The sequence below is a fragment of the Schistocerca nitens genome, chromosome 2 (genome assembly GCF_023898315.1).
Source record: "Schistocerca nitens isolate TAMUIC-IGC-003100 chromosome 2, iqSchNite1.1, whole genome shotgun sequence".
Classification (NCBI taxonomy): Eukaryota; Metazoa; Arthropoda; class Insecta; order Orthoptera; family Acrididae; genus Schistocerca; species Schistocerca nitens.
The window spans coordinates 1,060,186,155-1,060,327,756 of NC_064615.1; the positions used below are offsets into that span (position 1 = coordinate 1,060,186,155).

A 141,602-nucleotide genomic window follows, 5' to 3' on the forward strand; every position below is an offset into this window, starting at 1 on the left:
GAGCATGTGGCTTGTGGTTTGTTCTTGTCCACAATCACAGGACGTACCTTCTGTTATGAAGCCCCATCTCTTCAGGTTGTCTCTGAATCGTCCAACTCCTGATCGTAATCTGTTTAAAGATTTCCACACCAGCCAGCTCTCATTGCGTCCAGGTGGTAGTTCTTCAGCTTCTGGCATCCATCCATATAGGTGAGGCGTCGACTTCTTCCATAACTCCAGCCTTGCCTCCTCTGGTGAAATGGTGAGCTTCTCGGATGTTCTCAGGATGCTCTTTCGCGATTTCAGCCGTTGCTGTGGTGGATTATGTCCGTGCAGTGGATGGGCACTGCCCTGTTCCACTTTCAGTCTCTCCTTGTTGGCAGCCACTGTTCTGCGTATCCATGGTGGCGCTATTCCAGCCAGGCAGTAGAGCAGGGCTTAACAACTGGTCGGTTTTGAGCGCGAGTACTCGCGTCTGCTCAGGCACGTGCTCGCAAGCAGGTGCAAGGTCACGGAGTAGGGAGGGAGGGGAGGGAGGGGAAATGCGCGCGCACGTTTGAATGTGATCTCGCGTTCTTAGCAGATTTAACTAGCCATCTGAATGCTTTGAACATTTTACTACAAGGTAAAGATCTGCTAATTACTCATTTCATAGATCGAATACGAGCTTTTAAAATGAAATTGACACTTTGGGTGAGTCAGCTGGAAACAGGAAATCTAGCTCATTTTCCTAAATTATCATCCATGCAAGATGTTCACAAAGACTTTGAACGTTATTAAAATAGTTTAGTTGCCCTTAAGGAAGAATTTGATCAACGCTTTCAAGATCCGACAGCACTAGACAGTGATTTTGATCTGTTCTCCTCTCCATATTCAGCGAATATTGAAGAGATTCGTCCTGATCTGGAACTAGAAATTATTGACCTGAAGTGTGACAGAGAATACAGAGACAAATTTCAGAACAAGAAAAAAAATTTGGAATTCTACACACTTCCCTCAGGATAGATTTCCTCGTTTGCACAAACTGGCGGCTACAATAATACCAATGTTCGGTTTCACGTATGTTTATGAACAACTGTTCTCTGCAATGAAATGTAACAAGACGCGCCTGAGAAACGCATTGCCTGATCGAAATTTAAACTGCACGCTGCGCCTACAATGCACAATAACAATTACTCCAAACGCAGACGCAATTGTAAAGGGCAAAAAGTACAAGGTAACCGAGAATCCCACACTTCAGTGACACCTTTTATTGTGTAACAGTTCACAAATTATACGAATGTAGAGGTATACACTAAGCTAATAAAATTATGTGGCACGTGTACATTCTCCTTTATTTGTTTCATTTGTCGCCGTAATAATTCGTGAGTGATCTCCCTGCATGTGGCCGCGGATTTACATTGACTGGCGGCAGCTGTTGTGTGCCCCACGTGACTCTCCCCACTCTCCGCTCTGGTCCCGTAGTGGGGGTAGCGTGCTCGCGCTGCTCCGTGCTCGCGCCTGGCTGCGCACAGCTTGCTCCGAGAGCACGTATTTTGTGAAGCCCTGCAGTAGAGCTTATCAGTTGGGGTAGGTCTTAAGCAACCTGTGATCAATCTGCAGGTTTCGTTGAGAGCAATGTCTACTTGTCTGGCATGAGATGACCTGTAACAGACTGGAGAAGCCTATTCAGCAGTAGAAAACCACAGTGCCATTGCAGAACAGCGAATAGTTTGTGGATGCGATCCCCACTGTGTACCCGCTAGTTTGCGAATTAGGTTGTTTCGAGCGGAGGTTTTCATTTTGGTGTTCTTGCAGTCTGTCTGCTAATGCGTCTATTCTTTAGACAGTATTTTGTGATATACGTAACCGGGAAGCGATATCTGTTACTTACATTGTTTTCCTCCGCTTGCGGCCGCGCGGGCTATGCGAGAGGTCGAGGGCACCTTTCCAGGGTCCGCGCGGCTTCCCCCGTCGGTGGTTTGAGTCCTCCCTCGGGCATGGGTGTGTGTGTCTAGTCCTTAGCGTAAGTTAGTTTAAGTTAGATTAAGTAGTGTGTAAGCTTAGGGACCGCTGACCTCAGCAGTTTGGTCGCATAAGACCTTACCACACATTTCCAATTTTTGCTCCGCGTGCTCTATGCTGAGGTCATGGGACAGCGCAAAGGGCAATGCACTGTCGAATCTGTCATTTGTACTCAGGTGATTAAAGTGAAAAGCTTTACTACGTGATTATGGCAGCACGACGAGGATTAACTGATCGCGGAATGGTAGACGGAGCTAGACGCATGGTACATTCCATTTCGGAAATCGTTTCGAGATCGACATTGTCAGGAGAGTGCCGAGAATAACAATTTTCACGCATTACCTCTCATCAAGGACAACGCAGGCGTCGACAGTCTTTACTTAACGACCAAAAGCAGCGGCGTTCGCGTTGAGCTGTCAGTGTCAGACAAGCAGCAATCCGGGAAATAGTCTCAAAAATCAATGTAGGACGTACAACGACCGCATCCTTTAGGACAGTGCGGCGAAATGTGGCGTTAATAAGGTACGACAGGAGACGACAGACTGTAATTCCTCTGCTAACAGCGTGACATCAAATGCAGCGCCTCTCCTGGACTCGTGACGATATCGGTTGGGCCCTAGACGACTGGAAAACTGTGGCCCAGTCAGGTGAGTCCCAATTTCAGTTGGTAAGAGCTGTCAACAAGGTACTATGGTGAAGGCTGCATAATGGTGTGAGCTGTGTTTACATAGATTGGACTGAGTCCTCTTGTCCAACTGAACTGATCATTGACTGGATATGGTTATGATCGGCTACTTGCAGACCATTTGCAGCCATTCATCGACTTCGTGTTCCCAAACATCGACGGAATTTTTATTGATGATAATGCGCCATGTCACTGGGTCACAATTGTTCGCGGTTGGTTTGAAGTAGATTCTGGACAGTTCCAGGGAATGGTGTGGCCACCCAGATCGCTCGACATGAACCCCATCCAACATTTGCGGTACATAATAGAGGGGTAAGTCCATGCAGAAAATCATGCGCCGGAACCACTTTCGTAAATGTGGACGGCTATAGAGTCAGCACGGTTCAGTATTTCTGCAGGGGACTTACAACGACTTCTTGAGCCCATGCCACGTCAGTTGCTGCACTACGCCGGCCAAACGGATATCTGACACGAAATTAAGAGGTATCCAGTGACTTTCGTCACCTTGCTGTCAGGAGGGAAGTATTTCAGTACAGTGACTCTATTCCCACCATCGTTTACAAATGTTATTGGCGTCTATACGGGCCGAAAATACTTTATTATTTTACAAATTCGTATATCTGTAACTATCCAACAAATAGGCACTAGCCACTAGTAAACTGTCTTGATAAAATGGGGTTGTCAGACCATGGTATAATGGTTCCGCACTGAGAGATGTTTGTAGAAAGTTACCTCGACAGCTTTACAAGGTCGCAGTATCTCATACACAGCACTGACTTAAAGTCAACCATATTAATAGTTTAGTACGTCAACGCTGTCCTTAGTCTTTTTCTTTCTTTATTCTGTATTACATGCAAAATATGTAAATCCTCTTGTAATGCCCAGGTATAATCAAATGAAGTCTGTGGTTGTCTACTTATCAGATGGCAGAAAAAGACGTACAGCACGATGCCTTACGTAGATATCCTCTGACCATTCTCCTGTACTCTTAGTATTTTGACCGACTGCTAAATGGTCATTGAAGGCTTTAACTCTCTCGACGTGTCATGTTACTATTTTTGGAAGCGATAAACGTAGCCGTTCCGCTCTGAGTCTACGGACAACGATTCAGATAATTAAGTTACCAGTGGTCTGCTGCACTGATATGCTGAATTTAGAACGATGACATGGCCCTATTGGTTATCGACTGCAAGAAAAAGGCCTGTCACATAAAACACGAAGAATCGAGCTAACTATTTGACTGTTGCTGACTTGCGAGTATTATTAAAGTTTTTTGGCTAACATCAATTTATTTAAGTAGCTTAGGTAATTCAACCAACTCGCTATGAATACGTATTACGAACGTGTTTGAACGCCGATTCGTCCATATGCTCGAACGGAATCATTACTCAATCATCGCAAATTTGGGTCAGTGCTTTTTCATCGCTGCGATGAGTAAATTGAAAACAGCTATTGAATAGAATTATTTTGTGGATAAGGAGACTGAAAAAGAGCAGATGATCGTGAAGTGAAAAGAGCTGCTTGTTGGGCGAACTGAGGTAGAGCAGACATGCATTTTTTGAGTCATCAGTCTTCTCACTGGTTTGATGCGGCCCGCCACGAATTTCTCTCCTGTGCCAAACTCTTCATCTCAGAGGAGAGCTTGCAACCTACGTCCTAAATTATTTGCTGGATGTATTCCAATCTGTGCCTTGCTCTACAGTTTTTGGCCTCAGACACTCCCTCTAGTACCATGGAAGTCATTCTCTGATGTCTTGACAGATGTCCTGTCATTCTGACCCTTCTCCGTGTCAGTATTTTCCACATATTCCTTTCCTCTCCGATTCTGCGCACAACCTCCCTCATTCCTTACTTTATCACTCCACCTAATTTTCAACATTGGTCTGTAGCATCACATCTCAAATGCTTCGATTCTCTTCCGTTCCGGTTTCCCCACAGTCCATGTTTCACTATCATATGATGCTGCGCTCCAAACGTCCGTTCTCAGAAATTTCTTCCTCAAATTGAGGCCTATGGTTGATTCTAGTAGAAATCTTGTGGCCGCGAATGCCCTTTTTGCCAGTGCTAGTCTGCTTTTAATGTCCTCCTTGCTCCGTGAGTCATTGGTTATTTTGCTGTCTATGCAGTAGAATACCTTAACTTCATCTACTTTGTAATCATCAATCCCGATGTTAAGTTTCTCGCTGTTATCCTTTCTGCTACTTCTCATGGAAAGATAAATAAGACTATTGATTATCCATTAGACGAATCACCACAAGGGTTGGGCAAAAATGTGGAAAAACCACGAGAAATTCATACTTTAACATAAATGCAGATGCTAGCCAAGCTTCCAGGTTGCGGTGTTGCATTTGAGCACAAATGCCACCTGCGCAACGTCCTCAGTTGTGTCAGATCAGTGATCTATGTAGTTGTGAGTGGACTACGTCGATGCTAAGTGAATTCCAAGGTGCGCAAGTTGTTGGTTCTCGCATGGAAGCTTCCGCAGCGACGGTAGCCGACGTGTTTCATGTTTCAAAAGTTTCCATATCGAAGATGTGTACTCCATACGGGAAAAGAGGAAAAACATCATCCACTAAGTCACAGCGCGGTCGAAATCATGTGTTAAGTGATCGTGACAGATGGTCATTGAATAGGATTGTGATGAAAAATAAAGCGGATGACAGTTGAAAAAGTCACTGCTGAATTGAATACCGCACTCGCGAACCATGACAGTACCAACAGAACATTAAAGGAGCTCCCAAGCAGCACGAGTTGGAATTCCAAAGGACTCGTCAGTGATGCAAATCCCCTAACAGTAAGATGTGGTGTCGAAGCCATAAATCCTGGAGTATGGAGCAATGGCAGAAAGTTGTTTGGTCTGATGAGTCGAGTTTCACACTGTTTCCGACTTCGAGCCGACATTATGTCGCGAGAATGAAACATGGCGGGGGTTCGGTGATGATTTGGGCAGTCTTATTGTCGTATTCCATGGGCCCCATGGGCACTCTGAAAGGTCGCATTACTGCCATGGGTTATGTGACCTTTTCGCTGATCAGGTCAATCTCATGCTACAATGTTTCTTGCACAGTGGTGATGTTGTGTTCCAAAAGGAAAGGGCCCCTGTCACGCCCTCGCATTTCCAGGACTGATTTTGTGAGCGCGACGATTAACTGTCGCATCTGACCAGGCTAGCACAGTTACCAGAACTCAATATTATTGAGCCTTTGCGGTCTGCATTGGAGATATGGGTGGGAGGTCGCTGTTCCTCTCCATCATCGTCCCATGAATTTGTCAGTAAGAAATAAGATTTCCTTGAAAACAATACTTTGCATTCCGCGACGACTATTTTGAATGCCACTGGTTTTTTCTGCACTGTATTATGCATGGTAATGTGTTCTTAGCATTGTTAATATTTGCAGCCATATTCCTCAAGTCCTAACTAGAATTATGTTTTATCATACATAAGAAGGATACCGCATTTTGCAAATGAATTTATTTGTGTGTGCCATACATATTGCGCGTCCTCATGCAAGGCATCTTCGCTGGTCTGTTAATACAATGAAAAATATTTAATTATACATATTTTTATATGAGAACTGTAGCGATTCTTTGGCGGCTCATATCAAAATTTCTTTTTACCGATATATGGATGAGTTATTTACTTACATTCATTGCATGTCCTATTCATGCAGCCATTTGTTGTTCTTTATGTGCTAAATGAACATAGTAGAGGTTTCTTCTAATGAATATTTCTTTGCACATAACCTATACTGTAGCACACTACGTACATGCCTTAGGCCTGAGTGAGGTGATCTTGGGAGCTGTAGGAGGGGTGACTAGATTTGTGTGTTGGGGTGGGGAATGAAGGAATGGTGTGTGGTGTGTGGTGGAGCATTGTATGTGTGTGTATGTGAGTGTGTGTGTGTGTGTGTGTGTCCGTGCGTATATATATATATATACAGAGTGGTCAGAAAATGTGTGAAATGCTTGTAGGGATGTTACAGGGCAGGTTGTACTGAGACATGAATGTTAAGAAAGAAATTCGATACGTTACTCCGTTGTCTGTTCTTATCCCAGTGTGATAGTGATTTTCTTTTATTACAGTCTCAGCATGTGTGATACATTCAGTCGTCAATGATCTTATATGCCCTTCCACCAATGTTAAAGTATCTTACAGTCATTCCAACATAGTACAGGAGCAGCGATTGCACGTTAATTCATACATTCCTTTACTGTTGTAATTATCATTCCCTTTTCTTACTGCTTTTAGCTTCTTTTTTATTCTGATTTTTGTGTTGAACGATCAAGAACGACATCCGGAAATAGGGTGGCCAAATATTTACAACAATGTTGCAAATTCTTGGCTATGCTAGGAAAAGCTATGTAGCGAAATGTCTGTCTCGCTCGTGTGGAGGAGTGAGCGCGTTTGGTTTTTACGCAGCGTTAACTAATTACACTTTGTAACATTACGTATTCTGCGTGGCTAAATATCCAACATTCCAGTCTGTCAGATTCATTGGTCATGTTCATCGCTACAAAACAGCGATAGGAAAGCTATTCCGAATAAGCGAATAACAGTATAATGGTAACAACAACTAACAAATAATGAATGACGTTTATAGCGCTGCAAAAGAATCGTGACAATTAAAGATAAAAATAGGGTGATGTTCAGCTGTTGTCGTGCAAAATCTTTCTTAGCATTTTGCTACTGAATTCCGTTCTGGCTTTTTTCAGAGGAAAAAACTAAAGCGATACACATCCCTGATCCAACGAGATCTGAACCAGCAAATACCCTTGCCTTAGACCACGAGATGAGCATGGCGCCACAGAGCAAAACTGATACTGCTTCGTTTAGCTCTCTGCCATTGCTCTGGTGGTAGTAATGCAGACAGTTCACAACACGAAATACTAAAGCAGCTGAAATTTAAGCGTGAAAATGCCTTCCTAATACAAAAATTAAATTTACGTCTCGACCTCATATAAACGCGATGACTCCTCAGATTACTTTTTCATTACGAAAAGAGAGTGTTACGAGAATTTAGCAGGATCACTCTGCACCAATCCCGAAAGTGAGTGGTCACGAGGTGACGAACAGCGACAACTATACAGACAACTCTCAACTGCACTAGCTTATGAGGGACCCCACGGACAGTTCACAGTGTCCTCACTGCTATCCACAGCCTGCTCCAGACAGCCGTCAGTGAAGCTGCCCTACAAGAAGCTGATCTATGGGACAGCTTCAGACTGACTACACCGTTGTACAATAGGGACGAGCTTGCGACGAAAACTTATTTCAACAGAACTAAAAATATGTGCAAAACGACTTTGCCCAAAATGTCAATCAAGATTTAGCTATTACGCACTGTTGACCTAAAATTGACTGTTAGTACGTCCAGTCTAGCGTCATTCATAACTAGAACATCAGGCATACAACCAGAATGTGGATGTTTTATGGATGATAGACTAATACATCGATGCCTTAGAGTAATACATGTAACTACGGATTCACTGGAAAAATTGAACGTACGATTACTCAAACAGAAACAAAACCGAGCGAGGTGGCGCAGTGGTTAGCACACTGGACTCGCATTCGGGAGGACGACGGTTCAATCCCGCGTCTGGCCATCCTGATTTAGGTTTTCCGTGATTTCCCTAAATCGCTCCAGGCAGATGCCGGGATGGTTCCTTTGAAAGGGCACGGCCGACTTCCTTCCCCATCCTTCCCTAATCCGATGAGACCGATGACCTCGCAGTTTGGTCTCTTCCCCCAAACAACCCCCCAACCCCCCAAGAGAAAAAAAAAGCAGAAACAAAACAGGAAGACATGCAGTTCTGCACTTTTAGTGTTTTTCGCGTCCAGATCTGCCACGGGTAATACCTACTAAGGGAGTGTTCATTGCTTCAGTGATTTATCTCGTCTTGGTTTGATACCGAGATGACGAACAAAATACACATTCGTGTCATCGACAATTTCTCGGAATCTGTTCAGAAGTTTTCTCTTGTTTTGTAGGAGATGTAACGTGGTGTTCAAACAGATTTCTGGCTTGCAGCCGGTCGTCGTAAACTTCATTGCACGATATTTCGGCTTGACAACTGCCAGCCATCTTCAGGTGAGCCGAACGAGGACTCGACTCACCTGAAGATGACTGGCAGTTGTCCAGTCGAAATATCGTGCAATGAAGTTTACGACGACCGGCTGCAAGCCCGAAATCTTTTTGAACAGTTGATTCGCCGGGAAAACTTCAAATTTTATATGTAACGTGGTATTCGCGATGCCGATGACGGTGGCTACTCCTGTGAGTTTACCAGGAAACATGCGACACCAAGTGTTAAGATTCTCCACTTAACTTGTGGCAGTTACCAGCTAAATTAAAGTAGAAGTCAAGGGAAATGAGAAGATGCAGCTTGTTAAGAAAAATTGTAAATGATTTCAACTGCAGCTACCGTTTTAGATATCATTTATTTCCGAATCGCCGTACGGAGAAAGTAGCAACTTAAACAATTTGATGGTACACAAAAATGAGGAGCTTCCTACATTAAGTTCTGGCTACCAGACGAATTAATGCTTTCCGAAATCAACGAGCCAGGCAACAGTGAGAGAAGTTCACTATACACTCATTACTTCATCAAGATAATGGTTGAAATTAATATTAATCAGACAGCGAATGGGACCTAACGTAGCAAAGTACAGGGTTATTACAAATGATTGAAGCGATTTCACAGCTCTACAATAACTTTATTATTTGAGATATTTTCACAATGCTTTGCACACACATACAAAAACTCAAAAAGTTTTTTTAGGCATTCACAAATGTTCGATATGTGCCCCTTTAGTGATTCGGCAGACATCAAGCCGATAATCAAGTTCCTCCCACACTCGGCGCAGCATGTCCCCATCAATGAGTTCGAAAGCATCGTTGATGCGAGCTCGCAGTTCTGGCACGTTTCTTGGTAGAGGAGGTTTAAACACTGAATCTTTCACATAACCCCACAGAAAGAAATTGCATGGGGTTAAGTCGGGAGAGCGTGGAGGCCATGACATGAATTGCTGATCATGATCTCCACCACGACCGATCCATCGGTTTTCCAATCTCCTGTTTAAGAAATGCCGAACATCATGATGGAAATCCGGTGGAGCACCATCCTGTTGAAAGATGAAGTCGGCGCTGTCGGTCTCCAGTTGTGGCATGAGCCTATTTTCCAGCATGTCCAGATACACGTGTCCTGTAAGGTTTTTTTCGCAGAAGAAAAAGGGGCCGTAAACTTTAAACCGTGAGATTGCACAAAACACGTTAACTTTTGGTGAATTGCGAATTTGCTGCACGAATGCGTGAGGATTCTCTACCGCCCAGATTCGCACATTGTGTCTGTTCACTTCACCATTAAGAAAAAATGTTGCTTCATCACTGAAAACAAGTTTCGCACTGAACGCATCCTCTTCCATGAGCTGTTGCAACCGCGCCGAAAATTCAAAGCGTTTGACTTTGTCATCGGGTGTCAGGACTTGTAGCAATTGTAAGCCGGCCGAAGTGGCTGTGCGGTTAAAGGCGCTGTAGTCTGGAACCGCAAGACCGCTACGGTCGCAGGTTCGAATCCTGCCTCGGGCATGGATGTTTGTGATGTCCTTAGGTTAGTTAGGTTTAACTAGTTCTAAGTTCTAGGGGACTAATGACCTCAGCAGTTGAGTCCCATAGTACTCAGAGCCATTTGAACCATTTTTGAGCAATTGTAAACGGTAAGGCTTCTGCTTTAGCCTTTTCCGTAAGATTTTCCAAACCGTCGGCTGTGGTACGTTTAGCTCCCTGCTTGCTTTATTCGTCGACTTCCGCGGGCTACGCGTGAAACTTGCCCGCACGCGTTCAACCGTTTCTTCGCTCACTGCAGGCCGACCCGTTGACTTTCCCTTACAGAGGCATCCAGAAGCTTTAAACTGCGAATACCATCGCCGAATGGAGTTAGCAGTTGGTGGATCTTTGTTGAACTTCGTCCTGAAGTGTCGTTGCACTGTTATGACTGACTGATGTGAGTGCATTTCAAGCACGACATACGCTTTCTCGGTTCCTGTCGCCATTTTGTCTCACTGCGCTCTCGAGCGCTCTGGCGGCGGAAACCTGAAGAGCGGCTTCAGCCGAACAAAACTTTATGAGTTTTTCTACGTATCTGTATTGTGTCGCGACCATATGTCAATGAATGGAGCTACAGTGAATTTATGAAATCGCTTCAATCATTTGTAATAGCCCTGTATTTTATCGATATCATCTCGATAGTAATTTCCGTATGACTATGGTGACGTTTTTGTATTGACAGCACCCTTAGAAGCAATCAGGTAGTAAATTGGGAGGAAACTGTGCTGACTTCGGGGCGTCAGCTCAACGCTGCCCACGCTCAAGGTGGTAAACAAGCTGCTTTTATTATTAATTTCTTTCTTTCAAAGTGACGTGTTCTGCAAATCAAGAAGCTCGTTCACTAGACGCTGTTGGTATTTATTGGCGAGCTTCCTGAGAGACCATGCAGTTAACATTACGTGTAAATGACACTTATCGTTCTTTTGATGTATGAACGTAAATAGAAGGGGAAAATAAGCTACAGTCGAATTACGTCAGGTGATGTGGAGGGAGTTTAACCATATAGCAAGCAAAATAACTGACGGTGAAAGAGGCAAACCGGATATAAAATGTAAGAACAGCTTTTCTCAAAAGATAGACATGCTAACATCAAAGATATATTTGAATGTTAGAAAGTCTTTATTGGAAGTATTTGTCAGTTTGTCAGACTTCCTGCTGTTATTTAATGGAGTAGTTTGTTATCAGTGCCCCTAAACATTATCCCTAGATAAGCATTACCCATGAACAGAGTCACAGAAATGGGACAGAACTCTCGTTTGAGTCTTATTCAGTTTTTCACTCTTTTTAGACAGTAGGCACACCAAATGTCTAAAGTATGGAGAGCATGGTGTTTCATGTTAGATAGGACAGTTTTACTATCTGTTAACACAGCATAACATGTAGGGAGATGAAGTGCCACCAACATATTGCCTACAAACGTGAAGTCGAAAAACCATCAGAATATTCCGAGATTGTTTTAGTTACAATGGAAGACTGTATTGTTGCTGATATATTTAAATCTTATGTTTATCTGCTGTATCTAATAAACTAAGGGATAACGCTAGTTAGTATGCACTGTATTAATAAAAATATCGTGATAACGTTATGAAAAAAGTTATCGTTAGTAATACAAAATTTCCCAAATTATCACGAGGTAGCAGTATAATACATACTTTCGGCATCGAAAGAGTTTGTCTCTACGTTCAATGCACAGGCATACTAAAGCAGCGTTGCAGGACTACCACGAATGTATGCAGGCCGGCTGTTGTGACCGAGCGGTTCTAGATGCTTCAGTCCGGAACCGCGCGACTGCTACGGTCGCAGGTTCGAATCCTGCTGCGGGCATGGATGTGTGTGATGTCCTTAGGTTAGTTAGGTTTAAGTAGTTTTAAGTCTAGGGGACTGATGACCTCAGATGTTAAGTCCCATAGTGCTTAGAGACATTTTGAACCATTTGAACCAATGTATGCAAATTTAGCAGTACGGATAGTTACATAACAAAATCCAGTAAACAATTCGAAAAATTATGAGAATTGTTGCTGATATATTTAAGTTTTATGTTTATCTGCTGTGACTAATAAACTAAAGGATAACGCTAGTTAGTATGCACCGCACTAATAAAAATGAATAACAATTTATCGCGACAACGTTACGAAATAAGTCTTCTTTAGTAATACAGAGTATCCCAAATTACCACGAGGTAGCACGATAATACGCACTTGCGGCTTCGAAACTGTCTGCCTCTACGTTCAATTACATGCGTAATAAAGTAGCGTTGCAGAACCACCACTAATGTATGCAAACTTAGCAGTAGGGACAGTTACATAATAAAATCCAGTTAACTATTCGAAAAATTATGGATCTACAATGGACAGAAGCAGAAAAAAGCAGGCACTATGTGTTGAATTCAGCAAGTTTTCACCTTCAGATCTAAAGTAGTGACAAAACCTGTGGAGAAGTTGTCTCAGGAGTTCCTTACTGATTGTCGATCTGCCTCCTAGTGGCTCTTTCACAGAAGGAGTGAACACTTGTCTTCATCGAGATTATAACCGGAAACTAAAGCACTCTTCCGCTTGAACTGTGAACCCTTTACCGCGAAGCTAGCATACAACTATGTCAAACAGCAGGTGATTTGTTTTGTCAGTGATGGCCATGACAGAGAATGCGCAATTCAAATAGCAAAAGCAACTGAAATCTCTGCTGGAACGCGCTTCCTGGGCTCAAAACAAAACATTTTCTACCTCTATGTCATCCCTTAAGTAAAAATAGCTCAGAATATTTAATCTAATGACAAGAAAATATCAAGTCAACCTATCGGGATAGGCTGAACCAAATCAGAAAGTAAATCTACCGTCAGATAGTTACAGAAGGTATTTGACAGTGTTACCAATTCTCCATAAGACTGTCGGCAGGCAAAATACGGCTGCTCAGTCAATGTGAATCTTGGACTGGGTTGCGCTGAGGAAGCTCACCTTGCGAAGACGCTGTGTCACCGGCTGCTGCCACTGTACTTGCTGGGAGCAGAAATACCAGACAGACCAATGTGCTTCATTCGCATTTCTGGAAATAAGATTTGCGCTAATGAGTGATTACGAATAATATCCAGATCCGCCGACTGCAATTCGACCATCATAAGTAAAAAGCAAGGATAGTTATTTCGACGGTTCTCCTCATCTATAGTCGTCGTGGGTATTTTTCTTCCTGCCTTAAGCCAACTGCAAAGTAAAAATCTCATTAATTGGAAGCGATTTGCTTTTTTAGCGTCAACAGATACTACACACATCAAAAAAAGTTTTGCATCACCTCGGTTTCGAGAGTTCCAGAACCTGTACAGAAAACTGGAATAGAGAACAACATAAACATCATTTCCGCTCTTTTTATTGCTCAGGAAGACCACACATCGCATGTTGTAGCACCATACAGCGAGCCCTTCGGAGATGATGATCCACATTGCTGTACACACCGGTACCTCTAATATCCAGTAGCACGTCCTCTTGCAGATGCCTGCCTGTATTCGTCGCGGCATACTATCCACAAGCTCATCAAGGCATTGTTGGTTTCGATTGTCTCACTCTTTAACAGCGACTCGGCGTAGATCCCTCAGACTGATTGGTGGGTCACATCGTCCGTAAACGGCCCTTTTCAATCTATCCCAGGCGTATTTGAACGGTTCATGTCTGGAGAACATGCTGGCCAGTCTAGTCGAGCGATGTCGTTATCCTGAAGGAAGTCATTCACAAAATGTGTACGATGAGGGCGCGAATTGTTGTCCATGAAGACGAATGCCTCACCCATATGCTGCCGATATGGTTGCACTATCGGTCGGAGGATGGCATCGACGTATCGTACAGCCGTTACGGCGCCTTCTATGACCACCAACGGCGTATGTCGGCCCCACATAATGCCACCCTAAAACAGCAGCGAACCTCCACCTTGCTGCACTCGCTGGACAGCGTGTGTAAGGTGTTCAGCCAAACCTGGTTGCCTCCAAACACGTCTCCGACGTTCCTGTCTCTCTGTAGCTCCTCCATGCCCGAAGAATATCACTTTGGTTCACTCCGTGACGCCTGGACACTTCCCTTGTTGAGAGCCCTTCCTGGCACAAAGTAACAATACGGACGTGATCGAAACGCGATATTGATCGTCTAGGCATGGTTGAACTACAGACAACACGAGCCGTGTACCTACTTCCTGGTGGAATGACTGGAACTGATCGGCTATTGGACCCCCCCGTTTAATAGGCGCTGCTCATGGATGGCTGTTTACATCTTTGAGCGGGTTTAGTGACATCTCTGAATAGTCAAAAAAATGTTCAAATGTGTGTGAAATCTTATGGGACTTAACTGCTAAGGTCATCAGTCCCTAAGCTTACACACTACTTAACCTAAATTATCCTAAGGACAAACACACACACCCATGCCCGAGGGAGGACTTGAACCTCCGCCGGGACCAGCCGCACAGTCCATGACTGCATCGCCTTAAACCGCTCGGCTAATCCCGCGCGGCTCTGAATAGTCAAAGGGGCTGTGTCTGTGATACAGTATCCACAGTAAACGTCTACCTTCAGGAGTTCTGGGAACCGGGGGTGATGTAAAACTTTTTTTGATGTGTGTATTAACGTTGTGGGTAAATAACGTTCACTTTAATGTTATATACTTGAAAACAGTTTTCCTTGACCAAAACTGTCATTCATTCCACAAAAAAGTATCGTCTAATCCTAAATCTTAGCATAAGTGTTGGTGAAGCTCTGTCAATAACAGCGAAAAGCGCTTGATGAATGAGCTTTTCAATTGTCAAACAAATTAACACGGTGTGGAACCAAAGTAACAGTAAGATGTTATCCTAGGTGAGCGTGGGAAGGAATTTCTGTGCTGTATCTAGCATTTGGCAAATTTTGCGCATAGTTTATTTCTCAATTGTTTCACGCCAATAATCCCTATAGACTATCACAACACCGTATGTGAAATATCCAAGTGTTAAAAGAGACTGCTATTTTTAACATTACAATCTTATGGCCGGATCTGACTCGGTGGACAACTCTAGTAGTAATTTTATCTCATTTTGGGGGCTACTGGAAAGACTTAATGATGCATTCACGATACTCACTGCGCACATCGACATGTCTCCTGAGACAGTTTCTCATCGGCTCTTGTTTAACTAAGAAGTTGAGGGTCGCATAAAAGGGGCAAAACCGGCGGGAGCAATAGGCATTGATAGTAGACACCTAGATCTCTACATCACGGTGGAATAACTTGAAAAAAGTTAAGCCCTGGTAAGCCAACGAACTTAGATCATATGACGTTGATGAAATGAATTAAACTTTTCAAGATGAAATCTAAACATTTTCTCAGTAAGTATTTCCGTTTTGAATCGTCCCTACGTGGCTAACGATCACCAGTTACGTGAATTTGTAAATCTCTTCCAATTGTTTTCAACACTTTGCTATCTGGAGGTAGCAGTGAGAGATGTCCACCATCCGACACTATAGTCATTCCCGTACCGATGCGATGCAGTCCCCACCTAGCGTCCTACAGATTCATCGAAAAACTTAACAAAGATATAGTGTGAGGAAGAATGTAGACAGAGAGAGAGCGAAATAGATAGAACAAAAGAGTTCACAAATTGAAGGAAATTAAACGTATCAGTTTCCACGGAATCAGTAAGAGTTAATTTTACTTTAACAAACGTAATTACATCGTAGTAGTCCTGAGGGATGCTGGACGAGGTCGTTAATTTCGATAGTACATCAGTTTCTGAAGACCGACGTTCCGGGCCTTACGGATAGGTGCGGAAATACTGTAAGAACACCATGTTCCATGCGCTGGGTTGGATTTGCATCAGCAATTTCCTGAAACTACATCTTACAAGGAGTGACCACAACTGGTCGCTCACTTCGCTTGGTGAAAAAATGGAGAAGGTAAATGGATAGTTATATTGTCTGAAGTGCCAACACTCAATAGTTTCCGTGTAATTCTAGAAAGTATGCTAGAGCAGAGCGATCGGGATAAAATGCTAAAAATGAAATAAAAACAATCTCGATCACGTTTCCAGATTTTTTATTGTTTAGTTGTTAGCAACCGGTTTCCGCCGTTTTCTCAGATGATCTTCAGGTTACTGACCGCCATTATGGCTGCTGGTGGTGGCAGACGGAGCGAGATTCATAGAAGTGAGGTTGTTACTCAAGCCCTGAAGATGGTCTGAGAAAAGGGCCGATATCAAAAAAAATCTGAAAACGCGATTGATTTATTTGATTTTTAATTTTTGACTTTTAGTTTCCGAGAAAGTGAGAGTCAAAGTTTTGGTACTACTGCGTCAGTTTGCACAAATGGTGTCGTACTAAGCAAGAGGGTATAGCAGTGACGTAACACCGTAGGTTCAAATTTTCGCACTTGGTTTTCAAATCCAGTCTGATGATATCATTTTTTCCTTTTGCTGCCTCAGAAGTATGTGAGATCTGTGACATCAATATTTATGTTACATCGTGAAATACAATGGAATTATTTATAAAGTAAATAAGAACTTGGAATATTATTTGAAATTATAGTTTACCATGGCAAATCTTATATAATCTACCAAACTAACAGTAACTGAAAATGAAAAACATATAAATTCTACTATATCAATTATTGATTTAACTTTTATATGTCAACAGAACCCGTACATTCCGCAGGGTGGCATGTGTCATAAAAACGTTCAGGTCATAAAAAATAGAACCACCACCAGCAACAAGCGAAAGTCTAATGTCACAGTCGTATCCTTTAAAGTGAAAATCATTAGGAAAAACAACTTCCTTATCGTTCTAAATAGCTCACGATCTGGCGATAATTTTGCGGCAGACAAACCGTGTCAAAGTACTTTCTCAAAAGCTGGAGCCTACAATTGCTTAAGGATTATTTTCTTCGCTTCAAATTCTAACTTCCGTTTGCTCTGAGATGGGAATACGGCACTTTTGTAACGGGCGAATATAATTAATTCTTCACCCGTCAGTTTAAGTTCTCGTCTTAGGGTTGACAGAACGGCATAAACTTTGAAGGAGTTACTTGTAATGAAATCGTCGATATTCCACTTTCATCGACAACCATTCAATCGTATATGGAGGATAAACTTAGTCCTATAACGCTACTTCAGTATGGTTGTGGACTGAACGTAGAGACAGACCGTTTCCAAGCCGAAATTGTGTATTATCCTGCTAATTCGTGACAAATTTGGACACTTTGTATTACTAAAAAACACTGTTTTCATAACGTTATCAGCCGCCCGGAGTGGCCGAGTCGTTCTAGGCGCTTCAGTCTGGAACCGCGCGACCGCCACGGTCGCAGGTTCGAATCCTGCCTCGGGCATGGATATGTGTGATGTCCTTAATTTAGTTAGGTTTAAGTAGTTCTAAGTTCTAGGGGACTGATGACCTCAGGTGTTAAGACCGATAGTGCTCAGAGCCATTTGAACCATAACATTATCATGTTAAATTTAATTCATTTTTATTAGTTCGGTGCATACTAACAAGCGTTTCCCGTTAGCTTATTGAGCTCAGCCGATAAACATAACTGTTAAAGAATTGAGCAACAATATGATCCTCCTCACTATCTAAACCATTCTTACTGTGTTCTGATGGTTTTACACTCCACATCTATAGACAATACGTACGTGGCATTTGTCTTCTTACATGTTATGCTACGTACCAATCATGTACAATGCCCACAGTGTGGGATCCACCAACCTCACCCCACTACCTAATCAGATGCATCACTTATGACTGAAACCAGTCCACGGTGGCGCCGACTTCGAGCTCTGAAGTAAGTCAACGTACAAGCAAAACACCCTGAGAGTGAAAACATCCCCTGGAACAATTGTGCCATGTGCATGTGATATCTTTACTGGTATCGATTCGACTTGCACTAGCTTTGCCTCAATGGTATCGTACAAGGTGGTCGACAACTCATCAGCAGTGGTCTTCCTGATCAGGAACATTCTACCAGTAAACGAATTAGAGCTTACATCAACTATCTGAAGGTCGCCACTAGGAATCAGAGTGCTGGAGAATCTGCTTGATATCTCACAACAAGGTTTAAGATAACTGTCAGGAAAACACATGGAAGGTGGACCAACATAATTCATCATTTGTCATTTCATGGCATACACGTTACTGATTAACCACAATTATTATGATTGCAAATTAAAAATCTTGTCAAAAATGAATAAGGCCTCTCACAATAAGTTTAAGAACTTGGGCAGGATAATCATACAATGTAGGCTTTCACGGCCGGTGTATGGATGTCGACGTTGCGCCAGCAGAATGACAATCGATTACTCTTAATCGAGAATGATGACGCCTTCCAAAGATAGGCATACCGTCGGCATCACGTGACGAATGATGGTTCCCTCTATGCTCTCTATAAATGCTAGAGTAGCTGGAGCCTCAGTGGCAGTAGCCGGACGACCTCAGAAGATGTCTCCCGCAGCTGGAGACGAAACGTGAGGTAGAAATTTTATACATCGACCACGGCCTCTCAGCCCGGAAGTTTTAACTGAAGACAACACCGGCCTTGAAAGCCTACATTCTATGATTAAACGCCTCTACGGGGAGGAAGTGTCAGTTTTGGTTCGGCGACTGGAGGGACTGCGCAAGAGGGAAGCACAACAACTGTGTACGCTTACTTTCCTGCTACGCTGCCGGGACACCGCGACAGTGTCGAAGTTTCTGAAGGCGAGGAGAATGTTTCACTCGGTGCAAGCGCACCGTATGTACAACCGCATGGAACTAGCGATGCTTCGGGAACGAATTCATCAGACGCGGCGAGAACTAGCGGAAACTAGCAGTAAGCTGTTATATCTCCATTTATATATCAGTAACATAATGCAGTGTTATGACTGGAATAAGGTGGACTGTATAACTGTCAGGACCATGGAGCTCAGTGCAGAAACGGCAATTAATAGGCAGAAGAGGAAATTCGATGGCCTACAAAAAGGCAGAAGTGGAACATCAGTCACTGACAATTCTCGAACTGTGATTAACATGTCTGGGAGAGAATTAACAAAAGAGGAACATTCAGTTCTATCGAAAGGAGGCAACTTTGCAGTCACGCCACTAAAGGTTCCTACGGAGTACATTATAGCGAATGTGGAGGCAGGAATCCGTTTGTTATCATCGCATTCCGCGGATGAAATCAGGACTGAAACAGCCAGAATATTACGCCAAGCGAAACCACCTGCCAGCAATTTGTCTGAAGCGGAAATGAGGGCACTGAGGCACGTCAATGCGGGTAAGAGCATTATTGTACTTGCAGCTGATAAAGGAAATGCTACCGTTTTGCTGAACACCGAAGATTATCACAAGAAGATTAGTGACCTTTTGGATTCGACTACGTACAAAAAGTTTCAGAAGGACCCTACAACCAAAATTTTGAGAAATACCAATCAACTGGTGAAACAATCTTCTCTTTCTTCGGATGATAAAAAACAACTCTGCAAAACGGAAGCTCATCCTCCCAGACTTTATGGCCTCCCAAAGGTACATAAACCACAGGTCCCGTTGAGACCGATTGTGAGTGCCATAGGATCTCCAACACAAGAGGTGGCCAGATATCTCGCCTGCTTGCTGCAACCACACATTGGCAGAACGGACAGTTACATTAAAAACTCGGCGCATTTTATTGAAAAACTGAGGGAGATTAATGTAAGCCCAAGTGATATTCTCGTGAGCTTCGATGTAGTGTCATTGTTTACCATGGTGCCTGTAAACGAAGCTATTTCATATATAGCAGATATTTTTACTACTGACATAGTGGCTTTACTTAAACACTGCCTGACTACAACTTATTTCCAGTATAACAACGAGTTCTACGAACAGATCGACGGGATGGCGATGGGAAGCCCTCTCAGTCCAGCTGTTGCCAATTTATTTATGGAGAATTTCGAACAGCGAGCGCTGCAGACTGCCAGTAAAAAGCCTGCTAAATGGTACCGCCAATTTGGTGACACATTTGTAGTGTGGACTCATGGTGAAGAAGAGTTGGATGTCTTCTTGGTCCATCTGAACAGTATTAACCCGAAGATACAGTTTACGATGGAGGAAGAGAGCAACGGTCAACTCAATTTCCTGGATGTATCGGTAATTAAACGGGTGGATGGGACGCTGGGCCACAAGGTATATAGAAAAAACACTCACACGGATCGATACCTCCACAAGGAATCTAACCATCATCCAAGGCAAAAAAGAGGTGTCATGAAAACCTTAGTGGACAGAGCCAACAAAATCTGCGAGCCGGCTTACTTGCAAAATTAACTAAATCACTTACGGTCAGCCTTCATGAAAAACGGATATACCAGCAAGGAAATTGATCGAGCCCTCCATCTAAGAAGAAAAGAGGCCAGAAGTCCAGAGCAACAACGGTCACCTACTGGAAAAGTTTTCCTCCCTTTCATCAATAAAGTCACGGACCGTATCGCGAAAGTTATGGCCAAGTATGGGATCGAAACAATCTTCAGGCCCACCAAGAAGATTAAGGAATATTTAAGAACTGCAAAAGACTCCCGACACCCCCATAGCAACACCTGGGGTATACAAAATTCCATGCAGTTGTGGACAAGTATATATTGGAACAACGAAAAGAAGTGTAAACACCCGCTTAGCCGAACATAAAAGAAACAGTCGCTTAGGACACATCGAGAAATCGGCAGTAGCTGAGCATGTTTTTCGAGATGGGAATCACGAAATTAAATTTAATGAGACAAGCGTTCTAGCACGAACATCCCATTATCACGCACGCATGTATAGAGAAGCAATAGAGATTCACAAACACCATAACAATTTTATTAGAAAAGAGGAAGTTTTAAAGTTGGACAAAATATGGATGTCGACGTTGCGCCAGCAGAATGACAATCGATTACTCTTAATCGAGAATGATGACGCCTTCCAAAGATAGGCATACCGTCGGCATCACGTGACGAATGGTGGTGCCCTCTATGCTCTCTATAAATGCTAGAGTACCTGGAGCCTCAGTGGCAGTAGCTGGACGACCTCAGAAGATGTCTCCCGCAGCTGGAGACGAAACGTCAGGTAGAAATTTTATACATCGACCACGGCCTCTCAGCCCGGAAGTTTTAACTGGGTTGGGCAGGATAAATTCATTACTAAAAAACTATCAATTTACCCTATTTAGGAGGAGGCTCAAAACGATAAGTCCCCAAATACAAGTAACAGGTTACAGGAACTGGATGTGACTGCAAGCTGATTCAACAAATGAGTTTTCCCAGTAAAATGAACTGAAAATCACTGTCACTGAAAGTACTAACAATTCCCAAGCATGGACAACTTTAAACAAATAAACAACGCCCACCCAAAATACAGAATGGACAATAAGTCACGTCACTCACACTGGCAAGCCCTTAACAATTCATAATTCTTAATAAAATCCCTTAAGCAATAATATACACAGTCCCCAAAAATACAAGAAGAACTGGGAAGGCATACAATTTAAATGTGACTCCCAGATAGTGCACACAGGAGAAACATCGACAATGACCCTTAAAGAAATACACAATCCCTCAAAATACAAAATAAGCTGGGAAGACATGCAATTTAAACGAGACTCCCAACTGGAACACACCAGCAGAAACATTAACAATGACTTTTAAATAAATATGCGGTCCCCTCAAATACAAGAAAAGGTGGCATATTACTACAGATGGCTATCACAGCCAACAGGCAATAAGAAGGTAAATCTCACAATGAATGGAGTCAGCTAATGACTGTAGATAAAAACGGAAAAACTTCACAGCTCATGTAAACAAAGGGCTTTTAAAATTAACATGCTCCAGAACTAGCAATAAGGCTGCAAGGTTAAAACAAGTAGTTAAAGAGAAAATATAGTGAGAAGCAAATTGCTTGCAGAACAAACATCAAAGTTTATGTGCTTGCTGAATTCACAGTACTGAATAGATCAAGAGATCTGTAATTACTTGCCGACGTTCCGCTGTGGCACATATCAAACGGGAAAATTTACTTTACTGGAGTCAACACGAGGTGGCTGGCAGAGGCATCTGACGTCATGCAACGATGGAAGTGTCGCCGCAGCAGAGAGAAAACACGTCTCTGCTCCAGGCCCAGGAAACAGGAACGCGTCGTCCGCTTCCAGGACCACCCTACCGACACTCATCAGCAGGGAACAGTAACCTGCCCAAATAAGGCTACAAGTGAGAATGTCTAGGATGTAGACAATACCAACTTATTGCGAAAGTGAATACACATACAAATTACAAATTTAACACTCATTAAAATTACTCGAAAATTAACAAGGTGAAATATCAGCGCCTGCAGATCCAATTATTAGGGCATACTCATCCATAAATGGTGCCTTGCCAATGACACGGACTACGTTACAATTTCAGTTTCATAAATACGCTTTGCAACAGGCAATGCACGTACACTTGCATGGAATGTGGCCTAGAACAACAAATTTTTATCAGTTACACTGACCGATGACTACCCACACAATCACTCGGAGGGGCGCTAATGTGACAGGCTAATTCCACATTAACAGAAACATTGCCTTACGATAGCAAGTACCAATAAGAAACAAAACTTAACTCCACTCATCTATGAAGGGGTCGTGACTTCTAGGGTTCCAGGCAGCGGTATTATTGCCTCCAGGCCATACAGGTGATCTTCTAGGTGTCATAAAATTTAAGCTTGCAGAGTTGGCCGGGAACTTGCCTACCCCCAAACCCAACAACCTGCCAGCCACATGCTTTCCAGATAACTGTCGGTACCATGGCTCACTAAACCAACAACAAATGGTTCAAATGGCTCTGAGCACTATGGGACTCAACTGCTGAGGTCATTAGTCCCCTAGAACTTAGAACTAGTTAAACCTAACTAACCTAAGGACATCACAAACATCCATGCCCGTGGCAGGATTCGAACCTGCGACCGTAGCGGTCTTGCGGTTCCAGACTGCAGCGCCTTTAACCGCACGGCCACTTCGGCCGGCAAACCAACAACACACTCCTTGAGCAAAGACCATAGTTCCCGACGTAGACAGTGCTGCAAAAGCAGATTTACTAAACACAGCCTTCACAAAAGAAGACGAAGTAAATATTCCAGAATTCGAATCGAGAACAGCTGCCAGCATGAGTAACGTAGAAGTAAATATCCTCGGAGTAGTGAAGCAACTCAAATAACTTAGTAAAAGCAAGTCTTCTGGTCCAGACTGTATACCAATTACGTCCCTTTTGAAGTAAGCTGATGCATTAGCTCCATACTTAACAACCATATACAACCGTTCGCTCGAAGAAAGATCCGTACCCAAAGACTGGAAAGTTGCACAGGTCACACCAATACTCAAGAAAGGTAGTAGGAGTAATCCACTAAATTACAGGCCCATATCGTTAACGTCGATATGCAGCAGGATTTTAGAACATATATTGTGTTCGAACATTATGAATTACCTCGAAGGAAACGGTCTATTGACACACAGTCAACATGGGTTTAGAAAACATCGTTCCTGTGAAACACAACTAGCTCGTTATTCACATGAAGTGCTGAGTGCTATTGACAAGGAATTTCAGATCGAATCCGAATTCCTGGATTTCTGGAAGGCTTTTGACACTGTACTACACAAGTGGCTCGTAGTAAAATTGCGTGCTTATGGAATATATTCTCAGTTATGTGACTGGATTAGCAATTTCCTCTCAGAGAGGTCACACTTTGTGGTAATTGACGGAAAGTCATCGAGTAAAACAGAAGTGATTTCAGGCGTTCCCCGAGGTGGTGTTATAGGCCCTTTGCTGTTCCTTATCTATATAAACGATTTGGGAGACAATCTGAGCAGCTGTCGTTGATTGTTTACAGATGACGCTGTCGTTTATCGACTAATAAAGTCATCAGATGACCAAAACAAACTGCAAAACGATTTAGAAAAGATATCTGAATTGTGTGAAAAGTGGCAGTTGAACCTAAATAACGAAAAGTGTGAGGTCATCCACGAGAGTGTTAAAAGGAACTCGTTAAACTTCGGTTACACGATAAATCAGTCTAATCTAAAAGCCGTAAATTCAACTAACTACCTGGGTGTTGCATTTACGAACAACTTAAATTGGAAAGAACACATGGAAAATGTTGTGGGGAAGGCTAACCAAAGGCTGTGTTTTATTGGCAGAACACTTAGAAAATTTAACAGACCTACTAAGGAGACTGCCTACACTACGCTTGTCCGTCCTCTTCTAGAATACTGGTGCGCGGTGTGGGGTCCTTACCAGGTAGGACAGACGGAGTACATAGAAAAAGTTCAAAGAAGGGCAGCACGTTTTGTATTATCGCTAAATATGGGAGAGAGTGTCACAGAAATGACACAGGATTTGTGCTGGTCATCATTAAAAGAAATGCGTTTTTCGTTGCGACGGAATCTTCTCACGAAATTCCAATCACCAACTTTCTCCTCCAAATGCGAAAATATTTTGTTGACACCGACCTACATAGGGCGGAACGAACACCACGATAAAATAAGGGAAATCAGAGCTCGTACGGAAAGATATAGGTGTTCATTCTTTAGGCGCGCTATACGAGATTGGAATAATAGAGATTTGTGAAGGTGGTTCGATGAACCCTCTGCCAGGCACTTAAATGTGACTTCCAGAGTATCCATGTAGATGTAGATGTAGGATCTGGAGAGCCATGTCTACCAAATTAAAGCCGCCACGGCTCACTACTCATACTTTGCCCCTCCTGTCCCTGCAGGTTCCAACTCAATGAAGGGAGGATTGTGCCACCTGTGCGTGATATCTTCACTGGTATCGATTCTATTTGCGCTCGCTTTCCCTCTGTCTATGGCTCGGTGACTAGGGAATACTGGGTCGCTAGGGGGCATGCATGAGTGGCTGCTGACAGGATATATTTCCGTGCTCACCTCGTAATGAGGGACGTGACTGGGTCGCAGAACTAGTACTTGGAGGTCCGATTTCATGGAGGGCGTATGAACACTTCGTGTTGACCTACGATTGCTGGATGACATGCAGCTTTGCTTATAAAGAGTCATCTGCACCGTCACACAGCCTGGGAATTTGAATTTCTTTTACTTAATCGTTGGAGAAAGAGAGCCTGTTTGGGGAACTGTTGCCTGCACATATTGTGGAATATGGTGAGGTGCATGTTGAAAGGGATTGGATCTCTCCCAAACTGAGAACGTTTGGAGCATTAAGGGTAGGACCCTCCTACCAGCGGTGATTTTGACGATCTAAAGGGATTAGTTGCAAAGAATTTGGCAGGATATCCCTCAGAAAAACATCAAACAACTCTATCAATCAATATCAAACCCAATAACTGCTTGCATAAGTGCCGGAGATGGACTAACGCTTTACTGATTTGCTCGACTTACGTACCTCTTTCTCTCTACAAAATCGTCAAATTTTTCTGATACTGCAAACACTTCTTTGTACACAGACATCACATCCATCAATTTCGGTCTCATTCGAACATTCTTTCATGGGTCTTCTTTCTTCTATCTGTTTTCTCTTCTTTCCCTTAGAGTGTACCTTACGCATTGTCTTTCAATCTCATGCAGTTTAATTGTATGTGTATGTTGCAGGAAATGTAATCCATTATTTTAAGCTTTCTTATCAGGGACCTCACTATACGCCTTAGTGCTGTGGCAGACGTCAAACAGAATTGGTAATACGTCCGTTAATAAAACTGCTAGGCTGGTGGGTGCTTTAGATCCGTAATACTTGCTGTTTGTTATCTTTGTTTACTAGCCCACTGTATATTAACTATTTGACAGTTATTTATTGGACCGTACCGCCCGGTTCTTGCCGAGTCTGTCGGTAGATTTGAGTGACTACTGCCGTTGTTTGCTGCTCTGAAGTTGAGTGTCGGTCTCCCTTAGGAGCGTCCTGTAGTATAAATTTAGCCTGCTGCTGTTCTAGGCCACTGAATTATTTATGGACTTCCTGTGTTTTCATCAAGTTTCAGGGCATTCATATGGTAACTCTGCCGATTGCAGAGCTTGCTTAAGTGGCCGCTGGCCGTTAACTTAATTTATGTCTTTCTTTTGAAGTACTTTTAAAATTCCTTCTAAATCTTAGAGTTTGCTTCTGGCTATAATTTTACAATGAGGTGACAGACGTGATGCGATGGCGCTGTGGGCATATATAGAGGGCGGTAGTATCGCGTATTTAAGGTATAAATGAGCAGTGCATTGGTGGAGCTGTCATTTGTTCAAATGGTTCAAATGGCTCTGAGCACTATGGGACTCAACTGCTGAGGTTATTAGTCCCCTAGAACTTAGAACTAGTTAAACCTAACTAACCTAAGGACATCACAAACATCCATGCCCGAGGCAGGATTCGAACCTGCGACCGTAGCGGTCTTGCGGTTCCAGACTGCAGCGCCTTTAACCGCACGGCCACTTCGGCCGGCTAGAATGTCATTTGTTCTAGAGTGCTTCACGTGAAGAGATTTCAGACGGAATTATGGTCGCACGGCGGGAATTAACAGGCTTTGAAAACGAAATGTTGGCTGGAACCAGACGCATGGACATTCCATTTCGGAAATAGTTAGGCAATTCAGTATTCCGAGATCCACGGTGTCAGTGGTGTGCCGAGAGAACCAAATTTCAGGTATTACCTCTCACCACAGAAAATGCTTGGCCGACGCCCTTCACATAACCATCGCGAGCAGCGGCATTTACTTTCAGTTGTCAGTGCTGACAGTTTTTGCTAGATGCGGTGGCACAAGTGAGAACGGTGGCCATGAGAGGTTTGCTCGTAGAGATGTAATCTGTTATCGTAATTTTCTCTTTAGTGAAGTTGGAGGTGGTAGTACTTCATATTTAGTTCCTGCACAAGCTTTGTTTACTCGTACTCGTGGTCGCAGGAAGGTGGATGATGATAAGGCTGTATATTTTTCGTGTAAAGGACATGGTTGCTGTGAAGATGTATCACTTGTTTGTGACTACACTCTGTATTATCTTAAAGAGTGTTGATCTTGAATAAAAAGACTACAGACTAATCTTGCCGAAAACGGAGAAACGATTCTTAGTGTTTCAGCTCTCTGGGATGATCTCTGGGGCACTCTGGGATCTTCTCTGAGACTCCCCTGAGTCTATGGGTGTCTTTGTGAATGTGTGTGTCTCTGTGAGGTCATCAAAGTTAAAGACGTGCTTGATTAAGTGACGCAACGACTTAAAGAAGCTGTCCCAGAAATCGCTCTGGGACTTACGGTGAGCGTATCCTTTAGGGCAGTGCTCTGAAATTTGGTGTAAATGGACTATAGCAGCAGGCGACCGAGGTGAATGCCTTTGCTAAAAACACGATATCAGCTGTAGCGCCTCTCCTGGGCGACCATATCGATTGGAGCCTAGACTACTAGAAAACCTTGGCCTGGTCAGATGAGACCTGGTTTCAGTTGATAAGAAGGTTTGAGTCTGGCGCAGACCCCACGAAGCCATGGACGAAAGTTGTTGACAAGGCACTGTCCAATCAGGTCGGGACCCCATAATGGCGTGGGCTGTGTTTACATGGAATATACTGGCTTCTCTGGTCCAACAGGACCAATCATTGACTGGAAATGTTCAGCTACTTGGATGAACTTCATGTACCCAGACAACGATGACATGCCACTGCGCCAGAATTGTTCGCTACAGGTTTCAAGAAAAATTTGGACAACTCGAGAGAATGATTTGGCCACCCAGATCGGCCAACATGAATCCCATCGCACATTTCTAGCACATAACCGGGAGGACAATTCGTTCAAAACATGCTGCACCGCCAAAATTTTCGCAATTATGGACGGCTATAGAGGCAGCGTGGCTCAGTATTTCTGCAGTGGACTTCCAGGTGCTTTTTGAGTCCATGACACATCGAGTTGCTGCAGGACGTCGGACTAAAGAGGTCCGCCACGATATTAGGAGGTCTCCCACGACTTTTGTCACCTGAGTGTAGTTTTAGTATTTACGTTCCTAATCTGTAACTATTCTTGCTATTATAACTGCAACAGCCTACCTTACTTGAATTTTTAAGTTATCGAAATAGTATGTGTTTATATGAAAACGTTCCTTAAAAATTTTTTTTAGTAAAGAGACGCCATATAGAGACAACCTGTAATATAATTTCCGCCTACTGTTAGCTAGGCCACTGTGCTGTCAGTCTCACTATCGTTACTAATAGATATCTTGGTCTTTTGGGGAATTTCAGACAAATCTTAAAGAGCCTCCATCGATACTAAACTTGTCTCCTTGGAAACCTGCTGTTAATTAAGTTAATGTGTATATATTCTGGCTTTTTTGAAAATTGCTTGTAAAATTTGTGGCCCGCTTAAAATTTGATGTTTCCTTGATCGTGGTTAGTAACTTTACTAGGTCATATGCCTTTTGATGAAATTTTCAAGTATAAATCATCGGCATCAGAATTTACGTTTTTAATCTGTAATTATTCCTCATATTTGTTGGTCTTATTACAGTGCACTTTTATAATTCGGCCGTTGGTGGAGTTGTTAAGAATGTTTTTGGATTTAGCCTGTTATTATGTCTGCTTTTAAGAGTTTTTTGTTGGCTTTCCAATGACACTTACCGTTAACTGGGCCTTACGCCAGTTTTGCAGTTGCTAAAAAATGGAAACGTCGTGTGACTAAGGCCTCCCGTCGGCTACACCGGTTGCCTGGTGCAAGTCTTTTGAGTTGACTCCACTTCGGCAGCTTGTGCTTGGATTGGGATGAGATTATGACAACACAACACCCAGTTCCTGAGCGGAGAAAACCTCCAACTCAGCAGGCAATCGAACCCGGGCCTCTTGGCATGACTGTCTGCCGCACTGACCACCCAGCTATCGGGGCGCACTGCAGTTGCTACGTTTGTCGTGTCGTTTGCTTTACCTGTCTATCAACAAAGCCACATAGGTATTAACTATTTAGCAGCAATTTCATTCGTAATTCTTTGCTAGTCACTGCAAGATTTCAAAACTTTCGAGTTGGCGAACGTTAACTGTATTTTGGTTATGTGAAGTCCAGGTGCTCCAGCGGAATTTTCTGACTTGTGGCCGTTAGCGTTCCGTTTAACTGCCCTGGACGCTGATGAAAAATTCAGGCTGAGTCCTTTACTCACCGTGTTGTCGCTGTCCAACACGTGTGTGTAGTTTTGACTGGTTATGCATACTCGGTTGTGGGCGGCTACATCTTTTACGTTATGGCCTTGGAGTTCCTTGTGTAATGGTCGGGTGGAAAGCAAGTCGTCTTGTCGGTGGGTCCGTTGACTATCTCTTGGTTGGGTTGCCGGCGGATCGGATATAGTTGGGTCGACTACCTGTCTCCCCTAAGCGAACGTTAATGTTTCAAGTGCAGACCGACCCACGGAAACTTCTGAGCGTCGCTGGCTGTACTGAATTTTCTTATTGGTGTTAGATTGTGTATTTTAATGGCTCATAGCCGATGGTTTGAATTTGTATGCTTTTAGTTGGGTTTCAAATAATGGGCCTTACTTGTCAAGTCTTGCATTGTCTGGGCCTTCAGCCTCATTTAATATATTTTTTTCTGGATACAGCTTTGGGCCTTCTGCCTTTTTAAAGTTTATTGTAGTTGTGTTTTTCAATCATGGGCCTTCAGCCGTCTTAAAATTTAAATTCCTTACTTGTTAAGTCTTACATTGTTCGGCCCTTCAGCCTCATTTAAAAAAATTATTTAAGGATAAAGCCTTGGGCTTTCTGCCTTGTAAAAATTTATTGTAGGTATGTTCTCAATCATGGGCCTTCAGCCATTTTAAAAGTAAAATTCCGTATTGTTAAGTCTTGGATTGTTTGGGACTTAGGCCCCTTTTTTAAAATTAATTAAGGATAAAGCTTTGGGCCTTTTGCCTTTTAAAATTTATTGTAGTTGTGTTTTTAAAATCATGGGCCTTCAGCCTTTTTAAAATTAAAATTCCTTACTTATCAAGTCTTAGATTGTTTGGGCCTTCAGCCTCATTTGAAATATTATTTAAGGAAAAAACTTGCGCTGTCTGCCTTTTGAACATTTATTGTAATTGTGTTTCAAATCATGGGCCAGCAGCCGTTTTAAAAATTAAAGAGGATGTGCCCTTAAGCCATGAGATTGTGTGGCATATTCAGTCGATAGTTAATCTCGGTAATTTAGGCTGTAATGTTTGGGCAACTAAATAAAGTTATATGTGTTCGAGTGTAACCGACGGCCGCTCATTTTTGGACCCTTTCCACAATTCCAACTACCTGTTCCGTCCTGCGGATTTAACCAGGCGTTTCAAATATAAGATCAAAAGTAACAGAAAAACAGTATTAACCAGTGAATACCTTCAACTTATTTTTCTAGTGTAGAACGTGACGCATTATCTATTTCCTCTCTAAATTGCTGCTTGGTCAGGTGACAAAAGTTCATTTCGTATCGCCAGTAACAAATCCTCATTTAGGCCTCAGAGGACTTTTAAGTGTTACTGCATCGCCTGCTTAGCATGTGATTTTAGCCACATGTATTTTGTACTGTTACAGAATACGGACAATTTAGACGTGGATGTAGCATTGGGCCACATGATTTCGAAGTCCACAGTTGTGCTTTAGGCGGCATATATGTCTTAACCCGTAACTTAGATCTGTAGTGCCAATAAGTGAGTCACATGTATCTTTATGAATAGTAGAGACATTCTAGTTGTAGAAATAGACCTATTTAAACTCGTGGTCAACCACATATTTCTCCATGTTAGGCACGAAGATACAACTTAAATCATGGATAAGAGGGAGTACAGAGAACAAGACAGCTGACTCTGGTATACATACTGACTGGCTCTTTCATTTTAATGCCTGACAAAATACTGAACTGTGATTGGTTATTTTCTTTTAATGCCTGGCAAAACACTGAGCTGTGATTAGAGGAGAGCAGAAGATGTGTATTTGAGCTGTGGTTGGTCTAATTCCAAGAGAAGGGCATGGCTTAAGAATGAGTTAAGTAATAATGGGTGGTGAAGGGGGGGTGGGGAGGGGACAGGGTGGGAGAAAGTGAGTGGTGATGCCATGTATTCAACGGTTATTAATGTGGCTCCTGCATGTAGGCAAGCTGGTTCGAAAAGTTCAAGGTCATTGATTACATAATGTCTTCAAGGTTAATGACTGCATTCAGGGTTAACTGGCATCTAGAAAGAACTTTGCTCTTCTACTGTAAAATGCCGCTCATACATTTGGAATGATATCACGAAACCACACAAACTGCACTCATAGTGACTGCATCACATATAGAAGGCAGTATCATCTTCTAATGAAATATCTTTCACTTTCTGAATCGAAATTACTATATTATCAGGTGGACCTAAATACCTCAAAACTGATTAGTATTATCTTCTGCCGTAATTAATGATGTGAAATAAAATATATTATAACTCAATTTATTGTCTACTGTTCAGCAAACACTTGAAAGGGTTCCATAGGCGAATCGCAATACCATATCAGAAAACTGTGAAGAAGTTAGGTGTAACTTTAGATAAGCACTTTAACTGGGCTGAAAATGCTGGCACTAAGTGCACGAAGACTTCTGCTTGTCAGTATGTCCTCCAGAAATTTCGGAATATATTTCCACAGGATATGAAATGTGCATACATCTATTCACTCATTCTCCATAAAAACGAAGGCAAGGCCGAATGCACCGATGAAACACGCACAACGGGAAGGACCATAGCGTCAGAATAACTTTGACCGCTGAGTGTACCACCTTCAAAGAATTGGAGATGCACTGCGCCCTGACTTAATTTTTATGGATTACAGCGTACGATCGCATCGAACAGCACGGGAGGAAGAGCTATTGCAACGAGAGGATATTAGCCGAATGTACTGGCCTGTCCATGCCCCTACGTAAATCCCACAGCTCACGAGTGGAATGCATTGGGGAGACACATTACAGCACGTCCACATGAACTAGCGACCTTTCTGCGGATGACAATCGAGTTGGTGGAGTAATGTGAATCATTAGCAACGTGTGAACATGATGGGAGCAGCGTCATACCTGCACGATATTTCGGTCACGTTGCTCGTGGCCTTCATCAGGTGCGACCTGAGACTGCTCCTCGAGTGGACCTGGTCCAGTATTTATGCCTATGGCCTTCCCCCTCCACCAACGGCTGCAGGCGCTTCCTCTGTGGTCCGCGCCCATTCCCTGCGACCTGCTGGAGCGTTGCTGCTCCGTTTTCCGTCCGCTGCGGTTCTAGGTGTTCCCTCTGCGGTCCGCGCCCACCAAACCCGCTCCTGGGGGTTTCATCTACGGTCTGGGGTACAAAGCGTTCCCCCTGCGGTCCGCGCCCGCTCACCACGACCTGTTGGGGCGTTGCCGCTCCGTTTTTCGTCCGCTGCGGCTCTGGATGTTCCCTCTGTGGTCCGCGCCCACCAGTCCCACTTCTGGGTGTTCCATCTTCGGTCTGGTGCGCCTGGCAGTCCGTCAGGGCTCGTTTTCCATCTCCATGTCTCTGGTTCTTTGTGTAGTGTTGCAGCTGGCCCCATTGCTCCTTTAACAATTCCAGAGCTGGATCCCAGGCTCTGCTTAGCTGGTACCCTGTGTCACGGTTCATAAGATCGTCAGCCATTTTAATTTCTATCAATTCTCTTATAACACTGTCCCAAAATCTGGGTGTTTGTGCTAGAATCTTGGTATCCTCATACTTCATGGCATGGTCTAGTTCTAGACAGTGTTCAGCAATGGCTGATTTAGTCACCTGTCTTAATCTAGTGTGCCTCTGATGTTCTTTGCATCTGATCTCCACAGTTCTTGTTGTCTGGCCAGTGTAGGACATGCCACATTGAAAAGGTATATTGTAAATCCCTGGTTTTCGTAACCCCAGGTCGTCTTTGACATTCCCCAGCAGTCCCCCGATCTTGTTGGATGGACAGAAAACACACTTGGTATTGTGTTTACGGAGGATCCTACTGATTCTGGCAGAAATAGAGCCAGCTACGGCAGAAGAAAGGGAAGATGCTGAGTTCTCTCAGTTTTTTGCTGAGGTGTCGAGATGGAGAAGTGGTACCAGTATTTGCCAGAATTAAACATCACATCAACTCCAGAGCGGCGAACAAGATAAAACGCAGAGCCAACATGGCACTGGTGAGAGAGAGGATTCGAGATATGCGCCACAGGTTAGATGTTGTGGCCAGGGAGCTGTTACACATTCATCTGTACATGGCAGCCTCCTTAACAAGAGAAGATTTGGATTGGGTAGACCGTGGTCTTTAGCTGAGTGTGCTAGAGGGAATGCCTCATCTTGCCAATCTGCAAAGTTTGACCGCATGAGTAAGAAAGCACAGCAGATAGAAGAGACATGCACTGTGACGAATCTGAGTGGCATACAGCTTGATGATACAACCTTAAAGGTACTCAGCAAGGGTCTCAACTTTGCTACGACCCCTAGAAACGTACCCATTTCAGGTTTCGTCAGTGCAGTAGAGCAAGTTACAGCCACACTTCCACCTAATGTGGCAGAGGAAGTCCGCCGAGAGACCTGCAGTGCCCTCACCAAGGCCAGGCCACCGAAATCGAACATCACAACCGAGGAGAGGCATGCACTCAAGAAACTACGGGAAGACAACAGCATTGTGGTACTGCCAGCAGACTAAGGGAACTCCACTGTCATCTTGCAGCGGATGGATTATGATGAGAAAGTACGCCAACTTCTGGAGGACCCTGCATACAGAATTCTGGAGTGTGACCCCACGGACAAGGTGGCCAAGAAGACTGATGCTCTCTTGAAGGAAACAGGGATGCCCAATAAGATCATCAGACAACTACGGGAAAAAGCACCAGTGCCACCTAGACTGTATGGTCTACCTAAAACACACAAGGAGGGCGTGCCCCTACGGCCTATTGTCAGTAATATTGGGGCACCTACGTACACAACAGCCAAATACTTGAAAGGTCTCCTGTCTCCATATGTGGGCAAATGTATTCACCACATCCACAACTCAGAAGATTTCCTGCAACGCCTCAAGCAACTGCACATCACAGATTCGGACAACATGGTTAGTTTTGATGTGGTATCGTTGTTCACCAGAGTCCCACTGAAGGACTCACTAGAACTGATTGCAGAGAAATTTGACGGTGCTCTGTTGGACCTGTTCAGTAATAAACTGACATCCACGTATTTCCTGTACAGAAACCAATATTACGAGCAAACTGAAGGTGTAGCTATGGGCAGCCCACTGTCCCCTGTGGTTGCCAACATGTTTATGGAGAGTTTTGAGGAGAGGGCGTTGGAGACAGCCACATTTAAACCCACATGCTTCTTTAGGCATGTGGATGATACCTTCGTGATCTGGCCACATGGGATGGACAGGCTCAATGAGTTTCTTGAACATCTTAACTCATGCCACCCTAATATCAATTCACCATGGAACTGGAGAAGAACGGCCAGCTGCCATTTCTGGATGTACTAGTCCAGAGGAAAGCAGATGGATCAATTGGCCACAGTGTGTACCGAAAACCAACACACACTGATTTATATCTGCAGGCCAGCAGCTGTCACCACCCTGCACAGAAGAATGGGGTTCTGAAGACTCTGGTCCACAGAGCACGTGCCCTGTCAGACCAAGAGAATCTACCTATAGAAATAGAACGTCTCAAAACAGTTTTCTTCAAGAATGGATACACGGACAGACAAATTGAGAGAGCACTCCAACCAGCCACTATACCACAGGTTCCTGAAGAAGACCAAGATGAAGCAAAGAAGGTGGCATATCTGCCCTATGCTGGCTCTATTTCTGCCAGAATCAGTAGGATCCTCCGTAAACACAATATCAAGTGTGTTTTCTGTCCATCCAACAAGATTGGGGGACTGCTGGGGAATGTCAAAGACGACCTGGGGTTACGAAAACCAGGGATTTACAATATACCTTTTCAATGTGGCATGTCCTACATTGGCCAGACGACAAGAACTGTGGAGATCAGGTGCAGAGAACATCAGAGGCACACTAGATTAAGACAGGTGACTAAATCAGCCATTGCTGAACACTGTCTAGAACTAGACCATGCCATGAAGTATGAGGATACCAAGATTCTAGCACAAACACCCAGATTTTGGGACAGTGTTATAAGAGAATCGATAGAAATTGAAATGGCTGACGATCTTATGAACCGTGACACAGGGTACCAGCTAAGCTGAGCCTGAGATCCGGCTCTGGAATTGTTAAAGGAGCAATGGGGCCAGCTGCAACACTACACAAAGAACCAGAGACATGGAGATGGAAAACGAGCCCCTGACGGACTGCCAGGCGCACCAGACCGAAGATGGAACACCCAGAAGTGGGACTGGTGGGCGCGGACCACAGAGGGAACATCCAGAGCCGCAGCGGACGAAAAACGGAGCGGCAACGCCCCAACAGGTCGTGGTGAGCGGGCGCGGACCGCAGGGGGAACGCTTTGTACCCCAGACCATAGATGAAACCCCCAGGAGCGGGTTTGGTGGGCGCGGACCGCGGAGGGAACACCTAGAACCGCAGCGGACGGAAAACGGAGCAGCAACGCTCCAGCAGGTCGCAGGGAATGGGCGCGGACCACAGAGGAAGCGCCTGCAGCCGTTGGTGGAGGGGGAAGGCCATAGGCATAAATACTGGACCAGGTCCACTCGAGGTCTCAGGTCGCACCTGATGACGGCCACGAGCAACGTGACCGAAATATCGTGCAAGTACGACGCTGATATCCGGCAGAACACCCGACAACCCAAGATGTCATTAGATCGCCGGGAAAGCCTGTTACATGATGGGAGCACGTGAGAGAGCATGCTTTGCCGTTCGTCATGGCCACAAACCCTATTAAATGTCATGTTACGTTGCTTTTAATGTCCAGGGAACTATCATGACTCGCGATGACTTCAATGCAATTGTGGTCTTCGAATAAAACTCCTAAAGCGTATTTATTTCAGTTGCCTTCTGTCCTATGATGTAGCACGTTTTCTCTGTAAGATCCAAGTTTTATTGGGGAGTGTTTCTTGGCAGCGAATTGTCATGCAGATATTTCTAACGTTTTTAAGTTTTACACTGTTCCGGCGTAACGACAAGAGCCGGAACGAAAATCAAGGACGACACAGCAGACAGGGCTGTGAGACGACGTCGGCCAATAACACGCCGACTATTACGTCACCACGACTGAAGCGGCATCTCTACGAAGCGAATAAAAGCGACGCCTAGCCTCGGCCGTACTATTAGACCTGGACTGGAAGAGAGCACTAGAAGAGCTGCAGTGATATTAACGATAACAGTGACTTATCAACTTCCGTGATCAGCTTACACGGATATTGTATCTATCAAAGGACACTGATTATTTGCATGTCGCCAACTGCTTGCGATCCTTCATGTAGAAACGGAAGTTAAGTATTGTCAATTGAATTACAGTAATAAACTCCATTAATATGATTTGCTTGCATGTTGTCTAGTTATCCGAGAAAACAGCTTCCTAGGCACCCTATAACAGACGAGTACGCAGGATCCCACATACACACAGTGTATTTGTTGGTGTGTACGTCGTCTGTTTGTTAGTCGTAACTGTACTGTCTACACATTCCAGTGTGCGTGAACAAAATTGTGAAGAGTTGCACGAATAAAATCGATAATCGAACCAACAGTATCTTTCAGAGTTTTGGACTATCGGCCATAGTATAACGTTTTCAGAAGAGATACATCACTGACTTTAGATCGTTTTCTTAAACAGTATCTGCCATCTTTCACAATCCTGGCAGACATGAGACTCAAAACGTTTCATTCTGTTGGGCCGTGAAGTCGCTCAAATATTGGACGAACACCACACAGTCAGATATAAGAACTCACCTACATATTGCACGAAATGGTATCGATTTAGCGCACCAGATGCCAGAGAAACCATGTGATGACATATACATTTCACTTCAAAACTTTGGAGCATTAAACAACGAAATGCCAAAATAGCACTTATGTTAACATAATAAGCTGCATTTGGTTTTGAAGAAACAGGTATGGCAATATTCTTCTGGTACGCCAAAGCTGTATGTTGATAAATTGAACTGCTATCCCATAGTTACAAAAATTCGTGAAATAACTCTGAAGAAGATGTGCTATAGCCAAAAGCGCTTACGTTTTCCACCGCAATGACCGCCGAGGCGCCTTCCAAATTGTACGCTGTTCACTGAAGACCACATACGGGGCTGCGGGCCCTCGGTGTTCAAAAGCCTCATAAAACCTTGAACCACCATTTCTCGGAAACACTTAACGAGTGCGTAAAAGTAAAGCAGCATTTGTTAATCCTTGAGCGTGCTGTAATCGTGTGAGAGATGAGTGAAATCGGTGATCTGCTGAGTGTATACGACCTAGCAAGGCGCCATTATCATTTGCTATTTATCTTGTGATGCATGTACCGTCAGACCGATGTTCACCAATTATGTATTAAAGTTAAGTATTCCAGAAGCTACGTACTTTTTTTTACTAGACTCAACTCCTTTAACTGTTCCAGACCTCACGCCAGCCTGCGTGAGCTTAAACGCGTGCCTTTTCGGCTATCTCATAGTGGCTTGGCTGTCTTGCCAAGTCCAAACAGTAATGAAGTAAAAAATAAACGAACATCTTCACTATGCATAGGTATACAAAATCATAAAAATTTTAGCATTAATGACAGCACTTTTCTACGAATCACTGAATGACAAAACTATATGCAGCCAGATGGTCTAGCAATGGAAAGAATGTTGCTATATATACATATAGGGTGAATCACCTAAAACCTGAAGCGCAAATATCGAGGAAATGGAAAGTGGTACTGATTTGCGGTTTTCACACAATAGATTGGTAGTCAGAGGATAGGTCGTATTGTTAGCAAATCTACCGATTGTAATAATATTTACAAGGAATATTTTTGTGCACACATACATTGCTCTTAAAAATGGTTCAAATGGCTCTGAGCACTATGGGACTTAATATCTATGGTCGTCAGTCCCCTAGAACTTAGAACTACTTAAACCTAACTAACCTAAGGACATCACACAACACCCAGTCATCACGAGGCAGAGAAAAACCCTGACCTCGCCAGGAATCGAACCCGGGAACCCGGGTGCGGGAAGCGAGAACGCTACCGCACGACCACGAGCTGCAGACATTGCTCTTACATGGAACAATTCCTATGGACATTAACAGACTAAAAGTAGGGTAAATTAGAATGTAAGTGGTGTTTTTTGAGGATTCCAGTGCGAGTGGCTTGAAAATTTTCCACTGCCACACTTGTACAGTACCTGTATCACCACACACTAAACAACAACACAAGTGCATACACTAGCCATGTGCGTCTAACCAGTAGCGAGACAACTGCCCATCACAGTTTGTGTTCAGAATGGCCACCTGCAGCGGAAGTACACGCATCCATTCTGGTATTGAACGACTATTGAACAAGTGGTAGCATTTCAGCGGGGACGTCAGAGCAGGCTGCAGTAATACGTCGTAGAATATCATCGGGTGTAGTCTTTAAGCTTTCCCCACAGAAAAAAACTATACAGCCGTCAAATCTGCAGGATGGGCTGGCCAAGGTACAGGTCCTCTGCGTCCGATCCAACGATTTAGAAATAATATGTGAAGACCTACTGTAGTATTTTGTTCACTATGGGCTGGACAACCATCATGTTGATACCTAAGGTCCCTCTTACTCTGCAGAGGAACGTCCTCTAGCATCTGTATAAAATGTCCTGTTAGGAGACTGCGATACTTGCGCGCGTTCAGTGTTCCGTCTATTAAAAACAAACCTTTGAGTCGATTGTTCACTACTCCTCACCGCATGTTTACACTTCATCGACGCTGACGTTCCATCTGACGAAGCCAGTGGGAACTGTCAACAGGCCAAAAGCGCACGTTCCGGCGGTTTACCTAGCCATTACTAATAAAAGTGGCTTCATCACTAAACAAGGTACATGATACGTTTGGAGTAACCCGTCTTGATGTCTGTGTGTAGAAGTTAACACGATTCTCATAATCGTTTCTCTGCAGCTCTTGAAGAAGGGTTATGTAATAGTGATGGAGCCTCTGTTGATGTGTGTAGGGCACTCGCTGACTCATTCCACTTCCTCTTGCAACTGAGCAAGAGCTAACGTCCGGATCATCTGCAACAGCAGCAAGAACATTAATTTCCCCCTCTTCTGTCGTCACTTGTTTCCCTCTGTTACGTTGTCTCGGTCTTACACTACAACTTTAACGTTATTGGTCGAAGAGGCTAATAAATGATTGCCGAGATTGTTGAATTCTGTTCGGATGTATTTCTACATACGCCGCACAAGAACGAACTGCATTCTTCCTACACTCTCCATACATCGTGAGCATGTCGACTTTTGCTGCATTGATAAATCCCACTGTCCACTCACGACCTACTGCTTGGACTGTTACACACTAACTGACTAGCAAGTTCTTATGCGCCGAAGGAACACACAAGCGCACTATAAGCAAACATGACAACATCGTACATAAGAACTACGCAAGTTGAATGGCATAAACAAGTGGCGTTGTGGAAACTTTCCAAAATCTTTTTTAAACGACTCGAACTAGAATTCCGCCGGCCGCGGTGGCCGAGCGGTTTTAGGCGCTTCAGTCCAGAACGGCACGACTGCTACGGTCGCAGGTTTCAATCCTGCCTCGGGCATATATGTGTGTGATGTCCTTATGATAGTTAGGTTTTAGTAGTTCTAAGTTCTAGGGGACTGATGACCTCAGTAGTTAAGTCCCGTAGTGCTTAGAGTGATTTGAACCATTACTGAAACTCAGAGTCTCGTGCAGGAAAGAAAATATTTGGGTGGATTGCCTTCTTATGCCCAGTTGCATACCGAGTTACAAAAATTTTCTGAAGGACAGGTGTTCAAATACGTTTCCGCACTAACAACACTGTGCGACATAACATGGTACACAGTTTCAAAATCACCAGCCTAGACCTTGAAAAATCAGGACTGTGCAGGCATTTTCCTTGCCCGACCGTTAGGTGCTGTAATATAAGACACCTTAAACACATGGACACCTTCAGATTAAAGAATTTGAGTAATTCTGTAATCGCCACTCATATGGATCAACTTCAACACTGTTTTCGAACTGGTTTAATATGACCTGCCAACAATTGCTGTGCTGCGTGAACTCCTTCCTTTCAGGCTATCACTTGCATGCGACCTAGTCCCTCAATTATCTGCTGGATGCATTCCATTCTCTGTCTTCCCCTCCAGTTTTTGCCCCCTAGAGTTCCATCTAGTACTATGGGTGTTACTCCATGATTCCTTAACATATGCCGTATTAAAGATGTCTTACAGATATTAGATTCCACAAACAAAGGAAAGAAATTGATCTCCTAGAAGAACTAGAGATATACATTGATACTGTCAGTTCATCCAACAAGAGCAACTATTGATAACTAACAAACCATTTCTGCATATGTTTCTTTGGCTATTCCAAAATTAAACACAACATAGACCAGAATCTAAACAAAAAGATCGTCACTAAAACAGAAAAACACTTGCACTTCTTAACGTGCTAGCAAGTGCCGTAGAAGGAAAGGAACAGAGGCCATAATCAAACGCTAGACAGACACTCAGAATATCCTAACGACAAATACTCCATAAATGATAAAAACTATTAATTTTTACATTTTCGTAGAGTATGCTTTAATTGTAATTTTCATTTATTTATATTGGAAACAACCTGTTTATGAAGTCCATATAAAGTTAATTAAACCTAAACTGTAATATCCAGCAAATGTGTTGCTGTCCACACCACTTTTTGAAATAGTTATGTCCTCAAGTAACTTCTAAACTACAAGTATCATTATTTGAAGCGCCAAACAAACTGGTATAGCCATGCATACTCAGATACAGAAATGTGTAAACAAGCAGAATACGACGCTGCGGTCGGCAACGTCTATATAAGACAACAAGGGTCTCGCGCAGTTGTTAGAACGGTTACTGCCGCTACAACGACAGGTTTACAAGATCTAAATGAATAGTCGGCGCACTAGCGAATGGACACATCATCTCCGAGGTAAGAATGTTGTAGGGTTTCTCCCGTTGGACCATATCGCGAGTGCACCGTAAATATCAGCAGTCTGATAAAACATCAAATCTCGCACATCGCTACAGCCGGAAAAAGATCCTGCAAGAACGGGACCAACGACGACTGAAAAGAATCGTTCAACGTGACAGAAGTGCAAATCTTCTGCAATTGCTGCAGATTTCAATGCTGGGCTATCAACGAGTGTCACCGTGCGAGCCAATCAACGAAACATCTTCGATATGGGCTTTCGGAGCAAAAAGCCCACCCTTTTACCCTCGATAACTGCATGACACAAAGCTTTACACCTCCCCTGGGCCCGTTAAAACCGACAGTGGACTGTTGATGACTGGAAACATGTTTCATGGTTGGACGAGTTCCGTTAAAAATCATATCGAACGGATGGACATGTACGGGTATGGAGACAACCTCATGAATCCATGGACGCTGCATGTCAGTAGGGTGGAGGCTCTGTAATGGTGTGGGGCGTGCGCAGCTGGAGTGATATGGGATCCCTCATACATCTAGATACGACTCTGACAGGTGACACGTACGTAAGCATCCTGTCTGATCGCCTGAAACCATTCATGTCCATTGTGCATTTCGACGGACTTGGGCAATTCCAGCAGGACAATGCGACAACCCAACCGTCCAGAATTGCTACAGAATGGCTCCAGGAACACTCTCTCAACATAAACACTTCCGCTGTCCACCAGACTGACCAGACATGAACATTATTGATTAAAGGATGTGAGGTGCTGGCCCTCAGCTACGTACCCTCAGACTCAAAGTTGAAATATTAAAAGTTTTGGCTTGTTTCGTTGTCTAGGGGCTGGGATACGTAGTTGCCGCATTACATAGTGCTCAGAGCCAATTGAATCATCTGAACCATCTTTGGCACTCTCGACATACAAGTCTCTTTCATCGACACAGCGTCACTATGGAATTCCCAGCCACGTGCTCAGGCTGGACTCCTCTTGCTTCGGCCAACGTCCGGCACCACGTGGTCTGCCTGCTGAGCGGGCCGCGCCCGCTGAGCGTCCCGAGCAGACACGCCAAATCCGAACTTCGAATATTTTCAGGGCGCCACAATTCGCCCGTTACGTCACAACTCTAACGGATTTATGGACAGCCTTGCAGAATTAATGGTGACAATTGCTTCCAGCACTACTTCAGACATTAGCCGAGTCCATGCCACGTCATGTTCCTGCACTTCTGCATGCTCGTGGGGGCCCTATACGATGTTAGGAAGGTGTACCAGTTTCTTTGCCTCTTCAGTGTATGTAATTTCACTCTTACAGTAAAAGCATTTTTCCATTATTAATGTGCTACAACTGCTACACTTTTTCGTTGCTTAGTTTTTATGTTTGCTTAACAGAGAATGAATGATATCCTTGCTTTATGGACGCTCTTTGCATTATAAACAGAAACAACGAATGTAAAGCACACGTCGGAAGCTGAAACTAAATTGAAGAATAGTATGAAATTTTTGTGTGCCACAGTGATATATAAGTGCATAGAACTATTTCACGTTGTATAACAGATTATAGGAACTTTAGCATGTTTTTCATATCGAAACGACATGTAAAGCGACGTGTATCTTTGCGCAGTGCAGGAGTGGGGGACACGTTGGTGATAAAAATATTAATGTAATCTGAAACGTAAGCCATTTCGAGGTGGCTATGATGGCGAGACATTGGTTATGGCATTGAAATAAAGCTTTTTAAAAAGTGTTTGTGGCCACTTGCATTAATCAACATTAACCCTCAATGGCTGCTGATTTTACGAGACCAAGCATGGATTAAATGAGGTATGGTTGTTTTACTAATATTATTAATGTGTAATTAGAGAAACAAATTTTAAAAAATTAAAAAAAAGATACTGTTATGTAGAGACATTGTCTTTGAGCCTTTGTCCAACTTCAATGTGGGGTGGGCCGGATCGTATCACCCGTCACGAAATTAATATTATTAATGTGTAATTAGAGAAACAAATTTTAAAAAATTAAAAAAAGATACTGTTATGTAGAGACATTGTCTTTGAGCCTTTGTCCAACTTCAATGTGGGGTGGGCCGGATTAAAAAAAAGATACTGTTATGTAGAGACATTGTCTTTGAGCCTTTGTCCAACTTCAATGTGGGGTGGGCCGGATCGTATCACCCGTCACGAAATTAGTGTTCCTCAGTTGTCTGTGTCTAATGTAAGCCATGAAATAGTGCGAAAGTTTTCAAATGACTGCGAGTCGTGTAACTGAGGCGGGAAATGGGGACCAGCCCAGTATTCACCTACTGGGATGTGGAAAACCGCCTAGAAACCACATCCAGGCTGGCCGGGACACCGGCCTTAGTAGTTAATCCCCTGGGCGGATTTGATCTGGGGCTGGAGCGCTTACCAGAGTCCTGGAAGCAGTGCATTTGCGCCCTCGGCTAAACTGGCGGGTCCATGTAGAGACTTTTCTACGTTATACGTTTTTGTGCAGTATGGATTTGTTTACTGGAGGGAATGTTGCCAGAATGCAATAAGTAAATATTTGAATATTGTTGTTTCAATATTTAGTATTTGGTTTGAAAATAAATATTTACAGAGGGAAAAAGGTAGTAGAAGTGCAAACAACCAACAGTTCGTGTAACACGCGTCTCTTGGGCAAGTCACAGCAAAAACAGTAACAAAATTACACAAAATTAACAATGTTGAGTTGAAAAATTTTTATTTTCTTAAAAAGTTACAAAACAATCTTGCAGGGACACCGAAATAACCATCTGTAATCATTTATTATGAATGTCTGCCAACACAATACGACTGAGGGACAAGAGAACGATAGGAAAGTGGCTGTTACTTAACAAGTTAATTAATCGCCTCTAGTCATACTATCACGGAATACAAACGGTGTGCGGTACTCCATAATCACAACAATCGGGCAATACTTTGATACCTCACTGTCTGATGTTGGAGTTCGGTGAAGCTAGGCAGAGCAGCGAACCTCATTCCTCAGAGACGTTCAGCTCATTCATGCTGCGATGGAAGATATTGACGTGCTCGACGTGCGCGTTCGGCACGGTCTCGAGCTCCCACATGAAGAGCCTCCGGTCCATGGGGAAGAAGGGGTCCCGGTGGTCGGTGATCCTCTGGCCCTCCCAGCCGTTGCCCTTGGACTCGGTCACGATAGCGACCAGTGTGACAGGCAGGCCGGTGCGGCGGCCCTGGGGCAGCATCAGGCGGTGCGGCAAGCCGTCGTACTTCTCCCTGTCCGCCCCTGGCGACAGCTTCTCCCCTCCTTTCAGCGACGCCTCCACTTTGTTCAGCATCTGGCGGAAGCCCATTGCCTCTCCCGACACGAGGAACATTTGGCGCGAGCCGCGCAAGATACTGTTCTCACCACTATTCACTGTCGACAAAGAATGATCGGATTGGAGTGGAAACACTCATCAACGGCACATAAAGGTACGAGTCAACATACACAACAGGGTGTTTCCGTAAGTGCGTGCAAAAATTTAAGAGGACTGAACAATTTGTGGTAGGGAACGTGGTTTCGGACACGCCAGGTGGGATTAAGGAGGTACTTTTTTGTTTACATTAGTTACACTTAACTGCATATACCATCATTGACACAATGAACGTACCATCTGTCCCCTATCTTACAAAATGTGCTGAAGCTGACTGCTACAAACTTCAATGGAAGCATGACATCGGCGAACAAGACTCTGACGCGTCCTGTCAAATACCCCTGGTATGTTTCGAATCGCATCACAGGTAGCTAGAATTCTGGCAACTAATTCTATGTCCACATCCACTGGGGACTCATACACAAGTGACTTCAGGTATGGCCATAGGCAAGAATCGAGGGCTTTCAGGTCATGTGATCTCGTGGGCCATGGAATAGTACCTCCCCATCCAATCCAGCGACCAGGAAATAGAGCAACAAGATGGTTGCGGACATCCACACTGAAGTGAGGCGGTGCACCGTCATGTTGAATGGGTCTGTGATTCATAGAACGTTCCGTAATGAGACAATGTAAATACGATTGAACAGAGCCACCTTACGGAAAAGTAAAGTAAACAAAACCTGAATCATGACTTCCTAGCAATCAAGATCGTCCTTTTTGTTTCCTGGCAGGAGGTAAAGAATGTACCTTGCAGGAAATAATGAATGTCCATGTAAATAAACAGCACAACATGTGTAATACTGTACTTATGTTAGTTGTAAATAAGCTGGAAAACAGTAATACTAGACAAAACGGTATACAAGTTTACTTCCATATCTTCTAAAGTTGCACAACCCCAGGTTCCCTACGTCAAATTGTTCAGTAGAGCATTCTCTATGTCGTGTTACATTTTTGCACGCTCTTACGGAAACGCCATACATACAGGATGAGGCATTTAAAACTGTTTGTCGAATATATGGCGAAATAGGCATCACATTAAAAAACAATGTGGTAATAAACGTTGTTCACCTCGAAGAGGGAAGCTGAGAGGGATGGTGACTTTAAAATCATAAATAGGAACCCCCATTGTTTTTACTGGAGATTTCGATTGGTGATGAGGTCCCATACTCCTTGCCAGAGCGTAGGGGAACTATGTGGAGGACCCGCACCACCGAACTAGGCAAGGTCTTAATGGACGTGGTTTGCCATTGCCTTCCTCCGACCGCAATGAGGATGAATGATGATCATGAAGACGACACAATAACACCCAGTCATTTCGAGGCAGGTGAAAATCCGTGACCCCGCCGGGAATCGAAGCCGGGACCCAGTGCTCGGGAAGCGAGAACGCTACCGCTAGACCACGAGCTGTGGATAGATTTGGATTATCCGTGAAAAAATATGTAACCCTTGTATAAAACATTTCTTTCGTTTCATGATAGATGGCGCTATAATCGGCAAACATGGATGTGGGATGACAATTGTTCCGAAACGGTAATATCTCACTAAAATACACATCCAATTACGAAAAACAAAGTACGTTATTTGATATTTGGGAAAATGATATCATGTGACACGTGCCCCTTACCTCTCACTATCTTGGGGTGCTTGGCTACTGTGAGTCCCCTTGCCTCTCACTTATCTTGGGATGCTTTATTACTGGAATCCCCTTGCCTCTCACTATCTTGGGCTACTTGAGTACTGTGAGCCCCTTACCTCTCACTATCTTGTGGTGCTTGGTTACTGTGAGCCCCCTTGCCTCTCACGATCTTTGGGTGCTTGATTACTGTGAGTCCCCTTGCCTCTCCCTATCTTGGGTTGCTTGAGTACTGTGAGCCCCTTACCTCTCACTATCTCAGGGTGCTTGGTTACTGTGAGTCCCCATGCCTCTCACTTATCTTGGGGTGCTTGATTACTGTGTGTAACCTTGCTTCTCACTATCTTGCGCTGCTTGAGTGCTGTGAGTCCCCTTACCTCTCACTATCTTGGGCTGCTTGAGTACTGTGAGTCCCTTACCTCTCACTATCTCGGGGTGTTTGGTTACTGTGAGTCCCCTTGCCTCTCACTATCTTGGGGTGTTTGGTTACTGTGAGTCCCCTTGCCTCCCACTATCTTTGGGTGCTTGATTACTGTGAGTCCCCTTGCCTCTCACTATCTCGGGCTGCTTGAGTACTGTGAGCCCCTTGCCTCTCACTATCTCAGGGTGCTTGGTTACTGTGAGTCCCCTTGCCTCTCACTATCTTGGGATGCTTTATTACTGTGAGTCCCCTTGCCTCCCACTATCTTTGGGTGCTTGATTGCTGTGAGTCCCCTTGCCTCTCACTATCTCGGAGTGCTTGGTTACTGTGAGTCCCCTTGCCTCTCACTATATTGGGGTGCTTGATTACTGTGGACTAATGACCTCAGCAGTTAAGTCCCATAGTGCTCAGAGCCATTTGATTACTGTGAGTCCCTTTGCCTCTCACTATCTTGGGCTCCTTGAGTACTGTGAGCCCCTTACCTCTCACTGTCTCGGGGTGCTTGTTTACTGTGGGTCCCTTTGCCTCTCATTATATCGGGATGCTCGGCTACTGTGAGTCCCCTTGCCTCTCATAAGTGTTTCAGTGCAGCAAATATTCGAAATGTTGACTATTGTTTTTAATGCGTATTGCAACTCTGTGTCTGAATGACTGTCCGACATGTAGTAGTGTCTCTGCGACAATTTTTGCACATTCATTGCGAATTCGCTGCCGCATATCTTCGGGGGTAATTGGTACATCCATGTAAACTCCGTCTTTTAGTGATCCCCAGAGGAAAAAATCAGCAGATGTCAAATCGGGTGAACGTGTGGGCAACGTCCAATACATCGACCTGGATAGTTTCGATTCAGAAATCCTCAAGCTAGTCGTGAATAATGCGCTGGGCACCATCGTATTGAAACCTTATATCCATTCTCGTTTGAAGTGGAACATCGTCCATTAGCCTGGGTAACATATTATCCACAATGTCGCTGTACATTTGACCCGTCATTTTACCTCCTATGAAGTACTAACCAATTACCTGCGTACCAAACGTTGACACTCCATGGACGTTAAAGTTCCCTTACCCAGTTGCGATTCTCCACTGACCAATAATGCGTATTATGTCGATTCACTTGACCACAATTCGTAAAATATGATTCATCGGGGAAAAGTATCTGTGAAACGAAATTATCCCGGTTATTCCTGTATCCCGTTGCAGAACTTCAGGCGACGGTGAAAATCATCACCATGCAGTTCTTGATGCAGCTATAAATGAAATTGATGCAATTTGTGTATGCAGTATGCATAGGACACTTCTTTGCGAAATTCCTCAGCCGGCCGGAGTGGCCATGTGGTTCTAGGCGCTACAGTCTGGAACCGAGCGACCGCTACGGTCGCAGGTTCGAATCCTGCCTCGGGAATGGATGTGTATGATGTCATTAGGTTAGTTACGTTTAATTAGGTCTAAGTTCTAGGCGACTGATGACCTCAGAAGTTAAGTCGCATAGTGCTCAGATCCATTTTTGAAATTCCTCAACGTCGCACAATTTGCAGTGAACTGATGTGAGGATTTGCAGCAACAGCAACTAAAACATTCACTGGTTTTTTGTTTTTGCTTTTTTTTTTGTCGTAGGCCGTGGCCGGACTCTCTCTCTAACAATGCCCGTTTCAGTAAACAGGTGGACAATACTGCGAAACGTCGTTGCAGACGGAACATTTTTATCGGAGAACAGAGTAGCGTACCTTTGACGAGCCCCATCAAAATTTCGACGAGCCTCAAAATACGCGGAAATTATATCGACCCTCTCTGCAATCGTTAAAACTGTGGACCAATTGCGACGTGATGTATACAGTCAGAATCATTGAAGTAACAAGCACAGTCTGACCACAGACTGAGTGCATGATCACGGTCTGTACTTCATTCGATCGTGGTAGGTGTCACATGTTAGCATTACCAAAAATATCAAAAAAGTACTTCCATTGTCTTAATCGGATGTGTATTCGATTGAGACCGGATCCTTTTTTCAACAATCGTCACCCCACATTAACGTGTATCCATTACTATCTATTATTAAACGAAAGAAATGTTTTATACAAAAGTTATATATTTTCTCACGGATAATCCAAATCTGCACTAAGAAATAGGGATTCCTATTTATGATTTCAAAGTCATCCCCCTCCCGTTCACGGGGGTGATGTAGGTGGGGTCGAGCATTATGTTAGCGATGTCCCTTTTCGAGGTGAACAACGTTTATTACCACTTCTTTCAATACGATGTGTATGTATTCCGCCAAGTATTCCGACAAACGGATATATATACGGGGATATATATGTATTTATATAATAAGATATAAAAGTCTATGTTTTACAAGTGTAGACTGTATGGTCTGGATAGATTTTTTTATCTTTCATTGAATTTTCATATTGTTCACAGACTGTAACATCTTTTAAACTCTTTTCACAGCAGTTAAACCATAGAAGCATAGTCTTTTCCGCATTAATTTCTGACCACAAGGCGACTCTTGCAGCTGGAGTCAGATGTCTTTCTTAAACATGCCTTTTGAATTTTTCTGGTGAAACTTCCATAGAAACTATCGTACTCTAACACACACTTCTTTAGAAGTCATATACCAGATTTGATAGATTCAGCTTTAAAAATGTTTTAATATGACGAAATGTTCTCATAAAAATTGTCATCTCCTATTTCACCTCCTTAGTGGATGAATTTCCAAAACCACTGAAACCTGTATTTTTTATTTCCTAGCGAGAGCTCAAATACCAAGTTGCAGAGATATAGCTTTAAAATGCTTTAGTAGTAGTTTAATAATTACATATTTTGAAAATAAACTTTCAGCTACTATTTTACACCCCTTAGTGGTTGAATTTCCAAAAATGCAGAAGCATGTATTTTTTTTTTAATTTCTGACCCAGAAACCAAATACCGGTGTTCATAGATCTACTTTCAGAGTTACGTTAATAGCGACGCATTTTCAAAAAAAATTTCATTCCCTACGTCTTCCCCATAGGGATGAAATGTCAAACAGTTTCTTACTAAACGATGCCGACAGTATGGGGTAACGCAGTCTCCAAATTTCAAGCTTCTATCCTTAGCGGTATTGACATTGCGACGATCAGTCAGTGAACCAGCCAGACCATATTTCGACTGCTTAGCGGTTGAATTTCCAAAAGCATTGCAACACAAAGTTTCTTATTTACAAAAGACAAGCCAGATTCAAATATTCATAGTGAAATATTTTCGTTAAAAGTTTCATCCTCTACTTCCGACCTTATGGATGGAATTTCCAAAAATACTGAAATACTTGCGGTATTTTTTGTATTTCTAACTGTGATGCCAAATACAAAATGTCATAGATTTGGCATTAAAACGCTTTCATAATGGAAGATTTTCATAAGACTTGTCATCCCTTGTTGAATCTCTTAGAGGGGGTTATTTTATTTCTGACTGAGAAACCAAATTCCAATTTCCGTAGTTCTAGCTTCAAAATTTGCCTTAATAACGACACACTTTCACAAAGCCTTTCACCCCTTATTTCACTCCCATAGGGTTGGAATATCCAAAAATAACCCCTTAAAAGGCGTTCCCAGTAGAAGACCAAAACCCTCTGCAGATTTCAAATGTCTATTTTTTAGTGATTTGGTCTGGGTGACGATGAGTCAGTGAGTGAATCAGTCAGTCAGGACTTTGACTTTTTATCTTACACAGGGTGATTCAGCTGCCCTACGATGAGTTTTATGCAACCGCAACACCATTAAATACCTCACACAAGATTTTCATATTCTCTCGCTCGTTACGTGCACACTATTAGTCCTACAGGAAAACGAGCACGATCTGTTTGTAGGAAATTTAATGTAGTTAAGTTTTGTACTTGGATACGTAGTTTGGGCGAATGATTCTACAAAAACGTAAAAAATTAACCTTCAGACGTATTTCTCTCGAATAACTCTGAATGACCCTGTTTCTTCTAAGAGACGTCGTACGCATTTTCTCTGGTGTTTCGGCAGACATTTTCAATTTCGTTTTTGTATTGTATAGATGGAGTCAGCCCAAACAATTACTGCTCGTCACATATATCATTCGAGGCCTTGTTCAATAATCTCCGTTTGTTTTCCATTACAAACAAAATTATTTTAAAATAGGAATTTTACGTGCTCATTCGATACAGTGCTCCCAAATTATCCGATATTCGTTCTATCGATGTGCATTCACAGCGTCAGTATAACAGGAAGAATGAACAGCTATTCAGCAGTAATTCAGTGGCACTACATGCTAGAAGTCAGTGCGGTCTAGGACAGTACTGTAGCTGCTGGAATGCTGGTTACTCTTCCAGTCTTACTGTCCTTCTTAATTCATGTCGATAAAACAAATATCGCACTCAACTAATCTGAGATCACTCTATCGAATGGGCACGTAAAATTTCGTCTGTACTGGGACACAAATTGACACTTTCCATTGACATCAGGCGTCGCATGAAAGTTGTAATGAGAACTATTTGTCAGAACTGACCCCAGCTACACAATCCAAAAACGAAATTGTAAACATCTGCAGGAATACCCAGAGAAAATCTGCCCGACGGCCCTTAGGATGATGATGATGATGTTTGGTTTGCAGGGCGCTCAACTGCGCGGTTATCAGCGCACGTACAAATTCCCAACCTTTGCTCAGTCCATCCTCGCCCCTTTGATGAATGATAATGAAATGATGGGGACAGTACAACACCCAGTCATCTCGAGGCAGGTGAAAATCCCTGACTCCGCCGGGAATCGAACCCGGTACCCCCTGCTCGGGAAGCGAGAACGCGACCGCGAGACCACGAGCTGCGGACACGACCCTTAGGACAGACACCGTGTGTATACAGGGTGTGTCAGGAGGGAAAGTACATTCCTTTGATGGATGATGGTGTTAGTGATTCTGAACAAAATACTTCATGTGGACATATGCCTTATTCCAAACGGATCCGAGATAGAAATTTACATTAAATCCATTCTATTCTAAAACTATTCGGAATAGGGCATACGTCAACTTGATGTTTTTTGTTCAGAATCATTAATACTATCACCTTTTAAAGTATTTTCCTTCCCTCCTGACCTACCCTGTATATACAGGGTATCCCACACAACTCTGCCACCTCATATCTTACCTAAATGAAACAAAATGTGAGAAATGAAATTGGCCAGGGATGCACCTTTGTCATGGTCTCACATAATGGGCATGTATGCGTAATCTATAGAGGTGAACGAATACCACTTTCAGCACAAGTCAGATTTTTTAAGTGGCATATGTACGTTTTTCTGTACGACAATGAAAACTAGTGGTACGATTAGCGACAGCAGACTTGGTTTCACTGTTATGAACTTCATACATTCCGAAATATTATACTATAAAGGTGGCAACGACGCCACGCTATGTGCCCTATAAGCAGGGAAAGGGTTTCTGCACTGTTCTGCAGTAAATAAACTTCTGACAATACGCAAGTTCTATCTACACCGTCCAGTTTAGAGATTAAGCATTCCTGTCCATTATGTGAGCCCCTGACATAGGCGCATCACTGGCCAGCAGCATTTTTCGCATTTTGTTTTGTTTTCGGAAACATATGAAATTGTAGACTTACGTGGTGTATAAAAGAATATACCAATTATAAACGGCCATGTCTATTTAATACTTAGCCATACCAAAAATCTGGAAAGTTGCACAGGTCACACAAATACTCAAGAAAGGAAATAGAAATAATCCGTTACATTACAGACCCAGATCACTAACATCGACTTGCAGTATTATTTTGGAACTTGTAATATGTTACAACATTAGGTAATATCTCCAAGATCTGTTGACACATAACCAGCAAGAATTAGGAAAATGCCGTCCTTGGGAAATGCATCAGGCTATATTTTTACACTAAATAATGAACGGTGCAGATAAGGGATCTCAGGTGAGTCCATGTTCCTACATTTTCAGAGTTTCTTGTTACCGTTCCTCACAAGCGGCTTCCGATCAAATTACGCGTAGTATCATCTGAATTGTGCGTATGGATTCACGATTTTCTGTCAGAAAGACAGATCGTGGTATTTGGCGGGAAGTGATACAGTGAAACCGAAGTTATACCAGAGACTTCCCAAGGGAGAAGCCTCTCTGCTATTCCTAATCTACGTAAACGATTTAGGAGAGAACCTGAACAGACCATTTGTTTGCTGATTATGCAGTCGTTTACCGCCTAGTAAACTTACCAGAATATCGAAACGAATTGCAAAATGATTTAGACAAGATACCTGCATTGTGAGAAATGTGTAAATTGACAGTGAACTACAAAATGTTTGAAAACCTCCATATGACTACTAAAGAGTTTCCATTAAATTTTGATTACGCGATAAGTCATAGAAATATAACGATCGCTGTTTCAACTAAGATACACAGTGATAACAGTTATGAAGAACTTAAACTGGAACCATCACAAAGATAGTGTTGTCCGGAAGATAAAACAAAGACTGAGTTTTATTGCATCCAATCTGCTAAAGAGACTGCCTACAAAACGCGCTTCCGTGTCTTCTTCTGGAATATTGTTGTGCAGTATGGAATACTTACCAGATAGGATTAACGGCGGACATTGCGAAAGTTGAAAGAAGGGCAGCTCGTTTTGTGTTATCACAAAATAGGCGTGACAGCGTTATGGAGATGAAACACAAGTTGCTGTGGCAATCATTAAAGCAAGATATCTTGACACGAAATTTCAATCCCCAACTATTTTCTCCGAATGCGAAAATCTTCTGAGTCCCACTTCCTCAGCGACGAATAGCCATTGTAATAAAGAAAGAGGAATCAGAGCTCGCATGGAAACATTTAGATGTTCCTTTTTCCACGTGCTTTTCGAGAGTGGAACTTCCGATGGCAGTCGGGAAGTGGTTTTGTGAGCCCTCTGCCAAAAGTAAGTGTGACTTGCAGAGTACTCAAATAGACGTAGGTATAGCGATAAAAATTACAGAGAATGTAACAGAAAATTCAGAATTTCGATCGACATGCAAAGCGCAGCGATATAAAAGGAAGTTCATAGTTCCAATCATTGCGTATACGCACTGAATCGGAAGCAGTCACCTGTGCGATGATGTGTAAATGAAAAGTCCTGCGTCAGACGTGAAAATTGCGATCGCGTTCAGAAGGCATTCTCCCCGCAGGAATTTAATAACTGCCGTTCTGTTATCACAGCTCAGATTTTTTCGGCGATGCAATCACCTCAAAATGCCAAAACATTCGCAAAGAGAGAGAGAGAGAGCTGTAAATGAAATCGTTCGGAACTCAATTACGCTAGGACAATCTTGGAAGCCACGGGTGAAGAAACGTTTGCTAATGTCACATTTTAAGCCGTAAACAACATTCCACAATTCGGAAGGTAAGATTACCCAGCACAACATTCAAATGCCTTGGTGTGTAACTGAACATCAGCGTGATTCACCGAAAGTTCGTTTGTTCTGCGCAGTGTTAATGCAAAAACCGTACGTTCAGTTTTTCTTCATCGAGCTAAATGTTTTAACAAACCCCTATCTAGACATATTTGAACACTGGTTGACGCTACAACTTGACACGTGTTCCATAGATTACATCTTTCAGCAAGATGGAGCACCCTCAATTCCTAACGACTGAATTTCTCTTTCTGAACATACTGACACCTGTGTTCTGCTTTTGGGCACTTAGATCTCCGTACTTGACACCCATGGATTCATTTTTATGGGGTTATGTAAAAGGCCTTGTGTACGAGTAGGTGCCATGTTTCCCAAAAACAGTTCCAAAATTGAAACTGTGCATTTGTAATGTACTCACGTCGGTGCTCCACATGTAATTCAGTGTGTGCGGCGTACAACGAACTATTGCTTAATGTCTGTGTGACCAACAGTAGTCATGTAGGATAACCACAATCTATGCAAAAAGAAAATTGATATTTCTTTTGGATTCACTGTAATTCTTAACCATCTATCGCGATGTGTTAAATATTCATGGCCTCTTCCAATCGTTTTATTCATTTCGTAGTGCCATGTAGAGAACCTAGAGGGAACTGTAAGAACAAAAACCAAGACGGAAGTCCTTGTTTCAGAAAGCGTGTAGCAGCGAAATGCATTCTTTATCCTTTACTGGTCAAGTTATCCAGGGAAGAATGGATGACGCAAACATAAGAAAGGTTCAGGAGTGAGATTAATATTCAGGACATCAACGATAAGATTCAATGATGATATTGCTGTCGTCAGTGACGAGGAATTACAGGACGTGTTGAATGGAATGAATAGTCTAATCGGCATAGAACATCGATCGAGAGCAAACTAAAATTAGTGAATATAATGACAAGGAGAGGAAATGAGACTTAGACGTAAATTTATCAAAGTCAGAGGTCAAGAAGGAGAGGAAGAAATTCTTCTACCTCGGAAGAAAAATAACACATGACGAACGAAACAAGGATGATATAAGAAGTAGCCTAGACAGGCAAAGAGCACACTAATAGTTGGTATACATCCAACAAAAAATTGAGGACTTTCGGTTCAAGTGCTACTCTGAGATGAAGAAATTGGTACAAAAGAGCACTTCGTGGGCGGCTAAAAGTCAAAAGACAGATGATCCCTCTAAAATCATCGACAAGATCATGAGTGTCTTCTGCAAGCCCCAGTTTTGTACTCCAATGTGAGCTCCTGTAGGCATTAATTAAAGGTGAACACCAAGCATTGCGCTCATGGTAAGGTAGAGATTCAAGACTGCCTGAGCATTTTATGGAATTTCGTTGTTGGAAGAAATAGAGAACACGCAATTTTGTGATATAGTTGTCTCTTCGATGGCTTTAAGTGAATCAGTATTTTGAAAAAACAAAATAAAAAAAAAACTCGCCAGATTTTTGAGGAGACAGTCCACGTGATACTATACGTCACCTGTTTTATTCAGACAGTTTCAGTTTGTACCTATGAAGCCGTTCCTAGATGAATGAAAGATCTTTAAACGGAAGCAAGAGAGTATACATAAGAACAGAAAACAAACATTATTATGCGGCTAACTTGGTTGGGGAATAAACCAGAAAACAGAAATATACACACCCCTTCGGCAGACATAAAGGCATAAAACGCCCGAGGCAACTAAAGCATTAAAATGAAATAACTCAGAAGAATCCTTTTTTATAAGAGCAACCTGCAAGTGATAATGTCGGACTTACTGATCTCCTGTTTTAGTAATCCTTGTAACATACTCATGGAAGAGCAAAGGCAAGCAAAACGACTCTTCACCATTACGAGTCTGAGTGAAGCAGAGTTTGCAAGTGAGGACACTACAAAGGCAAACACAATATCCAAACTTTCGTAGTCCTGTCTTCCTCAGTTGCGTGTAATATTAAGGTATATTGATAATTTTTACTTTATGGACCGTCTGACAGTAACTGAATAAAGCACAATTTTCGTGCCAATAAAACACAATTTTAGTGCCAGTAAAATTGTGTTTTATTCAGTTGCTGTCAGATGGTCCATAAAGTAAAAATTATCAATACACCGTAACAATATCCAAACGCAGACAGATTTCACAGACTGTCTGGCGATTATGTAGTGAGCACCAGACAACAGTCATTTCTGAGGCGTAGTGTAATGGAATTCGTAAACAAGTTACTGACCGCGTAACCTAAAGAAGTGAAGAAAACCGAGAGTAAGGAACGAATAGAGAAGAAAACAAATCGCACAAAGTAACAAGTGATCAAAACTGAAACAAAAAGTGAGCGGACACTTACGCTTCACCTCGAAGGCGTCCAGCAGGTAGAAGTGGTGCCTCATGTCGTCACCCGTCCAGACCTTGCCGGAGCCGCCACCCGGTCCCAGGAAGAGGCGCACCACGGCATTCATCTCCTTCTCGCTTCTGACCTTCAGTAGACAAGTGAACGGTTTGTGGTTGAGCCTGTGCTGGCGCGCAACCACGTTCACCTTGCCGGCATCCTCGATCTTCTGCACGTCGATTGCGTTATCGACGTGAATATCGAAGTCATCAAAATACGTCATGAGTTTGTCCATCTTGATGCTCTCAATCTTTACACCCGGTACCATCAGCTACAAAAGCAAGAACAGTTCCTCTTATTCTCTCGTTTACTAGACATCTTTTTATAGATTCAGAAGAACAGAATAGGTTACAAACTTACGTCCTCCTTGTGGTACGGCGGCAAAGTATTCTTGTACCCGTCCATTACCTTCCACATCCGCTTCAAGACTCTGTAGAACAGTGGGTCCCTCGTCATCGTTTCCGGAATCTCGAGAGCGGTTGGCGTCATCTGCAACAAGAACCCACGTCAGTCCATTCACACTTTGGGAATAAGAATCTTCATTGCCATTGTAATATACCGGTTAACTTACTCCATATTTGTGATATGGATCCATCAGATGCCCGAAAATGGTGAACAGCCCATAGTATACGGAACCATAGTATTTTCTATTCGGTGAATCTTCACCGCCTTTGAGCATGAGAGAAATCATTTTCATTGCGTTCTCTTCATTCAGTTGCTGGATTTGTACTTTATCCTAGTAATAAAAAGAAAACAGACCACATAAAACAGTTTTATTCGTGTTCCATCCAAATAGCAAAATGATGCAAACTAATTTACGGAAAATTGTAAATAATGTACCATAACGGCTGATTGTGAGCAGATAAAGTTACTTAATACCCTAGATCTTGATACGTTGCAAAATGTGTTACAGGACTGATCTCACTTGTCATTATCTCTCAGTCACTGAAGGGCCCATATTTTGAAATAGTTTAATATAATCGCCTTTGCATAATTTCTTTATCCCTCATTTTTAGCAATGGATGCTTCAGATTCCAATGTTTCTCTACTATTCCGGTGATCACCGAAGGTTGTTTATGAAAGGCACGGGGAACTTAATTCTACATCTCAGCAGGAATTTGAACTTCATAGGTTTAGGTTCGCCACGTCCGTGGCATTCGATAAACCTCACGTGACCTCTGTGTCGTGCAAAACGGTGAGCACCTAACGAACCTCAGCCTTCATTGGCTGGCTACGAATGGTTCGGCGAACTTGATTTCCTCAGATGCAGACTGGTATCCCTGTACGATCCTACTGCGCAAATTATTTTTTTGAACGCGAAATTTAAAAATTCAGTTTCTCTTTTGCTATCTTCTATTATCACACCAGACTGGTCTACGAGTGGATGAAATGGGGCCTGCGACTCCCTTATAGACTGAATGGCACCTTGCTCTAAATGTGGAATAATGTAAGTCAATGCCTTTGAGTAGGAAAAACAACCATGTAATGTTCGACTACAGTATTACTGCTATATTGCTTGCGCGGACACATCTATTAAATATCAAGGCAAAACGTTGCAAAGCTACTTGAAATGCAATAATCATGTAAGGTCGGCTGTAGGGAATGTGAGTGGTCGAGTTCGGTTTATTGGATCGATTGTATGTAAATGTAGCTCGTCTATAAAGGCTTGAGTACTGCTTGAGTGAGGAACATAATTACTGCCAAGAGCTGCTATAAAATTTCTTTCTAGAACAACGAGTTTCGGTCCATCATCGGGTTCATAGAAGCATTTACAACATCACACTAGACGATATAAAATCAGTAGTGTTCGATACATAAAATCCATGAATTTAACGCATAAAATTTAACGCATAAAGATATAGATTGTATCGTCTCTCACAAAATGTGCCAGTCAGTGCTATATCACGCTAGATCAACAGTTAGGATTCACGCTACAAAAGGAGGTATTCTGCACGATCACTGTGTACCAGTCGAATGAAAGATGTACGCAGACCCTTCTCACGAGCTGTTTGGTACAGGCTTCTAAAAATATCCTGCTCGAGTGTTTGAGATACCCACCAGGTCGGATTGAAAGGAAGACTAGAATTCAATTTTCCGTTGACAGTGGTGTCACTGAGATCGAGCACAAGCTCGGAATGTGGAAGAACGAGGAAGGAAATCGGGCGTGAACTTTCAAAGGAACCGTGCCGGCATTTGCCTCAAGCGATTGAGAGAAGTCACAGACAACCAAAATTTGGATGGCCGAACGCGGAGTTAAACCATCGTCCTCCCGGATGCGAGTCCAATGGGCTAGCCACTGCGCCACCTCGATGTGTAGGACGAATTAAAGAAAGACGTGGAAGCAATTCAGAGGTGTTCTCCTAGGTTTGTTATCTGTAGGTTCGATCAGCAAGAAAATATTACAGCAACGCTCCATCAACTCAAAAGGCAATCTTTTGTCGAAACGGTAATGAAAAATTTTAGAGCGCCGACGTTTGCGGCCGACTGCAGAACTATCACACTGCCACCAGGTTTCCTACCGGGCATAGGTATAATTTCACACTTAGAAAGCTAAGATTTTACTTGGAGGCATAATATCTTCGGACAGCTACATGAATGCGGCTTTCGAGGACCTCTCCTTGTCCTCTAAACGGTCCTTCCTATTCCTAAGTTATTTAATGCGGCTCGTTACAATTGACTGCTTCGAGGAAGAGTGTGGTGACTCTCAAAATAGTATTTTAAGCGTGATTGTCTTTAATTGTAGAACACGACCATAAAATGTCCATTGCAGTGTTTTTGTTTGTGGACAACGTTGCCGTCTTTTATTCCTCCACCAGCCTTTCAATAACAAAGACTCAGCTGCCGCTAATAAAAGAGTTTAGAGGAACAGGCGGGGAAGATATACACTCCTGGAAATAGAAAAAAGAACACATTGACACCGGTGTGTCAGACCTACCATACTTGCTCCGGACACTGCGAGAGGGCTGTACAAGCAATGATCACACGCACGGCACAGCGGACACACCAGGACCCGCGGTGTTGGCCGTCGAATGGCGCTAGCTGCGCAGCATTTGTGCACCGCCGCCGTCAGTGTCAGCCAGTTTGCCGTGGCATACGGAGCTCCATCGCAGCGTGGACGTGAACCGTATGTGCAGTTGACGGACTTTGAACGAGGGCGTATAGTGGGCATGCGGGAGGCCGGGTGGACGTACCGGCGAATTGCTCAACACGTGGGGCGTGAGGTCTCCACAGTACATCGATGTTGTCGCCAGTGGTCGGCGGAAGGTGCACGTGCCCGTCGACCTGGGACCGGACCGCAGCGACGCACGGATGCACGCCAAGACCGTAGGATCCTACGCAGTGCCGTAGGGGACCGCACCGCCACTTCCCAGCAAATTAGGGACACTGTTGCTCCTGGGGTATCGGCGAGGACCATTCGCAACCGTCTCCATGAAGCTGGGCTACGGTCCCGCACACCGTTAGGCCGTCTTCCGCTCACGCCCCAACATCGTGCAGCCCGCCTCCAGTGGTGTCGCGACAGGCGTGAATGGAGGGACGAATGGAGACGTGTCGTCTTCAGCGATGAGAGTCGCTTCTGCCTTGGTGCCAATGATGGTCGTATGCGTGTTTGGCGCCGTGCAGGTGAGCGCCACAATCAGGACTGCATACGACCGAGGCACACAGGGCCAACACCCGGCATCATGGTGTGGGGAGCGATCTCCTACACTGGCCGTACACCACTGGTGATCGTCGAGGGGACACTGAATAGTGCACGGTACATCCAAACCGTCATCGAACCCATCGTTCTACCATTCCTAGACCGGCAAGGGAACTTGCTGTTCCAACAGGACAATGCACGTCCGCATGTATCCCGTGCCACCCAACGTGCTCTAGAAGGTGTAAGTCAACTACCCTGGCCAGCAAGATCTCCGGATCTGTCCCCCATTGAGCATGTTTGGGACTGGATGAAGCGTCGTCTCACGCGGTCTGCACGTCCAGCACGAACGCTGGTCCAACTGAGGCGCCAGGTGGAAATGGCATGGCAAGCCGTTCCACAGGACTACATCCAGCATCTCTACGATCGTCTCCATGGGAGAATAGCAGCCTGCATTGCTGCGAAAGGTGGATATACACTGTACTAGTGCCGACATTGTGCATGCTCTGTTGCCTGTGTCTATGTGCCTGTGGTTCTGTCAGTGTGATCATGTGATGTATCTGACCCCAGGAATGTGTCAATAAAGTTTCCCCTTCCTGAGACAATGAATTCACGGTGTTCTTATTTCAATTTCCAGGAGTGTATTTTAATTCTTCATCATAGAAGTCTATTTGCGTCCTTTTAGCTGTTCGCGTCTGTTTTTAACTTTCCTGTGTCGAAGGTTAGGGATACTATCCCTAAATTAAAAGAAATGGCGATGTTTCTGTGTCCCACATTTCATCTTCAGTGTAACTTGTGATTCCAAAGGCCAGTGTAAGCAAAGTCCCTAAAAGCACCAAAGGTTTCAAAATGTATTATCCACATTTCGTGGGAAGCAGACCGAACATGCGTACTCCTGGTTGACAGAGTCTACGTACTACCTCGGCTTGACTTGTGGGTGCGCGGTGTATGGGTTTTCGAGATCCTCCTATTTAGAAGTGTTAAACGTGGTGCACCAGGAAGAAATTGGGTTGTCCACTGGGGCCTTCAGAGCCAGTTCTATACCAAGTCTCTGCACTGATGCTAGTGTAACATCAAATAGCCGACTGCCCACTGTGCGACGATCTTAGATCTTATAAGACAACATCCGCTCCACAGACGCCTGCATACCGTACCGTTCGTGTCCCACTAATGAGTAATGGAAAGCTTTTCTAATTATAGAGCCCTATATTATCTGCGTGCAAGTCTGCCTTTTAGAGAAGAGTGTGGCTGATATTAAAGTTATACATGACGTTTGAGCAGATTTCCATCTTCTGATGATGACCAGAATTACTTTAGATTTAACAGATTTTAAAAGAGAAATCACTCCAGATCTAACCTTTATATCTTTGGTTTATCACGTTTTAGATAGATATCATGGTTTCAAAATAGTGTATGCTAATAAGCGTAGGCACTACCTACCTGTTCCATCGGGTCCTCCGACCGTTCCATTAATCTTTGCCTTCCCGATGAAAACAGTCTGTTTATTGTAGAGCTACATGCCGTCCTCAGGACATTGGAGTAGACAAGGAGTCTTCAAAGCCAAAATTTTCTCATCTGCTACAATTCTCTTAGTGCGCTACCAGCATTAGAACAAATGTACCCAGTGGAGAGAAAGTCGCAAAGACGCTCCTTCTTCAACAGGATGGAAACATGTATCATTCTGCTTGGTTCCAAAACACTTGCGAATCTGAAGAAACGAGCAATCGGGCAAAGCAGCAAAGGGGTCCTAAGGGGAACATAACGTGGTGCAATGCGCCACTCCCTGCAAGCTGCTGAATCGGAAAGCCACGCACCTCTGAGTGGAGGAATAGTTGGCAGCTAGGAAAAATAAACTTCTGTCGGTGAAACAATGTGTCCGGTGAGGGCGTACTTCGTAACAACCTCTGGCGAGGTGATGTAACTCTTACCCGCCTCTTAATATGACACAGTCCACTAACACTTTGATTAATACTCCGGCCACACGACCTTTCAGTCTGTGATGTCTGTGACGCACTGATCTCTATAGACCACATTTTAACAGAGCAAAATTTAAGTAGTGAGTTCTATTTCATTGAATGACGAGGCAGATATGGTAAGGCATTTAAAGTTTTGTGCAGTCTGCACTCCAATCTTACGTTAGAGAAGTTGGTTTGTTGACTGGTCCTTTTATTTCGAAGATCAGTGTGACATTCTTTTCGGTTTGATTAGCTGCGACTGAGAGTAATTGAGTAACACTGTACTGCGGCAGCCAGATGCTACGTAGAAATACTGTACAGATGTAGCAATAAGATGTGTTATTTCATTCTCGAACGTTTAGAAATACAGTGCGTACACTTAGCATGAGGCGTCCCAAAAAGAACAATCTTTCGTCTGCTGTATCTCCCTTGAGATTACGGTCAGGAATCTCGTTTAGAAATACAGTGCGTACACTTAGCATGAGGCGTCCCAAAAAGAACAATCTTTCGTCTGCTGTATATCCCTTGCGATTACGGTCAGGAATCTCGTCTCATAGTTGTTGTTGCTCTTCTTTAAAGAAAGAGCTCCATTGCCTTAAAAAATAATTAACAAACTCTGTAGGTTCCTGTCCTTTCACACTGAACAACACGTAATAAAGCCAGCTACACACAGAGAACACGAGACAAAAGTTAGGTGTCCGTGGAATGCGATCCAGGAGGTCGTACACTATTAGATGGCTATTTATTTGCCCAGTTCTTCAAAATGCACTAACGGCAATAAAAATTGCAAAACTAAAAAATAATTAATGTAGAGTAACGAAATTTCTGGAATAAATTCGTCTAGGTTACATATTTAAGTGATCAAATTGCAAGATCACAGATTAATGTAAGCGTGAGATTAGCCACTGCAAACGCGAAATGCTGTTACATTAAGAACCGGTGTAACCACCAGAATGTTAAATGCGTGCATGCAGATCTGTACGGATTTTCTTGTACAGGTGCCGGATGTCAGTTTGTGGGATGGAGTTCGAAGGCTGTTGCACTTGGCCGGTCAATAAGGGGACGGTTAATGCTAGTTGTGGATGACTCTGGATTTGTCGTCCAATGATGTCCCATATCAGACAGATCTGGTGATCGAGCAGCCAAAGGTAACATGTCGACACTCCGTAGAGCATATTGGGTTACAACAACGGTATGTTGACGAGCGCTATCCTGTTGGAAGACAGCCCCTAGAATGTTGTTGATGAATGGCAGCACGACAGGCCCACTCACAGACTGACGTAAGTTTTGCCGTCAGGGTGCCTGGAATAACTACGAGGGTGCTCCTGCTGTCATAAGAAATCTCACCCCAGATAATAACTTAAGTTGTAGGTCCATTGTGTCTATCACTCAGACAGTTTGGTTGCAAGCCCTCAGTTGGCATCCTCCTAAACAACACACGGCCATCACTGGCACCGAGGTGGAAACGGCTTTCATCAGAAAACACAACAGACCTCCACCCTGCATTCCAATGAGCTACCGCTTGACTCCACAAAAGTCGCAGATGGCAGTGGTTTGGGGTCAGTGACATGCACGCAACTTAGCGTCTGCCTCGGAGCTGTCATTGAAGTAACCAATTTGTAACAGTTCCTTGAGTCACTGTGGTGCCAACTGCTGCTCAAATTACAGCTGCAGATGTAGTGCGATGGAACACAGCCTTACGCCGAACACGACGCTCTTTCATCTTGGTAGTGACACGTGGCCGCCTGGAGCACGGTCTTCCTGCAACCGTACATTTTCGTGATCACCGCAGCCAGCAGTCATGTACACTAGCCACATTCCTGTCAACTCTTTCTGCAGTATCGCAGAAGGAACAAACAGCTTCTCGTAGCCCTACTACACGACCTCGTCCAAAATCAGTGAGGTGGTGATAATGGCGTCTTTATCACTTTATAAGCCTTTCTTGACTAACATCAACACACAACGTCAAACGTGAAAAGTAACGAACGCTGACTACCTTGAAGCACGAATTTAAAGCAAACCTGATTCGCATCCTCATAGTGACGCTGCTAGCGCCACTCTTAAGCGACTGGCGCGAAATTTAAATGGACATCATCTTTCAGATGTACAAACACGCCTACCAACTTTTATTTATGTCGCACAACTTCTGCTTGTAGCTGTGATTTTTTTTTTCATCGGTGTAATATTTTGTGCAGCACTGGTAATTAATACCAGGTGTTCGCCATATGCAGCAGTGTGAATTATATAATTTATTTTCGTCACTATCCTATTCCAGATATTAATATTCATTATTCATGTGTTGTTAAGAAGCCTCTCAGCGCCAAAAAATTGGACGTAGTCCATGTAACACACTGATTTATGTAACTCGCTACTGCTGCTGCTGGGTACTTACGTCCAGGTAAATAGACATGGCGACGCCGTCGCGAATCCTCCTCTCCCAGTCCATGAGGTCTTCCATGGACAACACGTCAGTACTTCTGGGCTTGAGACCCTCCGGGCGGGCCGGGAACTCGTGTCCACTTTGGTGCCTGATCTCCGGATCGTAACCCTGCAACAAGAACCATATCAATCTGATTCATCACTCTGGAGGAGCTGTTACGTATTTACTTCATGCAGGACTTGTTAATCACCTCAACGGGCTCCCACAGTTCTACCGGCCACACGGGTGGCATGCCTCGGGAGTATCTCTCCATGTCGTAGCGAGCCAGAAGGTTCCGGATCAGGATGTAGAAGAGCCGGCCCCGGTGCTGCAGCATGGGCTGGGAGCTCTCCGTGGTGCTCACCCAGAAGGGGAACTTGTATCCGAAGAAAGCCCAGTATGCAGCGAGCCCAACGTCTTCCCGGAAGTATGACAGCACGGATTCCGTGTCTCGCGCCTCCATCCAGCCCGTGTAGTTGGCTTCGATGATGTACGGGGCACCCTCTTTAGTATCCAGGCCTGTGTGCATGAGACAGATTTCAAATTAAAAAGTGTTTATAATTTCACTTAGCAATATTCTTTGTAACGATAGGTACACAAGTAAGGCACGGTAAGCAGTAAGAAGAAAAACGGAATGTAATAGCAAGCCTCAGAATTTGTATGACTTTGTGACATTCTGTCTGAGCTGTTTAGCATACATCTGAGATGCTACAGATCCTATCCTCGATGACCTTCAGGGATGGAAAGGTCCCGATACGATCATGTATTTCAAAAGAAACGAGGCTGCACTGCGAATAACGCCTTATTGAGTGAAAATTACTAGTTCTGGCGCAATTAAAGGTGAAAATTTGGACACCGAACCTCATAAGAACTTATTAATGATGTAATCTATCAAACTATGAAAGGTAACTAATGGTCACTATAACAAACTAGTTTATTGCGAAACAAATTATTTGTCCACTGAATCAAAGATACTACCATTCAACAATTGGAGAAGGCATTGCATATACCAACTATAGCCTTGGCACAGAAGGGTGGCGACATAATAGTACAGTAAGAACCTGTGTCATGAACATGGCGAATGACAGTGAAAAATCTGAGTGATTTAAAGAAAAGCCTTGGCAAAGCACGAACAACAATCAATAATATCATCTAATCACACTATGGTTGCAATTAGCCGGCTGTGAAAATTATATATGCAGAATGAAAGCCTGGTTACAATTAAGTGACGTCACACTCACCTCACCTTAATGGATGGAATCAGTGACAGCCCATGCTTTCCATTCTTAAGTTGCGCAAGGGCGGAAGACGGCTGTGGTACTAGCTGAAAAGTCTAAGTTCAGCTCAGCCTCTGTATTCTGCTCAAAGTCGAAGACAACCCGATCTACAGCTTTAAGACCTAGCGCGCTGCCTCAAGCCGTGAAACCAGTGTCCTCTGCGGCAGTCCCGAAGCATTTGTGTCCAAACTCTACGAAACGTAACTGGTTCTGCCAACATCAGAATCTCGCCGGCTAAGTGCAACAGACCTTGTGAGTTTTAACGATAATTTAATAAACAAGTTTAACAATTTTCTACTCTTGTGAAATTTGGTGGGGTTAAGCAATAAGGACCGATGTAAGAGACGGCCTGATGCCCATAATCTGATCACGTTAAATACATAAATAAATAAACGATCAAGCGGTCGTCGATATTGCGCGTGACGTCAAAATGACGTCACGCTTGCGGTAAATGTTGCCACTGTTGAGGCGCATCTGTTCGCTGACACTGAGCAGCATAGCGCAGTGGTTAGCATACTTGACTGGGATGCGGGAGCCCGACGGTTCAAATCTGCATCCGGCCACCCTCATTTAGCTTTTCCGTGATTTCCCTAAAAATGCCGGGCTGGTTCCTTCGAAAGGGCACGGCCGCTATCCTTCTCCATAATTCCCTAGTCCGAGCTGCTGCTCCGTCTCTAACGACCATGTTGTCGACGGCACACTAATCGCCTCCTCCTCCTCCTCCTCCTCCTCCTCCTCCTTTTTTCGTTGATAGGCAAGGGAAGCCTCTCTGACAGTTGAAAGACGTGCGTTATTTCGCAAACTTTTCATACTTCTATAATATTTAATCCTTTGATCGTATCTTTATCATTTTCTTTATCTGGCAATGTCTCTGATACGTGAAAGAGGATAGGACCTGTTATATTGTTAGAGGAGGCCGAAATGCACGCTATAAGCTCACGCAGGATCGCGTGAGGTCTGAAACAGGATACGTAATGAATGCTATAAAGAAAAGTACGTAGCTTCTGGAATACTTAACTTTAATCCATCATTTGTATACATCGTTCTTGATGAGACATGCTTCATACGATAACTATCAATTGCTATGGCGCCTTGCTAGGTCGTAGCCATTTACTTAGCTGAAGGCTATTCTAACTATCTGCTCTGCAAATGAGCGAGGCTTCGTCAGTGTGCATCGTTAGCTAAGTCGTCCGTACAACTGGGGCGAGTGCTAGTCCGTCTCTCGAGACCTCCCGTGTGGTGGCGCTCGGTCTGCGATCACTGACAGTGGCGACACGCGGGTCCGACCTGTACTAATGGACCGCGGCCGATTTAAAGCTACCACCTAGCAAGTGTGGTGTCTGGCGGTGACACCACAGGAACAAGGCATTTATTTTCTTAAAAACTGCAGTCCCTCTGAAGTAGCCAAAATGGAGTCCTTTTCTTCGCCGAGACCATTTAGCTTGACAGTGTGGCTTGTTTGTAGGGGCCGAAGAAGTCCCCTTACTTACACTGATAAGCCAAAACATTATGACCACTGCGACCTCGACACTGGATGACGCTTGGTGACGTTGCGGGCACGTTACGTGATAACAAAAGTATGTAAGCGAAGCACACACGTACGAGAGGTCACCATAGCGAAGATACAGGCTGCATATGGGAAAATCCGTTGAGATAAGCGCAGGGCCTGTGAACGAATATTTCTAAAACGGCGAATCCGATCAAATGTTTAATGCTACTGTTCTGAGCATCTACGGAAAGACGTAGGACAGTGAAACTACCGCCGGCCGCGGTGGTCTCGCGGTTCTAGGCGCGCAGTCCGGAACTCGACTCCTGCCTCGGGCATGGATGTGTGTGATGTCCTTAGGTTAGTTAGGTTTAAGTAGTTCTAAGTTCTAGGGGACTTATGACCACAGCAGTTGAGTCCCATAGTGCTCAGAGCCATTTGAATCTTTTTTTTTTTTTTTTTAACTATCACTAGGCGCTACCTGGAAGGACGTCCACGACTCTTCACAGGAAGTGGGGTTCGGGAGCCTGTCTGTTGTAAAGTAGGACAGATGGTGATCTGTGACATCTCTGCCAAAAGAACACGATGGCGGTGCACGCAGAAGTGTTTCAGAGCACAACCTTCATCGTACGAGCTCCACAGAAGACCATCCCTACGTGTCCACATGTTGACCCATCGACATCGTCAGTTAGGATTGCAGTGGGCAAGGGACCATTCGGATTCGATCATCGATCAATGGAAACATGTCGGCTCTTCGTGTGAATCATATTTGTGCTAGAATAGGTCGATTGTCGTCTCCACAAACATTCTCATCGAGGTGAACGGCGGCTCAGAACGTGCCTCGCGCCACGGGCACAGGCTGGTGGGAGCAGTCTTATGGAATGGGAGGCATCCTCCTGCGCTTTCATGGGACCTGCGGTGGCAACTGAAGACACGCAGACAGCTGCGAATCACCTGCTTCCCTTCACGCTTGATTTCTTCCCCGACGGCGGTGTCATCTTTCAGCAGTACAATTCTCCGTGTCTCGGAGCCAGAACTGCGCTACAGTGGTTTGAGGATCATTCTGGTGAACTCACGTTGATGTATCGGTGGCCAAATTCACCTGATGCAAATCCTATCAAACCAATCTAGGTCCCCATGACAGTATACACAAATCATCAGCCCATTATTTACGCGAGTTACGTGACATGTGCGTAGTCATCTAATACCACATACTTCCACAAACCTACCAAAAAATTGTCGGATCCCTGATAAGCAGAATCAGTGATGTATTTCTTTCCAAAGACGGACAAAGAAACTATTAAGCAGGTGGTCATAACTTTTTGGGTCATAGTGCATTCTTCGAGGTTTAAACATAGCCTCTATTGCATGTTTCGTGACGCAAAGAGATTCCTCTCCCTACATTTTGGTGAATCACGAGCCATCTTACTGCATTCGGGTTACATGTCAGAACAGCTCAAAGTTGACGCGGCAATTTGGCGTGGCGTCATTAACTACAATGGCGAGCGGCACTTTTCGCCCCCATGAAGCCCGGCCTCCACTTTGAACAGGGGAGAGAAGATGACTTCGGTAGAGGAGCAGTAGTTCTGCAGTAGATGAGTAAGCGAACACAGAATTACACGAAGTCGTGATTCTGCATTAAGTTATAGATTTGAAAGCATCAGCGCTTTCTTGTTCATCTACTTATTCTTACCTCCATTTTTCTTTATCCTTTTGTGTCTGAAATTCATTGAACGTTGATCTGTGTTGGACTCAGCACCCGAGTTTTTCTCCGTTACTTAGCTCTCACGTACGTGGAGACATTTGATAACCACGTTAAGTAAATTCATCGGCTTTCCATGCATTTGTTTAGCCTTCGGCGAGTCTTATACTGGTTACAGTATTTCGTAAGTGAAGTGCATATTTTTGAAACTGATAATTTTCGTGGCACATGACCTTGTTGCTTTGTCACTGATCTTAAGACCACGTGGAACACTTGATAACCGCGTTAATTAAATTCATCCCATTCATCCGATTCAGTATTTCGCGAGTGAAATTAGTATTTCTACAACGGTCAGATTTTGTGAGACATGTTTTTGCTTTTTTCCTGACTCTAGGACCAAGTGGCGAGCGATTAGCTGGAGCATATCTTAACAGAACTGTAATTATACGTGACTGAGGGATCCACCATGTGGACGGTAGTAAGCTACAGATCATGTGATAAATGCTCCAGTGATTTACCTAACATACGGAGGGGATCCTCCTTTGTCCTTTTCCTCACCTGTAGCGAATTATTTCCCCGCCTATCTATCCTCAGTGGTGCCTGCTTGGTAACCCTCTCCCATTTCTTTGTAACCACTAACGTAATTTTCTCGTAGTAACGGTCATGTTCCGCCATTCTCTCCTTTTTCGCAGTCGTCACATTATTGAGAGACTTGACTACTGAAATAAGTGTTCACACAGATATAATGTTAACATATGGTAGACTAATCATGTTTCGGTTGCAATCCATACTTAGTTTTCCTGCAATAATCTAAAACTACACATTTCTTCTTTTAATAACATACAACGCAAAAACAATGTTGATGAAACGCATGAAATAGCAAAGAAGCTGTAATGCCCACCGTAAGGGAACAAATAAATTCATATCATTAACGTGTGGTTTTCGTACGGTCGTCACGGATCACGCGTTGGCTTCATGCTGCTGTTGCTAAATTAATTGAAGATAGAACTCAACACATCGCTCTTAACGGATCAAAATCGACAGATGTATAGGTAACTTCCGCAGTACCCCAAGGAAGTGTGATACGAACGTTACTATTTACAATATATATATATATATATATATATATATATATATATGATCTAGTAGAAAGCGTCTGATGCTCTTTAGGGCTGTTCGCAAATGATGTGGTCGTCTGTAACAAAGTAGCAACGCCAGAAGACAGTAAAGATTTGCAAAATGACCTCCAAAGAACTGATGAATGGTGCCATCTCTGAGAGTTGACCCTGAAAGTAAATAAATGTAAAATACTGCGCATACATAGGAAATGTAATCTTCTACTGTACAGCTACACTACTGATGTCAAACCACTGGAAACAGTACCTACCGTAAAATATCTAGGAGTAATTATCCAGAGCGACTTGAAGTGGAGTGAACACGTGAAAGAAATAGTGGGAAAAGCAGATACCAGACTCAGATTTATAGGAAGAATCTTAAGGAAATGTAACTCGTCCACGAAGGAAGTGGTTTATAAGGTGATTGTTCGACCGGTTCTTGAGTATTGTCCATCTATCTGTGATCCCTACCAGGTAGGACTGATAAAAGAGATACAGAAGATCCAACGAACAGCGGCGGGTAGACAGCGGGAGAGCGTTACGGAGGCGCTCAAAAAACTCCAGTGGCGGACGTTGCAACACGTTGTGCATTACGGAGAGAGTTACTATTGAAATTTCGAGAGAGCTCTTCCCGAGAAGCGTCGGACAACATATTACTTCCCCTCAGATACGTTTTGCGTAATGACCACGAGGAGAAAATTTAAAAAGTTGGAACCAATACAGAGGTTTATCGACAAACATTTTTTCCACGCGTTATTTGTGAGTGGAATAGCGGTGGACGGCTCAGTTAGTGGTGCAAAAGTGCCCTCCGCCACACAGGATTAGGTGATTTGCGGAGTATGATGTAGATGTAGATGAAAAGTTAGAGGTCAGGGATTTCGATTCAAGGCCCGTTTCGACCATAGCAAGTACGAAAGACTAGCCAAATATTGTTCCTTCTAGTAAAGGAACTACCGTGTCTTATTCCTAGACGCGGAATAAAACTCTACTTGATGTGGTGAAAGAGTATGCCTGCTTTTGGACGGTTATAATTATACATTTATTCCTTGAGATCTTTGTATGAAGGCGGTCTTCCTCATCCGCCCCCTGAATGTCGACACTTATAACGAAAACTTATTGTCAAACATAACCTTTCCCTGATGCTTTGTTGAATTACGAATCCTGAAAAAATCCTACTTCGCAGGCCCAGCCTGAGGTGGGCCATACATCGACCGTGTAAATGCTGTCTTCCTGGACCCAAGTTACGTGACATACGATTCTGCGGAGCTGAGCGAACAATGCATCGCCCGTCCTAATACTTGCGAGGCTGATTTTATTCCTGGAGTGTAAGTGACATCGGCGCAGTAACTACAGTGGCAGCTGGAACCAACAACTGCTAGCAACAGGTGTGCATTCCACCAAGCAGTGGAGAGCAGGCAGTGTTAAGTAGTGAACGGGCCGCCGTAGTATGCCAACGTTGGTGTATCACAAATCGCAAAGGAGGAACATATGTAAATTAAGTGTTCGAGAAACTCTCTAGATTGCTTCGAAGAAGAGATAAGTGTGTGCAAAGTTTGTTCCGCACACCTTGCATCCCGAACGAAATCAACGACGTGTGGACGCCTGCCGAGACTGAATTGCAATGCAAAAAGCGGACAGTTCTTCTCTGGAACCTACCACTAAAAAACAAAGTGCAGAAAATCAGATGAATGGTGAACGACTTGAAGACATGACTAACATTCAGACCAACGCAATGCGCTAGTCGAGCAACGTTCCAAAGAAGGACTTCTCTGGCAAGCTCACATGGCTGTATGAATATTCCGTGTCATGTTCTGAAGTGCAGGGTTGGGTTGGGGGAAACTATATAGAACACTTTCAACATGAAAACAACAATCTGCCTCACTGATAACATGAATTAATAGAATCTCCAAACTTTTCGGACTGACAGGGTAGGCCTGCCCTCTCGAGCGCTAGTCGCATGGGACCATTGAGATCGTCCCCCTGTGGAATTCCTGCAAGTGGTGGTAGACGGTATTCTTTTTATATGAGGCGTAATATGAACTTCTCACAACCAACCAACATTCAAATGCGATTTCCGCATAAGAACCCACAGAGTAACGTTTAGACAAAATGTAGATGGCGTTTTTCTTACCAGCTTCTGCTGAGATGCCGATAGTTCACATATCCAAGAATGTAGCACTTTTCACGCCGATTTGGAGATTGTTTCATGCCAACTTCATGGTGTTACAATTTTATTGACTGATCAGCGCAGATTGCCGGTGTGGCTAAGCTAATTGGCCTGTAAGACCCAGAGATGTACTGCAGCGGAGTGGACTCACCTCTGAGATGGGCGTCGTAGGCCATTTGCATGACGTCACTGGTGACGAAGTACTCGGGGAAGACCTCGTAGGGCGGCGGCAGCATCATGTGGTGCGTGTCCTCGCGGTGCAGCAGGACGGTGTACAGCGCGTGCGCGAACATCCTCTCGTTCATGTGGTAGCGCATCCACACCGCCATCTGCAGCACGTGCAACAAGAGATCGCTAACGACGCTGCTAGCGGTACTCATCGGCACCCTCCTGACACTCTAATAGCCAGCTGACAGAAGGTATTAAGCACTGTCACTTGGAGCTCGTTCGGGATCCACAGAACAAGTTACCGTGGCACTACCAGTCGCTCTATGACAGATGCAAGTGTAGCGGAGTAATCCTCACACTAAGCGGCTACCATAGCAGAATCTTGTCCGAAGTTTCCACGCAAAGCGCTAATAAATTCTGGTCATAGGCGGATGATGACAGTGACAACGGAGTTAGTGTCCTGACACTGATTGCTGACACAGGAACTGAAATTGAGGGCAGCAGAGTGAAATCAAAAATACCGAAATCCGTTTTCAAGTGCTCCATTGCTAAGGAAGATGCAGTACTGTACCAGTTTACTTCTCTCTAAAATTAAACGACTCTCAAAGGCCCTAAAGGATTCTGTCATATTATATACACAATTTGCAGCAGAGCTCGCTCATATTTTAAGAACAGTTCGTACTCATCTAGAAAAGAAATCTGTATGGTGCGAAAACTGGCAATTAACCCTAAATAATGAAAAGTGAGAGTTCATCCATAAAAGTGCTAAAACGAATCAGTTAAACTTCTGTTACACGATAAATCAATCGAATCCAAACGCCGTAAATTCAACTAAATACCTAAGAATTACAATTATAAACTACTTAAATTGGACAGAACACGTAGAAAATGTGGTGGGGAAGCGGATCAAAGACTGCGATTTATTATGACAGCATTCAGAAGATGCAACAGATCTACTGCGGAGACCGCTGAGGTCATCGGTCCCCAAGCCTATACACTATTTAATCTAACTTAAACTAACTTAAGCTATGCTTTCTTAAGCTATGGTTCCTCCCGAGGGAGGACTCAAACCTCCGACGGGGGGAGCCGCACGGACCGTGACAAGGCGCCCTAGACCACGCGGCTACCCCGCGCGGTAACACTTAGAAGATGCAACAGATCTATAGAAGAGACTGCCTACACTACTCTTCTACGTCCTCTTCTGGAGTACTGCTGTGCGGTGTCGGATCCTTACCAGATACAATTGACGGAGTACATCAGGAATTTCAGAGAAGAGTAGCACGTTTTGCACCGTCGATAAGTAGGGGAGAGAGTGTCACGGACATGATAGAGGGTTTGGGGTGGACATCATTGAAACAAAGGTGTTTCTCGTTGAGGTGGATCTTCCTACGAAATTTCAATCACCAACTTTCTCCTCCAAATGCGTAAATATTTTGTTAACGGCGACCTATATAGGGAGAAACGATCATCATAATAAAATGAAGGAAATCTGAGTTCGCATGGGAAGATATGGATGTTCGTTTTTCCCGCGCGCTGTTCGAGAGTGGAATAATAGAGAATTATTGTGAAGGTGGTTCGATGAATTCTCTGCCAGGCACTTAAGTGTGATTTGCAGAGTATCGATGTAGATGTAGATGAGGAAGGATAACAGAAGTCATCCATAAAATTACCGTCCACACTCTTTGACGTCCATCTGTAGTAGAGCCATAGACAATTTTCAGAGCTCAAAACAAATGAGGAATTTCCGATTGAATGAACTTCTGGACAACAACAATCACAGACCTCTAAACCATCGATCATGCGAAATGCAACTTGTGCACTTCTCACTCCCCACTGTGGAGACCATGGATCACTGAAAACAGGTAGACGCTGTATTTCTTGAGTTCCGAAGATCATTTGCATTGGTACCACACCAACGTTTACTAAGTGCAGATATATAGGGTATCGGACAAAATTTGTGACTGGGTTAAGGATTTGTTGATGGGGAGGAAGCAGCCTGTTATGTTGGAGCGAGAGTCAACGACAAATGCTGAAGTAACTTTAGGCGTGGCCCAGGGAAGTGTGTTAGGAGCCTTGTTGCTCAAGTTGGATATTAATGGCTTGGCACACAATATTAAAAGTAATCAGACTTCTCGTAGATGACGCAGGTATCTACAATGGAGTATTATCTGATAAAAAGCTGCAGATATAATCTAGATAAGATTTTAAATTTATGCAAAGATTGTAAACTTGTTTTAAATATAGAGAAATGTAAATTTATGCTCTTCACGAAACGAAAAAAAATGCAGTGTGCTGTAAGTATAAAATGAATTTTTCACATCTAAAATTATTCAACTCACACAGATACCTGAGTGTGACAGTTTCTAGGGCTATTAAATGGAATGAACACACAGGCTCACTCATAGGTGATACATTATCCACTGCAGCAAATAAGTGTGTAGTACTTATTTGACATAAAAAGCTGGGATTGCATGGCAGTTCCATCATGGTCGTAGCGATTAGATAATAGTGAATAGCTTGGAATTTGATTTATGATACAGCTAGGTAACATTTGGAGTGTCAGTGAACAGTGTACGTAGAATAATTATAAGAGCTTATCGTCAAATTGTGAGTTACTTTATTTTGCTTAATACAGTTATGAAACAATTCTTGGCTTCACTGGGCTCAATTTCATAAACGTCTGTAACGATCTCATGTTTTCCCAATTGACAATAAGGCAACACTTCATTAATTATTATGAGTACTTCCTCTTCTTTCGTCATGGTCAAGGCCATAGGTCTGTTCTGCCTTTTAAAGTATCCAGCCATTTCTGGTTGGTTTTCCTATGGCTCTTGTCCTAAAGACTTAAAATTATGGCTTGTTTTGGTTTACTCTTTGTAGATGTTCTAAATAGCTTTGACGATTGGACATCATCTTCTCATTTATAGCATACAAGATTTCTTTTTTGTCGCTTGCATTCTACTTTCTTGTTTTTTAGTAATTGTCCACATTTCACTTCCAAATAGCAAAGAGAGAGTGGCCATTGCCTTGTAAAACAGGACTTTTATCTCTTTCCTCACTTTATTTCTCAATGTTCTATTGATTGTTCCATAAATCATTTGATATATTTGCCATTTCTTGACAAGTTCACTCTGGTTGTTGTTGTGGTCTTCAGTCCAAAGACTGGTTTGATGCAGTACTCCATGCTACTCTATCCTTTGCAAGCCTCTTCATCTCCGAGTAACTACTGCAACCTACATCCTTCTGAATCTGCTTAGTGTATTCATCTCTTGCTCACCCTCTACGATTTTTACCTTACACGCTTCCTTCCAATACTAAATTGCTGATCTCTTGATTCTTCAGAAGGTTTCCTACCAACCGATCCCTTCTTATAGTCAAGTTGTGCCACAAATTTATCTTCTTCCCAGTTCTATTCAGTACCTCATAATTAGTTACGTCATCTACCCAACTAATCTTCAGCATTCTTCTGTAGCACCACGTTTCGAAAGCTTATCGTCCATGTTTCACTTCCATATATAGCTACACTCCATACAAATACTTTCAGAAACGACTTCCAAACACTTAAATCTATTCTAGGTATTAACAAATTTCTCTTCCTCAGAAACGGTTTCCTTGCCACTGCCAGTCTACGTCTTATATCTTCTCTACTCCGGCCGTCATGAGTTACTTTGCTGCCCAAATAGAAAAATTCATCTACTAATTTAAGTGTCTCATTCCCATCTGATTCTCTCAGCATCACCTGATTTGATTAGACTACTTTCAATTACCCTCGTTTTGCTTTTGTTGATGTTCATATTACATCCCCCTATCAAGACACTGTCCATTCCGTTCAACCGTTCTTCCAGGTCCTTTGCTGTCTCTGACAAAATTAGAGTGTCATCGGCACACCTCAAAGTTTTTCTATCTTCTCCACTGATTTTAATTCCTAATCCAAATTTTTCTTTTGTTTCCTTTACTACTTGCTCAATATACAAACTGAACGACATCGGGGATGCGCTACAAACCTGTTTCACTCCTTTCTCAACCACTGAATCCCTTTCATGCCCCTCGACTCCTATAAATGCCGTCTGGTTTCTGTACAAATTGTAAATAGCCTTTCGCTCCCTGTATTTTATCTCTTCAGAATTTGAAAGAGAGTATTCAGTTAACATTGTCAAAAGCTTTCTCTAAGTTTACAAATGCTAGAAACGTAGATTTGCCTTTCCTTAATCTATCTCCTAAGATACGTCGTAGGGTCAGTATTGCCTCACGTGGTCCAATATTTCTACGGAATCCAAACTGATCTTGCACGTGGTCGGCTTCTACTACCTTTTCCATTCGTCTGCAAAGAATTCATGTTATTATTATGCAGCCGTGACTTATTAAACCGATAGTTCGGTAATTTTCGCACCTGTCAACATCTGTTTTCTTTGGGATTGGAATTTTTATGTTCTTCTTGAAGTCAGAGGGTATTTCGCCTATCTCATACATCTTGCTTACCAGGTGATAGAGTTTTGTCATAGCTGGCTCTCCCGAGGCTATCAGTAGTTTTGTCTAATCCCGGGGCCTAGTTTCGACTTAGGTCTCTCAGTGCTCTGTCAAATTCTTCACGCAGTATCATATCTCCCATCTTATCTTCATCTACATCCTCTTCCATTTCCATAATATTACCCTCAAGTACATCGCACTTGTATAGACCCACTATATACCCCTCCTACCTTTGGCCTTTCCCTTCTTTGCTTAGCACTCGTTTACCATCTGAGCTCTCGATATTCCCAAAGGTGGTTCTCTTTTCTCCAAAGGTCTCTTTAATTTTTCTGCAGGCGGCATCTGTCTTACCCCTAGTGATATATACTTCTACATCCTTACATTTGACCTCTACGTATGCATTCCTTTTCGCCTGCTTAATTTACTGCGTTTCTATATTTTCTCCTTTCATCAATTAAATTCAATATTTCTTCTGTTACCCATGGATTTCTGCTAGCCCTCGTCTTTTTACCTACTTGATCCTCTGCTGTCCTTACTATTCCATGTCTCAAAAGATATCCATTCTTCTTCTACAGTGTTCCTTTTACCTGTTCTTGTCAAATGTTCCCTAATGCTCCATCTGAAACTCTCTACAACCTGTAGTTTTTTCAGTTTATCCCAGTCCCATCTTGTTAAATCCCTACCTTTCTGCAGTTTCTTCAGTTTTAATCTACAGTTCATAACCAATAAATTCATGTCGGAGTCCACCTCTGCCCCTGGAAACGTCTTACAATTTTAAATCTTATTCCTAAATCTCTGTCTTACCATTATTTAATCGATGTGAAACATTCCGGTGTCTCCGAGTCTTGATTGATTGATTCTTAAACCAAGTGTTGGCGATGATTAAGTTATGCTGTGTGCAAAATTATCTCGGCTGCTTCACTTTCATTCTATACACCCCCCCGTTCATATTCACCGACTAGTTTTTCTTCTTTTACTTTACCTACCGTCTTTTATCTCATCATACAGTTCTTCAATCTCTTCATCGTCTGCGGAGCTAGTTGACATATAATATTGTACAACTGGTGATGGTAGCTTATAGTATTTCCAAGGTAACTGAAATGACTAATTTGTTCAATTGTTTTATTTCCCATTATGGTCTTAATTCTCAGCGCTATTGGCCCTTTGAAAGCCATCACTCCTGTTTTTCGAATGGACATTTTCATGTTATAGACTTTACAAATTTGTTTCAGTTTATAGATGGATCTCGCTATCCTGAACAACTGCAAGGTCGCCTACGAAAAGCATAATATTAAAAAGAAATACGTTATGCGGTAATTCCAACCTCGGATTAATTTGTTGTTTCAATGTTGTACGAGTTCTGATAACAAAAAACTACGAGAAGTCATATGAAAAATTGAGGAGATGTATCGTATTAAGGCTGTTCATTTGTCCTTTTTAATATAAATTTCTTTTTATTAGCCTCGATAGCAATTTTTTATAATGATTTGACCGGTTTTGATTGTGTTATCAGTAATCTTCAGATCATAAATTTATCGCGTAGCTCGTCATAAGTTGTGCAGTCGAAAATTCATTCATTAAAACGCCGCATCCTTTTACAACTGAGCTTCTATGGGTGTGCAGACCGTCTCCACGATCTCGTGGTTTGCGCCGCTGGTTACTAACGCTGAGGTTCTGCACTAGATTTGTAGTAACTGTGTCAGAAATTATTGTAACGAGAAGGTCTGGAACGGGATCAGCCCATTCGGGTGAGGCCTAATAAGAAGCTGCTTGATAGAAAAAAGTATCAAAAATTAAGAACGCGCCTCCCAAGTGTTGTCAAATCTAACCACTTGCACCAGGCTGGAAGTAGAACGACATTTTCGCTTATATTACGGCTACGAGTAACGACGAGTAGTCAATAAAGCCTGTTCGCGACGTTGTTGACGCAAATTATTGTGATGGAGTTCGACTCGGACTTATTTTTCCGCTTCCTGACCAAATCTTCATCAGTGGTGTCTGGCAGTGGTTGGAGAAGACGTGATGGTGAAAAGTGCCCCGTTCGTCGGTCTTAGCGCAGATGTCGTGAGATGACCTGCGAAAAACCTCTCTCTGTTTTATCATAAGTTGACTACATTCGTCGCAAGGGGCCTTTGAACTCATTCACTGTAACACCTCTAGTCACAGTACTTATTTTTTTGCTCACATTTAGGGTCCAGCATTTCGTGCAGTTTCTAACATGCCATGATTCGGTCTGCAAATATAGACCGCGGTTGTGCTGGTCGCAGACGGTCAGCAAAACGCCTGTTTAGCGATACACCCGGTGCTTTTATGAGGAGCTGGTAGCCCAGTGGAGTGCCATCATTGACGACCAGCCGCCATAGCATAGAGATGGCGCGAAAAACTTACTTTTCGTATCAAACGGAAACCAATCGCTACTTGAACAGCTGGGAATGCATACTGAAACATTAGCGTTATGAAATGAGTAGTACAGGGTGTAACAAAATGTACAGCCTAAATTGCAGGACACATTCCTCACACGTAGACGAAGAAATTGTGTTTTATGAACATGAGTCTAGAAACGCTTTGTTTCCCTGTCACAACTCATTTTCTCCAATTCATTAACCATTCATGAACACAACACACCAGCATACCACAAGCAGCTCTTTCTCAAATGAGATGTTTAATATGCACTCCTTGAGCATACATTCAAGCATCTAGACGCCTTGTTAGTGAATATCGGATGCGCTGATGTCTCCCTGAAATATTGCTTATAGTTTCACAGCCTCCCATAATACGGGCACCGAGACTCTGAAAACATTTTGTACTACGGAACTTTCAAATGCCCACACAAGTAAACGGTCAGTGGGTTTAGGTTCAAATGGCTCAAATCAAATGGCTCTGAGCACTATGGGACTTAACATCTGAGGTCATCAGTCCCCTAGAACTTAGAACTACTTAAACCTAACTAACCTAAAGACATCACACACATCCATGCCCGAGTCAGGATTCGAACCTGCGACCGTAGCGGTCGCGCGGTTCCAGACTGTAGCGCCTAGAACCGCTCGGTCACTCCGGCCGGCAGTGGGTTTAGGTCTGGAGAGCGTGGAGGCTAGGAAATTGGCCCATCTCTACCTATCCGCCAGTCACGAAATTTCTGCCGGTACAAACGGTGAGTGCGAGCGCCATTGTCGTCAGCTAATCCATACATCAAATGGGCATCTGCCAACTATGCATTTGTGTACACTGCCATTGCACGAGCCAAGTCTGCGATTAACTCTACGCTGTAGCCTATGTGCTTGAAACGGTCGTACTGATTGCCGGAATAGTTGATGTTACTAGTAAATAATCAATGACGTACGTCGCATAGCGACAGGTACATCTAAAACAAAACACTGGTGTTGCACAACGTAACCAGACGTCGCCGAGAGTGCATGTTCCCCATGATTCTAACGTTCTGGTCGTGTGTGTTTCTCATGATTAACGAGTAGATGAAATTGAATTGTAACATGAAAACAGAGCGTTCCCACACCCATGTTCATATAACATAATTTCTTCGTCTACGTATGAGGTATGTGTCCTGTCATTTGTGCCGTGGATTTTTGTTACACCGTGTGTAATCTGAATCCTAAATCCAAAACAAAGGGTTAAATCTGTTAAGCTGATCATAACCAACCAGACGCTATGTTTTTATAAATGTGATGATATACAATATATGCAATAATATACAATATATACTAGAACTAAGCGGGAACAATAAGAATGGAGACGATAATTCAGTGCCTGTGCTGTTGAAAAGTGCGATGTTATGTTCATTCGGACAAGCATGCATATCCGAAGAACAATGGTTCAAATGGCTCTAAGCACTATGGGATTTAACATGTGAGGTCATCAGGTAGACTCAGAACTACTTAAACCTATCTAACCTAAAGACATCACACGCATCCATGCCCGAGGCAGGATTCGAACCAGCGCGGCTCCGGACTGAGGGCCTAGAACCGCTCGGCCACAGCGGCCGGCTCCGAAGAACAATGACTCGCTCTTCTCAACAGCACAAGCACTACAATATCCTATTTATCTGCCGACACCGAGCAAGCATTAATGTTCGGAACATTCAGTTCCTCGACAGTAGAAATTCGCTCCTTGGTCACGGAGCTTTTGGAGAACCGCTGTGTGAACGTTCTCACTGTTGTAAAAGTTCTTCCCACCCCGCCACCCTCAAAATGTTCTCTCAGTTTGCCGGAAAGATGGAAATCGCATCGAGCAAGAACTGGAATTCCCGACCATTCAGCTTCTCTGTGCCTTGGGGCAAATTATTGGAACGATATTACTACGGCTGGAGACAACACTGCATTTGATCCATACCGCCAGACTTTCACGGTGAATCTGTGTAAAATTTCGACGTTTTGCCCACAATAACCGTACAGCCCAGCGCACTTTCACTCTGGAGTAAGTTGTCAGCTCCCGCGCCTTCCCAATCGCACACTTTGATGCGCCTGTCATTCGTACTGCATCAAACTGTGTCTGCAATATACCCAAACGTGTACTCTCTTCTGACAATGTACGAAACTTCTTGCGCAATGGGCTCAGCGCGGAACGTCATGCGTAAATTTCTTCCTGAAGTCCCTACCAGTCATTGTACTTATATGTGGTTGAACAGCATTGAACCTCATAAAAAATTTTATTTGCGACAATCCAAACCTATGTTTCGTGCAAGGCCCTTCGTTGCCAACACCAAACCATAGCAATAAAAGTAATCATTGCGTTTTTATCTACGTGATGAACTGAAGTGGTACGTAGTCAGAAAGTTTGTTGCGATAAGACTTTGGCGCGAAATAAATTTTCTAGCTTATATCCTAATTGAAATGTATTGTGTCAGTTACTAGCATGTCACTACGTGCGTTTCTAAAGAGTACTCCAGCCGTGTAGGAACAGCTGTAAATGGCAAGCATTTGTCTGTATGGATTTGACACATGGTTGTCTTATTGATATTCTATATGATTAGGATAGGTCCCTGCGCCTCGTCTTCTTTTCACTCCATACTCGTGGATAACAATACAAACGAACTACACTATACGACCATGCATCGAAATTTAACACCTGATGGTAAAATACTCGAGGTGTGAAAATGCGGATTTCTTAGAATAGAGAAACTTCTCAAGAACCCCGATAAAAGTTACGTACCGATTTCGAAGAGAGGAGAAAAATCATCCCGTTTAGTTAATGATCGTAGAATGTCTTGTTGTAGAAGTGAATACCAAAACGCTGATACAACTCATTACTAGCCCCCCATTTAAGCGGTAATAATACTCATAAAGCACTAGTAAAAGGAATATGGCTGAAAGAAGAGTAGAACGTCGGCGAAATTTTAATTTTTGATTAGGATTTATTTATACTGCAAAGGTAAGCTGGACGCTAGAGATTAGTGCAGATTGAGAATGTGAAATAACTGGATGAACAAAAGTACTGGATCAGATGCGGTAAATGGGTGCTCTTTCAAAAAGCCTGTCACATGACCCGCAGTAGCGCAACATTCCACGAAAATTTAGAGTAATTTCTTCTTGATTATTTTATACTATTAGATGGAGGGGTAAGCTATAGGGAAAGACGGGAAATGTGCAATATATGAAAGAGCCAAAAAGGAATAATAAGAGTGGACGACTAAGTATGAAGTAATTGGATTGGAAAGGGTGTAAGACAGAGATACAGTCATTCGCCCCCTGTACATCGAAGACGAAATGATGGGAATAAAAGAAAGGTTCAAGAGTGGGGTTAAAATTCAGGGTGAAAGGATATCACTGATACGATTTGCTGATGACATTGCTGTCCTGAGTGATAGTGAAGAAGAATTACATAATGTGCTAATGATAATTCTAATGAGTACAGAATATAGATTGAGAGTAAATCAAAGTGCAGAATATGGATTGAGAGCAACTCGAAGAAAGACGAAAGTAATGAGAAGTAGCAGAAATGAGAACATCGAGAAACTTAATATCAGGATTGATGGTCACAAAGTAGATGAAGTTAATTAATTCCACTATGTAGGCAGCAAAATAACCAACGACGGACGGAGCAAGGAGGACATCAAATGCCTAATGCAGGATTGGCTCAGGTGACTTTTAACATAGGGGGGTTTGTAGGGATTTTACTAAAGAGGATCAGGTAGTGATTGTGGGTGGGGCTGGTAATAGTATTGATAGGGATGGGGAGTATGACATAGACAGTGACCTGGAAAAGATAGCCACTCAGACTGGCAACACGAATGCAACGATATATCCAGCAAATAATTGAGGCCGTAGGTTGCAAGTGCTACTCTGAGATGAAGAGGTTGGCACAGGAGAGGAACACGTGGCGGGCCGCATCAAATCAGTCAGAAGACTGATGACACAGAAAAAGAAGATTGGGGACTAAAGTGATTGGTATGAGTGGTAAACACAGCGTTTCGTGTGATGTTCTAAATGCCTTACCCAGAAATAATCTTGAGTGGTTAGAGAACCCACTGAAGCGGGTATCGTTTTAGACCTCGTGACTACGAAAAGGCCCGAAATTTTCGTTTCAAATAACGTATAGAAGGGAGTTAGTGATCATAAGGTCGGTATAACATCACTGAATACGTCAGTAGGAATGTTCAGAAAGGTAGGAAGATATTCGTGCTTAGTAGCTGTAGATGTAGGAAGTATGCAGCAGACCTCAGCAGTTACGGTGGCTAGGACAGTTGCAAAGTCTAAGAGAAAGAAGAAGGTTCTGCTGTTAGGTAGTTCTCATGGTAGAGGTGTAGGCCAGGAGTTGCAAGAAGTTTTGGGGAGTGAGTAACAGGTCACCAGCATTGTGAAGCCTAATGCAGGATTGGCTCAGGTGACTTTTAACATAGGGGGGTTATGTAGGGATTTTACTAAAGAGGATCAGGTAGTGATTGTGGGTGGGGCTGGTAATAGTATTGATAGGGATGGGGAGTATGACATAGATGGTGACCTGGAAAAGATAGCCACTCAGACTGGCAACACGAATGTGCATTTCGTGGAACTGTTTCAGCGTCACGATCGGCCTCATCTTAATACAGCCGTCAGGCGTAATAACATGAGACTTGGGGGTGCGCTGATGACAGAAGGCATGAGTCACATTTCAGTGGTGTCGGTGGAGTCTATCAGCAGGACGGGTTTCACTAGACATGGCCTGCACCTCAACAGGTATGGGAAGGGGAGGTTGGCAAAACTTATAGGTGACAGCATAGGTGGGGGTGGTGGGATCACTCATGGGAAAATTCCGGTAGTTGTGGGTGTTAGAGCTGTATCTTTTTTAGATTGAAGTCAGCTGATAGGTATTCCTGCTTAAGGGAAGTCTCTCTAACAAAGAAATCACTTTCTACAAATCTTGGGTATCCGATTAATGAGGGAATTAGTATATTTCATCAAAATATACAAGGTATTAGAGATAAAGTTAGTGAACTGCTTATAGATGTTGACTCTGAAATTATTGGTATATCTGAACACTTCTTAAATAAGGAGACAATTCAGAGGCTTCCTTTACCAGGATACAGGTTGGCTGGCAGCTTTTCTAGGAGCTCTTTGCGGTGTGGGGGAGTAGCCATGTATGTGAAAAACGGTATCCCATTTGAGTCAATTGATGTTACAAAGTACTGCACTGAAAAGGTGTTTGAACGTTGTGCAGGTGTGGTTAAATTTAGTGGAGCTAAACTTCTTACTGTTGTTATTTATAGATCCCCAGACTCCGATTTCACAACATTTTTGCTAAAGCTAGAGGAGGTTCTTGGTTCACTTTATAGGAAATACAAAAAGTTAGTTATATGTGGTGATTTCAATATTAATTGTATAAGTGATTGTGCAAGGAAAAGGATGCTGGTAGACCTCCTTAATTCATATAATCTTATGCAAACCGTATTCTTTCCAACGAGAGTGCAAGGGAACAGTAGAACAACCATAGACAATATTTTTGTTCATTCGTCATTATTAGAAGGGCATTCTGTTAGCAAAAAGGTGAATGGCCTTTCAGATCATGATGCACAAATTTTAAGTCTAAAAGATTTTTGTGCTGCAACACATGTTAAATATAGTTACCAACTTTTTAGGAAAGCCGATCCAGTTGCTGTACAGACTTTTGTAAACCTTATCAAGGAACAAGAGTGGCAAGATGTTTATAGTGCTGATACAGTAGACGATAAATATAATGCTTTCCTCAAGACTTTTCTCGTGCTCTTTGAAAGTTGCTTTCCGTTAGAACGTTCAAAACAGGGTACTAGCACAAACTTGCAGCCTGGGTGGCTGACTAAAGGGATAAGAATATCTTGTAGAACAAAGTGGCAATTATATCAAAACGTTAGAAACAGTCACAATCTAAATGCAGCAGCCCATTACAAACAGTATTGTAAGGTGCTTAAAAAAGTTATTAGGAAGGCAAAAAGTATGTGGTATGCAGATAGAATAGCTAAGTCTCAGGATAAAATTAAAACCATATGGTCAGTCGTAAAGGAAGTGGCTGGTCTGCAGAGACAGGTCGAGAATATAGAATCAGTGCGTAGTGGGGATGTCCGTGTTACTGATAAGTCGCATATATGTACAGTATTTAATAATCACTTTCTGAATATAGCAGGTGAACTAAATAGAAACCTAGTCCCAACAGGGAATCATATAGCGCTCTTAGAAAAAAGTGTTCCGAGACTGTTACCTGAAATGCTCCTCCGTGATACTGACAAGAGGGAGATTGAGTTAATAATTAAATCACTAAAGACCAAGAACTCTCATGGATATGACGGGGTATCTAGCAGAATACTGAAGTATTGTTCCACGTATGTTAGCTCAGTACTTAGCCATATCTGTAACTTTTCCTTTAGGAGTGGTCGGTTTCCTGACCGATTAAAGTACTCGGTAGTGAAGCCACTTTATAAAAAGGGAGACAGGGATAATGTTGACAATTATAGACCTATTTCTATGCCATCGGTGTTTGCTAAAGTTATCGAGAGGGTTCTATATACAAGGTTACTGCAGCATTTAAATTCACATAATTTGCTGTCAAATGTACAGTTTGGTTTTAGAAATGGCTTAACAACTGAAAATGCTATAGTCTCTTTTCTCTGTGAGGTTTTGGACGGATTAAATAAAAGGTTGCGAACGTTAGGTGTTTTCTTTGATTTGACGAAGGCTTTTGACTGTGTTGACCACAAAATATTACTGCAGAAGTTGGAACATTATGGAGTAAGGGGAGTAGCTTACAATTGGTTCGCCTCCTACTTTAAGAACAGAAAGCAGAAGGTAATCCTCCGCAATATTGAGAGTGGTAATGATGTTCAGTCCCAATGGGTCACTGTTAAATGGGACGTTCCCCAAGGGTCGGTGCTGGGGCCACTGCTGTTTCTTATTTATATAAATGATATGCCTTCTAGTATTACAGGTGATTCAAAAATATTTCTGTTTGCTGATGACACCACCTTGGTAGTGAAGGATCTTGTGTGTAATATTGAAACATTATCAAATAATGTAGTTCATGATATAAGTTCGTGGCTTGTGGAAAATAATTTGATGCTAAATCACAGTAAGACTCAGTTTTTACAGTTTCTAACTCACAATTCAACAAGAACCGATATTTTGATCAGACAAAATGGGCATGTTATAAGCGAGACGGAACAGTTCAAGTTCCTAGGCGTACGGATAGATAGTAAGCTGTTGTGGAAAGCCCATGTTCAGGATCTTGTTCAGAAACTAAATGCCGCTTTATTTACCATTAGAACAGTATCTGAAATAGGTGACATTTCAACACGAAAAGTAGTATACTTCGCATATTTTCATACGCTTATGTCATATGGTATTATTTTTTGGGGTAATTCTTCTGATTCAAAAAGGGTATTTTTGGCTCAAAAACGGGCTGTTCGAGCTATGTATGGTGTAAGGTCGAAAACCTCTTGTCGACCCCTGTTCAATAGTCTGGGAATTTTGACATTGCCCTCACAGTATGTATTTTCTTTAATGTCGTTTGTTGTTAGCAATATTAGCTTATTACCAAGAGTTAGCAGCTTTCACTCAGTTAATACTAGGCAGAAATCAAATCTGCATGTGCAATGCACTTCCTTGACTCTTGTGCAGAAAGGAGTGCAGTATTCTGCTGCATCCATTTTCAATAAGCTACCACAAGAACTCAAGAATCTTATCAGTAGCCCAAACACTTTTAAGTCTAAACTGAAGAGTTTCCTCATGGCTCACTCGTTCTATTCTGTCGAGGAGCTCCTGGAAGAGCTAAAAAATTAAGCAAATTCCAGTGTTACATTCTTGATTTTCTTTATTTAAACTAACGACTTGTCGCCTGAATATGTTTCTTATATTTCATTTTATCTGTTTCTACAATCGTGTTATAATTTCATGTATTGACTCGTTCCATGACCATGGAGACTTCTCCTAAATGTGGTCCCACGGAACAATAAATAAATAAATAAAAAAGTAAATGCTACAAGATAAAGATTTCAGTCTACCTCATCTACCATAATCAAGCAGTCGTCTATGAAACCCCCATTACTGAGTATAAATAGACAAAATTCGAGAGTACTGCGATCACGCCTTAAACAGACAGTCGAGAGGCATTTGAGAGTTGAGAAAAATCCTTCGGATTTAACAGCCATGTAGGAAAGTAACGCCGAAAACAAAGAGAACTTCACCACCTAACCAAAGCGTTTTACAAAGAGAAACAAAGTTACTCCGAAAACACAGACAATTTCAAGACATGACCTACACCTTTTTGACAAAGAGAATGTGATCGAAGCCAAAAATTGATAAGAGAATAATGCGTAAAGGATTCAACAAAATGGAATATAAAATTCTAAGCACCCATCCGACACAAAATCCTTTGGAGTTTCTGTTTTAATTTACGACTTACGACAGTGAATGCAGTGCAGTCATCTCACCAGGTAATCACGGACCATACTGACAGCAAAAGCGAAAGATGATAGAAAGCTGAAATCCTAAATTTCTTGCCGCGAAACTGTTTAACTGAGAAAATTCGTAGATCGATTACTCCTTAAAATCGTCGCACTAACAGCAGAATGGCAGATATCGAATTATGCGGCATGAGAATACAAAATCAGGTAAAACCGGTCGAAGGAGATAAGACTGCTGCACATGATGGGATTCCTGTACGATTCTAGATAATGCGAAACAGCTTTCCCTGTTTCTAAAAGTAGTCTGTTGTAAGACACTGGAAAACTTAAATGTTCCAGTCGATTAGTATAAGTGCAGGTCATTCCCTTTCTTAAGAAGGGCGGACGAACAAATGTATACATTTCTAGGCCTATATCGCCAATGTCAACCTATTGCAGAATTTTGGAACGCGTTTTATGTGTACGTGTTGTGGCCTACCTGGACATCAAAAATCTATATGGGAATCAACACATGTCTACATCCACATCTACATGGTTACTCTGCCATTCACACTTAAGTGTCTGGCAAAGGGTGCATCGAACCATTTTCATACTCCTTCTCTAGCATTCCACTCTGCAATGGCGCGTGGGAAAAACGAACTCTTAAACCTTTCAGTTCGAGCTCTGATTTCTCTTATTTTATTATGATGATCATTTTTCCCTACGTAGGTGGGTGTCAACAAAATATTGTCGCATTCAGAAGAGAAAGTTGGTGATTGAAATTTCGTAAACAGATCTCGCCGCAAAAAAGACCGCCTTTGTTTCAGTGACTGCCACCCCAAGTCGCGTATCATATCAATGACACTCTCACCCCTATTGCGCGATAATACGAAACGAGCTGCCCTTCTTTGCACATTTTCGATGCTCAAGTGGGGACTGATGAGTCCCCTAGAACTTAGAACTACTTAAACGTAACTAACCTATCACACACATCCATGCCCGAGGCAGGATTCGAACCTGCGACCGTAGCAGTCACGCGGTTCCAGACTGAAGCGCCTAGAACCGCTCGGTCACAGCGACTGGCCTTTTCGATGTCCTGCTTCAATCCTACCTGGTAAGGATCCCACACCGCGCAGCAATATTGCAGGAGAGGACGGACAAGTGTAATGTAGGCTGTCTCTTTAGTGGGTTTGTCGCAACTTCTAAGTGTTCTGCCAACAAAGCGCAGTCTTCGTTTCGCCTTCCCCACAATATTATCTATGTGGTCTCTCGAATTTAGGTTGCTCGTAATTGTAATTCCTAGATATTTAGTCTAATTGACAGCCTTTAGACTTGTGAGATTTATCGTATACCGAAAATTTATCGGATTTCTTTCAGTACTCATGACCTCGCACTTTTCTTTGTTTAATGCCAATTGCCACTTTTCGCATCATACAGAAATTCTCTCTAGATCATTTAGTAATTGGAATTGATCGTCTGATTATTTTACTAGTTAGTAAATTACAGCGTCATCTGCAAACAATCTAAGGGAGCTGCTGAGATTATCACCTAGATCATTTATGTAAATCAGGAACAGCAGAAGGACTATGACACTATCTTTGGGAACGCAGATATCACTTTTTTCTACTCGATGATTTACCACCTATCACTACGAACTGTGACCTCTCTGAGCGGAAATCGCGAATCCAGTCACACAATTGAGACTATACCCCATATGTACACAATTTGATTAACAGTCGCTTGTGAGGAACGGTATCAAAAGCCTTCTGGAAATCTAGAAATATGGAATCGATCTGAGATCCCTTGCCGACAGCACTCATTACTTCATGGGAATAAAGAGCTAGCTGCGTTGCACAATCCGTGTTGGTTGTGTATCAATAAGTCATTTTCTTCAAGGTGATTCATAATGTTCGAGTACTGTATATGCTCCAAAATCCTACTGCAAATTGAGGTCAGTGATATGGGTCTGTAATTCAATGGGTTACTCCTTATTCCTTTCTTGAATATTGGTGTGACCTGTGCTACTTTCCAGTCTTTAGGAACAGACCTTTCGTCAAGTGAGTGGTTGTATATGATTGCTAAGAAAGGCGCTATTGTGTCTGAATACTCTGAAAGGAAGCTGATTGGTGTACCATCTGGACTGGAAGACTTGCCTTTCTTAAGTGATCTGAGTTGTTTCGCAACACCTAAGATATCTACTTTTATGTCACTCATGCTAACAGCTGCTCTGGTTTCGAATTCTGGAATATTTACTTCCTCTTCTTTCCTGAAGGAATTACGAAAAACTGTATTTAGTAACTCCACTTTAGTGGCACCATCATCGGTAATATTTCCATCGCTATGGCGCAGTGACGGTATAGACAGTTTTTTTTTCCACTGGTGCACTTCACATACGACCAGAATCTCTTTGGGTTTTCTACCACATTTTGAGACAATGTTTCATCGTGGAAACTATGAAAAGCATCTCGCATTGACGACCGCGCTAAATGTTATGCAAACAACGGTCGTGTGGAAAACAGCTTACTCTGTTCATCCACGGGAGCAAGACGATAGGTGACGCTGGCACCCAGGTTCATCCTGTGTTCCTTAAGTTTCGGAAAACTTCCAATACAGTTCCGCGTTGTAGCCTAATGAACAAAATGCAAGGGTGCAGAATATCAGACCACGTTAGTGACTAAGTTGGAGAGCTACCATAAAATGGAATGTAGCATGTCGTTCTAAAGGGAAAGATAATAGGATGTAAAAGCAACTTCGTGAGTACACAAATGATAATGTTGGTAGACTGTTCGCGGATAATGCTGTCTGTACAGAGAAGATTTGCTGCGGATCAACTCTTAGTAGAGGGATTGGCGTTTAACCTTCGATACAAGCAAGTTTAAAGTATTACACGAAAATAGGCGGAATTACCAGTTATTTTTCGATTATGCGATTGTCAAAAAGTCACTAAAACGGTCACAGCTATTAAATATCCAGGAGTACGTGTACGGAGCGATTTAAAATGGAAGGAACACACAAAAACAATCGTAAGACAGATGCGAGGCTGAGATTCACGGTAAAAATCCTCAGGAAGTGGACTCTACTCATGAATACTTTAGCTTGGCTCTGAGTACTATGGGACTTAACAAAAAAATGGTTCAAATGGCTCTGAGCACTATGGGACTCAACATCTTAGGTCATAAGTCCCCTAGAACTTAGAACTACTTAAACTTAACGAGACTAAGGACATCACACACATCCATGCCCGAGGCAGGATTCGAAACTGCGACCGTAGCAGTCGCGCGGTTCCAGACTGAAGTGCCTAGAACCGCTCGGTCACCACAGCCGGCTATTGCAGCTTGAAAAATCTACTTTCGATAAATACTTGAGTATGGCTCCTCAGAATGAGACCCTAATAGAGTGGAACTGATAAATGAAATAGAGGAAATCCAAAGAATAGCAGCGTATTTTGTCATGGCTTTATTAAATAAGCGCGGAAGCGTGACGGTGGTTCGCATTCAATCCCAGTAAAAGGCGCTGTGCGAGATCGTTATGCCTCACGGCGTGATTTGCTGTTAAAAAGCGAGTGGTACCTTTGCTAGAAGGGTCAACTAATATAGTGTTTCGCCTTATATGTATATGTCTTACAGAAAGACCATGAATGTAAATAAAATTAGAGAGATTTGGGGTCATACGGAAACTAACCAACTGTTGTACTTCTCATGCACCATTCATGACTGGAACAAGAATAGGGATCTTCGCCTAGTGTTTATACATCCATTTAGATGCAACTGTATACCGGGCTACAGAACAGAGTATGTCTCTGATATGAAGTCAGGAGTTCCGACATCCACGAAAATTCATTTCATATTATTGTACACGGAATGGATGGTGTCTTGAAGGGAGGATATAAGGTGAACATCAACAAAAGCAAAACGAGGATAATGGAATGTAGTCGAATTAAGTCGGGTGATGCTGAGGGTATTAGACTAGGAAATGAGACACTTAAAGTAAAGGAGTTTTGCTATTTGGGGAGCAAAATAACTGATGATGGTCGAAGTAGAGAGGATATAAAATGTAGACTGTCAATGGCAAGGAAAGCGTTTCTGAAGAAGAGAAATTTGTTAACATGGAGTATAGATTTAAGTGTCAGGAAGTCATTTCTGAAAGTATTTGTATGGAGTGTAGCCATGTATGGAAGTGAAACATGGACGGTAAATAGTTTGGAGAAGAAGAGAATAGAAGCTTTCGAAATGTGGTGCTACAGAAGAATGCTGAAGATTAGATGGGTAGATCACATAACTAATGAGGAGGTACTGAATAGGATTGGGGAGAAGAGGAGTTTGTGGCACAGCTTGACCTGAAGAAGGGATCGGTTGGTAGGACATGTTCTGAGGCATCAAGGGATCACCAATTTAGTATTGGAGGGCAGCGTGGAGGGTAAAAATCGTAGAGGGAGACCAAGAGATGAATACACTAAGCAGATTCAGAAGGATGTAGGTTGCAGTAGGTACTGGGAGATGAAGAAGCTTGCACAGGATAGAGTAGCATGGAGAGCTGCATCAAACCAGTCTCAGGACTGAAGACCACAACAACAACATTACTGGACACACATCTAATGAAAGAAGATGCTAAACGTTGGAGACAATTGTTTACACAGCATTATAAGGGCACTCAGAACAAGCAACGGAAACCGAACTTTACACCGAGCATAATGAAACACTCTCTGGTATGTTAGCCCTCACTTCCCCTTGACACATTCTACCAGATACGTGCTTGGCAGGTCCTGATACCTTTCTCGTTCTCTACATTATTTCATTGTGTAGATTCCCCCCTTACCTTCCAAAAAGTTTCGAAGTCGGTGGCAGAATGAAGAACTTTGTACAGCTGCTTCATCTGCCAGAAGTGTGCCATATACGTCATGCTGAAGTCCTTGTTTCTCTCCAGGAACACGTGATGGTCGTACAGGTACATAAAGTGTTCCAGCATGGTGGGATCCTGAAACGGTCAGACCCGCAACTTACACATTTCTGATTTATGTTTTCTCAGTAAGTAGTGTGTTCCGTTATTGCTAAGTACAACTGATATGCGTACCTTGAATTTGTCCTTCATGGATTCCCATTTAAATGCCTTCAACACTTCATCGTGTTCTGGGATCAATACCGGCTGCTGAATCTTGGCAAAGAGCCTCAGAACCTCCAACTGATGATGAGCGAAGTCGGCACCTGTTGAAAATATAGGAACATTAGATGTAAGATGGAGTTCTAATTATTAACGGGATTGGTCTCATTAGGTAGCAGTTCAGACAAAAATTTCGTATTTCGGTAGATTTAGCATTGGGCATTTGATGAAACGTACTTTTAACGATTACGACAGTTATTGTTGAGATAATTAACGGCCGGCCGAAGTGGCCGCGCGGTTATAGGCGCTACAGTCTGGAGCCGAGCGACCGGCCCGGTCGCAGGTTCGAATCCTGCCTCGGGCATGGATGTGTGTGATGTCCTTAGGTTAGTTAGGTTTAATTCGTTCTAAGTTCTAGGCGACTGATGACCTCAGGAGTTAAGTCGCATAGTGCTCAGAGCCATTTTTGAGATAATTAACGATCGCTATCCTCTTCCACTGCATTTCTCCACGAAACAGCGCAAATTATACTTCTTCCTTTTATACACCTATTCTTTGTAGAGTTGTGGCGATTCGTGAATGAGTCGTTCATTTGAACGACTCTACATAAAGAATCGTAAGAATCGAATCGTGATACGGACGAATCGTCGTTCAAAAGAATCGTAAGAACGATTGCGTGTTTCCGAGTCGTGACGATTCCAAGTTCCAACGATTCATCGATTCTTAGTACGCTATGCTTCGAAGGCAACTTCCGAATCATGCCGAGTCGTGCCGAATGATTACGACCGCCAGATGGCAGTGAAGTGGAGGATGCGTGTGAACAAAGGAAGCTCGGAACGAACAAACGAAGTTCGTGGGCCGTAATATTAGGCTACCTGTGGCAACCAAGCTGACACTTGGCGGTGGCTGACGGGAACGAGCGTAAAGGCATTTCCCATTTACTATCGCTACCATCAGTCACCGCGCCGACGTCAGCTTAGTTTGCGAGAGTAATACACGAACTAGTGATGGCAGAAACGATATACAGCGAGTACACAGCTCCCAAGATACACGATTAAAATCAAGAAATCCAAGAATGATGAATAAATACGTACCTCTTATTTGTTGCAGATGCAATGCAAAACACACACACCTTCTTTACACACGAGCAATAGCACTTGGATTATGTATTACATTTCGCGTATCTCGAAAACGGCCCTAACGATTTGGATGAAATTTTGTATTTAGACTAGTTTTTGCTTTTTGAGTTCACCTACATAGTTCTACTCTTTCGTAAAAAGTCTGTTTTACAATATATGTATATATACTACATAGTTCCATTCGTCTGTAGTTAGATACGTTCAAGCCACATAACCAAACTGGCATACCACGTAATTTTGCACCATCTTTCGCACAATATATGTATAGTTCCATTCGTCTGTAGTTAGATACGTTCAAGCCACATAACCAAACTGGCATACCACGTAATTTTGCACCACCTTTCGCACAATATATGTATAGTTCCATTCGTCTGTAGTTAGATACGTTCAAGCCACATTACCAAACTGGCATACCACGTAATTTTGCACCCGTGCCATCACAGACTAGAATGAATCGTGAACGAATCGTAGAAATCGATTCGCAATGTGAGATTGAATCGTAGGAATGGATTCGAAAAAAAGAATCGTGTTGCCCTACTGTAAATCATTATATGACGCCAAACATTATGTCAAGTGCAGCATTATATGCTCCACCGCCGCGGTACGCGCCTGCGAGTCACAGACGCTGATCGGAAGACACGCTTAAACACTCGCCGTCTGTGGCGAAGGCGTATTTGCGCGGTTGCATGTCCGAAATTTAATAGACTATTCATTACGCTGCGAAAAGTTGAAAATGCACATCAAGTCGACTTCCTTTTTTTCATCTGTCACGTTTTCATTTGACTGTTCCTTGCATAAAAGATTAGTTACTCTGACGATGGATAGCACTCTAAAAAGGTAAACCCGCGTGAGATAACATTCAACCGGTTTATTAGAACACTTTGTGTAATGCGCTCAGCACAGGTTCCGAGAAACGGAGAAAAAAAAGTGTAGGGAAACAATACTACTACAACATCAAACAATTCGATGTGTCTCGTGAGTATATGAAAAGTAAGGAAAACGGGACAAATTAGTCGTTTAATTTCGATAAAATTGTTCTGTGTGAGAAAACCGCCGGCTTACAGCTGCTATCGCAGGGAGTTCATCAGGTATAATATCTCTGGTATGAAGCTACTACTTTATGTATATGTTATTTCATATGGCTGGGTGACGAGATCAGGGGTGAGGGATAGTACGTGCTTCTAGATGGATGGAAATATTTGATATTAATATTTACTGAATGTCGTCAGCAAATACGTTGGCAACACTACTTCACTATAGTAGCTTCCACCAGATTCGCCGGTAATAGGCAGTATTCTTACCTATTTCGACAAATAACACGTTTTGTTTTAAACGGTCCACCTAGCTTGGCTTCTATGAACGTAGTATTTACATTTATCCATATTTCGTCCTGTAATGTTGGGACGAAGAAGGCAAGACTTTAATTGGGATGTGTACATCTTGTCTGTGGAGTGAGAAAGCGTTTAACAGAGTGAACTAGGGTATTGTCCCGAAGACATTGAGAGGTGTTGGTGCAGACAGGAAGAACAGGAGACTGGCAAAGGAACTTTGTATAAGAAACAAATCGGTAGCAACTACTGTGATTACGAAACAGATGAAACGAGTATTGGAAGAGTTGTTAAAGAAGTCGCCATCGCAGTCCTATTGTTGTGCCGAGAAGCTATCAGAAAAAACATTAGATAAATCAAGACGCATAGTAGTAGGAGAAGAGAAAATAAAGCACATGATGAATCTTGTTGACTGAATCAGATATATAACTACAGATTATGACGGAGAGGATTGTAAAAGTCTGAAAAGAAGTTGGTGGACAAATGTAGGAAAAAATTATGTGACGAGAATCAGCAAACATTAAAAAGGTTCAAGGAAGGACTTTGCAACAAGCAAAGCATTTCAATTGTGACAGAAAATGAAAGCTGTGTGGAGGAAATAAGAGGAACAATATCTACGGTCGGAGGAGATTTCGAAAAGGTGAACAGTTTGTTTATAGCAAATAGAATTCCCATAGAATTAAGAAGGAGAGATCTTTGTCTAGACTACAGTAATCAAATAACGACTTCTCGCGGCTTTCTACGTCAGGACCGGTGGCATAGCGGTAGCTTTGTTTATGTGGAGTTATGATTAAGTAATTTTCCTTTAATTTACGTCTATGGTCAGAAACTTTTTGTTAACAGATTACCGGTTTCGGTCTTTAATGACCATCATCAGATCTCTTTCATAAAAACAAATTCCTAATGTACTGCAGCCATAGTGGCATCGTACATTAGGACTTTGTTTTTATGAAAGAGATCTGATGATGTCATTAAAGACCGAAACCGGTATTCTGTTAACAAAAAGTTTCTGACCATAGACGTAAATTAAAGGAAACTTATTACATATACGGGTCACTGTTTTTCCCGACGATGTCGCAGCTTGTGTTATGATTAAAATTCAGACAACAAAGTTGGGTAACTGAGGATTAACTCCAGATTTTAGTGTAACTAAAAGTTAAATGATTTAATCAGCGCACGCCAGAAAAGTCTGAGGAGACACGACTTGATCGACAAACATCACCGTATTTCAGCCAGTTTACACTAAATAGTATATAAATTATATATACAAGCCTCCCTCGTGAATCAGTCTGCCTATTAGTGAAAACCGTATCAAAGTCTCTTCTGATATTAGCCATCACGTACGTACAGAAAAACGCGGCGAGGCACGAAATAGTATACTAGCGATCCGCCTCGTCTTCGCAAGGGTAGCACTAAGTAGGATGGTCGGACGACTTACGACGTACAGGCAATTTTGTTTGTGGGCACTGCGCAGAGTTATGGTTAAAATCAGGGAACGGCGTTAGGTAACTGAATTTCATCGCGTTCATAAAAATTAAACGTTTCAGCAGCATAGGGCACTTGCTGGCATATTGCAACGCCTAAAGGCGTAAGCGGACTGCCCGACCGCGACCCGCTAAAGGCCGGTTCCCACTAGAGCGCGGCAGCGCGTCGTGCGGCAACGGCAGCGGCAAGCGTTTTCCGCTTTGACGCGGCGGCTCGCGGAATTGGCGTTCCCATCTGGAAGCGGCAGACGCTAGCGGTAGCCAATGACGGACTGCCACTGAGGTACGGGGCGGGACCCACTGAAACTCACGGTGCGTTTGAAAAACTATATCTTACACCTACATGGAGGAAAGACGAAGTTGGGTGGAGACATACCAATTTTTCATTTTCTGTACAATGTACTCTTTCACATATTCTATTATGCATGTTTTCTCATCTCACCATAAACAGATTTCATGACTACCGTTCATCATTGTTCACTATCTAAGAATCATGAAAGAATAATACATATTTGGAACAAAGTTTTCGAAACCAGATTTTAAATTATAAGACATTTACCGGTGCAGACGCAAACCTACAATATTAGTTACGAGCTGCAGTTTACAACTAAAGAGACAGTAAATGGTAGAAAATTAAGGAAATGGAACTTGAATAAGTCAAGACCCACAGTTTTTCGATAATCTTAAAGTTAGCGTAATGCAACGACTGACTGAAACAGAGGAAGGAATCCGCTAGAATACGAATGGATATCTTTGAGAAAAGAAGTGGTGAATGCAGCAGAGTATGAGAACGGGAAGAAGGTACAGTAGAAATCGTTAGATAAAATGTGAAATATTAAATCTGACAAGAGGGAAAAATACAAAAATGCAGCAAATAAAGTAGGCCATTGGAAATAGAAATGTCTAAACATGACGTTGACAGAAAGTCCAAAATTGCAACGTGATTTTGCACTTGGAAAACATAAGGGAATGAAAATGAGAAAGAACAAAGAAAACTTTGCTCAAAGGAGAAGCAACTGTCAAGAACTCATTTGGCAAGCCAGAACTAAGCAAATAAGAGAAGGCTAGATAGTGGAAGGAATATGTAGACAGGACAGGGAGAGAGGTTGTACAAACTAACATAAGTACAATCTTAGATTCCTGTGAGATGTCTGAACATGCAAGGCAATACTGATCCTACCACTTAACTAAGTAGACACACTGAAGAACAGCGAAACTGTGTTTATAGCATTTGCATGTTTAGAGAAAAGTTTTGACAATCTTAATTAAAACATTCTTTGAAGCTATGGAGATGTCATCGATAAAACACAGGGACACAAGATTATCTACAACTTGTACAGAAACCAAACTGCATTTCTGAGACTTCAATGACTTGAAAGGGAAGCAATAAGTGAGAAGGCAGAAGTAGAGAGGATATAAAATGAAGACTGTGAATAGCAAGAAAAGCGTTCTGAAAAAGAAAATTTGTTCACATGGAATATAAATTGAAATGATTGGGTACTATTTTACGAAGGTATTTGTGTGGAGTGCAGCCTTGTAAGTAAAACGTGGGCGATGAACAGTTCTGTCGAGAAGACAATGGACGCTTTCAAAACGTGGTGATCAATAAGAATGCTGAAGGTTAGACATGAGGATCGTGTAACTAAAGAAGAGGTACGGATTTAAATAGAGTAGGAAGAGGAAATTACAGCACAACTTTGACTACAACAGGGGTAAGTTGACAGGACATATTATGAGGCGTCAAAGAGTGAGGACAAAGGGGTTGGGTGATAGTATTCTGATAATAATCATTTGTTCAAATGCTATTCTACTATTTTATCTGTTAATGTAAGCAGTGAATTTAGTATTCCATGCACTCCTCCACAAAACATTTAAACCAAAACTGAAATCAGCTGAACACCAAACCTTTCAACCAGTGTCTGACAACTACTGCATTCACTTTCAACTTTCTATAACTATCACTGGCTAGCCCTACACATATACAGACATAAGAACAGAAATAAACAAACAATTTCAGCATTTAATTCTTTAGGTTGGCAACATGTACATAAACAAACCAAACAGGAAGGGGCATGAGGTGAACACACTGTAGTTACGACTTCAAATCAGTGTTTTCGGTAAAATGTCTACAGCTAGTGACAGAAGAAAAAAGAGCGAACATGAAAATGTGCTTATGTTCCATAATCTAAGTTTTAGTTCAACCTCCAGCATGTGACCAGGTGAGGGGAAACGTATATGTCCGCCAAAAACTCGATTCACTGTAAGTAATCAGTTATGCATTTAAAACGAAACTGAATCATTCTAGATTCCACCGAAAATGCCATAAAGTAAAAGGCGAAACGCGCCTTGAACCAATAAAGTATACTCGATAAAGAAAAAAAACGTTTGTTACTTACCAAAGGAAATAATCAATAACTGTAGATACTTAGCAAATTACATCTTATGACATACCAGCAAATTAGTTTCTGTTTAACTTCTCATTCCACACGCTATTAAATGCTGTTTAAAAAAAATCATCTATCCCTTCTGAAAAACTGTAGTTTCTTTCATATCTCGGTTGATAAACAGATTTTGGATATTTATCATGCGACGAAATACATGACTTTTTACAAGTTATCGTTTGCAAAAAAACGCTTTTAGATTTCTTGAACCGTTTACGAAATTTGCAGTTGATACAACCACATGGTTTACGACGAGCAGGACGAAGTACCGGTCGCGTCGCAAGCGACCCGCGCACGGTCACCGCACAGCCCATCCGCCGACATATCATTCAATATCTCGAGAACGGTGATAGCTATCGTTCTGCTCTCAGCTTTAAAAGCAATTTCGATATGTTGACTAAATTTCATACGCAATAATGTATTACCTAAAATGAACTGTACGCAAAGTCCACGCAATGCGTTTTTACCTCTGCACACTCATTAAAATTTCGTGTAAAGGTTTACGTAAATGCGATACAGCACGTAACCACGACGAATATCGAAAAGAAATTCGGCCCTTTATCGAGAGAAGATGCCCAAGAATCAAATTTTTCTACCGAATAGTTTCCTTGGAATCGGATGATAAGTATTTCATAGCTGCCGCCGCGTCCGCGCCAGCGGTTCGGCGAAAGTTCTTGTGGCCCGGGGTTGCGTACCTGACGTCACGCTCAGCGCGTTCTGTGATTGGCGGCGCGCACCTGGGGCGCGTCACGCGGCAGCGGAAGCGGTTCGACATGGGCAAACCGCGACGCAGAGCCCGCCGCGCCTTGCCGCTGACGCCGTTTCCATGGCAACCACGCCGCTGACGCGCGGTTTTGACGCGCGGCAGTCCTAGTGGGAACCGGCCTTAACGAGGCAAGCCGTGCATCAAAGGCTCCGCTTCCGCTGCCTCTCCTTTGTCGACAGGGCGGCTGCGTTAGTGCGCCGCGAGTATCAAAAAACGTATAGCATTTTCTGAGAGTAGCCTTCACTTTTACATGCGACACATCTTCCGAAAGACGAAAACCGAATTTCGAAAACCGTTTGCGTGTTAAGGACTGAAGCGGATTTGCTAGCCCAGGTAAATATGGCGCCCGGAAAACAGCCGTTACAGTTTCCAATGCAATCAGTGCAATCACCATTTCCATTCAATTATACGAGATGTAAACAGCTTCATTCTACATTTCTACTTATCCTTCGCTGTACAAAAAGCCACTCCGTTCATATTAGCAGAAAAATTTTAAAAACAAGACAAAATCTGACAGCCGAAGCACGTTTCAAAACCGGTTGCGTTTACATAGGAGCGAAAATCGATTGCGGACAACTAGAAGTGAATTTCCAGAATCGATCTTCAAGTGTTCACATGACCACCCATCAGCACTACTGGGAAATCGGTTTACGAAATACGGTTTTGGGAGCCCCATGTAAGCGGTGTTATACAGACAGAAAAACGCGGCGGGGAATTGTAGTTCATCATAGTTCAGCCAATTTGCACCACATATTTTTAAGTTTCACACACAGATCTTCAGTGAAAGAAGCCTTATCAAAATCTTTACAGTACTTCCTTCGATTAGCCGTCATATATAGATGGATCTAGGGTTAGCGTCTCTGATTAGTAAACAAAACGTCCTCGGTCCCGAGTCTGAATCCCGCCACTGCTTAAATTCTGATTAATAATCAGCATCGGCGGCCGAAGACTTCCGGCATAAGAAGTCACCCTCGTTCTGCCAAAGGCCTTGTCAAAGAGGGCGGAGGAGCGCACAGAGGTTCAGGGCACTCTCTTGTCCTAGGGCTGGGAAACTGTCCCTGAATGCGGAAGAATCAGCAGTGATCAGCGGCGTGAGGATGCAGAAGGCAATGGAAACCGCTGCATTAAAGACACGCAACGTGTATCCACAGGACATGTGGCTTGTAACTGAAAAGGTGTCATGATGATCTCTCCACTGGCAAAAGATTCCTGAATAGTCCCCCATTCGAATCTCCGGAGGGGACTGCCAAGGGGCAGGTTACCATGAAAAAAAGATTGAATAATCAACGAAAGCATAACGTTCTGCGGATCGGGGCGTGGAATATCAGAAGACTGAACGTGGTAGGGAAACTAAAAAATCTGAAAAGGGAAAAGCAAAGGCTCGATCTAGATATATTGGAGATCAGTGAGTGAAATGGAAAGCAGACAAGGATTTCTGGTCAAATGAGTATAGGGTAATACAAACAGCAGCAGAAAATGGTATAACGGGAGTAGCATTCGTTATGAAGGTAGGGAAGAAAATGTGTTACTGTGAACGGTTCAGTGGTAGGGTGGTTGTTATCAGAATCGACAGCAAACCAACACCGACAGCGATAGTTCAGGTATACATGCCGACGTCGCAAGCTGAAGATGAGATGGAGAGAGCACATGAGGATATTGAAAGGGTAATACAGTACGTAAAGGGAGACTGGAATGCAGTTTTAGGGGAAGGAGTAGAAGAAAAGGTTACAGGATAATATGGGCTTGGGAAAAGGAATGAGAGAGGAGAAAGACTAATTGAGTTCTGTAACAAGTTTTAGCTAGTAATAGCGAATCCTCTGTCGAACAATCACAAGAGGAGGAGGTATACTTGGAAAAGGCCAGGTGATACGGGAAGACTTCGGTTAGATTACATGATTGTCAGGCAGACATTCCGAAATCAGATACTGGATTGTAAGGCGTACCCAGGAGCAGATAGATCACAATGTCGTAGTGATGAAGAGTAGCCTGAAGTTTATGACATTAACAGAGTTTATGACATGCACAGAGTTTTCCGTGTAGCTCATCTGGTGTTAGTATTTCGACTGGATGTCACTTTGGCGAACTGCATCTCCCTAGCCAGTTATCCAACCGGGAAAAGGCGACCTACAGTTTAATACGGAAACCGAATCACGTTCCGTTTGTATCGAAGTTCCACATTATTGAAAAGTGACTGTTAAGTTAAAAAGAAAGATAAAAAAATCGACGTCCAGATGGAATTCTATCCCGGAAGGTTGCTGTTACCAAAGACGCGCTTTACCACTCGATCACCAAACCCTGCTTCCATTCTGCTCTTCCAAACGACACCTACAGTTTAACATGAAATCCGAAACACGTCATGCTTCTGTCGAATGTCCATATAATTGAGGGGAAATGCTAGGTTGAAATGGTTCAAATGGCTCTGAGCACTATGGGACATAACTTCTAAGATCATCAGTCCCCTAGAACTTAGAACTACTTAAACCTAACTAACCTAAGGACATCACACACATCCATGCCCGAGGCAGGATTCGAACCTGGGACCGTAGCGGTCGCGCGGTTCCAGACTGTAGCGCCTTTAACCGCTTGGCCACCCCGGCCGGCGAAATGCTAGGTTAAAACACAGTGAAAAATCTGTGGTTCGACCGGGATTCGATCCCTCAACCCCATCTCACGCTTTAGTGGTATACCACCTGGACTGACTCGTATACTGTTGACGCTTCGCTTTGTCTGGAGTTGTAGCCGTACCGCTAGATGGCAGTTCCATCGTTTTAACAGAAGAGGCGGACTGTAATTCATCATAGTTCAGCAAGTTTCCACGATATATTTATAATATTACATACACGAACTTTCTCGTGACTCAGTCCAACTGTTAGTGAAAACTGGATCAAAATCCTTACAGTAGTTTCTGAGATTAGGCCGAACGTACTGACACAAGTGACCAGGGAAATTCAGTTTATTCTTAAGTGGCAGAATATATTCTGGTCAGGATTTTTATTGCTCCCCGGAGTTGCGGTAGTTCTTTACTGCTTTTCCCTCCATAATCCGCCTCACCTGTGGATCAGTAGCTCGTAGCTCCCATCAATGACACGAGATGTCACTCCAAATTCCAAGTAAAAATCTGACAGATAACAATGTAACAGTTCAAACAGTTTGCACGAAACATTTATACATTGTACACACAATACTTTGCCGTTAAGCAGTCTATACACCAGTGAAAATCATACCAGTACCCCTATAGTAGTTCCCGAGATTATCCTTCTCATACAGACTGAAAAAGACATTGAGGGCTTTAATAATGTGTGTAGACAGCAGGGAATCATGGGCACTCAAAAAGGGAGAGGGAAAATAATTGTCCTGTTGTGAAACGTGGATCTGGACAAAAATGCTAGAAGTGGAATGGACTTACAGAGCGACGAACGAAGAACTACATCAAACAATAGACAGAAATTTTGCCGGAAGGATAAGGAAACTGGAAACATCTTGTCAGGGGCATATGCTGCTAAAAATTGACTGCAAAGAAGGATCTTTAAAGGAAGATTGCGTGGAAGGGAACTAGAGGAAAGAGGAAGGTGTGGATCGCTGCCAAGAAATCAACAGATTACTCGTCGGTTAAGGAAGAGAAAGAAAGTGGAGGGCCCCATTCGATTCCTACTTAAGTTAGATATACTAAAGATGAAGTATGTGTTACAATGTTATAAACTGAAATGAACGGGTGTATCAAAATGGTGTATCAGTCATTTGCGATTCCTGAAACGAAAGGTCGCCAGGAATATTTTGGCCGTGTTTGACCGTATTTTGACCGTAGTACAGAGCTCTCAAGTGTCTTCTGCTAGAGTTGACAAATGTCCCGATATTCTCGGGATGTTCCGATTTTTAAGGGTAAGATGACGTATGGCTTTCCCGGAACCCACATGTCGCAGCTTCTTGGCACTGCTAATAATTCAAATGCATTGCGTTTTTACTTCAAAAACAGTTGAGTACACCAAAGTTACCAATCAAGAAGAGTGTTGCCATCAGCCGATGAACTAAACGGACGCCTCATTGCATTCCAGAATTGTCCATTTCGAAAACACTCAGCCGTTTGGCTTCCACTGTTGTATTTTCACCGCCACGCCGCTATTTCCTTAAGAGTATTTCAACTTTTCCCCCAACTCGGCCACTGATTGGCTGTGACCCCTGTTGGCGCACTTTTTAGCAATTCGACCACTGCACCCTCCCCAGCTGCGATTCTTTAAACAATCGACCTCAGTGTAATTTGTGCGTCGTGAGTTATGTTGCCTCGAAGGGTATACACACTATCTAACTTTAATACTTAACCTACTGTGTTTAATTGTTTTTCCCACACCCGACTAGGTGCATGCTGGGGTGGTACCCACGTCCGAACTCACGTGATTCGCAAACATTTTGAAAACGTTTTCAGGCTTGCAGACGCTATAACACTGGACGCAGAAGAATAGAGTACGCAAATACCGTTCCGGAGAAGGAGAGAATGATGCAGGGTTCCCACGAAAAAGAGTATCCTGCTATAATGAGATTTTCACTATGCAGCGGAGTGTGTGCTGATATGAAACTTCCTGGCAGATTAAAACTGTGTGTCGGACCGAGACTCGAACTCGGGACCTTTACATTTCGCGGGCAAGTGCTTGGGTAGCTCAGATGGTAGAGCATTCGCCCGCGAAAGGCCAAGGTCCCGAGTTCGAGTCTCGGTCCGGCAGACAGTTTTAATCTGCCAGGAAGTTTGAGTATCCTGCCTTACTAATAATACCAAATCCAGAATAACATGCCGATCCCCTGAAGTCACGGTATTATACTACTTAATGAGAACATGACAGCTTTTTAAATATTTAAATGTGACCAGTCCAGTAATTGAACGAAATACTGAAAAACGAACAGATGAGTCGTGTATATAAGAGGGGGAAAAGAACAGACCCGCAACATTACAGACCATATCCGTAACACTGGTTTGCTGCAGAAATCTTGGACGTAGTCGCAGTTTGAATATAATAGATTTCCTTGTGCCGGAAGTGCTTCTAAAAAAAATGGCTCTGAGCACTATGGGACTCAACTGCTGAGGTCATCAGTCCCCTAGAACTTAGAACTAGTTAAACCTAACTAATCTAAGGACATCACAAACATCCATGCCCGAGGCAGGATTCGAACCTGCGACCGTAGCGGTCTTGCGGTTCCAGACAGCAGCGCCTTTAACCGCACGGCCACTTCGGCCGGCCGAAGTGCTTCTGTCCACGAATCAGCATGCTTTTAGGAAGCGTCGCTAGTGCGGAACTCAGCTAGCCCTTTTCTCACATGCGAACCATGGGTAAAGGGCATCAGGCAGATTTCATATTCCTAGATGTCCGGGAAGCATTTGACACGACACCCCACTGCTGACTGTTAATTAAGGTACGAGCTTACGGAATAGGTTTCCAGATATGTGCGTGGCTCGGAAGCTTCTTAAGTAAGAGAACCACGTACGTTGTTTTCGACTGCGTGTGTTTATCAGAGACAAGGCCATCGTCGAAAGTGTCCCATGGAAGTGTGATGGGGCTGCTGTTTTTTTCTATATACGAGGGTTGGAACTTAATAGTGGCAACCATTTATTCACAATGGATACAAAAAAATTACATGTTTGCACCTGTTACTGTCCTTCAAAGTAGTTATCAGTGTTGTGTAGAACCCGTTGCCAATGACATGGAAGGAGTAGTATACCGTCAGCAGAGCCTGTTCTGTTGATGGTGCGAATGGAGCGGTCTACTGCCTGTCGAATCTCTGGAACCGTTCTGAAGCGAATGCCACGAAATTGTACCTTCATCTTCGGAATCAAATCAAAGTCACAAGGACTTAAGTCCGGGAAGCATGGTTGATGGTACAGTACTTCGCAGTCCCATCGACCGAACAGAGCAGCCACAGCTTGCGCTATATACGCCCGCGCATTGTCGTGTAAAATGATGGGTGGGTTGCTCGGAAAGTGTCGCCGCTTCTTTCGCAAAGCTGGTCGCAGGTGATGCTCCAAAAACGAACAGTAATACGACTTAAGTCTTTGTGACTTTGATTTGATTCCGAAGATGAAGGAACCACTTCGTGGCATCCGCTTCAGAACTGTTCCAGAGATTCGACAGGCAGTACACCGCTCCATTCGCATCATGAATAGAACAGGCTCTGCTGACGGTATACGACGCCTTCCACATCGCTGACAACGGGTCCTACACAGCGCTCGTGACTACTTTGAAGGACAGTAACAGGTGAAATCATGTAACTCTTTTTTATCAGTTGTGAACAAATAGTTGCGACTATTTAAGTTCCAACTCTCGTACATTAACGATCTGTGGGATAGGATAAGCAGCAGTTTGCGGCTGTTTGCTGATGGTGTACAGGAAGGTATCGTTTTTGAGTAACTATAAGAAGATAGAAAATTCCTAGTTACTGTTATGAAAGGCAGTTTCTTCTAAATGTAGAAAAAAGTAATCTGATGCAAATGAGTACGAAAAACAGCATTAGCGGTGTGCTGCTTGAGAAATTCACGTCAATCAAATATCAAGGCGTAGCACTGCAAAGCGATATTAAATGAAATGACATGTGAGGATTGTGGTAGGGAAGGCAAATGGTCGACCTACATCTACATCTAAATCTACATACATACTCCGCAATCCACCATACGGTGCGTGGAGGAGGGTACCTCGTACCACAACTAGCATCTTCTCTCCCTGTTCCACTCCCAAACAGAACGAGGGAAAAATGACTGCCTATATGCCTCTCTATGAGCCCTAATCTCTCTTATCTTATCTTTGTGGTCTTTCCGCGAAATGAAAGTTGGCGGCAGTAAAATTGTACTGCAGTCAGCTTCATATGCTGATTCTCTAAATTTCCTCAGTAGCTATTCACGAGAAGAACGCCTCCTTTCCTCCAGAGACTCCCACCCGAGTTCCTGAAGCATTTCCGCGTGATGATCAAACCTACCAGTAACAAATCTAGCAGCCCGCCTCTGAGTTGCTTCGATGTCCTCCCTCAATCCGACCTGATAAGGATCCCAAACGCTCGAGCAGTACTCAAGAATAGGTCGTATTAATGTTTTATAAGCGGTCTCCTTTACAGATGAACCACATCTTCCCAAAATTCTACCAATGAACCGAAGACGACTATCCGCCTTCCCCACAACTGCCATTACATGCTCGGCCCACTTCATATCGCTCTGCAATGTTACGCCCAAATATTTAATCGACGTGACTGTGTCAAGCGCTACACTACTAATGGGGTATTCAAACATTACGGGATTCTTTTTCCTATTCATCTGCATTAATTTACATTTATCTATATTTAGAGTTAGCTGCCATTCTTTACACCAATCACAAATCCTGTCCAAGTCATCTTGTATCCTCCTACAGTCACTCAACGATGACACCTTCCCGTACACCACAGCATCATCAGCAAACAGACGCACATTCCTATCCACCCTATCCAAAAGATCATTTACGTAGATATAAAACAACAGCGGACCTACCACACTTCCCTGGGGCACTGCAGACGATACCCTCATCTCCGATGAACACTCACCATCGAGAATAACGCACTGGGTTCTATTACTTAAGAAGTCTTCGAGCCACTCACATATTTGGGAACCAATCCCATATGCTCGTACCTTAGTTAGGAGTCTGCAGTGGGGCACCGAGTCAAACTCTTTCCGCAAGTCAAGGAATGTGGCATCCGTCTGATACCCTTCATCCATGGTTCGCAACATATCATGTGAAAAAAGGGCGAGTTGCGTTTCGCAGGAGCGATGCTTTCTAAAACCGTGCTGATGCATGGACAGCAACTTCTCTGACTCAAGGAAATTCATCGGAATATTTGGAGGATTTCTAAAGTGTGGTTCGTCTGTGCGGGAGACCGGATATGGGAGACTAGTGCGACATATTCTTGAGTACTGGTAGAGTGTTTGGGATTCGCAACAGTTCGGATTAAAGGAAGACATCGAAGCAGTTCGGAGGCGAGGTACTAGATTTATTACCAGTAGATTCGAGTAACACGCAAGTGTTAGGAGATGCTTCGGAAACTCAAATGGAGGGAAGATGGCGTTCTTTTCGAGGAACATTACTGAAAAAATTTAGAGGACGGGAATTCTAAGCTGACTACGGACCATTTCTACTGCCGCCAACGTATACTTCGCTTAAGTACTACTAAGATACCAAAGCTATTCTGAAAGAAAGGTTCGATTCGTCGAGAAATGGTAACTCCTGTGAAAACCACAAAAGTTTTATTTGCAACAGCTACCTTCCAGCTACTTCTCTATAAAGTTGGCGCTCCGACTTAGAAAACTGTCGTAACGTTGAACCAACTTTCCAATATCCTCGTCATAGGAGATAGCAGCCTGTGCTTTCCTCCAATTCTATAAACTAGTCTACTAGTCTACAGATGTCTGAGCCAAAATGTTCTCTTCATAGCGAGCGGTTAGGTGATCAAACACTTTCCGCTGAAAACTCTGCAAGGGCATCATCATTGCCCATGCCGAGTGCGGCCGAAAACAGTCATGAAGAACGAAACACATCAGAGTTATGTTACGTGGGCTGTATAACATCAGGCGAAATCTCTCACCAGACCCGCATACGTATCGGGAGACACTGTTTTCCGGGTATCTATAAGTTCTCATTCATAACAGAAAAGAGCGACATAATGCGATCGAAGGGGATACTAAGGCACTGCCCAACACATCTGTGTAAAGCTTCACTGGATTTCACGCCCAGTGAAGCCTTACTTTCCAAATAGCCCACGTCAGACAAGCTAAATAATGGCTCGTATGGTGACGCTATACAGGGGAAACCAAATGGCGTTATGGTTGGCCCGCTAGATGGCGTTGCCATAGGTCAAACGGATATCAACAGCGTTTTTTTAAATAGGAACTCGCATTTTTCATTACATATTCGTGTCTTACGTAAAGAAATATGAATGTGTTAATTGGACCACTATTTTCGCTTTGTGATAGATGGCGCTGTAATAGTCACAAACGTATAAGTACGTGGTATCATGTAACATTTTGCGGACGGAATTTACTTCGTGATACATTACCCGTGTTAAAATGCACCGTTTACTAATTGCGGAAAATGTCGATATCGTGTTGATGTATGGCTATTGTGGTCAAAATGCCAAACGGGCGTGTGCTATGTATGCTGCTCGGTATCCTGGACGACATCATCCAAGTGTCCGGACCGTTCGTCGGATAGTTACGTTACTTAAGGAAACAGGAAGTGTTCAGCCACATGTGAAACGACCTGCAATAAATGATGATGCCCAAGTAGGTGTTTTAGCTGCTGTCGCGATTAATCCGCACATCAGTAGCAGACAAATTGAGCGAGAATCGGGAATCTCAAAAACGTCGGTGTTGAGAATGCTACATCAACATCGATTGCACCCGTACCATATTTCTATGCACCAGGAATTGCATGGCGACGACTTTGAACGTCGTGTACAGTTCTGCCACTGGGTACAAGAGAAATTACGGGACGATGACAGATTTTTTGCACGCGTTCTATTTAGCGACGAAGCGTCATTCACCAACAGCGCTAACGTAAACCGGCATAAATGCACTATTGGGCAACGGAAAATCAACGATGGCTGCGACAAGTGGAACATCAGCGACCTTGGCGAGTTAATGTATGGTGCGGCATTATGGGAGAAAGGATAATTGGGCCCTATCTTATCGATGGCAATCTAAATGGTGCAGTGTATGCTGATTTTCTACGTAATGTTCTACCGATGTTACTACAAGATGTTTCACTGCATGACAGAATGGCGATGTACTTCCAACATGATGGATGTCCGGCACATAGCTCGCGTGCGGTTCAAGCGGTATTGCATACCATATTTTACGAGAGGTGGATTGGTCGTCGAAGCACCATACCATGGCCCGCACGTTCACTGGATCTGACGTCCCCGGATTTCTTTCTGTGGGGAAAGTTGAAGGATATTTGCTATCGTGATCCACCGGCAACGCCTGACAACATGCGTCAGCGCATTGTCAATGCATGTGCGAACATTACGGAAGGCAAACTACTTGTTGTTGAGAGGAATGTCGTTACACGTATTGCTAAATGCAATGAGGTTGACAGACATCATTTTGAGCATTTATTGCATTAATGCGGTATTTACAGGTAATCACGCTGTAACAGCATGCGTTCTCATAAATGATAAGTTCACAAAGGAACATGTATCAGATTGGAACAACGGAAATAAAATGTTCAAACGCACCTACCTTCTGTATTTCAATTTAAAAAAAACCTACCTGTTACCAACTGTTCGTCTAAAATTGTGAGCCATATGTTTGTGACTATTACAGCGCCATCTATCACAAAGCGAAACAAGAGCTCCAACTAAAACATTCATATTTCTTTACGTGCTACACGAATATGTAATAAGAAATGGGGGTTCGTATTTTAAAAAGAAACGCAGTTGATATCCGTTTCACCTATGGCAGCGCCATCTAGCGGGCCAACTATAGCGCCATCTGTTTTCCCCCTTCAAGCTAGACGAGTTTCGTTCTTTGTAGTTTTTTTCGTTTGATGCTTATTTCGTGAGATATTTGGCCCGCTCACGATCAATGGACCACCCTGTATACAGTCGTATTTCCTCACTGTACTTGCAAGTGCAGTACGAAAGGAAATAACTTGTAGTGCTACATGGTACCCTCCGCCGCGCACCATGCGGTGGCCTGCGGAGTCTGTATGTAGGTTTAAAATAAGCGAAACCTAGACTGCCGACCCCTCCGCGGCCCAATCTGTTCACCCTGGCGGACGGGCGCGGCCGGCCGGTCCGTTAGACCAGTGGAGTTGTGAGTGTGAGCCTTCAGAGGCAGTGACCGCGAGAGAGGCGTCACTCACCGTCCGTGGAGCCGCCGAGAGCGGCGGCGGAGGCGCAGGCGAAGAGAGCAGACAGCAGGAGCGTCGACCACATGCCGGCAGCTGGCAGCTGGTGCTGGCCCTGCAGCGGGCTACCTCGCCCCGCCTTAAGTACTCTGTGAGCCCCCGCAGATAACCGTCGGCGCGTCATCGCCCGGCCTGCCGTGGACCCGTGCGCGCGCACCGCTCCTGGAAACCGGTCCCTGTCGCTCGTGCCCTGACCTTCATCCCCTCCCCCCTCCCCCCCCTCCCACCACGCTGAGAGAGGTCATCACTGGAGAAGGTGGCTGGCAGGCCGCAGCCCTATACTTCAAGAAGTACGGCGACTAGCCACTTTTTATATTGGGCGTTCGGAAATTCCCGTTACTGATATCTAAGACTTGTATATGGAAGTGAGTGCATAACATTTTTTCATATGGACCCACGTCCAGAAACTACCGTTTTCGATCTACAACGGTTTCAATTCAGACGAATAACACTTCAACGTCTGCTGTTGAAAGATACGTCTGCTGTTGAAAGATGGATAGGCAGAGGTGTCCAACCGTGTGGCCGCGATCGCAAGACGTAGATCCGATTGACAACTTCTTGCGGGCTAGTGTGCAAAAGCCACGTTACGCGAAGACAGAAGTGCCAATAGTTCGTCAGTCTTCCTTCAGCTGCTACCAACTACAGCAGCAAGTTTCAGCGCTCTGCATCGTCAGTTATTGAAGTTGGGGTTTGTCTCCCTGAAGCCTGCAATGAACAACAGCAAATCCATTTCTTAAAAGACATCATAGACGCCGTTGTGTGTATAAAATATTTATTATTACGATTGCAATTTCGGCCTTGTGGCCATTTTCAAGTAACACTGCAAAAGTTACATTCTGTCAGAATGTTCGACTATCTGACGTGAGTACATGTCGTCGTCAAAATGAACCCATTTGACTGTGAGAGTCTCACAGTTCCGATGAGTACGACACGGATCTTGTGGGACTCTCACAGTCAAAAAGCTGCATTTTGACGACGACATGTACTCATGTCAGATAGTCGAACATTCTGACAGAATGTAACTTTTGCAGTGTTACTTGAAAATGGCCACAAGGCCGAAATTGCAATCGCAATAATAAATATTTTATACAGTCAACGGCGTCTATGATGTCTTTTAAAAAATATTATATGACTGTGAATCCCAATCACGAGAAGTTAAGCAAACCCATTGTCGAGGTTCAGCAGCGGTGTGTTTTTATTCATTTTTCTATCTATCTTGAACCAATGCAGCTTGTCAAAAGACTGTTAATGGAATTTTAGCCCCTTGCAGGATTAATATAGTACTTTCCATTATTTTGTAGTATGACTTTCACGTGTATGTGTATGTGTGTCGTATACAACACACTGTTTTTTGGAAAGCTGGTTAATAATTATTGAAAATAATTACATTTTTAACCTTGTTGGTCATCTGATTACACGTGATAGAAATATTTGATGAATAGACAGTTTTTTCGACTAGTGGTACTTAAGAATTTACAAGGCGTAGTAGTCTCTGCCCCGACGAACACAGTATTTGTTTTATACCCGAGACAGAGGAAAATCTGCTGGCAAGAGTTGTGGCCGGTGCAATAGTAACTGAAAAGACACTGGTGCAAAGGACAGTGCGTGCCAGAACGCTTCGTAGGTACAGTGTCTGTAACAACGTTGGTGGTCGCCACATCGAGCCGCCGTTGTAATTCATCAGTACTGTTCTGTACATAAAGGATGCGGTTTTTTGTTTTGTTTTTGAGTAATGTTAAAACGTAATGTTTAAGTGTTAATACCAACAAATGTGCTTCAATGATAAATGGATGTTCCGTCAGGTTTCCCTTCCAATTGTTGCCGAGTAAGTTTCCGTATATAGGTTCCTATTCAAAATGTTATGTACTCAGTCCTCTCTACAAGAACTAGAAGCTTGTAACGGCATCGTTGATGCCAAGACGTGTTACAGGAAGTCTGGCAAGGAATTGTCCGTCGTCCTTCCATTTTAGGTCGCTCTGGCCGCCCACTCCTACGTGAAGTTCGGTTTTGCAGTGTAATCTAACACTGAACCACTAAACGCGCTAACGTGCCGCTTCTGGAATTCTTGTAGGCGAGCCTCGTGTCGTACTGAAACGTCCCATTGAAAAATTATGAATGACTGTGCTCGTAAACTTCTACGTTATATGATTTTCAAACGGCTGACTAAAACTCAACGCACTCAAACAGTTTTCTCTTTACTTATTCTGATCATCACTAAACTGACACACAATATTTTTTAGGGCAACGCAGTCTGATTCTCAATAATCCCCACAAAAGTATGACCTTCACTAACAATAACCTATATGTTTCGTGAATCACTTACCTCACAAAAATTTTCGTTACTCGAACTACTGCAATACAGCAGTGCCAATACTGACAGCTAAATAAAAGATTATAACTACTGAAGGCACTAACTACTGATAGGCATAGTTAGAAAATGAAAGATTTTGATAGAGAAAAAACAATTTATTTACCTTAATAATGTTCAAAAGTCATCATATATATCTGTCAATTCATGACAACCATCTTTACAAATTTCCTTTTCCTGGCGGGCACACGTCCAGGTCGTCCGCTTATAGTAACCTCTCAAAACTCTGGCATCTCTCTCTCCACATCCACCACTGCTGGCGGCTCACCTCCAACTGCCCAACGCTACGCGCTGTTCACATCCAACTGCCCAACACTAGACAAGCGAATATTCCTACAATGAGTCCAACCAGCCACAGACTGCACACAGCGCAGTCAGCGATTTTCATACAGAGCACTACGAGGCGTTAAAAAACATAAAAACCTAAACACCCTACTTACAGTACCTCGGCTCCGCGGAATAACGACGGCTGGTGAGCTGTCCAGCCGGGATGTGGGTTTTAGGTGCTTTCTGACATTCATTTAGATAAATATACGATAAATCGTAAAAAGGTACCGTTACAACAACGGCAAATTTATCGCCATACTGATCTACAAAAGTATAGGCTGCACATTGCACGTATGCTGCCGGTTTTAAATCTGTATGTTTAAGTATTGATTTATTATTGGATACCTTGTACGTCAGCAAGCTAGTAGCCTGCTTAGCCCCATTAACGCAAGAATTGAAAAGGAAGCGATGCACGTTCACGCTTGCCGATAACCACTTTGCTAAAAGTGGTAACTGCATGTAAGTGGCACAATAAAAGGCGTCCGATGGGTCGTCCGTGTTCGGTTTCGTCATACATCGGGTTTGCCCGGAACATTTCGTGTCGACTTCGTTGTTTTTCATTTCTGCCAACGCCAGCGACCTAGCAGTTGTGGTGTCAAGAAGGCATGGTGAAGCTAAACGTTGCCGTTTCTGTTGGTAGCGCCGAGCGCCGATTACGTCGATATTTTCCCTCACAAGTCTCCTCCCACCGCAAACGACAATCTTGTCATTCAGATTTTTGTTCATCATTTGCAGCAACTGTTTTTTAAGAACGCCGATGTGAAGAAATAGCACACCACTTGCGTTAAAACATATTTTTAACGAACTCGTGTGCTATTTCTTCACATCGGAAATCTTGTTATTCCATTCACACCGCGACCCCCAGTGCAATCGGACTTCTTCTTTGTGACCACTATACTTGCTACACCGTCGAAGAGAAAGACTGGACTTTATGAAAGCTCAAAAAGTAGTAACGCTCCCTTCACGCAGTGAGAGTAAAATTGTGTTCTACTACAATGCCAAAAGAAGACTTTCGAATATTTACCGAAAATTACGAAATAAATATTATACAAAATAAAATATAGGCACTCGATATAGCCATTCGATATCGATATATCTTGGGTGTAACAATACCGACATAAGTCGATGTGTAATGGAAATAAATCGATATAACGATGTTTCATCAACAGCCCTAGTAAATACCGCTCTGGTACCCATGTTCGACCTCAGTTACACGCTACACAATCGTTTAGAGAACGTCGTCACACTTGCACATGAGGTTTACTCAACGGCCGACCCTCAAGAGAGTAAGGGACAATGCAACGAAGAAGAGGAAGTATAATGAAACAAAAATAATGGGTCTTTACGCTCACTGAAGAGCAATACGTCACAACTGGTGACGTAGATTGTCAACAGCCAGTCGCTACACCAAGCGTCGATGCTCTTCAGAATTTCCTGCGTTTCGCTACAATTTTCCGATATCTGCGACTATAGGCCTCAGCAGAAATTTTTCCACGGGAGAAAGTGAGGTGGAGGAATAAGACTGTAAAAGTGTCAATTTTTATATAAATGAGTTGGTCAGTTTCGAGATGTGCCATGACATAAAAACTAAATATTGTAGATGACACAAAAATTTATTATGACCCACAGAATTGATGCTTATCCACCCACTTCTACAGGTTGTTAGAAATCTGTAATGAATTAATACTCTGTATTCCAGATCGTAGCGGGAGGGGTGCAGTTTCTCCTCTTACCCCTCCTCATGCTGCCCCTCCCCTCTTGCGGACGCCTATACTCTTCAAAAGTGGCTCTGAGCATTATGGGACTTTACATCTGAGGCTTAAACATAACCAACCGAAGGACATCACACACATCCATGCCCGAGGCAGGATTCGAATCTGCGACCGTAGCAGCAGCGCGGTTCCGGACTGAAGCGCCTAGAACGGCTCGGCCACAGTGGCCGGCGCCTATACTCTTATACGATGGTATAATCCATGAAAGACTTCTCGGAACTCGAGATATTTTCTATCATCTCACTTACGTAAACTGTTCAAAATTTTTAACCACGCAAATATACATTGTCTGTATTTTTTTTTTTTTGTTGGAAATATGACTGATACATCCGATCATTTCAGTCCGTATCAATGTAACACAGACCAATAACGGATATTCTTCTTCTTTGGTATAAACGACTTGAAGCAGGAATCAAATGAAGCTCTCCACTTACCTTCTCTTCTTTAATCTACGGATAATCTGTTGATTTCGTGGCCTCCAGCACTCCAGATCTTCTTCTTTTCTCTAACTTCCTTCCCCTCAGTCTTACCTTACTTTTTACTAGAAACCTCTTTCTCAATACTTGCTCTAGAAGAAGATCTCGCTAAGTACCTCTCCACCTGTGCAATAGAGTTAAAAGAAAAGGGAAATGTGAGTGCTTTTCAGCAGAGAGCCGTGTGTCTCCAGTCGGGAATGGGACATTGCGGCTGGTTTGCACGGTTCAGTCTGTCAGCGTGCCCTGAAAGGTCGTTTCAGTCCTACTTACAAGGGAACCTCCCCATCGCACCCCCCTCAGATTTAGTTATAAGTTGGCACAGTGGATAGGCCTTGAAAAACTGAACACAGATCAATCGAGAAAACAGGAAGAAGTTGTGTGGAACTATGAAAAAATAAGCAAAATATACAAACTGAGTAGTCCATGTGCAAGATAGGCAACATCAAGGAGAATGTGAACTCAGGAGGGCAGTGGTCCCGTGGTTAGCGTGAGCAGCTGCGGAACGAGAGGTCCGTGGTTCAAGTCTTCCCTCAAGTGAAAAACTTACCTTCTTTATTTTAGCAAAGTTATGATCTGTCCGTTCGTTCATTGACGTCTGTGTTCACTGTAATGAGTTTAGTGGCTATGTTTTGCGACCGCACCGCAAAACCGTGCGATTAGTAGACGAAAGGACGTGACTCTCCAATGGGAACCGAAAACATTTGATCGCAAGGTCATAGGTCAACCGATTCCTCCACAAGAAAACACGTCTGATATATTCTATACGACACTGGTGATGGCATGCGCGTCACATGACAGGAATATGTTGTCGACCCACCTAACTTGTACACTTGGCGAATGGGTAACAAGATTCTTCTACCTTGCCCGATTTAGGTTTTCTTGTGGATATGATAATCACTCCCAAAAAAGTGATGAAAACATAAGAGCTTGTCACATAAACTGAAAATAAAAAATTAAACTATTCACTCGAGGGAAGACTTGAACCAAGGACCTCTCGTTCAACAGCTGCTCACGCTAACCACGGGACCACGGCGCTCCTGAACTCACATCATCCTTGATGTTGCCTATCTTGCACATGGACTACTCAGTTTGTATATTTTGCTTATTTTTTTCATAGTTCCATACAACTTCTTCCTGTTTTCTCGATTGATCTGTGTTCAGTATTTCAAAGCCTATCCACTGTGCCAGCTTATAACTAAATCTGAGGGGGGGTGCGATGGGGAGGTTCCCTTGTTAGACCGTGCGTGCGGACGCCGTCACTCTGCAGCCAGACGGGTCGTCAACACGGGAAGTTGACCGCCGACTAGTGTACACCGTAGCATCATTATTCCGCACTACCTTTTTGGACGCCTGTGGGAACGTTGTGTCGACCCAGACTCCACGTGTCAAGATCAATTTTGGCTCTAAAAGTTTCTTACGCACAATAATACATACACCTAACACCGTACTACGCGAATTTTACCTGAATATCCTCTTCGTACCTCGCGTGTTGTATACAAAATATGGACATGGTAACTTTAGTCTGCATACGGAGCTGATGTTACGCGAAATACAGAAGTGCCAATTCTTTGTTAACCTTTATTATGATGTTGATACCTATCACAGTAAGTTTCAGCGTTCTGCATCGTCAGTTATTTAAATCAGACATTGTTTCCCTAATACAGTAAATGTATTCGCAGTTGCGAATATGGAGAACCATCAGGTGTAGACTGTAATGAAGTCACTGAAAATTTTTGCCGGACCGGTATTCGAACACGGATGTCTCGCTTATCGCGAGTGGTCGCCTTACCATTTGGCTCTCCGCGTACAACCTACGGGCAGACCAAACTTCCATACACCGTCAGCGATGTGTGTATGTCCGAATGACCATTCATTGTAATTTAGAATAACACAGGCACTGCGATGTCGTATTGTTTCCCTAACTCTTCAGTGATGAACGGCAAATCCAGTGTCCGGGTTGAGCAGGTTTTTTCAAATGGTTCTGAGCACTATGAGACTTAACATCTGAGGTCGTACTTAAACCTAACTAACCCAAGGACATCACATCCATCCATGCCCGAGGCAGGTTTCGAACCTGCGACCGTAGCAATCGCGCGGCTCCAGACTGAAGTGCCTAGAACTGCTCGGCCACCGCGGCCGGCTAGCAGGTGTGTGTTTTCATTCATTTGTTCATCTCTTGTCCGTCTTGGCCCAATCCTATTTGATTGTCTACAGACTGTAGATGGAATATTAACAGCTTGCAGCACAAAGATAATATGATGAAGATGTTTGGTTTTTGGGGCGCTGAACTGCGCAGTTATCAGGGCCCGTACAAAGTCCCAACCTTTGCTCAGTCCAATCTACCCAATGCCAGGAATGATGAGGACAACACAAAGACAGGTGAAAATCCGTGAACCTGCCGGGAATCAAACACGGGACCCCGTCCTCGGGAAGCGAGAACGCGACCGCGAGACCACGAGCTGCGGACATAAATACAATACACTACTGGCCGTTAAAATTGCTACACCACGAAGATGACGTGCTACAGACGCGAAATTTAACCGACACGAAGAAGATGCTGTGATATGCAAATGATTAACTTTTCAGAACATTCACACAAGGTTGGCGCCGGTGGCGACACGTACAACGTGCTCACATGGCGAAAGTTTTCAACCGATTTCTCATACACAAACAGAAGTTGACCGGCGTTGCCTGGTGAAGCGTTGTTGCGATCCCTCGTGTAGAGGAGAAATGCGTACCATCACGTTTCCGACTTTGACAAATGTCGGATTTCAGCCTATCGTGATTGCGGTTTATCGTATCGCGACATTTCTGCTCGCGTTGGTCGAGATCCAATGACTGTTAGCAGAATATGGATTCGGTCTGTTCGGGAGGGTAATACGGAACGCCGTGCTGGATCCCAACGGCCTCGTTTCACTAGCAGTCGAGATGACAGGCATCTTAGCCACTTGGCTGTAACGGATCGTGCAGCCACGTCTCCATCACTGAGTCAACAGATGGGGACGTTTGCAAGACAACAACCATCTGCACCATCTGCAGCAGCATGGACTATGAGCTCGGAGACCGTGGCTCCAGTTACCCTTGACGCTGCATCACAGACTGGAGCTCCTGCGATGGTGTACTCAACGACGAACCTGGGTGAACGAATGGCAAAACGTCAGTTTTTCGGATGAATCCAGGTTCTGTTTACAGCATCATGATGGTCGCATCCGTGTTTGGCGACATCGCGGTGAACGCACATTGGAAGCGTGTATTCGTCGTCGCCATACTGGCGTATCACCCGGCGTGATGGTATGGGGTGCCATTGGTTACACGTCTCGGTCACCTCTTGTTCGCATTGACGGTACTTTAAGCAGTGGACGTTACATTTCAGATGTGTTACGACCCTTGGATCTACCCTTCCTTCGATCCCTGCGAAACCCTACATTTCAGCAGGATAATGCACGACCGCATGTTGCAGGTCCTGTACGGGCCTTGCTGGATACAGAAAATGTTCGACTGCTGCCCTGGCCAGCACATTCTCCAGATCCCTCACCAATTGAAAACATCTGGTCAATTGTGGCCGAGTAACTGGCTTGTCACAATACGGCAGTCACTACTCTTGATGAACTGTGGTATCGTGTTGAAGCTGCATGGGCAGATGTACCCGTACACGCCATCCTTGCTCTGTTTGACTCAATGCCCTGGCGTATCAAGGCCGTTATTACGACCAGAGGTGGTTGTTCTGGGTACTGATTTCTCAGGGTCTATGCACCCAAACTGCGTGAAAATGTAATCATATGTCAGTTCTAGTATAATATATTTGTCCAATGAGTACCCATTTATCATCTGCATTTCTTCTTGGTGTAGCAATTTTAATGGCCAGTAGTGTAGTTTCCACTATTTTGTAGTATGAGTCTCACCTCACGTGTGTGTGTGGTGTACAATACATAGCTTTTAGGAAAATCTAGTCAATAATTACAGAAAGCAATTACATTTTATTAACCTTGTTAGTAATTTGATTACACGTATCAGACGTGTTTAATGAATAAACATACTTTTAGGCTAGTGGTACCGAAGAGGTTTTAATAATGGTACTTACAATCCGTCTTGATTGAAAAATATTTATTCATTTGACCGGTTTCGGTTCCTGGAGAACCATCTTCAGATCTGATATTTCGGTTACAGGTGTAACCCGTCCAAATATAGCAGCATGTGAAAGCTGCTGTACTTGGACGGGTTATCCTGTAACCGAAATATCAGATCTGAAGATGGTTCTACAGGAACCGAAACCGGTCATATGAATATAAACATTTTGCAATCGAGACGGATTCTAAGTAACATTGCAAAATCACTGATTGCGGTTATGCTATCAGATATTATGTCTGTTTTTGCAAAATACGAGGTTTTAAGGCGTAGGTTTCTCTTTCCAGACGAGTACAGGTTTTGTGTGACACCCGATGACTGTCGTAGAGGAGTATGTAAGGTACCAATGCACATCTCAATCAGGCAGCCCCACAAGTTAATTAATGCAGTGAGACATGTTTTGGGGCGACGTCACATAAAGCAGCCGGACGTGACCCGTTACTATTGAGAGTAATTTGAAGTCAGTGCAGGAACTGGACATTGTCCTCCACCTATTGTCCAGTTCTGCAGATAACATTTCAGGGATGGCTTCCTGTATGAAGACGGTAATGCACGAATGCATCGTGCCTTCCATATGAACACTTTCGTTCAGCAGGCAACATTCAACCGAATGATGTGCCTTGCCGAACCTGCTGACATGAACCGGACTGATCACGCTTGGTAACAGACGAAATCCTGCAGCGCGTCATCGGAGGAACCCTCCTCAGCTACTGGATGATCCCACCAGGACCGCTGTTGTAGGGTCCTGCTGGCATGAATATCAGTGTCTCGATCTCCTAGAGGGCACCACGGGGAAAGTTAGCAATTTACAATTCGCGGGAGGGGGGGGGGGTTGGATAACAGTGATACAGCTCCAAACATGTTAAGCTAATTAAATCTTGAAAAATTAAGGGCTAGTGACTTTTGATCATATCGAAAGAGGCCCGCCCGGTTAGCCGTGCGGTCTAACGCGCGGGTTTCCAGATTGGGAAGGAGCGCCTGGTGCCCGGCGGACTTGTGTCGAGGTCCGGTGAGACGACCAGTCTGTGGATGTTTTTTACGCGGTTTTCCGTCTGCCACGGCGAATGTGGGCAGGTTCCCCTTATTCTGCCTCAGTTACACTATGTCGGCGACTGTTGCGCAAACAAGTTCTCCACGTACGCGTACACTACCATTACTCTAACACGCAAACGTAGGGGGGTTACACTCGTCTGGTGTGAGACGTTCCCTGGGGGAGGGAAGGGGGGTGGGTTCACCGGGAGCCGAACCGCACAATAACCCTGGGTTCGGTGTGGGGCGGCGGAGGGGTGAAGTGGACTGCGGTAGTTGTGGGGTTGTGGACCACTGCAGCTGCGGCGGGGACGCAGCCGCTCCGTCGTTTCTGGGCCCCCGGTTAGCATACAATACGATACATACAATATCGAACGGGGGGACGGATCCAAACAGATCAAGCATGTCCGATATAAGCGAATATACTCATTGCGTAAAATATAAGCTTTCTTGCAACAGCTCCTCGTATTAGTTCACTTTCTTCGAACTTCGTATACGATAAGTCTAGTATATTTATGTTACGACGAACTTCTTGTTTCTGAAGTTTAAGCACATGAAAAAAGTAATAACGGGAATATAATACAATTTAGAAAACAGTTCGTAGTCTTTCCATTACCTTACAGTCTACTATTCACTAGATATCAAGTTCACCATGTCTGTGATCAAAATTAAAAGTTCAGAATGGCACTGCAGATTTCAATCCCACTGAACGCAAAGTTTGTTTTCTTTCTTACGGATGCCATGTCTGAGAATATTCAAGCGTAATAGAAGCACTTACAGCGAAGTAAAAGTATCCCACCTCCACTATTCGTCCAACAGTTACGATAAGAAAGGAAAGCTGCTTAAAATAAAAGGCGCAAAATACCTTGGCTTTGATTTCCTTTATTACACAAAAATGACCTTATAACAACACGTTTCATGTAAAAATGACCGTACGACAACAACAAGTTTCTAATATGTTCTGCTGCAGTCCTTCGACGCATTTTTACCTCGCGTATCAAGAGGTTTCTTAGTTCGTGCCAAAACTAAAGGGAAACCTTCGTGGAAAGAGTTTCGCAGACGGTGACGAGGCTAAAGGGCAGTGGTAAACAAGCCTGCTTTTCGATATCATAATAAAAACTAAAAGTTTGCGTTCTGTCTAAAAATATTTATGGACACCGTTCATCGCTATAGGTAAAAAGCAAATGTTATGTTCTACACAGGCGTATCAGAAAGATATGAAAATGTAGTGCTTCGGAAATGTTTTCTGTTGTTTGAGTCTCTTGTCCTTACCTCCAGGATGACAGCAGCAATTCGAATATTAGTGCTACAACTTTTTTTTTTACCAAAATTTCGCCTCTGACCTTTCAAATTCCTCAAATAAACCTCATCCCCTACTGTCTCCTCTTGGTAACTCAAAAAATAAACAAGTTTAGCAAGCTGTACAGCATAGACTGGTGAAATTTTGTTTCATTCAAACCAGGCGTCGAACTGACAATGGTTCAGTATTTTCCTTTAAGGCAGACGCAACACACGCGCCTTTTTTGACTAGAAATTTCAGTACGACCTGTCCTAGTAAGTCTTGATACCTGCGCTGATAGCAAATCGATTTAAAGTACTGCTTGGAAGACACAAAAGTCAGTAGACACAGAAAGAAGAAATTACAAATAACTTTTCTTTTCGTCGGCGGTCATATGGAGGAACTGTTCAGGTAGATGGAAGAACAGACACCGGACCTGGATAGATCAGGCGTTTGCCTGAAGTCATTTGAAGAAGAACCAGGATATATTCAAATGAAGATTTCAACTTCCTCCCGATTACGTAACCACTACACTAGACAGCAGACCTTAGGGGAGGATCGTTAAAATTCGCAGAGAGTATATCTTATATAGATTTTTGGTGATTTCTGTGATGCGCATAGCTTGATGAAAGCGGAAGGCGCCTATCCCCATTTTACTTTCATTATTTTTATCTCTTGTCAACAATCTGTTACAATGTGATCGACCTATATCATCTAGGCAGAAACAAGCACATTCAGCAGGGACAATATTAACATGTAGTTGGAAAATAAACGTAATGAATCTCAGTCAAGAAATATTGCTCGGCAAAATAATATTTTCCAACAGCCGATAGTCACTGCAGTATTTCCTTCTTGCTGCTTCCAGATGAGAAGAGCTGAAACTGGAACATTCCCAGAGCTATGGCGCTCAAAACAAGTAAAATCGTATGGCATGAATGGGTGGGAAACTCCGAAGGGCAGGTTCGGCCGCCTAATCGGAAAGGTTTTCTGTGTCCTTAGCGCCCACAGGCACCTTTCCTTCGCGAAGTATGAGGGCTGTGTGTGAAAGTGCATGTTAAGTGTAGATGACTGTAACGGTGTGCGTTTAGTGTAGTGTAGTGTTCGTGTTGGAGATGACGAAAGAAAGGAGAGGTTGAAACCAGGTGCCGGCACACAGCCCTCTCCTCTCGAAGAACACCAAAGGGTTCGTCCGGCTCAATGCCCCAACCCGATGGACGCACCACCAAAGTTTCGCTTGCCCTCACTTCATGAGTCACTGCGGAGAGATTTGGAAGTTAATCCAGGACATTGGCGCAACGGCTGCTGATCAGCGACTTCATGCCACTTTCCTTCCTGACCTTTTAGGGCAAAGTCGAAGGGAAGGTTGGCAACAGCACGGGCAAAGCAGGACGGTAGCCTATCCGAGTACTGGTCACACACGACGGCGCTTAACTTCGTTGATCTGACGGGAACAGGTGTATCCACTCCGGCATGGCTGTTGCCTCAAAACAAACTAAAACTACGATTATCGCTGTCCTTTGATTCTGGAATTATTGCAACAGACTGAAAGGGGAAATAAATTCGTAGGATGGTGTAACATAAATCTGAACCGCACCGTTCGGTAAATAACGAAATGAAGTTCGTGTGTGTTGCAACGATCCTCAAAAAACGGTTCAAATAGCTCTGAGCACTATGGGACTTAACATATGAGATCATCAGTCCTCTAGAACTTAGAACTACTTAAATCTAACTAACCTAAGGACATCACACACTTCCATGCCTGAGGCAGGATTCGAACCTGCGACCGTAGCAGGCGCGTGGTTCCGGACTGAAGCGCCTAGAAACGCTCGGCTACAGCGGCCAGACAATGGTCCTCTGTCAGACGTTTAGTATACAGGGTGTTTCAGCAAGAGAGTGCAAACATTTAACAGGAGATAGAGGATGCTCCACCGAGCAACTTGAGGTGGGGAACCTAGGGTCGGAGAAGCCAGCTTAAGGTGATAACAGGATTAAAATCACATTACTGTGTATTTTTTGTTTACATTATTTAACTGAAAATATCAGCACTGACACAATGAACGTACCATCTGTACTGTATCATACACATACATGTGCTGAAATTGTCAGCGATCAACCTCGACGCTAGCATGACATTCGCCAACAAGATTCTGACGCACCCTGACAAATATCCCTGGTGTGTTTCGAATAACATCAAAGGCAGCTACAATACCGGCAACTAACTTCATCTCCGTATCCACTGGGGGCTCATTCACAGGTAACGGGATTCAGGTCAGGTGACCTAGCAGGTCACGGAAAAGGCTCTCCCCTTCCAAGCCAGTGATTAGGAAATACAGCATTGAGATGGCTTCGGACATCCATACTTCAGTGAGGCCATGCACCGCATATTATTTCCACATCGTCTCATGAACAGCGGAGGATATGCCTCCAAGAACTAAGTAGAACTCTTTGCACGAACCTCAAGCACAGGTGGACATTCAGACGGCCAGGTAGAAGATATGGCCCAATGAGATTTTCGCCTACAATGGAGGATGATGCCTCCTAGGAAATCGTTCCCTGTACAGCCTTTCAACAGCGGGAGCGTTGCAACTTACTTCCGCATACACAAGGTGCAGAGCAGTGAGTTCTGCGAAACTGTACCGACACTGCTCCATCGTATTGTACTGTACGTCTCTGAATAGCCCTGAGTTATTAATGGGTCTGTCGTTCATTCACAGCACATTCTGTCATGAGACAATGTAAATAAGATACAACAGAGTCGTCTTATGGGCATGTAAAGTAAACAAAATCTGTGTCATGACTCCCTAGTAATCAGGCTCGTCCTCCTCATTTCCTTGGAGGAAATAAAGAATGTACATGTAAATAAACAGCACAGTACATGTAAACCTGTACACATGTTACTTGTAAATAAGCTGGAAAACAGTAATGCTAGATGTTATGCCGGAGCCAAGGTAGCCCCTGAAGGCCGGCAACCCATATTACACCACAGAGGACAGGGTTGTCAATGTTCAAGGCGTTCCAAAAGCACCATGGTAAAACACCTGAGAAGATAATGGAAAAAAGACATTCCGAGCACTACTTCCTGCTGGGGGAGCTCGAGCCACAGCCTGCAGGAAGTATCACTATGCCAAAACCTGATTGGCTGGAGAGAGCTATTTAGGGGCTAGAACCAGCACCAAAGTTCAGTTCACTCCGGATGCCGACCTCGTGGACTTCGACCGCTGAAGATTACGTCTTAGTCTCTGAATTGGACTTTTACTAGTGTATGTGTGTTACCACGAACCTTTGTGGAAAATTAGACATGAACTTCTACTGGCATCGTTATTGTTACTTTTATTTTGTTGTTCAGTCATCATCCTTGCAAACTTACATAAATAAAAGTTGTGTTTGTGAAAAATTGCGAGTTGTCAGTCACAACACTAGACAAAGCGGCTGACAAGTTTACTTCCGTATCTCCTTACGCTGGCTTCTCCGACCCCATATTCCCTACCTCAAATTATTCAGTGCAGCATCCTCTATGTCTTGCTAAATGTTTGCACACTCTTTCGGAAACATACTGTAGATGGTCAATGTGTGGCCACTGTTCCCACTTCCCAGTAGCAGTACAATTGCGGGTACCATAGGGAAAGAACAGAGGTGCTGGCAGTATTTGACAAAGCGGGAAACTAACCCCTTCACCAATAAATTACCTTTGTTAGATGATACGGCAATAGCGAAGCTTTTCTTACTTGATACTGACAAAAATATACTTTATGTCAAGAAAGAATAGGTAACCCATTTGCAAAATGGTTATTTATTTATTTAATTTGTGATGCGTTAGACTCTTACATGAGCATCATCAGAAATCTGGGGGAAAACCAATATTCCCCAATACAAATTTAAGAGCCAGGAATCAGCTATAAAGCTACATTATCAGTTACATAAATCAACTGGAACACCGCGACCAGAGATGTGAAAAGAGCGTAACCAAAGACAAAATCACTGGTCAAAAAGACTCGTGGACCACTGGCAAGTGTACAGAAAGTCCCGCAACCACCAAAAATGGCACGTCAGCCAATATAATTTACAGGACACGTCCACCGGGTAAAAACTCTTTAGGACCACTAGCGAGAGTACAGAGCGTCCTGAAATAAAAAAAATGGCACATCATCCAATAAAATATAGAGGACACATCCACCTTCCGAAATAAATAAGAATATGTTTCAAGGCGAAGAGCGGTAATCGGGACAAACATGAGAAAGCACACAAATAAGGGTGGAGATTAAGGAAAAAATATTGAGTGCTAAGAGACTTTGGCTCACAGAGTATGTGGAAATATAAGAAATAAACCGTACAAGGATCACACATGACCTGTGTTTACGCGTAATCGCTCTTAACGCAATGCGGGGCGTGTTTACAACATAGGCCGGGCGTATAAAGCGTTCTTATGGCACCAGTTTACGGCTTCTACTACATAGAAATGAATCAAAGTGACCGATATCGTACTCGGTGCCGCCGCCAGACGGAAAAACAGAGAATGTGTTCACAGAATAATGGTAAGCTTAGATCCATTGTCTAAGATAACGTAACGCTTGAGCCTGTACGATTTTATTCCTTCTATTACTCGCATACTCTGTGAGAAAAGATCTCTTAGCACTCAATATTTGTTCCTTTATCTCCACCCTTATTTACGGCCTTTCTTATGTTTGTTTCGTTTACCGCTCTTCGCCATGGAACCTACTCTTATTTATTTCCGTAGGGGGATGTGCCCGTCATATTTTATTGGATGATGTGCCATTTTTGGTGATTGCTGGACTTTGTTTACACTTGCCGGTGATCCTCTAGTGTTTTTACCCGGTGAATTTGTCTATGGTTCCGCTCTCTTCACATCTCGGGTAGTGGTTTCTCATTTGCTTTGACTGACAATGTAGCTTTATGGCTACCTGGCTGAAAAATTTTCACTGAGGAAACTTGCCTTTTCCCCAGATGTCTGATGATGCTCCTGCGAGAGTGAAAAGGGGTCACTAAATAAATAAATAACCGTTCTGCAACCGAGACTGCGTACTCTTTATTGATCATCTCAGGAGGTTGCTGTACCATTAGCCCAAAGATGGAGCGGAGTGGTTTTTACCTACTGTCATGTCTTACATGTGACATGTCAAGATTCTGTGCGTGACCGAGCCTATAAATGTGGACCACGCTATTCGCGTGCAGTGCGCCGCCAACCACGCCACACCAGCAGTCTTGCCATTCCGACTCAACTTGTCACTGGCTCCTTCTCTGTCCTGCCAAACTCCACCGAAGTTCATTCACGAAGCTGTAAGGCTAGGGCCCCCTTTAGGAAGGATATATCCTCGGCTTTGGGATTGTTGCTGAAAATTTGTTCTCTAACACAAAGAGAAGTATTTGAAGTGATATTATCATAGCCCTCTCCTACAAAATTTGTTTGAAGTTAGCACCTCTTACCCTAACTCATCAATTTCCATGTCGAGAAATCCAAGTGTTTTGCACTCCTCTGAACCGGCGTGGGATGTTTTTAAACACTTAGTAGTCACATATCTGCCACAGAGGCCTTGCATTCTTCAAAATAAGAATTCAAGATAGAAAATTGCCCACAAGTAGAAATCCTGAACGGTATCGCAACGTTAGCCGTACCCTTGACACTGCACTCGCTGGGATGATGTGATAGGGACGTCCTCGCTGTCCCAGAGAAATTCGCGACTCAGCGCAGCGAAAGGCGAACTGGGAGCAGAGGCGGAGAAATGTGATAAACGCCAGACCATGTAACGCGACCTCGTGTCACTATGTCGGGCACTCGAGTGCGATCGTCAAGGTTCACCTAAAAGCCCTCACATAGCGAATAGAGACACATATATTTTAACATCGGTGATCAACAGTGAAGCATGACAAAACACGATGTGTTCCTATAGCTTACAGTGACATCTACCGATGTTCTTCTGAGAATGGTTCGTTATTCATTAAAGCTGTCTTAGGCTGCTGCCACTGCGGTTTCAAAATTGGGTCTCTGTAATGCTTTTGGATATAAGACAGGGTTAGCAGCCTAATCTGTAGGGTAGTCCGTGGTGCAGGCCAACCAATGTGTCATTTGTTGATCTGTTCAGTTAATGATTGACAAATAGTCAATGATCAGAGATTACGCATGTCTTTCCCCTTGAAGGTGTCCATTGTGCTAGATCCAGTTCTACAGGGTGTTCGGAAATTCCCGTTACATACTTCTAGGACATGTAGAGGAGAATGAGTACATCATAATTTCAGTAGGAAGCCACATCCGGAAGCGCACTGCCTCCGTTATACGAAGGTTTCAATTCAGATGTTTTAACTCATCCACGTCTGGTTGAGGAAATTAATTAGGCAGGACGCACAACAGTTATTAGGTAAGAACTCGAAAGGGAACATAACGAAACATCGATTTGTCATTTAAGGACATTTGTTTCTAATAACACTTAAACATTACGTGTTTACCTTATCCCAAAACAGAAAAGAACCCAGAATGCTCTACTTACAGTACTGATACATAACAACAGCGGCTTGAAGTAACGACCACCAGCGTTATTACAGACATTGTACTACGAAGCATGTTCTGGTACAACTGGTGTCTTAACTTTATTGTGCAGCGGTAAAAACTCGTGCCAGTAGAACTTCCTCTGTCTCTACAGGAGTACCGTAAATCAAATTTTGTTTACGACCCCACAAACGGTAGTCCATAGGAATGGTAAGGATTGTAAGTAGGCTGTTTAGGTTTTTATATTGGTAAAGTCACGTAGCGCTCTGTATGAAAATAACTATATATATATATATATATATATATATATATATATATATATATATATATATATATATATATATATATAATGACTTTTGAACACTATTAAGGTGAATACATTGTCTGTTCTCTATCAAAATCTTTCATTTGCTAACTATGCCTATTAGTAGTTAGTGACTTTAGTAGTTAGAATCTTTTATTTAGCTGGCAGTATTGGCGCTCGCTCTATTGCAGTAGTTTGAGTAAGGAAGATTTTTGTGAGGTGAGTGATTCATGAAAGGTATAGGTTATTGTTAGTCAGGGCCATTCTTTTGTAGGGATTATTGAAAGTCAGATTGCGATTTCCTAAAAATATTGTGTGTCAGTTTAGTGATGATCAGAATAAGTAAAGAGAGAAATGTCTGAGTACGTACAGTTTTGCTCAGCTGTTGGAAAAACAGCACAGTAATTCATAAATATTTCTAAGGGGAGGTTTCTGGGTCATCCGATCTACCCCGTTGCATACCAGAAAAAACATATATCAGACCTTTCTCTTTCCCTCTGTAGATTTGGACGCGTTACACACCCGAATTTAAACTGTTGTGGAACGGAAACAGCATGTTTCTGGAGATGGGTTCCTATTCAAAATGTTGTTTACTCACTCCCAGTTTGTAACGGAACTTTCCGAACACCCTGTATACCTACGAGTGTGACTCAAATACAAACCGCAATTTTTGTTTTAGATGTTTTTGTGTAACCTGAGGGCAACATGATCTCTGCTCATTGAGGTGTTGCTTGCAGAGATTATCCTCCGTAGCTAGACCGTTCGTTGCCTTGTGTCTTTTTATTTGTAACTCAGAATAACAGCCAACAGAGGGCGTAAAACTGGCCGAAATTTTGAAAAGGCTTGAGGCACAGTTCGGGGACAACACCGTGAGGAAGAGTCAAGAGTACATAAGGCATAAACAGTTTTTACGAGGATGAGAAACAGTAGAGAATGCAGCACACCGACGTTGCCCGAGGACCAGCATGACAAAGGATAATATTCACATTGTTAGCAAGTTAATTCAAGACGATCACCGAATAACGGTTGCTGCAACTGCTACAGAGGTTGGGAAAGTTATTGTAGTGCTCAGGCGATCATTACTGGCAACCTTGAGTTTCGGAAAGTGTCCGCAATGTAGGTGCCTCGTCTTCTCACCACAGAGCACAAACTTCTACATCTACATCTACGGGATTATTCTGCTATTCACAATAAAGTGCCTGGCAGAGGGTTCAATGAACCAACTCCAAGCTGTCTCTCTACAGTTCCACCCTCTTATTACGCGCTGGAAAAACGAGCAATTCAATTTTTCTGTGTAAGTCCTGATTTCTCTTATTTTCTCGTAATGATAATTTATTTCTCCCTATGTAAGTGGGTGCCAACAGAATGTTTTCGCAATCGGAGGAGAAAACTGGTGATTGATGTTCCATGAGAACATCCCGTATCTGAAGGCCCAAACAGTAATAATTCAATATATATATATATATATATATATATATATATATATATATATATATATATATATATATATATATATATATATATATACGATCATCACAATCTGACCAAATCAAGAGAGAAGTGGGCCTTAGAGAGTGCTCCACGGATCGACCTGTGGAAGTTGCTCAACTTCGTAAATGATGAACAGGCAGCCAAGAGTTGTATTCACTTAACCGGATGGCAACTCAAATTAGTGACAGTTTAAATGCAGACCAACACTCTTGCAAAATCTACCTAACGTCTGATAACCAATACAACGGTGGAATAACTCAGGCGAGGCGGAACTGGTGGACAGCACTGCGTCTTCAGAATCCGGCGTTTAGAAGATCCAGAAGCAGAAGGAACCGCTATGATGAAAGTAGTCCAAAAGAAACAAAATATCCGAGCCACAATCAAGGAGGCTGTCGAACTGCATGCCTTACTGGACAGCAGCGGCAAGGTGAAGAAAGGTACACTGCCACGAAAATACGCTAACCTCCAGGGCAGGTAACTGGGGCGTTAACGGCCACAAGGCAGAAAAATACCGCTGGTGGAACTTCACCAATAATAACACAAGGAATTCAATGATTAATAATAAGAAATGGAAGATGGCTAATTAATTTCGTCAACTCCAGAGACTCCATTCATTGCTCCTCGTCTCAGCGACCCTGCGAGCAGCAACGCGCGAACAAACGGCATGATCTCAAAATAGTGGAGGTTTCACTAGTGGGCTAATGTTCACTCAGACGAGGTTGGGGTCCTCGCAACTACATTCCCTCGATCCGGCAGTGCCTGCGTGCCGCCAGCGGTCCTGGCACGTCCTCGCTGGTGCTCCATCCCAACCGAACTCGCCGATCACTCCGACCCAGAGAAACACCTGACGTCCCTCCAAAGGTAGTACCGCCGTACTAGATATCGATAACCGCTGTTGCTGCCACTCATGGACAGACAACGCTAGCAAACATAGTGGCCCCAGTAAACACAAGAAGAAAACGAGACGCCATGGCACCAACACAAGCCTCAACACGGCTCAGCAACGTTGCCACCCAAGGTTGTTGCCACCACTCACTATGGTGGCGGTCCACTTGCTACTTACCCAGTGCGAGTGGTGGTGCAGCTGTCTGCTGTGGAATAAATGACTCCCACACAATGTGAGGCTAAGAGAGTTCTTACCAGTGCATACGTGTAAACAAACAAATCCTCCCCCACTCCATCCAGCAGAAGCAGTGGAAACAGGCAGGCCTCTTTCTTAAAGTCACAATGCAGGCTACTGCAGGAAGACAGCATCCACCAGTGTTCCACATGCTCAGATTTTATTACTGCAGTATTTCCAAGAATGAGACCTTAAAATTTCATCATCCTGGCATGCATGATACCCCTAGCGCGATTATCCTTACACAACTCTAACACACATTGGTCGCAAATACACTCCTGGAAATTGAAATAAGAACACCGTGAATTCATTGTCCCAGGAAGGGGAAACTTTATTGACAAATTCCTGGGGTCAGATACATCACATGATCACACTGACAGAACCACAGGCACATAGACACAGGCAGCAGAGCATGCACAATGTCGGCACTAGTACAGTGTATATCCACCTTTAGCAACAATGCAGGCTGCTATTCTCCCATGGAGACGATCGTAGAGATGCTGGATGTAGTCCTGTGGAACGGCTTGCCATGCCATTTCCACCTGGCGCCTCAGTTGGACCAGCGTTCGTGCTGGACGTGCAGACTGCGTGAGACGACGCTTCATCCAGTCCCAAACATGCTCAATGGGGGACAGATCCGGAGATCTTGCTGGCCAGGGTAGTTGACTTACACCTTCTAGAGCACGTTGGGTGGCACGGGATACATGCGGACGTACATTGTCCTGTTGGAACAGCAAGTTCCCTTGCCGGTCTAGGAATGGTAGAACGATGGGTTCGATGACGGTTTGGATGTACCGTGCACTATTCAGTGTCCCCTCGACGATCACCAGTGGTGTACGGCCAGTGTAGGAGATCGCTCCCCACACCATGATGCCGGGTGTTGGCCCTGTGTGCCTCGGTCGTATGCAGTCCTGATTGTGGCGCTCACCTGCACGGCGCCAAAGACGCATACGACCATCATTGGCACCAAGGCAGAAGCGACTCTCATCGCTGAAGACGACACGTCTCCATTCGTCCCTCCATTCACGCCTGTCGCGACACCACTGGAGGCGGGCTGCACGATGTTGGGGCGTGAGCGGAAGACGGCCTAACGCTGTGCGGGACCGTAGCCCAGCTTCATGGAGACGGTTGCGAATGGTCCTCGCCGATACTCCAGGAGCAACAGTGTACCTAATTTGCTGGGAAGTGGCGGTGCGGTCCCCTACGGCACTGCGTAGGATCCTACGGTCTTGGCGTGCATCCGTGCGTCGCTGCGGTCCGGTCCCAGGTCGACGGGCACGTGCACCTTCCGCCGACCACTGGTGACAACATCGTGCACTGTGGAGACCTCACGCCCCACGTGTTGAGCAATTCGGCGGTACGTCCACCCGGCCTCCCGCATGCCCACTATACGCCCTCGCTCAAAGTCCGTCAACTGCACATACGGTTCACGTCCACGCTGTCGCGGCATGCTACCAGTGTTAAAGACTGCGATGGAGCTCCGTATGCCACGGCAAACTGGCTGACACTGACGGCGGCGGTGCACAAATGCTGCGCAGCTAGCGCCATTCGACGGCCAACACCGCGGTTCCTGGTGTGTCCGCTGTGCCGTGCGTGTGATCATTGCTTGTACAGCCCTCTCGCAGTGTCCGGAGCAAGTATGGTGGGTCTGACACACCGGTGTCAATGTGTTTTTTTTTTCCATTTCCAGGAGTGTATTTATAGAAGGACGAAACATTGTAACCATACACTTTCTTTGATGGGTGGTCGATCTCTGGGACGTATTACAATAATGAATCAAATGCATAATATAGACTCCCTCCATTCCATTAACAGTAAACCCATCACTAGTGAAATGCATAGTAATAACCCTTATTTTAAGTTGGTAATAAGTAAGAGTTTCTATATAATGTTATTACATACACACAAAAAATGCGACGGAATAACTTTATTACTCAGTAAACAGTGCTAACGTCATGTGTAAGGGTGAGCCGAAGACTACATTTTATGGACTGAATGTAAAGAAGACGCAGGAAATCTATTCTACACAACACATTTTACTTCGTTTTTAATTTATTGCTGCACGGTGCTGTCTTTCCCTATATTCTTCGGTACAAATATACTATAACAAGTCTCTCAATGCTGTCATTTAAACAACTGTTGTGGTAATCTAAATTTGCAGGTATTATTGAGACTCATATCAGTAATAAGGAAGCAAGCATTAGCAGTAGAGAGCGCCTGCGAAGAGATTTGTTGGTAAAACTTAGGGTTCACTAACAACTCACTCTACGTAGCTTTACACCACTGTATATGATGCAAACACAAACTGTAATAATAGACTGTTTATATTAACTTGAAACAACTACAGATCTCTAAAACGACGCATCGTACGAAAAAAGCTGCTCGAGGTGAAAAGTTAATATTGCTACAGGGGACATATGTCTGTGCTACAACTGACCACCTTCTAACCACCCCTCCTTTGTGGGCAGAGTTAGCTTTTTACTTTCAACTGGGAATCCCAGATTTTTACTGCATATTCGGATTCCATGCCAAAAAACTACACTTACATCGTAAATGAAATGTAAAATCCATTGTGTCTTTTATTAACTGTGTGGCCGTGCGTTTCTAGGCGCTACAGTCTGGAACCGCGTGACCGCTACGGTCGCAGGTTCGAATCCTGCCTCGGGCATGGATGTGTGTGATGTCCTTAGGTTAGTTAGGTTTAAGTAGTTCTAAGTTCTAAGGGACTGATGACCACAGATGTTAAGTCCCATAGTGTTCAGAACAATTTTTTATAAACTGCAATAACAGGCACACTTGATATTTATCGATTACAGCGCCATCCACCACGAATGAGAACAGTGGTTTCAGCGAACTTTGTTTTGACTTTCCTTTATGCTGAGTCAGTCCTTCTTCGAATCATTTCTTTTTCGACTTCACATTTTTCCAGCAGCCTTTTCGTCTTAGCTTCTCTGTACTTCCCATTTATTTCATTGCTCAGTGACTTGTATTTCTGTATTCTTGAATTTTCCTGAACATTTTTATACTTCCTTCTTTCATGGATCAACTAAAGTATATCTTCTGTCACCCATGGTTACTTCGCAGTTACCTTCTTTGTACCTGCGTTTTTCGTTCCAACTTCTTCAACTGCACTGCGTACTGAGATTTTCTTATTGCTCTATCTACAGCCTTAGAGAACTTCAAGTCTATCTAGTCCGTCCGTATCCGACTTTTTTGCATATTGATACTTCCTGGCTGATCTCTTAAGCTTCGGCCTACTCTTCATCACTACTAGATTGTGATATGAGTCTATATCTCCTCCTGGGTATGCCTTACAATCCAGCCAGTATCCTATTTCGAAATCTCTCTCTGACCATTATGTACTCTAAGTGAAATCTTCCCATATCACCTCGCCTTTTCCTAGTATACCCCGTCCTTTTGTGATTCTAGAACACAGTGTTCTCTTTTTCTAGCTGAATATTACAGAATCCTTTCTCCTCTCAAATTCCTTGACCCAAGCCCATACTCTCCTGTAACCTCTCCTCCTACTCCTTACCCTGCAACTGTATTCCTGTCCCCCATGATTATTAAATTTTCATCTCCCTTTACAACTTCTGTACTGTAAACCCTTTCAGTATCCTCATATACTTTCTCTATCTCTTCATCTTCAGCTTGAGACGTCAGCATATATACCTGAACTATCGTTGTCTGTGTTGGTTCCCTGTCAATTCTGATAAGAACAAACCTAGCACTGAAGTGTTCGCAGTAACACACTCTCTGCCCTGCCTTCATATTCATAACGAATCCTTCTACCGTTATACGATTTTCTGCTGCTTTTGATATTACAGGATATACACCTGACAAGAAATCCTTGTCTTCTTCCCATTTCGCTTCAGGGACCTGTACTATATCTAGACTGAGTCTTTGCATTTCCCTTTCCAGATTTTTCTAGCTTCCGTACCATGTTCAAGCTTCTGACGTTCCACGCCCCAACTCGTAGAACCTTATCCTTTCGTTGGTTAATCATTCTTTTTGTCATGGTCACTTCTCCCTTGGCTGTTCCCTCCTGGAGATCAGAATGGGGGACTGTTCCGCAATCTTTTGGCAATGGATAGATCTTCATGAAACTTTTTCAATAACAGACCATATGTGGTGTGAATACACGTTAAGCGCCTTTCATCCAGTGGTTTACATTGTCTTGTGCGTCCTCATGCCGTTGATCATTGCTGAATCCTCCACCTTTAGGGGCAGTTTCCCAACCCAAGGAGAAGAGAGTGCCCTGAACCTCTGTCCGTTCCTCCGCCCTCTTTGACGAGGCACAATGAGTGTGTTGACTTCTTATGCTGGAAGTTTTCGGCCGTCAATTCTGGTTATTAAGCAAAAATTAAGCAGTGGTGGGTTTCGATCGCCGGACAGAGGACGTTTTGAATATTAATCAAAGACAGTACCTGTTTTTTATTGTAATTTGCTGTCGAATTGATATTTCTCATTACTTGTCTGGAATTAATTGCTTTAATTGTAATGTTTTTTTTTTTATTTCTGCTTCTTCGTAACCTCATGTTAATGATCGTAGTAAGGTTTCATTTGAAACTCTCTGACACATTAAAACTGTGTGCTGGGTCGAGTCTCGAAATCGGCACCTTCTCCTTTCACGAGCAAGTGCTCTGGCACGATGCCTCCCTCTTCCTGAAGCTTAATTTTACTTATTTGTTTATTTCATTTTTGTGCACTTGTATACAGAGCGAAAACAAATGAAAACTAACCCACCCATCCCGAATCCTGGAAATCCTGCAGGGTATAAAGTGTGGCAGGCGGGCCGAGTTCAAGGTGTAGGGGCGTCTTGTTTCAGTCAGAATCGGGCGGGCACCTGCCACAGCGGGAACACGCCAACGTGGTGGAGGCGTGGTAAAAGCGCTGTTAAGGTAATTGGGAAAAGACTCGTTACAACGGGAACTGTGCGCAACCTCCGCACGTGCAGTCTGCAAGTACTGCCAAAAATCAAGGCGCGAGTGATGAGCATCTCCGTATAGATATGCCAAAGTCCAGTCCTTTTTCCAGAGATCCACCTGGGATTTTCTTGCAGGAAAATATTCCACCGCTGGATAAAGAAAGGACTCGGGGTCAGTAACATGCGGCGGCACTCGTAGAAAACACGCGACTATTTGTCGCCCCAAGAAGCAGACATCCGTTACGCCTACACAGTTTGTGATGATCATCGTTGACATTACGGTAGGCGTCGCAGAGGGGAGAGTTCGCCAGTCCTATGGCATGAAGCCGCTGATTAGCTGGATACTTCCCACAGGTCGCATAATACCAAGTCGATCTGATATGCGTCGGAAAGAAGCTGTGATGAATGTGGCGCCAAGTCACAGTCCACTGCAACAATGATAACTTGTATTCTACGACGTTACAGGTGACACCACGCAGGAAAAGGACGTAGAAATTCTTAGCCCGCGGCAGCCGCTTTCGTGCGAGTTCGGCGCGAGTGCAACTGAGTTTCACAATGAAGGCCGAGAGGTGTGCAAACGCGGGCCCGATGCTACCGACCGGGACCGGCTGGGAGAGGGATGCTGGCACATGGAAGGCAAGTAAATGGTGCGAAATGGAGGCTTCGACACTGCGCCATTGCTTATGCGTCGTGGCCATGTGACGTGTTGCCGGACGATAGCGGACGTTCGTCAGTGCAAGCCCTCCAGTCGGGGGTCGAGTGTGCGGGTCACAGAGTACTTTGAAGATGGACCCAGACGTCTGAAAATATCTGAATGTCTCTTGAATGCAACGTCCTATCGAAATCGGCAGCGGTAGAATCTGCGCAATATGAATCACTCTGGATGATACACACGCATTTAGGTATACACCAAGCTGCAAAGGATCGAGGCGGCGTAGGGAGCTGTGACTGATCATCACATGGGTAATTCTTAAAACCTTACGAAAATTGACCGCCGCTGTACGGCGCCTTGTCGACGGAAAGGTAATCTCAAGACAGTAGAGGTGTAGTACACTGGGCAGGTGCGCCACATCTTCCCGCGTCCAGTACACAACGCCGTGGATTTGCGCACATTCAGCACACTTCCAGCCGCTCTCCCATGAGCCGTGATGGTGTCGAGGATCCGTGCGACCTCCTCCCGAGAATGAATCAGCAGCGGGAGGTCATCTGTGTATGCCCGACATCGGAAGGTGTAACCACGTAAGGAGAGTCCAGACAGCTGCGTCGTCAGTAGGCTGACGAGTGGCTCGACCATCACTGCATAAAGGTAGATGGACAGGGAGCAGCCTTCTCGAACGACCGCTGAATCGGTATCCGACTTGCCACATGCCCATTGACTTGGACCAAATAACGCGAGCTGCTAAAAAGCCGCTGAATAGTGCTGCTGAACCGGGCAGGTAAGCCCATCAGTTCTAAGACAGAATATAGGAAGGCATGGCGTACCCTGTCAAATGGGCTGTCGAAATCTATGGCAACAATCGACGCATGAAGTCTGCACGCCTCTGCCAGCGCAATCACGTCACGACACTCTCCAGTTGCTGTCTGGACGTTAACTGGACCACCTGGCGTAGTTGGCACGGTGAAGAGGACACGTGGTAAGAGGGGTCTGTAGCGCGCCACCAGTAACCTCGCAAATATCTTGTAATCATTATTTAATAATGTAACAGTAGTGGCCCGTAATAATTCCAGGCGTCGGTCTGTGAACTGGGACCGACAAAGGGCTGGCGGAGCCGCAGCTGAAGATATGATCAGTTCATTATACATCCCGTCTGAGCCGTGTGTTGGCTTTCAACATATATATCGCGCTGTTAAGATTGTTCTGAGTCCTTCCATTCCATCGTTAATTGCTTCTTTCTTATTTATCGTTATGCTGCGTACGATTCTGTTGAGATTCCCCTCTGGCGGCGTGTCTGGTCTTATCGATCTTCGAGTCGTTGCTTCCTGTTAGCCTTGTGTAAGGGAATAAGATCTTTGGGGGGATGGCCGGTTGGTTGCCTAGCGGTGACGAGTCGGTCGGTCGATTTTTAAAATCGGGAGTTAGAGAATGTCGTAGGATGAGACCGCGGCGTGGCGTGGCGGTGGAGGGTTGGCTGTTGTTCGGAGAAGCCGCTTGGTCTGTCCTGGCGCTGTGAGACGTGTGGGACGAGTTGACGGGACAAGGCTGTAAGCTCTTGCTCTGAACACCCGGGGGCCACGGCTGTGGTTCCGAGTCACTACTTGGTGGGACGCGGCGACGAATGTCTTTAAATTGTCCGTCTCGAGGCGGGAATGATGGACTAGTAACTCGCCTAACCTGAGGAGTGGTACTTCGCCGCCGTGGGTGCAGAGAAGACGAGGGCTCCGGCGACAGAGCGCGTGGCTGCGTGACTGTGTCCAGCTGGGTACGCTGGCGACGTGGACACTGTCGGGTGTGAGGAACCTTTGCATCGGAGTTCACCTGCTGTTTCTCTGATAAACTGCAAGTTAAGTTGGTTAAAGGTTTAGAAGTTAACTGAAGAATTTTGGTTTGTGCAACCAGCGTATTTTCTGCCTTGTGGCCTCCTGCGTTCGGGTTTCCTGTCCCTGTCGCCGGTGTATTTATAGACAGTGATCTTTTCCGCTTCTTATTAGTACTGCCCGGTAGGAAGTGTATTTTTGGGCAGGAAGTATTGTTTTAGACTACAATTTTTCTGCCTTGTGGCCTCCTGCGTTCGGATTTCCTGTCCCTGTCGCCGGTGTAATTATAGACAGTGATCTTTTGACTTCTTATTAGTACTGCTTGGGAGGAAGTGTATTTTTTGGCAGGGATTATGGTTCCTGATTTGATGTCTCCTCCTCCCCTGGCCTCGCGTGAGGTCAATGTGATAGCTGAATGTGAGGCGTTGTGGGTCTGTTAGTCCGCTTCTAGCCTGAGCATCCTTCGGGAGACGATTGTGTCCGCCCTTACACCCGGTCGGTGAATTATTTCTATCCCAGGACATTTTGGTGGCAGGACATGGTATTAAAGTTGTTAGTTATTGTAAAATGATAAATGGTTGTATTTTACTCTGATTGTTTTTGGCCACTGTTTAAAAAGGTTAAGTTTGCCTTTCTTTGGTGGGTTTTTTAAAAGTACGTGGCTTTAAAATTGTTAGTTATTGTAAAAGGTGAATGACTGTATCTTTACTTTGATTGTTTTAATCTACTTGGCATCCTTTGGAAATGCTAGTTCTGCCTCCCCGTTAGCGAGCCCTTCTAATTTAATATCTTGTTGCGCCAAAATTTAAAAGAAGTGGCTCCCTACATGTTCGGTGGAGAAATTGTATGCAAATTGGTGTTTTGTTTCATTACATGGAAATTTTAATTTTGTTATTAAATGCTTTATCAAAGTCTGTTTTAAGTAAAATGGCTTGGCTATTAACGGTAAAGTTTTTAATTTCATTACTTGGAAAATTTTGATTTGTCATCAAATGTTTTATCAAAGCCGGTTTTAAGTAAAACGGCTAGTTCTGAAAAGGCACTCATACCTGCTAGCTTTTTGGATCTGTTCCTGGTCAAGTGGTAAAGGAATGGCTTTAAATGGTTGAAGTAATCAATAAAGAAATTGTAAATTGCAACTCGACAGTAACCAACTAATTTTGGCCCCGTTTCCCAACTGGGGGTTTTCCTTGATTAATCGTAACACCCGTTTCACCGTCCATCGTGTAAAGAAGAGACCACAAAACGCACGACAAAATTCGGCAGGAGACTGTCGATGCCTGGTGACTTGCGCAGTGCACCGCTGAAGATAGCGGTAGTGAAAGGTTCCATTAACGTAATCCCCTTCTCAAGAATAAGGGTGCGCGGAACGTTCTCGGCGCTAGGTTCGTAGTCCAGTACGGCCCCATTATCGACACAGTAGACTCGGCGATAATGTTCGACAAAGCTATCGACTATGTCCGCTTGGTAGGTGACTCGCTGCACACGATGATCTACGAGTTTTGTGACAGAGTTTAGTCTGCGGTGTCTGCAATTGTGCACAATATGCTGCATGGAGAAATTCTCCCGCCACACCACACCAGGTCTACGGGCACGCGCCACTGCCCCATGGAGTTTCCGGCGAGTAATCGCTAGTAGCTTCGCCTTAATGATGCTACATTGAGTTAGTACTTCTAGAGAAGGTGACTGGCGGAGGGCGCTGAAGTAGAAGTCTGTAGTGTGCCTGTGCCAAGCGGCCACCTGCCTGCTGTAAGTCCTGAACGTTCGCTGGAGCATCGGTTTGGCAGTCCACGACGAATGGGTAGGATTGGAGATGCAGTTAGCATCTTGTCCATGTCTCAGTGATACGTCAGCGACAATCAGGATTCTGTAGATGCTGAGTGTTGAGTTTCCATGGTGCCCGACTTCTCCAAACCACATGTACACAGGTACGCGCAGTGGTCGTAGAACACCAAAGGCAAGCGCTCTACATCGAGCACCGCAACAACCAGCCTACGGGAAACACAAATGCGGTCTGACGGACTAGCCGAATGCCTCGAGTGAAATGTGAATCGCGGCTCGCCGTACCTCCCAAGTATCCCATAGGGCTAGATCATGAACAATGAGACGCAGCTCCTGGCACGGTGTAAAATTTGAGCATTGATCTTCTCGGCCAAGTACGCTCTCTAAGTCCTCTACAAAGTGAAGATGTTCATGTCGACATAAGAACAGTGGGGCAGTCTCCTCCGTACGCCGACGTCCAGTACCAGATGACAAGCCTGTTTATTATCTCGAATACAGCAGTGTCATTCCGTTAGATAATAAACAGGCTCGAACCATATCCATGTGGACCGACATGACAATGGGAAAATGTAAATCACCCCTCTTGTAGCGTCTACCGTAAGGAGTCACGCCGATTAAACAAACGCTCTACGGTGGATCATCTATTAATCCTAGCTTTTAAGTGTCCCAGGCCGATACAAAAAAGAGAAAAAAAAGAATAATAAGGTCACTCAAGTAAATGTTTTGTAAACTGCTTCTTTTTTGAATGGGTCATGTTTCCTTAAGATTACACCAAATTAATGTGA

The 141,602-nt window shown here is 43.6% G+C and overlaps 1 protein-coding gene across 1 annotated transcript; it reads right to left on the bottom strand.

Annotated features, from left to right (window-relative positions):
• Positions 1-43,925: 43,925 nt before the first annotated feature.
• On the bottom strand, positions 43,926-110,973 carry LOC126237421 (allergen Cr-PI-like). The gene is made up of 10 exons (XM_049947530.1): positions 110,799-110,973; positions 92,752-92,882; positions 92,497-92,655; positions 72,361-72,538; positions 64,674-64,981; positions 64,436-64,591; positions 57,026-57,190; positions 56,815-56,943; positions 56,413-56,725; positions 43,926-44,620 (listed from the first exon to the last, which is right to left on the bottom strand). Exons 1-10 carry the CDS (start codon positions 110,965-110,967, stop codon positions 44,217-44,219), a joined length of 2,112 nt encoding a protein of 703 aa, XP_049803487.1. The 5' UTR covers positions 110,968-110,973; the 3' UTR covers positions 43,926-44,216.
• Between the last annotated feature and the right edge of the window lie 30,629 nt (positions 110,974-141,602).

Excerpts from the sequence above, each read along its gene's own strand:
- LOC126237421 (XM_049947530.1), bottom strand. The coding sequence starts at position 110,967 with ATGACGCGCCGACGGTTATCTGCGGGGGCTCACAGAGTACTTAAGGCG. Across the intron at positions 72,539-92,496 it reads ACTTCGAAACTTTTTGGAAG|ATGGCGGTGTGGATGCGCTA; the intron begins GTAAGGGGGGAA and ends CACGTGCTGCAG. Across the intron at positions 44,621-56,412 it reads GGACGCCTTCGAGGTGAAGC|TGAATAGTGGTGAGAACAGT; the intron begins GTAAGTGTCCGC and ends CTTTGTCGACAG.